Below are 144,179 nucleotides of genomic sequence, written 5' to 3' on the forward strand. Positions count from 1 at the left end.
TGTTGGAACCCCTGCAAAGAATTGCATATATGATTAGTGACTCTCGTATCTACACACTAGGTAGTGGTAAATATCACCACTAGACACATTTCAACTACTAGTGAATAAGATATACCTTTGTTGTTATGTTTGGCGAGATAACCTGGACATTGCGATTTGCAGTGCCCTAACTGCTTGCAGTGAAAACACTTGCCCTTAGGCTTTTTCACTCCTCTGCAGTCAGTACAATATCCAAGTTCCTTTTCCAATCATTAGGTCAAACCAGTTTGTTTTCTTTGAGAATAACATCCAAGGGATCGAAAACCATTTTAATCCTGAGAATCGCATATTATAACAAAATATGATGAGTAATAATAAACTTTTAATTCAATTAAAAGAATATGGTTCCCTTTACCGATATTTTCTTTTAAAGAATATGTCAGCAACCTAGCACATCGTAAGTAGTATACCTTGATGGGAGGTCGTCTACTATTCAACATTTGTGTAGAAAGGTGAGGACCTATTAATTTTACTATCTAGGCAAGTAACTATGCCAAGCAAAATGAAATTTCCGACTTAGCTTTGGCCCTATAAACAATAGCAGTGACTCAAATGGAGAAGATACTATTATTCATAACTAAGTGTATACCATCACATAATACTAGACCTATTGTCCCATAGTGAATCCCCAAATGGAGAGGTGACCCAATACTAACTATTACTAGAGTTTATACTTGGTGAGTTTGTAACTAATTACATCTGATAGGGAGGAAGATACTAATATCATCACATAAAATTAATTACTTCACCTATAAACTAGTGATGGAGACCATGGGACTTATATGTAATAAATTCCCTCACCCTCTAAGTTATTTAATTAATGAGGCATATAAAAACGTGTTTAATATTCAAATAAATTCAATATTCCAATATTGGTAACTAAACTACACGCAACAAATAAAATCCAAATTCCCTTAATATTTTTTATAAAAAAAAGTTGTATTATAACTTGGGAATTAATTTTATTCTCTAGTTGCACATGCATTAATGAACATTGAAATTTTAAATTTTACATGCTAATGACATATTGCAAGAACAACAAAGACGCCAAGCAAGCATATATAAACAAGAAATATGATATAATAAATATTCGTCAATTATGGTCAAGCAGCTTGTATCACAACACCGTGAATCCTTGTTTGCCATTACACGGTGCCGGGGTTCGGTGAGGCTCCGAGGGCAAGGCCCCCAGCGGGGTTTGACCTACCCGGTCAGGACGCAAGGGTCCAGGTTAATTTAAATTCAAATTCAATTTCAAAAACAAATTTAAATTCAAATTCAAATTCAAATTCAAAAAAGGAAATAAAAACCACACCATTGTTCTAGGGTTTTTCCTATTTTTCGCCACTGCTATGCACACACCGCAACTGTACCTCCTTCTTGGATGAAATTGCATCAGATTAAAAAATCCTATGCCTCCATAACCGAAGTTCACATGCTACGAATCTTGTTAATAAACAATCGCAATCACAAAACATATATTCATGTGATGAAGCGATATCAGATTACAAAATCGTATGCCTCCATAACTAGAGTTCACATGCTACGAATCTTGTAATAAACAATCACAAGACAAACATTCATGTGACCACAATTACCAGATAGAATGCTGCAAAACATATGTTAGTGCATACACACGTTCTACCCTAAGCATGCATTGATTCGATTTTTGAAGAACACGATATTATTATCCGCATACAGTATCAACCAAGGCTTTGATACCGATTGAAGGGACTTGCGGAATAGCCCTAATATCCGGTTGTAGCACATATGGATAACAAAAAATAAATAAATCAGATCATGCAGTCCTTAATTGCGTGATTAGGATCATACCTGCGAGATCTTTCCGGTTTGATTCCGAATCTGCAAGTACGAAAACGAGCTCTTGAAGATGACTAGGAATCTTCTACTGTATTCTTTGAACACGCCTTGCTCCTAAGAGAGTGGGCTTATAACCGGCTGCTAGGGTTTTCTTCTCTCACGAAAACATCTGCCTCTGTGAGATTTTTTTTCGCCTCCCCTAACTGCTGAATGGAGCGCGTGTACATAAGCTACAGTAGGGACCTCTTGGCAAATATGACTAGGGCTTCCCACATAATTAAGAATTCCTAATCCGACCTAAATTCATTCTTAATTATATTAATTAAAGTTCATAACACTAAAGAATTATAATTGCACCCCTTGTCATATTCAAAATTTAAATTTCGAGCTCCTATTATTAAATGCTTATTTATCTCCCCATGTAAAGATTATAGATACCCTTTTATTAAATTAAATTATTGACAATTTAATTAATTGACATATTAATTCCCTGAGACCTTCCACTTAACTTATTTGATGTGTCGGATTCAAAATCCACTTACAAGGTTTGACATAATAAAAACTTATAAGCTTCCTTGAGGGGGTATCATCAATCCTGATACCAGGATATGGATTCCATCAATAATTAATGTTCACCATACACATAATGTCATCACTCAACTCACTGAGTATTTTGACCCAGAAAGAATCTCACTCTTCAATGAATCAAAGTAATAAACACTATATGCACGTATCCAATAATCATATCATGATTAAGAAAATAATAATTCATAATAACCATGAGGTACTAATTGTTTTATAAAGTCAGTATAAAAATAATTACCCCAAGACGGTCATGTTCAATACACACAAAGTGTACAAGCACAAGGAGTTGGAACTGTACCATTTCCAATAATCAAGACAAACCTATTAAAACCTTGTGCTACAATCCTACCAATGGTGTGTCCAATTTCATTTAAGAGTATGAACAATAAACTTATATTCTATAAGAACTGATGATCTAATCTTCTTTGTATAAGTTGTACTTTACACACCATATCGCCTACTATATAGAATAAAAGACACACATACATAATCATAAAATAAATAATGTCAAGCAAACATTGCTCATAAAGATTCTCATTAAAATGAAATAATTGAAGTTATTAATAAATACTAAAACCAATTACATAAAGCATGTCTTTCAGTATAAATCCCTAACAGCTGGAGGTAAGGACGTAGGCTGCGGCCGAACCTTGTACAAACAACGGTGTTCAACTTCTTCTTCCCTACACTTTTATTTTTTGCAAGATATAACCTGCATGCTTGATGTTTATTTTCATAAGAGCTTGCTGAATATTATGTCTTACTGAATACTAAACTTTGTTGGATATTTGAGATTTTGTTTAAGAATTTGTTGAAAAGGAAAATAGTGCTGAAAGTTGTGAATTTGCTGAACATACTTTTTTGATCAAATATATATTAGATCATTTGATCAAGGAGCTAATTTGAAAACTTATAAAAGATTACAACTTTGATTTCATTAGCAGACTATCTAAGATGAATTAGTTATTAATTAATCTTCAAAGCAAAGCTTAAGTGCTGAAGTTAATCAAGAGTTTTTTAGAAATTGTTTTTGAAGGGAAATATTATCCTTGCTGAGAATCTAAACTTAATATTGATCATTTCATTGAGATATATGTTGAATCACTAAGTCCATTCTTCTTGATTATATTGTTGCAAATTTTTTTGATTCAAACTGAAAGTTATATTTTGAATAAGTGGTTAACTAAATGTGTTAATATTGTAAATTCAGATCTTGTATCGATCTTACATTCACATTTAATACTTTCCATTGATATAGTACAATAGTTTATAGAAATAGGATTTGTGTTGGAAAGGATTAAAGTAAATAATAAATTTTTCAAATAATTTTTTAAAGAACCCAATTCACCCCCTTTTGGGAATACATCCTAATTTCATCACAAGTTAGACAGGGTAATTTCATGAGGTTATCATAAAAGGTCTAGGAGTATCTCATGCAGCACAAGTTGGAGTTGTTTGTCATGTGTAATTGGTAACTGAGGTGGAGTACTAGACTAGGAGAGAGTTCTTCAGGTCAAATATTGTTTCTAAGTAAATTAGTGTTCAAGGAGTTTTGTGAGCAAGACATGGTGTATGTAGAGCTTGCAAAGGACTTCTTGGTGAAGTCAGTGAGTATGGCGCGTTTCTCGGATAGTCGATCACCAAAGGAATCACTAGATTGGAGAGTTGCAAGAGAGGCTTGGACTGGTTATACGGTAGACTTTAGAGGTCTAGCTATGCATGTTTCTAGTTAGGTCGGATCTAGGCTTGGCATTATGTTCGGACAGTGTGTTGACTTTGGGGCAATCCCAAGAGGGGGGGGGGTAAATTGGAGATTTAAAAAATTTCTCTCCTAGGTTCAACTAATCCAGCAATAGTATTACACAACCTATGGTCTTTCCAAAATAGAATCTATTCCCCAAGCAAGCTTGTATGCAAATATTTAAAGTAATTAAAACATTCATAGCAGTTCAAGTACATCATACATGTGTGAAATTGAAAGTGTGAAAATTAAACAAAGAGCCGACAAAAAATATATTATCGGGGTTTGGCCAATGCTGCCTATGTCCCTGCCTTGGCTCACATGCACAAGGATTTCACTACGGCTCACTTAACGGGTGGAGCGGCACCTAATACAGCCAGGTCAAATTAAAGCAATGCTGACCTCAACCTTTACAACCATCCTTCTGGACTAGATTAACGCCCCCTCAGGCCACATTTGGAATACAACCATCTCAAAATACAAAGTGTGTACAAAATGAATGCTTCTCCAACAAGCATATTTGTACTAGTATAATCAACACACTACAATATGATACGATATGATAATCTCAATGTAGTTTAAAAGTCTACTCTCAAAAATAATGCAAGTATAGCAGTGAGAGTGTGAGAGTGTATGTGTAGGGATCTTTGATTCAAAATAATAATATTAGTCACAATGCTCAATATCGAAGATCTGAAATACCCAAGCAAAAATCTCATAAATATTTTTCAAAGATAAGCTCACGAGATATTTAGAAAATTGGCTTGTCAAAAATATTTTCTTCACAATAAAGGACAAGCTCTTAAGTCTTGCAACAAGAATGCAAAGACTCAAAAGCTTATGAAAGTTTCCCCACGAAATAGATTTATGGATTAAATCACGAAGGAAAACTTTTGGGTTACTCTCAATAAAATCAAAAAATCAATCAACACAAATGAGAGTGTAAGCTTGAAATGGCAGTGTAGACTATCTCAAAATACTCTCACCAAAGTAGTTTTTGCAAAGGAATGAGAATGGGTGGAGTATGTAAGCTTGAATGTGAATAAGGGCTCAATAAATTTCAGAGGATATTTTGCTAATGATGTTTGCTAATCTGTTCTTAATCAAACCAAATGAGGGAGTATTTATAGACACTCTTAAAAATATGATCGTTTAGGACTCATATGGTATTTTTAGAAAAGTTCAAGTATGGTTAATTAAAAATAACCCCGGCTTTACGTCGGTAAAAATTGGCAACCCGAGAGTTTTTAGTTGACCATATTTTAAGTTCAGTCGACAAGAGCACTAAGTTTGATCGACCATAGCATTTTTGAACTTAGGTTTTGGCCAACCTTATTAAGGCGATTTTGAACTCTCCGAGGTTCGGTTGACCAGGGCATGTTCGGTTGACCAAATTACGAGGTTCGATCGACTAAGTCAAATTTAAACTAAGAGATTCAGTCGACTAGGGCATTGGGAATCACCCACGCATAACTTCGGTCAACCATATAGTTCAAGTTCAAAATTGGTTGGTCGACCGTACGAAGTCAAATTGTTGACTTCCGTACGGTTCAGTCGATCGAATCTTTTATACTGTATATGTTCGATCAACCGAGGCTTATGTTCTTCAGTCAACACTACTTCAATTGAGCAGTACATTATAACTAGGCTGGTTTGGTCAATCGAGGCCTTTTTAATGTTCATTTTAGCTTCTAATTTTGTATTAAAGGTCACCCCTGTTCACATGAGCATAACTTTTAAGTTTTGTGGCACTTTCCTAAGTGCTTGTGCAAGGACCTAAGGACTTTTTTAAGGTCTTTTTACTTAGTCCCAAAAATCTGGCGTCGATCGACATCCTAAAGGTCAATCTATGGTCTTGAACTTATCTGTCCTATCATGCATGCAATGCATTAATTATTACAAACCATAAGTAAAATTATAGACCCAAAATAAAATGAAATATAAATTACAACAATAAACACTTTGGGTCTTCATTTTCTTCAAGTCACCATATAGCTTTGCCAATTTTATCCTTCATAAAAACTCGGCAACCATTAAATACTCAAGTATTTTTCATAATCAAAATAGGATATGACACGTAAAGTCAACAATCTCCCCATTTTTGATGATGACAAATACCTTATACAAAAATGGGTATAGCCAAAAAAGGCTCCCACTGAAACTATGCATAAAGGAAATATAAAGTTCAAGCATTTTCCCAATTACCTAGTTTTGCCCTACTTCTCCCCCTTTTGGCAATAGCAAAAAGGGCCAAGACATTGAAACTAACAAGCAAGCAAAGGATAATAGTCATTTAGATGCAATATTTAGTTTGGGAAGATTTTTAGAAATTTCGGCAGCATGCCGTTTGAAAATGGAGCATTTCCTAAAAAAAATCTATATAGAAATGACCCGATTGAGTTCAAATTTTCAATTATCCACAACAATCAACTCAAACAATCCAATATGATCAAGATAATAAACATAAGTATAACTCTCAACATCCAAGAGATATAATAGTCATATAGCACAACACAAACGAACTCACAAAGTATAAAGCAAAGATAGATTTAATCTTTTTAGAGCCGTAGATTTTTAGAACAAGTAGCTCCCCCTTTCAATTTCAAAGCAAGCTTGGATGCAAAAAATTGCTTATACTAATTAAGGATGATAAGTGCAAAACAGTATAAGCAAACAGTCTTAAATTCTTAAATGCTTTTAATGGATACAAGATTAAGCCATTTTTATTCATCTAGCAACTTTATTCCTATAGAACTCATGTGCATAATAAAACCACAATGTAAGACATGCAAAGTTCATAAATCCCAAGAATAATCCATATCATCTCATATTTCAAACAAAACGAGATATGATGCTCATGGTTTTCACAAGAGCCTTAGGCCAAAAACAAAAGATGAACCGATGCACATGAATTCACAAGAATGTTACATAAAAGCACTTTTTCCTAATGATGGAGCTCTGCTCCCCTGTGTATCCTCAAGCATGCATGGATGCATTTCAATTCAGCATGCATTAGTCAATCAAGGCAATTTTCAAAGATTATGCAAAAATTATGCAGTAGGGTATCACAATAGAATGACACAACTTGAATGAGTGTGTGTGAGATGAAGTAGTTTCCCTATGCCATGCAATTTCCCTCAGTTCATGGATGATCATTTAATAATGTGATATTAAATTAACACAAGATGATACATCATTTTGGTCCTGAATGAACTTTAGAATTTTAAGCTAGAGACCAAAAGAGTTGATCCATCAACATGCAATTCATAAGACACTGCATCAGTCATGCAGTTGGCGTTCCATATAAGCATGCATATGAGTAGTTCAAATAACCAATAATAGAACAGATATACTATCCATTAGAATATGAAATCTTTTAACGCATTATGGACAATAGAAATTCAGTCATGTTCTTATGAAGGCATATAGATATATGAGATAAGATAATTAGAGCATTTTTAATATATATATAGATATATATATATTGACCTTACATGTCATATCTTGTTTTGATTATGACAAATACTTTAGAATTTAATGGTTGCAAAGTTTTTGTGCAGGATGAAATTGGAAAAAGCTATATGGTGACTTGAAGCAAATGAAGACCTAAAGTGTTTATTGTTGTAATTTATATTTCATTTTATTTTGGGTTTGTAATATTAATTATGGTCTGTAATAATTAATGCATTGCATGCATGATAAGACAGATAAGTTCAAGACCATAGATTGACCTTAGGAATGTCGACCAACTCCGAATTTTTGGGACTAAGTAAAAAGACCTTAGAAGAGTCCCTAGGTCCTTGCACAAGCACTAAGGAAAGTACCCATAACTTAAAAGTTATACCCATGTGAACAGGGGTGACCTCTAATACAAAATCAGGACCTAAAATGAACATTGAAAGGGCCTTGGTCAACAGAACCAGCCTAGTTATAATGTGCTGGTCGACTGAAGCATTGTTCACTGAGGAACTTAAGCCTTGGTCTACCGAACATCTACCGTATAAAAGATTCGGTCGACTGAATTGTACGGAAGTCAACAATTTGACTTCGCACGATTGACCGACCATTTTTGAACTTGAACTGTATGATTGACCGAACTGACACGAGTGTGATTCCTAACGTCATGTTCGATCGAATCTCTTAGTTCAAATTTGATCTAGTCGACCGAACCTCATAATTTGGTTAACCGAACATGCCCTGGTTGATCGAACCTCGGAAGATTCAAAACTGCCTTAATATGCTTGACCAAAACCTTAGTTCAAAAAAGCTATGGTTAACCGAACTTAGTGCTTTGATCAACCAAACTTAGTGCTCTGATCGACCGAACTTAAAATATGGTCGATCGAAAACTCTCAGGTTGCCAATTTTTACCGAGGTAAAATCAGATTTATTTTTAATTAACCATACTTAAACTTTTCTAAAAATACCCAATGAGTCTCGAACAATTTAATTTTTTGGAGTGTCTATAAATACACCCTCATTTGGGTTGATTAATAATGGATTAGCAAACATCATTAGCAAAATATCTTCTAAAATTTCTTGAGCCCTATTTTCACATTCAAGCTTACATACTCCGCCCATTCTCATTCCTTTGCAAAAACTACTTTGGTGAGAGTATTTTGAGATAATCTACACTGCCATTACAAGCTTGCACTCTCATTTGTGTTGATTTATTTTGTAATTTTATTGAGATTAAGCCAAAAGTTTCCCTCCATGATTTAATCCATAAATCTATTTCGTGGGGAAACTTTCATAAGCTTGTGAGTCTTTGCATTCTTGTTGCAAGACTTAAGAGCTTGTCCTTTGTTGTGAAGAAAATATTTTTGACAAGCTGATTTTCTAAATATCTCGTGAGCTTATCTTTGAAAAATATTTATGATATTTTTTCTTGGGTATTTTAGATCTTTGATATTGAGCATTGTGATTAATATTGTTATTTTGAATCAAAGATCCCTACACATACACTCTCACACTCTGACAACTATACTTACATTATTTTTTAGAGTAGATATTTAAACTACATTGAACTTATCATATCCTATCGTATTGTAGTGTTTTAATTATACTAGTACAAATTTGCTTGTTGGAGAAGCAATCATTTTGTACACACTTTGTATTTTGAATTGGTTGTATTCCAGGTGTGGCCTGAGGGGGCGTTAATCTAGCCTGAAAGGATTGGTTATAAAGGTTGAGGTCAACCTTGCTTTAATTTGACCTAGTTGTATTAGGTGCCGCTCCACCCCTTAAGTGTGTCATAGTGGAATCCTTGTGCTTGTGAGCCAAGACAGGGATGTATGTAGTATTCGCCGAACCTCGATAACATATTTTATGTCGGATCTCTGTTTAATTTTTGCACTTTCAATTCCACACATGTATATTGTACTTGAACTGCTATGAATGTTTTAATTGCTTTAAATATTTGCATACATACTTGCTTGGGGAATTGAGTCTATTTTAGAAAGATCATAAGTTATGTAATACTATTGCTGGATTAGTTGAACTTAGGGGTGAAATTTTTTAACTCTCCAATTCACCCCCCCCCCCCTTCTTGAGACTGTACCAAAGTCAGCATAGTGCATCTTTCTAGTATATAAGAAATATGGGTTTAAGTTGGGTGATTCAATGGCAAATAGGGGGGCGATTGGTGGAGACATGGCTTTAGGTATTAAAGCCATTGAACAACATACTTAGGTAGATGAAGAGAAATGGATGCCAAAAAGTTGCAAAGGTGGAGTAGAAGACTAAGGGCAGGAGTGCAGGGAGTTCTAACTTAGGAGATGTAACGACCCCGAAAATAATATACAAGTGTAAAAAAAAATTTAATTAAATTTAAAAATAAAAATAAATAAAAAATTATTATTTATTAATTAAATAATATAATATAATAATTATTAATATAATATAATATATATATATATATATATATATATATCATAAGACAGGATGAGGATTGAAATCAATCCTCACCTTCTCCTTCCTTCTCGAACCCCCCCTGCAATTTCTCTCTCTCTCTCTCCACCCTCTCTCTCTCTCAATTTTTCTTCCACTTCTCTGCGAAATTAAAGAACGGACATCATTTTTGGGTTCCAGTTCAGCTCTTCAAAGATTTGACTGGGAAAGTTTCATCTTCTGCACACTGTAGGCACCACTCCAGTGTTAGGGTAAGTGGACTATATTATGTTAGTTTTTATTTTAAAATTTAACCGATTAAATTTGAGTATATGAATATCATGTGATCAAGTCATATTTTATTTTATAATTTACTTGATTAAATTGAGTGTATGAATCTGGTGATATTTATTTTATTTAAATATATGCCTTAGCAAATTAAAATACGTAGATTTGATCTTGTCCATTTTTATTTAAATATATTGGAATTAAATTAAATTACAAGGATTTGATTAAATAGACTTTTGGGAATATATTGGAATTAAATTAAACTACATGGATTTGATCAAATCAAGTGTTTGGGAAGATATTGGAACTAAATTAAATAGGTGAAATTGATCACTCACATTTTTATTTAAATTTACTACGTATATATTTATAAAAATTTCTTAGGAAATTTATGAAATTATAATTATTATACAAATTGTGTTGCATGAGTTTTTTTTATTTTATCGTATAATTGAGCAAGTTGGGATTTTTGTGGTGTATGTTTAATATGCGATTTATTGCAAATATTGATTAGATTGGGAATAAGGATGATATTTTTTTACAGATTTAATATTAGGAATATTGATGAGATTATGATATTGTTTTAATTACATAAATTGCAATTATATGTTTTAAGAATCTTGATGGGCCGAATGTGATAAATGCTCTCAGTACTGTAGCTACAAAGGAATATTAGTGCAGCCACACTATTGTCGAACTGTTAGTGGTGGACAGTCTATTTGGCCTAAGTAGGGTTGTACCCACCTGTTTCTAGATCAAGATGTGGTAGGCAAATCGATCTTACAGACATAATATTTTAATTTAGCTTTGGTCGGCCAACCAAACTAAGTCCAGTCTTCAGACCGCACAACCCAGTCATGGGGGTTAAACATGACGTGCATAGGCCAAAAGAACTTCTTTTATATATTTGTGTATTTATGTGACTACAACCATTTAATGGGCCTAAATGTTGTTTTAGGAGAAAAGTACGAATTTTTATTTATAGATATGTGACCTAAAATTTATAAATGAAATTTCTATTATAGTTAAAACTATTATCAAATTATTTTTACACCAAAGCACATTTTAGCCACACACTAATAATAATCTAATCCTTACTTACTGAGAGGTGTCTCACCCCAATTTTTATCAAACATTTCAACTATCTTTAGGAGCATAGCCGAAATCAGAGTAGCATAGTGGAAGCGTGGGTGGAATTAGAAAGAGCAGTTTGGATTAAATATTAAATTTGTTGTTTTTGGTAATGAATTTAGAATTTCTAAGGATGTGTTTAAATTTGATGTTGGAGATGTTGTTATAATGAGGCTATTTAGTACTCTGGTTTAAATATATTTGAGCTCTTCCTCTGAAAAATTGTCTGCAAGTTTAGGTCATTATAGGAGACTTGTAGTATCACAAGATAAACTGGAGCAGAAAAGAGATTGCGATGCACATAGAGCCTTAGACTCGAGTTAGAAATGACGTTGGTCATAATGTAGGGAGTTTAAAATTGGGAGATCAGCAGGATCACAATGGGCTCAAAGGCACTATCAGCCCACTGCCTAGGTATGATCTGATGTCTTATGCAACCATTACTACTAAAGATGATCCTACTACCTTTCAAGAGGTAGTGCATGACCAGGAGAAGGGTATGTGGATAGGTGCCATGGTGGAGGAGATAGAGGTACTGTATAAGAATTAGACGTAGGGATTGGTGGTGCTCCCAAAGGGGGAGAGGGAGATAGGTTGTAAGTCAGCAAGTATTCTGTGGTTTTATGTGAGTGATATGCCAATTGCTGGCAAGGTTTCAATTGAGGTAAATTATTCGGGGACTTTGTTGAGAAAGGAAGTTGACATAAAGGTATTAAGTGCTACCAAGAGTGTTCTTAGGTTGGAGATTCACAAGGTTAAAGTTATAGGGAGATTAGGAATATTTTGGGATGACTTTGTTGTCATAGCTGCAGGGAGATTGGTGTTATCTTAGGGAGGTTGTGTTGACTCTATGAGTCCCCATTTTGATAATGAAAAATCACTTTGTATCTTACCTGTGCACTAAGAATTTGAACATGATTAACTCTTAGTACACATGGATGGTAAGGACACAATGGAAGCCATAAAGAACTCAAAGCTCTCATCACATGATGGCATTTGAAGAGCAAAATGAATGAAGACCAAATTTGTCAATTGTAATTGCATTAAATTTTGGGGTCTATAATAATTACATGGTCTATAATAATGCATTGCATGCATGATAGGATTTAATGCTCAAAGACCATAGACTGACCATAGGATCCAAACCCCTTCAAACTAAAATGCCACAACATATTCACACAGGTTTGAAAATGTTTAAGGACAAAACAGGGCAAAATCTTTAATTTTAAAGAGCCCCGGTCGACCGACCCATGTGTGTTCAAAATGCCTCAGCCGATCGGCTTTATTATTTGGCATTTCTTAAGGGCTATGACCGATAGACCAAAAATGAACATATCTTCCTTAGTCACCCGACCATTGCACACAATCCCTTTAGTGAACTCAATCGACTGGTCTTAACGACCTAAAGATACCCTGGTTGACCAAACCTACATAAGCTAGGATTTTTGCCACTGGCTTAGCCGATTAGCTCTATTCTCAACTAACCGAGCATTGAATAATTTTGAAAATTACTGAGAGGCCAGCCAATTGGCCTTGTGCTCAGTCAACCGACCCTCTCAGGTCTGCTTCAAATTTCAATGGGTCAGCCGACCGGCGATGCCGTGGGTCGACCGAACCTCTCGAGTTCCTGAATTTTTATTACGCTAATCCAGGTTATATTTTTTATTAAAAAATTTCTAAAATTACCTCCATGTCCTTAACAATAAAAATTCTTGGGAAGTTTATAAATAGCCCATTTGTAAGCATAATTAGCAACTTGATTAGCAAAAATTCTCTCTGAAATTTGTTTGTGCTTTTATTGCTTACATTTTTCATATTCAAACATATTATACTCTCTCTTTCACTCTTTCTTGCTAAAATCATTCTAAGAAAAGAGCATCATTTTCATACTCTTCATTTGCAAACTAATTGCAACTTGAAGAGTCTTTGATCATTGTGGGCTTATTCATATATCATTCTAAGCATATACTCTCACATATCCATTTGTTTCTGAAAATCATTCTTGAGAGTTTTCTTTGAAATTTTTCCCATATTATTTCTTATTGATAAATATTGTTGGGAAAATCTCCACTTAGCTTTTGAGTCTGTGTGCACTTTCATTGCAAGACTCAAAAGCTCAATCTGTGCTTATTGTTAAAAATCTTTTGAGAGCTATTATCCAACATCTCCTACACTTCATTTTAAAAATATCTTTGGAGATATTATTTTGAGCTTTAGATCTTTGAAGAGTTCTTAATATAAATTTGTTTTAAGTCAAAGATAATTATTTCTCTCATTTTTTTTTAAATATACCTTTGAGAGATATCTCACATAAATTCTACTGAGCATTAATCCTTATCATACTAGAAAGTATTGGTTGAATTGTTGTACATATCTGCTTATATAAAAAGCATCTATATTGTACACATTTGTTATTAACTATTGTATTCCAGGAGTGGCTTGAGGAGGGTATTTTCCACCCTGTGAAGGAGAGGTTGTATAGGTTGGGCTCAGCCCTTTGAATGTGAGCCGGGGTATTCCTCGCCTAGTAAGAAAAAGAGGTTGTAACCGATGTTGCTCCACCTGTAAGTGAGCATTAGTGGAATCCTCAGGCTGGTTAGCTAGAGACAGGGATGTAGTGTTGGCTTTTTGAGTCCAATCCTTGTTTTGATGCTGAAAAAGCACATGTTTTTAATGTGTGTACTTAGCATGTGAACATGCTTACAGTTCAACACACACATAAGGAGACCGAAAATGGAAGCCAGAAAGGACGTAAAGCTCACATCATCCTGGCATACTCCATGAAGATTTGAAGAGAAATAGAGGAAGAAGACATCTAATTTCATTTGTATTTGCATTTAGTGTTGACTCTATGAGTTCAATCCTATTTTGATAATGACAAATCACTTGGGATTTGACCAGTGCATTTGAATTTGTGAACATGATCATGATTTAGAAAGCGCGAACAATAAACTTGATATGGAAGCCACGAGGAACCTAAAGTACATATCACTTCACTTAATCCATGGAACTAGAGGAATAAAAGGATGAAGAAGCAAGCTTCAAGTTCAAGATCTTCAATGGGAATGGGTATTTTGAATTGAATGTATTTACATATGTCATGTGATATAATTCGAAGCTCAAACATTCCCTAGACTAACTTTAGGACTCATCTATTTCATGAAAGATACATTTACAATAGTTCTAGGTTGAATAAATTTTTAGAGGTAAAATTGTAGAGGCCTCATCGACGAACCCATGAAGGCCACTCGGAGATGAACAGCATTGTCTCATCGATGAAAAAATACCAAGAGCCCAAAAAGTTCATAAAGTGCTCTCATCGACAAACTCATGGCCTCGTCGAGGAACAAGTGTTGTACACTCATCGATGAAGGTCGCCGCGCAGAATGGTGTTCTCAAAGCAAATATGGATGAAAAAGCTTTATTTTTAAATAATCCAACGGCCAGGATTTAATCTAATAGTGAGAACACTATTTAAACATACCCTAAACCCTACAGACACAAGAATAAACACTTTTTAGAGACTAATCTTGTTATCTTGTGCTAAGTGTGCCTCCATTGCAAAGATTTTGCCAACACTCTACTGCATTCATATTCTTTGGGCAAATCATCTCAGCTTTTCAAAGGGATTTCATCTACACATCTTGCAAGCAATCCTTGGTGATTGAGGTTTGATAAATAAGTGATTTATTTTTGGATTCAATATATATATATCAAAGGTTTTTCATCTCTCAAACTCTTATATCTAATATTTTTATTGAGAAGAAAAATCCTTGTTTTAGTACTTGAAAAGTTTATTTGAGAAAGGCTTTTTCTAAAATTTGAATCTTTGTAGATATTCAAGTTTATATTTTACACAAATATTTCATCTTATGAAATTATTGCAAAAACTTATTATAAGCAAATCTTAAGGATTCTAAAATACATAGCCTTGAGAAATCTGGTTGAAAAATACTGACTTGTGTTCAGATCTTTAAAGATATTTTTTCATATATATATAAAGATCATATATTTGTTGATTCACAAATATCATTGAAAACATCTTACACACTCATTATCCTTCATGTTTTATCATATGATTATGTATTCACGGTTCGACCTGTGAATCGGGGTTGAGGAGGAAGCTATGCCTCTTGCAAGAAGTAGATTGTAAAGGAAGCTCCGTCCCAGTTAAAGGTGCAGATTTTTAGTGGAATGCTTGAGTGGGTTGCTCAGGGCAAGGACATAGGCTAGGGTAGGCCGAACCTCGTAAAAATCGAGTTTGCATCTTTCTTCCCTTAACTCATTTTAATATCTGCTTACATTGAAATTATCTGCTTATTGTGTATGCATTGAACATTTGGTACGTTTATGAGTAATTGGGTAAAATTGTATGCTTGATAAAGACACACATTAAATAGATTAATTGTGAAACATTGAGCTAGTTGTTAAGTAGCTTGCAAGTTTGTAATTGATTGTTTTCAAAATTAGAACTTGAAAGACTTAATTTTTTAAAATACCCAATTCACCCCCATCTTGGGATAATAACAGAATTCACATTTGGTATCAGAGCGGGTTTGCATAGACTTAACCATTATTTTTTTAAAAGAATACAATGACACACATCAGCGTAACCCCATTCGGTGAGGGACACTCGTCCACTAATTTTTTGCGATGTAAATTACACCTACTGGAAATGAAGGATGAGTATATTTATTTTAAATGTTGATTGGAAAGTGTGGAGAATAGTTTCTAAAGGAAAACATGTTCCTATGAAAGTAGTTGATAAAGTAAATGTACCTAAGACTGAAGAAGAGTATACTTATGATGATTGGAAATCTATTCAAATAAATATTAGTGCTATAAACCTCCTATACTGCGCACTAGACGTTAATAAGTTTAATAGGGTAATGGCCTATAAAACTGCTCAAGAGATATGGGAAAAATTAGAAGTAACATATGAAGGCACTAAGGAAGTAAAAGATAGTAGGATAGATATGCTTACTAGTGAATATGAGGCATTTAAAATGAATGTTGATGAGTCTATTCAATACATGTACACTAGATTCACACACATCACAAATTCATTAAATGCTCTTGGTACATCTTACCCTACTTATGAGTTGATCAGAAAAATCCTTAGGGGACTTCCACCAGTCTGGAAAGCTAAATCTACTACTATAGCCAAAGGAAGGAATCTAAAAGAGAAGTTAGTTGATGAACTGATTAGTTCACTCATCATGTATGAGCTAGCACTAAATGAGAGGAAAAATGAGTAGAATAAAGTGAAGAGAGTTACAGCTTATAAGGCATCATCTAGCAACTCTAGTGAAGGAAGTGACTCATAATCAAAAGATGGCATGACCTTGCTAACAAAGAAGTTCAGAAAGTTCCTGAAGAAGAATAAGAAGTGTAGACACCCCATTTTTACCCTGGCCCAATATATTTATTATTATTATTATTATTATTATTATTATTATTATTTTATTATTATTAGTAGTATTTTTATTATTTCATTTATCCATATTATTATTATTATTATTATTAATTAGTCTTATTATTATTATTATTTTCATTATTATTAATATTATTTTTAATTATTATTATTATTATTATTATCATTAGTACTTTTATATTTAGTAATAATATTATTACTATTATTATTATTATTATTTATTATTTATTTATTATTATTATTAGTATTTTTACCTTTATTATCATTATTATTATACTATTATTTATTTATCCTGTTATTATTATTATTATTATCATCATTTATTTTTGTTATTATTATTTTTAACATTTTTAGTATTTATTATTATTATTTTACTATCATTATTATTATTTTTATATTATTATTTATTTATTTATTTATTTATTTGTTATTACTATTATTATTATTTTGCTATCATTATTATTTTTTATACTATTATTATTTATTTATGTATTTTTGTTATTACTATTTTGCTATTATTATTATTTTGCTATACTTATTATTATTATTATTATTATTATTATTATTATTTCCTTATAACCATAATAGTAGTATATATTATTTCCAAAAAAAGAAAAATACCAAAAACTGAAAAAGGAATTTTTTTTTAGGGTTTGTTTTTCAAATTTTTTTTTTTTTATAAGAAGAGGGCACAGCTCACAGCGCTGCAGGAGGGGGGGAACCGAAAAGGAGAAAAAAAAACCTAACTTTCTAGCCCTCCGATCTACACTCCCCTCCACCCAATTCCAAGATCTCTCCAGCCATCACCGCCGCCTCCGCCACAGTCCCGACCACACAGCAGCAGTGACCACCAGCAACACCCGAGGCTTTCCTCTGCAACTCTGCCGCGACACTACCCCTCTGCATCATCACTGCGAGAACCTCCGGCCAACCACCTTTTTCGGACTCCTGTAACCACTCCGGCCAACCGCAGTCGAGAACCACCTGCACGACTCTGTTTCCTGTCACTCACCAGCAGACAACCACCATCGTCCGGCAACCGCCCGAAGATCCCGCTCCAGGTCCTCCCTGCTGCACCAACCAACACCGCTGGCCTCCCCTGCAAACACCGACGGCCACATCCATCCCCGACGAACCTGCAAGCACCCGAACACTTCCAGCACGAGCCGCCATCGTTGTTGCCACCACTGTCCACTCGCCGACGTTGTTCGCTGCCACGCACCAGCCATCTTCCAGCCCACCATCACCACAGCTGCTACCCAAACTCCACCTGAACATCACAGCAGAGCCGAGACCCTCTTCCTTGGGTCACAGCCCCGGCAAAGCTCTTAGCTGCTCCCCATCCGGCTCTTGCTCCCGGCGAGTCCCTCTGTAAGTACCCACTGCCAGCCCTAGTGTGCACACGCACACACACATGCACGTGTGATGTTTAGGTAATTTGTTTATATTTCTATTTATTTTTTCTCTTATCTTTATTTTTTACACATATTGTATTATTATTGTTTGGGGTTGCTTCTGTTTTGTTTTTATTAATATTGTTTGTATATTGTTTAGGGTGATTTAGTATTTTATTATGGTTATTTATTTGTTTGTATATTGGTTAGGGTGGTTTAAGGTCGTTAAATATTTTTATTCGTATGTTTATTTAAGATGCTTTAATATTGTTGTTATTCTTTCATTTTTTTTTATATATATTGTTTGTATATTAATTTAGGACAGTTAATTTTGTTGTATTTTTTTCTTTTTTCATTTTTTTTTGGGTTATTTCATTATTGTGGAATCTTATCTTCAAATACTTGTTTTATATGTATCTATGATTATATTTTCTTTGTGGCCGAGGTGCTAATTAATTTATTTCTTTTATGGTTGCAGGTCGACCTTTGTACATTAGTTGTGCACGTTAAATATTTTTATTGTATAATTATTGTTGTAGGTTTCATATTGTTTAATATTGTATGGTTTTTATCAATGTTAAATTTATATTCACATTTGCATTTTTGTGGTATTGTTTAAGTCATTATTTGCCTCTTATTGTTGGCATGTTATAACGATTTCATGTCTATATTTACGTGTATTATGTTTAGGGCATTGGGTTGGTTTACATGGTTGGGATTTAATTACTTCCATATGTATATCTTGTGAAATAATTTTTAGGAAATCCATGCTATCGTATATTGGTTTCTGTATAATGTATGTTAAGTTTTAGGGTTGCCATAACCTCATTTTTTTTTTTTTTATGTGTGTATAGTATATGATTTACGTGAGGGTCTAGTTATTTCCATATTGGTAGAGTTGTATTTATAGAATATTAGACAAGTGTATCATTATGATTATTACTTCTTATTATTACTATTATAGTGTGTGTTAGGTATTATATATCATTATTATTATCATGTGTTGAATTTTTATGGTACTATTATTATATTATTGATATGTTGATGAGTGTATTATTACTAGTATTATTTATTATTTATTACTATTACTATATTTATTACTATTATTATTATTATTATTATTATTATTATTATTATTATTATTATTATTGTGTTTATTGTTACTATTATTTTTATTATCATTGTATATAATCATTGGTGTTTTTAATATTATTTTTTTTGTATTCGTCATTATTATTATTATTATTATTATTATTATTATTATTATTATTATTATTATTATTATTATTATTATTTTATCATTATTATTTTTAGTATCTTATATTATTATTACTATTATTATTATTCTATTACTATTATTATTATTGTTATTATTTATTTTTGTTATTATTTTATTTATTTCTATTACCTTATTATTATTATTATTATTATTATTATTATTATTATTATTATTATTTCCTTATTACCATAATAGTAGTTATACTCATAATATTATTTCCAAAAGAAAAAATACCATAAAATAAATAAAAATAAAATCCCAAAAGGAAAGTTGTTTTAGGGTTTTGGAATTTTTTTTATATAATGGCAATAAGGGTTCACAAAAAGGGGGGAGGCAGCACACAGCCGGAGAAGCCAAAAAGAAAAAACAAAAAATCACGCCGCTGCTCTTTTCCTTCATCCTCACCATACCAGACTACCCTCTACAGCCATCCGAGGCCCGAGCAAATCTCTGCAACACTCCACGACCACATAGCAGGCTTCACAGCAGCTCCCTGCAATTCCCATCTCCGTTCATCTTCCCCATCCCAGCAAAACTCACCGTTCCAGACCCCCTTCACGCACACCAGCCACCTACATAGCAGCTCCACGGCCCCTTCACCTTCCATACTGCCACACAGTCACCATCATCGATCTCCATCTGCTCGTCGTCTCTCCCTCGGCCATGGCACCAGCATCCCTTGCTACACCGACCACCACCACAGCAACCAGCAATTCTGGCAGCAACCAGCAATTCCGGCAGCCATCTCCACCATCGGCAACACCCACTGCAACTCTCGGCCACCTCCAGGTCCTCCAGCAACTCGCCACCAGCCCGAGCACCCCTCTACAGCAGCCAGGAGCCACCACTGCTGCACAGCCCCGCCGGGTTCCCTCCAGTCCGTGCACCAGGAACCCCATCAACCTCTGCAACTCTCGGCCACCTCCGGCCACGCACAGCCTCTGCAAATCCCCCAGCAGTCCCCTCGGTGAGTGTATTTCATGCAGGCCACACACACACTCATGAATATATATATATATATATATATATATATATATATATATATATATATATATATATATGGATTCAATTTTGCAATTTATGACATAAAGTTTAAGTCTTTTAGTTTTTTTATTTTTATTTTTATTTTTATTTTTTTTACATGCTGTGTATACTTTTATTTATTTAAGTTTTCTTATTATGTGTTTATTTTGTTTTATTTGTTAAAACTATACTTCTTATTCTTCTTATGGCAGGATTTTTGTTCACATTTAAAATTTAATTATTTTTGTTTATGCATGGAAAATACTAATTAATCTTATTCTTCTTATTGCAGGATTTTTTTTGTTCATATTTAAATTTTAATTACTTTTGTTTATGCATGGAAAATGCTAATTGATTCTATTCTTTTTATTGCGGGGCTTTTCTTCTTTTTATGATGATAATATTTATATAGGTATATCTGACATCAATTTTTTTTTAGGATTTTCTTCCCTTGTGTAAGAATTTTTATTCAGGTTTTACATACACATATCTAATGTTATTATTTTGGTTGTTATTGGTAGTGTTTTAATATTTAAAATTTAGGTTTAAAGTTTCATTGTCTTTATTGTGTATATTACTTAATGTTATTGTCGTAGGTTTTGGATTATATAATTTAATTTTTTTATTTTTCATAGCTATTGTTGTATATTTGTTTAAAGTACTTGTATTATCATTGTTTTTTTTGTAATCATTGTAATATAGTTGTTTTTATTGTTACATATTATTTAGGGTGTCTGCTTTATTGTGTAGATATTATTTAGGTTTTCGGTGTATTTAGGATATTTATCATGTTTATTTTTCATACGATGTTTAGGGATTTTGTTTATTATTTAAGATTGTAGTATTTATGCACATCCAGGATTCTCGATTATTTACATTGTTCTCATAATACGACCATTTAGGGTTTTGGGTTATTGTGTTATTTTAGGGTTTTAGCTATTTCACGTTATTAGGGTTTTGAGTAGTGTTTTATTTAATTTACTTTATAATGTTATTGCGTATATATTTATGTTCATTATTGTTTATTTATTTATTTATTTCTTGTATACGATTGTGTTATTATTTTGTCGTGTTCATAATATTGTTGTGGAATTTTTAATGCTATAATATTTATTTGAATAAGTGATATTTATAGTTAACAACTTAGAATTTTAAGTAACATTATACATTTAATTTAGGTGACCGTGTTCAATTAGTAATATAGCATTTTAGGTAATATTATATATTATTATTATATTTTTAGTATATACAAGGTATTATTTATTATAGTAAGTTTAACATTTTAGTTAATAATGTATATTTGGTGTTTTGGTATCATGCTATTATGTTATATATTTAGTATATATAGTATTACGGTAATTTGTTATTTATTATAGTATCCTTAGTATATTAATATATATATATATATATATATAGTAACATGGTATCTAATTACTTATTTTGATATGCATGATATTTTAGTAATTGTGAGTTGCTTATTACTCTATTACCATATATTAAAAACCTCCCATGTTAGTATTTTCCTATAAAAATTTCATATATAATTTCAAAGTTTTGGGAGTGTATTTTCTTAATTATTATCCCTATGATTTAATTGCGGGGGGTATTAGCCTTTGGGCTTTACGTACCTTAAACTCTGAGGGAATATATATATATATATATATATATGTATATATTTATTTATTTATTTATTTTTTACATGTATTTATAAATTCATAAAAAGGAATAATTTAAAGAATTATTAGATTAACTTAGGGATAATTTCAAATTAATTAGGTACCGTTCGTACGAACGGGCGCGTAGGGGGTGCTCGTACTTTCCCCTCGCGTAACCGAACTCCCGGCCCCAACTTTGGTAATATAGACCGATTCTACCCCTAACGGGGTAGTAATCACGTGTTCTAACCACACTAAAAGGTTAGTGGCGACTCCGATATTCCATGTTTTTCCTTAAAAATAAAAATGATTTTAATTTCGCCGCCCGGGGTACACGCGCTCCCAGGGACGTCGCGACAAGAAGGTTAATAGAAAATTTCGGAACTCTAAATCAAAAATAGGAGAGTCTAGCAAGAGGAAATGGAAGAATGATTCGCCAACTTGCTACAATTGCAGAGAGGTCAAACACATAAAGCCTAAATGTCCTAAACTAATGAAAACCTTTAAGAAAAAGAAGAAGGCTGTAAAAGTCGGTTGGGACATGCACAACATAAACAGTTTAGACACTGAGTCCAGTGATGATCTGGTAGCCAATCTGTGTCTAATTGCATATGATGACCTTGAGGTACAGTCATCTTTCCCAGCATCTTCTTATTATTCCAGTGATTCTAAAAACGAAAATAGCATGCTTTCTTATAATGAATTGCAACAAGAATATTTGTACACTCTTAAAATTCTTGAGAAAAAAAACTAAGAAAATTTCTAATTTGAAATAAAAAGTAAAAGAACTCTCAAAACTTATTGAAAAACAGAATGAGTCCTATGCATCTGTGATAAAAGAAAAGGATTTAGAAATTGGGGAATTGGAAAGAAATTTGAAAGAATATTCTAAAATTATTCATAAATTCACAGAGGGATAGAGCAACTTTGAAAGACTTCTTAGGGCACAAAGAAATTCCCTAGATAAAGAAGGACTTGGTTTTAATGGAAATGAAAATTTGAAACAAAAACGGCTTTACATGGGCCATTTTCTAAGAGAATCAAAAGCTTATGCTCCATCAAAAGACTCTTATAAATATACAACATACTTTAAATGTAAAAGGATGGGTCATATAAAATTTGATTGTCCTTTTAAGAACAAAGATGTTAAAATGAAAAAAGGTATGGATAGTTAAAGGAGATTCAAGCACTAACCCCCATGGACCCAAGAAAAATTGGTTACCAAAAACAGTTACTTAAATGTCTATTGTAGGTATGCTTGAGATCATCCTCCTCAAAAGATAGATGGTATATGGACAATGGATGTTCATGTCATAGGATTGGGGATAAAGCTAAATCCGCATCCATCACACCAAAGGATGTTGGATTTGTTACTTTTGGGGACAATGCAAAAGGGAAGATAATAGGAGTAGGTAAAGTTGGTAACTATCCATCACTTATTATACATGATTGTTTACTTGTTGAGGGTTTAAAACATAACTTATTAAGTACAAGTCAACTGTGTGATAAAGGTTATAAAGTATCTTTTGAACATGACAAGTGCATTGTTGGGCATAAAATTGATAACAAAATTCTATTCACTGCTGAGCGTAATGGAAAGGTATATACCACTAGCTTTGATAACTTAACTTCTCAACGTGTGACATGTTTCTTTGCTATAAATGAAATTAGTTGGATTTGGCATAGGAGACTATGACACGCAAACGTGGACTTAATATCTAAACTAGTTAAGAGAGACTTAGTCAAGAGATTGCCTAAGACAAAATTCGTGAAAGACAAAATTTATGATGCATGTTAACTAGGAAAACAAGCAAGATCTAGTTTTAAGAAGAAGAAAGTAATCTCTACTACTAGGCCACTCCAAATGCTACACATAGATTTATTTGGTCCAAACCCAATTCAAAGCTTAGGAGGAAAATCATATGCATTTGTTATCGTTGATGATTATTCTATATTTACATGGGTACTATTTTTAGGTCACAAAGATGAAGTGTGTGATCAACTTATTAAACTGTGCAAGAAAATTCAAAATGAAAAGGGATATACTATCACTAAAATCCGAAGTGATAGGGGTATAGAATTTAAAAATCAATATATGGAAGAATACTGTGATTCATTAGGAATATCTCATAATTTTTTAACTCCTAGAACACCACAACATAATGGTGTAGTAGAAAGAAAAAATAGGTCTATACAAGAAATGGTCAGAACTATGCTTAATGAACATAAACTACCTAAGTACTTCTGGGTTGAGGCAGTAAATACTGCCTATTATGTTCTAAATAAAGTTCTGATTTGGCCGTCTTTAAATAAGACTCCTCATGAATTATGGAATGGTCATAGACCAAACATCTCATATTTCCATGTTTTTGGTTACAAATACTTTGTACTTAGAGACAATGAACATTTAGGAAAGTTTGATGTGAAATATGATGAAGGTATTTTTCTAGGATATGCCTTAGATAGTAAAGCCTACAGCGTATATGATAAACGAACATTAACTGTTGTAGAATCCATTTACGTAGTATTCGATAAGTCCAATCCATTTGCTCAAAAGAATGATGAGGATGAAATTGAGATTAATAAGGAATTTGAAAACTTATCTATTGAAGATAATTTAGAGAAGAGAAATGAAGTTAAGGAAACATCTTCTAAAGATAATCAAGTAGAAAAAGAGGTTAATGAAATACCTAAAGAATGGAAGTACATAAAGAATCATCATGTAGATCAAATTATAGAAGAGCCATCACATTGAGTAACTACACGATCCTCACTTAGAAATATGATTAGTCATTTTGCTTTCTTATCACAAGAAAAACCTAAGAATGTGAGTGAAGCAATTAAGGATGAATCATGAGTAATATCTATGTAAGAAGAATTAAACCACTTTGAGAGAAATAAAGTTTGGACATTAGTTCCTAGACTTGAGGATAAGACAGTTATTAGAACAAAATGGATATATAAGAACAAGAAAGATGAACATGGAACAGTTGTTAGAAATAAGGTAACACTAGTAGCTCAGGGATATAACCAAGAGGAAGGAATATACTTTGAGGAAACCTTCACACCTGTAGCTAGAATGGAAGCCATTTGAATGTTGTTAGCTTATGCTGCTTTTAAGAAGTTAAAACTATATCAAATGGATTAGAAAAGCACGTTTCTAAATGGCTACATAAGTGAAGAAGATTATGTAGAACAACCCCTAGGTTTTGAAAACCATAAGCATCCAAATCACGTTTATAGACTAACTAAAGCCTTGTGTAGTTTAAAGCAAGCTTCTAGAGCTTGGTATGAAAGGGTAAGTAGTTTTCTATTGGAAAATGGATTTACCATAGGAAAGATTGACACGACACTCTTCATAAAAGCTAAAGATGAAAATTTTCTCTTAGTGCAAATATACGTAAATGATATAATATTTGGAGCAACAAATGAAGAGTTGTGTAATGAGTTTGCAAAGTATATGCAAAATGAATTTGAGATGAGCATGATGGGAGAACTTAACTTCTTCCTAGGACTTTAGATCACACAAGTAAAACATGGAATTTTATAAATTAATCGAAGTATATTAGTGACTTGCTCAAAAGGTTTAATATGGAAGATGGTAAAATTCTAGGAACACCTATGAGCTCTTCTTTAAAATTAGACAAAGACGAACAAGGTATACCGGTAGATGTTAAGCTCTATCATGGGATGATTGGTAACTTACTATATTTGACTACTAGCAGGTCTGACATAATGTTTAGTGCATGTTTGTGCTCAAGATTTTAGGCTACACCTAAAGAGTCCCATTTATTAGCTGTAAAAAGAATACTTAGATACTTGATTGGAACCATTGAACTTGGATTATGGTATCCTAAGTATACCTCCTTTGAGATTATTGGCTATTCGGATGCTGATTTTGCGGGTAGTAAAGTGGATAGAAAAAGTACGAGCAGCACATGTCATTCCTTAGGACATTCTTTAGTATCTTGGTTTTCAAAGAAGCAAAATTCAGTTGCTCTTTCAACAATCGAGGCAAAATATATAGTGGCTGGAAGTTGTTGTACTCAAATGCTTTATATAAAATAACAATTTATGGATTTTGGATTACACTACAACACAATTCCTATAAACTGCGACAATACGAGTGCAATAAACATCTCAAAGAATCCTATATCCCATTCATGAACTAAACACATAGAAATTAGACATCATTTTCTTCGTGACCATGTGCAAAAAGGAAATGTGTCACTTGAGTTTGTATGCATAGACGAATAATAATGGGCAGGCATATTCATGAAATCACTTCCGAATGATAGGTTTATCCAAATTAGACATGAATTAGGATTGATGCATAGTCGAGAAGTTGCCTAGAGTTATATTAGACAACATAATTAAGGGGGACCAACTTAAATTAGAATTCACATTTCACATTTGGTATAAATTTTCACATTTGGCAAATCTTTTTAACATTTGGTGTTAAACTTAAAAGAATGGTTATTGCATGTTAAATTTTTATGGATACATCACATGTTGATTCTCACATAAAATTTTGGACTTTAATGGACTGATTTGCTTTTCCATGTATATGTAAATTGAAATATTGTGTAAGTTCACATTGAAATTTGTTTCAACAACACAGATATACCTTAGAAAGGGGGAGAAGTAAATTGAGTACAACAAGGAGATATATTCAGTAGTACAATTTTGAAACATAGAGGTTGAAATGTATTTTGATTGCAAAGATGGATATATTTATGTCAGAATATTTTTTTATACCTTTTTGTTGAAGTCAAAAGGGGGAGAAGTTAGTAAGCAATTTTTTTTTTCTCTTTATACTTTTTTTCTCTTTTGAAATAAAAGGGGGGGGGGGGAGAAATATATGGAGACGTTGTACTAGCAAAAATATTGCATATTCTACAATGTGTATGAACTTTGTTGTGTGTAAACTATATTGTTATATTGTTGAATTCTAAATTATGCATTATCTTAGGGGGAGCTTTGTTATGCGTAACTCAATTTTGCTTGTGTGTTTGTCATCATAAAAAAAGGGGAGATTGTTGACTCTCTGAGTCCAATCCTATTTCGATAATGACAAATCACTTGGTATTTGACCTGTGCAAATGAGTTTGTGAACGGGATCATGATTTAGAATGCATGAATGGTAAACTTGATATGGAAGCCACGAGGAACCTAAAGTGCATATCACTTTGCTCAATCCATGAAGCTATAGGAATAAAAGGTTGAAGAAGCAAGCTTCAAGTTCAAGATCTTCAATGGGAATGGGTGTAACGCCCCGACCTGGGTCTGCCAAGGAGCACTGCGTCTCTTCTCCTCCACCTGGACCAGACAACAGGGGGGCGGGCCTTATCGGACTAATGACTGGCCCCATAAACCAACACATGTTCTTTTCAGTGTGTTTTTTCCTCACTCACACACTTCTGGAGAAAACTTCCCAAGTGGCCACCCATCCCAAGATTGCTCCAAGTCAACCACACTTAACTATGAAGTTCTTATGAGAAAGCTCCCGAAAAGAAAGATGCACCTTGTTGATATGGGTAGTAACATCTAATCTTTTAAGTCTTCCATCCATGGGGTATCACAACGGGTATTGAAAGTTAAGGTGTAGTCCCAAGAGGGGGAGGGGTGAATTGGGTTATTAAAATTTTTCTTTTAATTCTTTTTACAAATTTACAATATTTTGTTAATTTAGTGAATAAGCAAGATTGATTTAACTTATAATACTTAGTTAGCTTATCCACAACTTTAAATATCAACACAACCCAATCACTCTCAACAGTATCACTTGAACAAATATTAAACCATTCAACCACAATATATTCAATCAAGATATGAGATGTAGCACATTTGCAATTTTTCAGCTTTAGCAAGAACTCAAGGTAGAGTTTGTTTGTAGCCCTGTGTATATGAATTTGATTCAAGCCTTGTATGAATGGATTTTTTTTTTCCTCAATAAAAACCACAAATCAAACTTCCAACAACTCAAACTTTAAACAATCTTTTATTTAGTTTGTCTTGGGTGTTAACCAATTAACATACTCCCTTTAAGGTTTTTACAATTTATATTGATCAACCAACGTACTTCCTTTCAATTTCCGCAATCCCAAAAACAAATTAAACCTTGGTTTATTTAATTTTTAATCCATATAGTATATATGATCAAGAATTAAAATCCAACCACGCAGTTAATATAAATAAGAAATTAAATGAAAGTAGGGAATAGAGTGAGATTGAGATTGTTTACGAGGTTCAACTTATACCTAGCCTATGTCCTCGCCTTTGGTCAATACCACCTAAGGTTTCTACTATACCACTCCTTTTCGGGTGGAGCAAACCATTACAATCCCTCCTTTAGGGTAGTGCCCCCTCTCCAAGCGATACCCCACACTCAGTCACTCCTTCAATAAGCTAAAGAAATGTCTCTCCAAGCGATACCCCATGCTCTGCACAACGATTCAAGAACCTGAACTGTCTACAAAATAAGAAACAAATATTGGTGTAAAAAGAAACGCCCCAAAGAGTAGAATAGTATACTTCAAACGAAATCACAATATGGAAAGATGACGCTCAAGAAGATATCACCAGGATTCTTTCTTAGTTGTAGAACTCAGTTAAGAACACAAGAACCGTGGCCTTCAAAACAGCAAAATCTTAGTGAAATTTAGAAATTGATTGCACAAGAGAGCTTTGAAAGAATTTGGAGATTTGAGAGAAAGTTTGATTGTTGTATTTTCTTGGTGTGTTTAATCCCTAGCCTTGAGGGTTATTTATAGATGAGAAATCAAGTCTATTTCGTGTTACCCAAGTGACATGGAGTGTTTCCCAAGTTTATAGAAATTTGGGGCACAAGAAACATAAGTTTTAATTTTAAAACATTTATAAATTATAGCCATTAATAGTGTTCAATAGACTAAAGTATTGGGTTCAGTCTTCTGGAGTTCTTTAAAATATTAAAAAACTAAGTAGAAGCAGGGTCAGTTGACTGGACTGACATGGTTCAGTCTACTAAAGTTCAGGTTTAGTCTACTGAGGATACATTGCCTTTTTTGAAATTCATCCAGAAATTCTTCAGTAGATTGAACTTAATCTTCAACCGTCTGAGGAAATTCTTCAGTCTTCTTAGATTAAACTTCAGTCGTCTGATAGCTTTGACCCCCTTTCAGTATTTTGTTCATAACGTTTTATATATAACACCAAATTAGACTTTATTGGTATCAACAGAAATCTAAGAGAAAATTCCACAACTTTCATGTTGAACCCTCTTTAAGATAAGAAGTGTTGGATAGATAAAAATGTATATCAATGCGGACATAGAAAAAATAACAGAATTTGGAAAATCCCGTTTTAATGCTTTTCATTCCAAAAATAATTTTAACCTTTTTTAAATAACTTTTGACCTTATAAAAATATTTTCCAAGTAGTTTAGAAGGTATCTAGGTCCAAGAAATTAACATAAAAGCTTCATGTATCCATATTGAAATTGTTTGAAGTACTTACATAAAGACTTCTTAAAACTTTGACATTTTAAGCACTTAAGTCTTCATGCTTGTCTTTCTTTGACTCCATCTTGTCTTCAAGTTTCAATATACTTTAAGCTTTTAGCAAGTTCTATTTAATATTCATGCTTTCATGATCTTAAAGCTTTATTAGATCATTTTTGAATCCATGCCTTAATTCTTTAAGCTTTATTTGATCATCTTTCTTTGGAGTATAAGTTTTGAATGATCCTTGTGAGCACTTGACCTTGTATTCACGTACTTGAGTTTGTTATCATCAAAACAATATTTTAAGCCTTGTAAGGCCAACATGTATTTAGAATTGAATGTATTTACATATGTCATATGAATAATTTGAAGCTCAAACATTCCCTAGATTGACCTTAGGACTCATGCATTTCATGAAATATACATTTACATTAGTTTTAGGTTGAATAAATTTTTAGAGGCAAAATTCTAGAGGCCTCATTGACGAACCCCATGGCCTCATCGACGAATGCATGAAGACCACTCGATGATGAACAGCGTTGTCTCATCGGCGAAAAAATACCGAGAGCCCAAAAAGTTTAGACAATGCTCTCGTTGACGAACTCATGGCCTTGTCGAAAAACAAGTATTGTACACTCATCAACGAATGTACGCATTCGTCGACGAAGGTTGCGATATGCAACAACGTTCTCAAAGCAAATATGGATGAAAACCTTTATTTTTAAATGATTTGAGGGCCAGGATTTAATATGATAGAGAGAACACTATTTAAACATACCGTAAACCCTAGAGACACAAGAATAAAAACTTTGGAGGGACTAATCTTGTTATCTTGTGCTAACTGTGCCTTCATTCCAAATATTTTGCCAACACTCTTCTGCATTCATATTCTTTGGGCAAATCATCTAAGCTTTTCAAAGGGATTTCATCTACACATCTTGCATGAAATCCTTGGTGATTGAGGTTTGATAAATAAGTGATTTATTTGTGGATTCAATATATATATCAAAGGTTTTTCATCTCTCAAATTCTTATATCTAAGATTTTATTGAGAAGAAAAATCCTTGTTTTAGTACTTGAATAGTTTATTTGAGAAAGGCTTTTGCTAAAGTTTGAATCTTTGCAGATATTCAAGTTTATATTTTACACAAAGATTTCATTTTATGATATTATTGCAAAAAATTTTGATAAGCAAATCCTAAGGATTCTAAAATACATAGCTTTGAGAAATCTGGTTGAAAAATACAGACTTGTGTTCAGATCTTTGAAGATATTTTGTCATATATATACAAAGATCATATATTTGTTGATACACAAATATCATTGAAAACATCTTACACACTCATTGAGTTTCATGTTTTATCATATGATTATGTACTAGGATTTATCTTGTACTCACTAGCTTGGTTAGAAGCATTTTGAGTTGTTGCAGAAATTGTATTCATTATTTTGTATTCACGGTTCGGGTTGTGAACTGGGGTTGAGAAGGAAGCTACGCCTCTTGTAAGCAGCAGATTATAAGGGAAGCTCCATCCTAGTTAAAAGAGCGGATTTTTAGTAGAATCTTTGAGTGAGTTGCTCAAGGCGAGGACGTAGGGTGGGGTAGGCTGAATCTCGTAAAAATTGAGTTTGCATCTCTTTTCCCTGAACTCTTTTTAATTTCTGCTTGCATTAAAATTATCTACTTATTGTGTATATATTGAACATTTGGTACATTTGTGAGTAATTGGGTAAAGTTGTATGCTTGATAAAAACACACATTAAATTGATTAATTGTGAAACATTGAGCTACTTGTTAAGTAGCTTGAAAGTTTGTAATTGATTGTTTTCAAAATTAGAACTTGAAAGACTTAATTTAAAAAAAAAAAAAAAACCCAATTCACCCTCGCTGTTAGGATAACACCGAAATTCACATTTACTTTTTATCTTTGGTTTGTAATAATGCATGCATCTGCATGATATGGATTGAATGCTCAGATGACCGTAGACTGACCTTAGGGCACCTACACTTCTTGCAAAACTTTTTAATATAGGTTTTCGGTCAAATTAGGGCTTACAAAGACTTTGGTCGACCTTCATTCGATCAATGTTGGGTTTTTTAGGCTTAATTAAAAGCCTCGGTCAACCGAACCATTTCCGTTCAAATCACCTTAGTCGACAAAATTGAGAAATTGACCAAAGTCAAAGCTTCGGTCGACTGACCCAATTTGAATGCTCCATCCACGGTCGACCGACCATATACCTTGACTTTTTCCACCTACGCCGGCCAACCAAACTATTAGTTCAAAATACTCTCGGTCGACCAAAACTATCCCTTCGACAAATCAACCTTAGGATCGGGCGACCAAACCTACAAAGGTTCGGGAATCATCTTGGCTTAGCTGACCGGTCACTTGCCACAATCAACCGAACCCTCAAATTTTTTCCAAATATGATGTGTCTATTCAGCCGACCTAGCCTAGCTCCGGTCGACTGAACCTCTTGGGTTCAACCGTTTTTACCATGGTAAATAGGCGGTAATATTTAATTAAACTTCATTAAACTTTTTCCAAAATTCCTTCTATGTCCCCAATGGTCATAATTTTTAGAAAAATTATAAATACCCCTTCATTTGCTATGATTAGAAACTTTGATTAACTCCAAATTCTCTCTAAACCCTTTGTTAATCAAAGTTCCCCCAAACCAATTTTTATTAATAAAAACATTTCTTTGGGGCAATTTTTTCAAACAAATCTCTATCAACTCTCTTTTGCTTGTTTATTTCAAAATCATTTTTGAAGAGAGAATTTTATTTTGGGCATTTTATTTGCATATACTCTCACTGGTTATTTATTTCCTGAAAATCATTTTTAAGAATATTGCTTAGTTTTCTCTCGATTATTTTCATGATAAATATTATTGGGGAGAAATTATCTATTGCACAAATATTTTTCTTGAGCTTAAACTCCAAAATCTCCAAATGTTTTTATCAGCCAAAATCTTTGATTGGGGATCATATATTTTATACACACATATATTTTATTTGAGCAAATATTATTTGATAAGCACCCTTACTTTACTAAGCATAACTCATATCATTAAAGAGAGTATTTTGAGCTTAAACATATACATCTTTGCTTGTATTTTTAGAAGCCTTTTATATGTACAAAAATAGTTTTTATTGTACTTGTTGGGTTCAGCCCGAAAATTGAACTGGGGAGTCTCATCCCCGTAAGTGAGACCGATTCGGTTCAGCCTGAAAATTGAACTGGGGAGTCTTCGTCCCGTAAAGGAGACAAGTTGGGCTCATCCTTGTAATTGATTTGGGATTTACCTCACCCTATAAGGATAGGTTCTAACAGCTTCTACACTGCTCATTTAAGTGAGCAGGGTTAGTGGAATCCTTGGGGGTATGGCCAAGGCAGGGACGTAGGTTAGTTTAGCCGAACATCGATAAAAAATATCATGTGTCACCCTCTTTTTATCAAATTTAAATTCATGCACTCTAATTTCAGCATCTGTATGAATATTTATTTAATGTCATAATTATTTGCATACACACATTTGATTTAAATAAGATATACTGCACACGTGTATGTTTGCTTTCATTGTTAAAATTATTTTACATACACACGTGTATATTAAATGGGATATGATATGTGATAAATCGGCGTAAATGTTTAAATTAGTCGAAATTTTTTAAAACCCAATTCATGCCCCCTCTTGGGATCACACCAATTCCAACACGTAGGCATAGTTGTCAAACCTAGATAACATATCGTGTGTCACTATTCTTTTATTTTATTTACATTCTTGTGGTTGCTTGCTTATTACTATTTGCTAGATTCATTGCACTGGTATTTGGAAACATATTTGTGATTTCTTGAGAAATGCTGGAACTTTTTTATCTGCCTAGCTTATCTGAACATCTTTATATCTGTTGAATTGGAATTGTTTAGAAAAGACCCTAGGTTGAGTTATACTGGTTATGGATAGAATTTGAATCGACTTGACCTAAAATCTTTAAATATCCAATTCACCCAATCCTCTTTTGGGATTACACCAATTACATCAACTGGTATCAGAGCCTCATTACATAAACTTAAACGTTTTCGTAAAAAGATCGCAATGGGTCATGTTGGTGTAACCCCATTTGTGGAGGGACACTCTTCAACATAACCCCCTATTTTTTGTGGTATTAATTACACCTACTGGAAACAAAGAATGCATATTTTTATTAATAATGTCGATTGGAGGGTATGGAGGGTTGTCTCCAAAGGAGATTATGCCCTTATGAAAATTGTAGAAAAAGAAAATGTACCTAAGACTGAAGATGAATATACATATGATGACATTAAAGCAACTCAAGTAAATGCTACTGCCATGAATCTTTTATACTATGCTCTTGATGTTAATGAATTTAATAGGGTCATAACATGCACCTTTGCTAAAGAAATACGAGATAAATTAGAAGTTGCATATTAGGGCACTAGAGATGTAAAGGATGGTAGAATTGACATGTTAACTAGTGAATATGAGGCATTTAGGATGAATTCTAGTGAATCCATACAAAGCATGTACACTCGATTCACACACATCACTAACTCATTACATGCAGTTGGCAAGACTTACCTACCTATGAAATGATTAGGAAAAAACTTAGGGGTCTTCCATCAATTTAGGAAGCTAAGGCTACTACCATAGTTGAAGGAATAAATTTGAAAGCTATGACATTGGATAAACTTATAGGGTCACTCATCACGTATGAAATGGCTATAAATGAGAGAATGAGTTAGCACAATAAAGAAACAAAAGTGACAGTTCTTAAAGCTTCTACCAGCTGCTCAAGTGAGGGCAGTTTTGAGGATCCATATGAGGACATGGAACAGTTGACCAAGAAGTTCAATAGATTCTTTAGAAAGAATGGGAGAACGTCTAGAAAATTATAGAACTCAAAATCTTAGAAGGGTAAGTTGAGCATGAAAAAGAAAAAATCATATCCTCTCATTTTCTATAATTGTAACAAATTTGAGCATATTAGACTCGAATGCCCACTACTAAAAAAGGATTCTAAAAAGAAGAAAAGGGCAATGAAAGCTGGTGCATCACGGGATAAACAATGTACCAGTGGCACAGAAACTAAATCTAGCAACACTGAGGTTGCAAACTTGTGTTTAATGGCGCACAGTGACCACGAGGTATCATCATCTTGCTTTTTATCATCTTATTATTCTAGTGATGATTCTAATGATGATAGCATGCCTACATATAAAGAATTGCAACTTGAGTATATTCGTGTTTGTAAATCGCTTGAAAAAATGACTAAGAAACATAATGATTTGAAAAATAAATGTAAAAATTGGTCAAAACTTTTTGAAATAGGAAAACATTCTCACTCTACTTTACTAAAGGAAAAAGATTTGAAAATTAGTTGTCTTGAAAGAAAATCAAAGGATTGCTCCAAAATCATTAATAAATTCACGGAGGGCCCAAATAATTTCAAAAAACTCCTTGGGGCCCAAAGAAACTCTTTTGACAAAGAAGGCCTTGGCTTTAATGGGATAGAAAATAGGAGGCAGAAAAATCTGTATATGGGATACTTTGTAAAAGAATCAAAGATATTTATCCCAAATAAAGACTCTTTTAAGCATGTCACTTGTTATAAATGTGAAAGGAAAGGCCATATAAAATTTGTGTGCCCATTTAAGAATAGGGATGTTAAAATTAAAATGGTCTGGAAAGTTAAAGAAAATTCAGGCACTAACCCTTATGGACCAAAGAAAATTTGGGATCGTCCTCTACCAAGGACAAGTGATACATGGATAGCAGTTGTTCATGATATATGACGGGTGATAAGGCCAAGTTTGCATCCATTACACCCAAAGACGGAGGATTCGTGACCTTTGGGGATAACGCAAAGGGAAAAATCATTAACGTAGGTAAGATAGGTAAGGAACCTTCCCTTGTGATAGATAATAAATAGCTTGTTGATGGTTTGAAAAACAATCTATTAAGCATAAGTCAATTATGTGAGAGGGAATATAGGGTATCATTTGAGCTAGATAGATGCATTGTTGAAAACTCATCTGAAAATAAAGTGCTCTTTATTGCTGAACGATTTGAAAATGTGCATACAACTAGTTTTGATAATTTAGCCTTTCAACATGTAAAATGTTTTTCTGCTATAAATGAGGCTAGTTGGCTTTGGCATAGGAGACAAGGGCATGCTAGCATGGATTTATTGTCAAAACTAGTAAAATATGAATTAGTCAAAGGTTTACCTAAGACACATTTTGTGAAAGATAAAATTTGTAATGCATGTCAAATGGGTAAGCAAACTAAATCTAGCTTTAAGAAAAAGAAAGTCATCTGCACTACTAGGCCATTTCAAATGCTGCATCTATATTTATTTGGTCCAAATCAAATTTAAAGTGTAGGAGGAAAATCATATACTTTTGCAATTGTTGATGACTATTTTAGATTCACATGGGTAATATTCCTACCGTATGAAGATGAAGCGTGTGAAAATCTTGCTAGATTGTGTAGAAAAATCCAAAATGATAAATGGTATAAAATCTCACATATAAGAAGTGATAGAGGAAGAGAATTTAGGAATAGAGATATGGAGGACTTTTGTGATCTTCATGGTATATCTCATAATTTCTCTACACCTAGGACACCACAACAGAACGGTGTAGTTGAGAGAAAGAATAGGTCTCTACAAGAAATGGGTAAAATAATGCTCAATGAACATAAATTACCTAAATACTTCTAGGCTGAAGCTGTTAGAATTGTATGCTATGTTATGAACAAAGTTTTAATTAGTCCCACTCTTAACAAAACCCCATACGAATTATGGAATGGCCATAGACCTAATATTTCTTACTTACATGTTTTTGGCTATAAATGTTTTGTTTAAAGGGATAATAAGAACCTAGGAAAATTTGATTCAAAATCTGATGAGGGTATATTTCTAAGTTGTGCATTAGATAGTAAAGCATAGAGGGTATATAATAAAAGAACATTGACTGTGATAGAGTCCATCCATGTAGTGTTTGATGAGTCCAATCCCTTCTCCAAGAATACTGATGTGGATGATTTTAAGATAAGAAAGGGATTAGAAAATCTATCCATTGAAAATAATGCCGAAAAGAGTCCAGAATACAAAGAAACATCTACTGAGGACAATCAGGTAGTAAGTGAGATTCATGAACTACCCAGGGAATGTAAATTTGTAAGGAATCACCCCATGGATCAAATCATAGGTGAACCCTCACGTGGAATAGCTACCTGTTCATCGTTTAGAAATTTGGTTAGCCACTTTGCATTCTTATCTCAAAAGGAACCTAAAAAAGTAAATGAAGCCATAGAGGATGAATTATGGGTATTTTCCATATAGGAATAGCTTAATAAATTTGAGAGGAACAAAGTCTAGACCTTGGTTCCTAGACTTGATGATCACACTGTTATTGGAACCAAATGTGTAACACCCTAAACCCTTAAACCCGAGTCTGACACATTATATCTAATAAAATCCTCATAATCCTTAAATTAATACATTCGCAGCGGAAAACATAAACATAATCTCCATATAACATAATACTGTAATACCATAATGTCATAATACTAGAGTTTACTATTTTCTATCTATAGATCCTTAAAATCCAACCATCACCTGCATTTCCATGATACATAATTCCCAAAACATTTCAGTATTTTCACAACCATTCTTTACTCAACATCCTTAAAACCATAAGGACATAAAACATAAAACATAAAACATATACATCCTCAAAATATTATTAACATATACCTTTTCTCTTTACAATTCTCAAAAAGCCTAAAAACCCTCGAGCTCTCTAAGCCCAACCTTGAGGATGTCCTAAAAAAGAAATAATCATATTTGGGTGAGACACATCTCAGTAAGGGAAGAAACATAAATATTAAAATAGCATGTGGCTAACATGAGGTATAAAGATATCATTTTAAATACATTTACAAATCATTATCATAACATTGAAATCATTTTCTAAATCTAAACAATCACATGTAAATATTTTACCCACGAGATTACCCAAGAATAGGGGTGATTACCTGCCCATACAAGTAGTACCCCTTTGCCCTGATACATAGGTAACCCTAAGGTCACAATTAAAGCATACTAGGGCACTCACCTTACTCAGTAAGCCCTCAAGTATTAGATTAATCTCGTACTCACGCAGTTCAACAATAATTTATTGGAAAAGCCCTAAGGATAGGGAAATTTACCCGCCCATACAAGTAGGTTCCCTCTCTCTTAGTACGTTATACAGCTACTGCCACATCTAAAGCTACTAGTGCACTCGCATTTCTCAGCTAGCCCTTTGGCGAAGAGTACGCCCCACCCAAAATCATAGCATATTCTACATACATAAATACTTTTCATATCATAATACATCATTCTTTTTGTCTTTATTTAATCATTCACATCCATTCATGTTCATAACTTAACATTGCATTGCATTTCATTTTAAGTGACTCTTTCCCATTTGTATCGTTCACGTTTCAAATTTCATTTCATTGCATTGTCATTCCATTGTCATTTCATTGCTTAACGTTTTCATTTCATTCCTTCATACTACAACTAGTCTTTCACTGTCATCAGCTAGCCCACATAGAAATGCGCTAGAATCTACTAACACAATTCCTTGTAGCTATCATCAATTAGTCTACAAAGAAATGTGCTAGAATCTGCTAGCACAACTTTTAGTTGTCTTACACTTACATAGTTTCATTAACATACACAAGCAGTATGGTTCATATCATATTTCATTTTTATGCATTACTTAACCTACATCTCATACATTTAAAATATATTTGCACAGAACTTACATTTACTCATGCCACACAATTTAACATTAAAAATTCATACATATTCTTTGTAAAATAAGCCAACCCACATTTAGTATTTAAATACTGAAAATATAATTTCCATTTCTTACATAATTTCCCAGAAAATACCTTTCAGTTTCATCAGTTCATTTTCACACACACACACACACACACACACACACACACACACACACATATATATATATATAGCTATATAAATGGTCCTAGGCTCAGAAAACATAATTTACATGGTTGGCATTTTAATAATCCACACCAAAACATATACATAAATATAAAATAATTTATTACCTTTAATTTCATAAAATTTGTTGTAATATATTATTTCCCCTTACCTGACTTTCGAGCTACACTGATAGGATCCCCGAACTGATACCCACAGCATTAACTTGGATCCTGAATCCAAAAATCCTATTTAATTAAATAAATTCCAATTAACTCAAATATTAAGAAAAACACCTATTTACTTCTTCCTAGGCTCCAAATAACATTATTCCTTAAGAAAATCCCAAAATAACTCACTTACCCTAATTTTGGGATGTTTTTTTTATCCCCTCAAACCAATGATCAGCTCCTACAGCCTTGTAGAGAACGATCCTATGAACCTCGTGGTGGTTTTGGTTTGTCAAACCAGATCAAATTTGGCCCAAAATCGAAGAGAGAAGGCAAGTAGAGCCATTTTTTAGAGAGAGGAGGCGAATTTTCCTGAGTTTTCTCACTAAAAATGAAGAAAACTATTTATAGGTAGGACTTCGTCGACTTCATCGACGAGGCACTGGAGAGACTTTGTCGACGAGAAGATACCTTCGTCAATGAAATTCAGAGTTCCAAAATATACTCTCTCAGGATTCCTTCGACAACAAAGAACTGATGTTTGTCAACGAGCTTTAGAAAGATCCTCATCGACGAGGACAAGACATTTGTCAAAGAGGCATGCTGTTCTTCTTCTAATTTCTTTCCTTTTTCCTTATTACCTATTAATCCATTTCATTTATTGTATTTCCTAATTATTTTAAATTCCAAGTCATTACAAAATGAGTTTGGAACAGTCATTAGAAACAGCCCAAGGGTTCCAAGAGGAAGGTATAGACTTTGAGGAAACATATACTCCTGTGGTTAGGATGCAAGCCATTCATATGTTATTAGCGTCTTCTTAAATGGTTACATCAATGGGGAGGTGTATGTGGAACAATCTTCAAATTAGATATTCGAAGATTTCCTAATATAAATTTGTTTTTAAGTCAAAGATCATTATCCCTCTCATTTTTCTTAAATATACCTTTGAGAGATATCTCACATAAACACTACAGAGCATTAATCCTTATCATACTAGAGTGCATTGGTTGAATTTTTGTACATATCTACTTGTATAAGAAGCATCTCTATTGTACACATTTGTTATTAACTATTGTATTCTAGGTATGGCTTGAGGAGGGTATTCTCGGCCCTATGAATGAGAGGTTGTATAGGTTGGGCATAGGCCATTGAAAGTGAGCTATGGTATTCCTCGCCCAGTGAGGAGAGGAGGTTGTAACTAGAGTCACTCCCCCCGTAAGTGAGCATTAGTTGAATCCTTGGCATAGTTAGCTAGAGGCGGGGACATAGGCACAGTTGTCAAACCTCGATAACATATCGTGTGTCACTGTTCCTTTATTTTCTTTACATTTTTGCAGTTGCTTGTTTATTGCTATCTGCTGGATTCATTGCACTAGTATTTAGATACATATTTGTGATTGCTTGAGATATACTAGAACTATTTTATCTGCCTAGCTTATCTAAACATCTCTGTATCTGTTGAATTGGAATTGTTTAGAAAATACCCTAGGTTGAGTTATATTGGTTGTGGATAGAATTTGAATAGGCTTGACCTAAAATTTTTAAATATCCAATTCACCCCCTTTTGGGATTACACCAATTACATCAAGTTGTATGGACAAAACTACATGGAGATTGTGGTTATCTCAAGGTGGTTTTGGGGATCAGGTGTTGGTGACCTTTAGCATGGTTGATGTTAAACCGGTCACTGGTACACCGTCGGTGAATCTAAGTAACAGTCTATGACTCAGTAATCAAGGACAAATGGTGATCTTTGGGTCCTGTCAAAGGGTTCCTACACTAGTTCAGTTTGGTACTCCGGTAGGAAATAGAGGGTTTCGTACGTTGTAAGGTTTGCAAATGAAGACTACACAGGGGGCTTGGAAGACAAGAGGCTCACAATGAGATGCATTGTGGGAAGGCCTAATTGTTGGAAGTCTAGGATACAGTCTTAGGTTGCGCTGGTTAAAACTAGATTGGAGTTATTGGCAGAAGCTAAGGTTGCAAAGGTATTGTGGTTCGAAGGATCGTTCAAGGAGCTGGGTGTTCAGCTAGGTGGAATTCCTATTACTACGATCAAGTTCAAGCATGACTTGGACTTGGTTTACATATTCATGTGTTAGAGGGGAGGTGGGTCCTAATCTAGAAGCTCGGGTGGAGGAACAGTTATGCTTTTAGATTTCCAAGGTGGTGAATATTCACCAAGGTGGAGATTATTGGGGATGTCGATCATATTCAGAGCAAATCACGTAAATTCAAATTGAAGGCTTGTAGATTAGGCTTATCTGGAGGATTTTCCTCCAGGAGATTGCTACAAATGTAGTTTAGTTATACTATAACTCTTTTGTATGCATTAGATTGTTATATAAACAATATTATGTAACCCTAGATGGGATTAAGCTTCAAGGAAGTTTCAAAGATTGTAGCTTTGACATTGATCATAGTGAAACTGAGGTTGTTGCTCCTGTGGACGTAGGCTATTACCAAACCGCATAAATCTTGTGCATTCTAGTTGTGTATTTTATTCTTCTTACCATTGTTTGATTGCTTATTGAGTATATTTCATCATCAAGTGATTGCAACAGTAGTTGTTGATTGATTCATGTGTGATTGTGTGCTTCCGTTGTTTGTGTTCCAATTGAACGAACATCAACATTGGTGGTTTTTGTCCTTCATCAATTTCCTTTGACACTTATAGCGTTACTCTATGGAGAATAGGAATTATCTAAGTAACTTCTACCCCATTCTTCAATAAGGAGGACAAAGCATATGGATCCAATATAATAATTATCGATTGAGGCTAGGATTGATGTCATGTCTAAATAAATTTCTCTTCTATCTTGTTGCATAACATTTGTTGTGTGTCAAGCTACGATATGCCCTTGATTTTGAAATGACCCAGGGATTTTGTTTCTAAGAAAGATACAATTTACTTTTTATTTAGCGCATATGTATTTTTCATCTATGTAAGTACAATTCAACATATTTTAACATGTGCATGCCTTCTTTTTATTCGTGTCATGCCTTTTTCTTTTACACCAATATGAGTACCTCTTTAGTATTTGTGGCATTTACATGTAGTAAAGCTAGTAAAAGTAGACTAAGGTTTGTAAGGTGATTAATCTGACTAGTATTGTTGATCTTGGTTATAGATTAGTACCAACCTAATCATATCTTTGGCAAATTAATACAATATCTTATAGTAGTTTCTCTCCTAACTAGGAAACAACAAAGACTGATGAACGGGGTAGGAATTGGACTTCCTTCCCTATGAAGAATTCTCTAATACCAGAGACTCACTTCACATATAAGATTTGGGCTAAAGATTATGCCATATTACAACCCTTTTTTCTTAGATTAAACTAAATTCGAGAGAATACTAGATTACCCCCACTAGATGTTTGTCTAGACTAAAGTTTCTCTTTTGATAAAGCATCATTTTGTACTTGGTGATAAAGGTAGCAATATGACTTCTCTACCCATAAAGAGTTCTCGAACTTGGAGAGAACTCTTTTATGGATATGGTCTAAGCCTGAGAATATGTCTTCTTGCAACCTTTTTTCCTTTGCTAAAAATGAATTCAAGAGAAGGTTAGATCTCCTTCACCTAGTTTGTTAATGTTAGTTTTCTTTATTTAAGACAAGTCTATTCTTTTTTTCTTTTTTCGGGAATCATAGGTTCAAGAACATGTCTTCTCTTGACCCTTTATCCCCATGGTATTATGGATCTTAGGGGTAAGGATAGGTACAACCACCCTCAACAAGGACTTTCTTTAATCTTATTTTAATATTGGAGATTCCAAAAACAAAAATCCCAAAACTTTTAGTAACTTTTAGCCATGATATAATATACACTATTACACATCATATTTCTAAGATTCTTAGAGTTTCAAGTTCTAGGAATAAGTATTCCTTGTATATCCTTAGTTGGTAGCTCTCCTACAATATTACTTAGTCAATTTGATATGGACCTTCCCAAATTAACACAAGTTCTCCCATATATTTGCCTTTCCTTGTCATCAAGTTTTTTATAGTACCTAATCCCTTGCTTTACACCTTAGAAATTTGCATTTTTTTTTTTTCATATCTTTTCATTTTTTGCTTGTATCAAAACAAACATAGCTCAACAACTTCCTTTTTTCCTTATAGGAAATCCAACTTGTTTGAGATACCCCCTTCATTATCCTTTAATGATGACAAGGTCATAACAATTGGAATGCTTATATCCATTGAAGCAACAACCTTTGGTTCCAAGCACCTTATTGAATCATGATTCCCTGATAGCCAGTCCATCGCATGGTTTTGTATGCACCACAAAATCCCTAGCAACTTGTCCACTCACTTGGTTAGAAGCTGATCATTTAATAATGCATCACTTTGAATGTTAGTCTACTGGTTACCCCATTTGTCCTATTCTTTACAAGTAACTAATTAGAGTGAAATAGAGTTGTATCTAAAGTTCCTTACACTAATTTTTGAATAGCTAGCTATTAGATTGTCATTATTATCCACAATTGTATATTGCACCCTATACCTTGTAGTGATCCATTCTTATAGCTTAATTTATCCTCCTTAGAATCCAATTTATTTATACTTACGGCCTTCAGGTTTTCCTTCATTGTAGCTACATTATATTGCTAAATTGGACTATAATTACCCTCAAATTTCACTAATCCAAGATTTTTAGGGGAATTTAATCTATAGATAGTTGATGTGATGGCTTCATCTTATTATATTTTGGCCAAATATCACATTATATGTAAAATCCCATTTGACAACAAGGAAAACCACCTTAATGGTTTTTTTTAAGGGATATTCTATGGACCACAACTTGTAAGATCATCATACTTTGGGACTGCTTCCCTCTGTAAATTTTAACATTGAACCACTACTTGACTTTAGCGAATGTTTATTTATGCTCATTTGATAAAGACATGATTATAGTTCACACTTATTAAGCTACCATATCTACTAGTATCCTCTTAACTGCATAGTGAACAAGAATTGTAGTGATCATATGGCATCATTATGAGGGTAGGACACCCCTTTTGTGTTGCTACATAGGAAACTTATCTATAGAACTTACAACTGAAAATGGTTTTCTGGTCCTTTTGAGTTGTGTTGGGAAATTTTTCAAGAATATTAAATTTTTTTTTTGGAGTATGACATTATGTCCCTAATAATTGATACAACTAATAATAATGTGGTGTGTGTGTGTGTGTGTGTGCGTGTGCACACTATAATATATGAAAATAGGTTACAACCAATAGCCAAAATCAAGAAACAAAATTTTTTAGTATATCATATTGACAAAAAAATGAAATAAAATTATTTGACTTCATTCTTGTTGGTTATTGAAGTATTTAATGGAAATTCTACTAGTTATATGAATATATATTGTTAAGAACTATGTGTACATATCAAATAAGTGAATTTTAATGATTTCCAAAACACCATAGAAGAAAAATAATCATTTTTATAATAATATTCATTGCATAAAATGTGTTTAGTACATAGATATATCTACATTTTATTAGATGTGCAATGCCTTTAACAAAGTTGGCAGTAAGTTTGTTACTGGATCCCACAGCTTGAACCCTTTCACACCTTTCTAATATCTCATAAAGATGCACCATGTAGACTTAACCTCAAGCTTAGATATCTCCTCATCGCGAATGTGTGCATAGGTCGGACACCCAAATACTCTAATTCTAGAGTAGTTTACCTTGTCACCTGTCTATACCTCCTCAGCAACTTTCCTATCATGTGATGCCCTTGGTGATATGTTTACCATGAAACATGCCACACTAACTGCCTTGGCTCAGAAATTCATGGCAAGCCCAGCATGCAACCTGAGGCATCGAGCCATTTTATCTAGGGTTTGGTTTATCCTCTCCAGCACACCATTTTTCTGCGGTGTCCGAAGTACGGTAAAATGCCTCCTTATGCCCTGTTGCTCGCAGAACTCTCTAAAACCCAAGTTTGTGTACTCAGTTCCATTGTTGGTCCTGAGGAACTTGATCTTTCTCCCAGTTTGGCTTTCCATCTCAACTTTTCACTGTTTAAACTTGGAAAACGTCTCTGACTTGTGACGCATGAAGTAAACCTAGACCTTTCCTAAGTAGTCATCGATAAAACTCATAGAATACATATGTACCCCTCGTGGTGCCACTGTCACTAGTCCCCAAATGTCTAAATGAATGTAGTCTAGTACTCCCTCCATTTTATGTGTGGCTGTCATAAACTGTGCCTGATTATGCTTCCCAAGCACACACTATTTGCAGAACTCCAACTTATATGATTTTACCTCCTTTAGAAGATATTTCTTGTGAAGTTCCTTCATCCCCCACTCACTCATATACCCTAGACGCATATGCCATAAAAAAGTACTGTCATACTCAGACTCTACGGCTGCAGCTCCACCTACAACCGTGGTACCCACTAGTGTGTATATATTACCTGACACTCACTTCCACTTCATCATGGTCAGAATTCCCTTGCTCACCTTCGTTACCCCACCTTCATACTTGTAACTGAACTCGTTATAATCCAAGGTGCCTAACGAAACTATATTCTTCCTTAACTCTAGTATATGCCTCACATCACACAACATCCTCACCACACCATCGTACATCCTGATTCTAATATTCCTCATCCCGATTAATTTACATGTAGCATCGTTCCCCATCATAACAGAACCAAAACACACTAATATGTACGTAATGAACCAATCCTTGTTAGGTGTCATATGATACGATCACGTTGAGTCCAAAATCTAAGAACCTGTGAACTCATTCAACCCTGATGAAACCAAGATCATATCACCATCATTGCTTTCGAGTCTCCTTTCTTCAATTACATTTGCCATTGTTTATGAACCTTATTTGCTTTCAAAAACTCCCTTCCTCCTTTCTAGACACTCAGATTTTAAGTGTGCTACTTTCCCACACTTAAAACACTGCATGTCCTTCTTTTTCCTGGACTTGGACCAAGCCCTATGGTTGCTTGATCCACCCCAAAAACCGCCCCTCCCATGATCCTTATTCAATTTCACCAGACCTTTAACATGTCAACCCTCATCGCTAACCTTCTTCCTTTGGTGGAACCCCAGCAACGCACTCGTGATGTCCTCAAACCCCATGGTTTCTTTCCCCCAAGTCAGCGTTGTAACTAGGTTTTTGTATGTAGGAGACATCAGTAGGTAATTTAGTAGCATTAATGTTGTTAGCTTTGGTGCAATCCCAATAGGGGGGTGAATTGGAGATTTAAAAAATTTCCTCCTAGTTTAAACTAATCTAGCAACAATATAACGCAACCTAGGAGCAATCCAAGTATATATGAAATTGTAGATACGATATTAAACAATCTTCAATACATGCACCACAATTTCAGTATTTCTCAACCAGATACAATGTAGTGTCAATCAGATATGCAGTATATTCAGCAGGGAAATTAACTCAAGTACAAAGCAGAATATAATGCAAGATGATTACGCGCTTAAATTGCGTAATTAGGTGGTTTAATTCATGCATTGGGGCTTATATTTTTAATTAAATACCTAATTACTCTAAATATTTTAACACGGTGTCATATTTATAATATTTTGGTTTTATTGAATAATTTATGAATTTTTGACATTTTTTATCGCAGGAAAATTATCGGGAGTGAAAACCATTACCAGTTCGTAATTTGAACATAATTTTCCCATCCAAACTTTAATCGAGATGATTCAAAATCCTAAAGAAAGACAAGAAGATTATTTACAACTTCCATGTTTTGAGCTTTGAGAGAAACGAGCTCTAAGATGGCCAAAATCACCCTCGTTCTTTAAGGATAAAACGAAGAGGAAAGAAGAAAGGGAAGCAAAAATAAGAAAAAAACAATAAATAAAAAAAATTGATGTAACCAGGCCATGCAGCCGGGTCTGGATGCTTCTTGGGTCTTTACTGGGCAGGGCGGTAGCCCCCCTTCCCCTTATAAATTCTTTGTTTTTTCCCCTTTCATCGTCACCCAGCTTCCCTATCCTTCCCTTCCTCTAACTCTCCCTTCTCACCTGACCCCCTCTCTTCTTCTAGCTTCTCTCCTTTTCCTTCCTTGACCTTTCTCCCTCTATCCCTCTATCTCTCGCCCTCTTTTCCGTCTTTTCTTTTTCTCTCTAGCTGCAACTTGAACCTACGACTCTCCTACTCCCTTCTTCCTGAGCTCTCCCTCTCCTTCCTTTCTCTTCTTTCCTCTCCTCTCTTATCTCCCACTCTCTGTTTCCCTTGTCTTCCTCCTCCCTGCTATAGATGGTCCTTCATCCCCGTGTTGCTGCTACCATAGCCGAGCTACCAGCTGCCGTCTTTACTAAAATTCCCAGTTGCTGCTGTTGCTTAAATGAACCTGAGCTCTTTTATTGTCATAGTTGTTGTCTCCTGCTCTGTTGTCCAGCTCTCTCTCTCTCACGCTCTTTATTGCTGTTGACCATGGTAGCTTCCATTGTGGAGGAAGACCCGAGAGCCACTACCCGCTACTGCTGGAGAAGGCACCTTGCTCCCCTGCCTCCCTGCTCCACAGCCAACTAGCAACACTTCTCTCTTCCTCTCTTTTTCTTTTTATTATTTCTTTTAAATAGCTTAGTTATTTGTTGAATATTGTTAATCATTAGAGTTAGCTTTAAAGTTTTTTTTTTTTTTTTTTGAAAATATGGGTTGGGTGTTATTATTAAAGTTTAGTATTTTCTTCCCCTCTTAATTAGTATTAATATTAGACTTAATCCTTGTTTAAGCTATTGTTTAATTGTTCAAAGTTCGATTCAATTTCTTGAAAAATAAAAATAAAAAAAAAAGGAAAAAAGAAAAAGAAAAAAAACATTGTCTTTAGAAAATTAAATTAGTTGTCTTCTTTAAAATTTAAATTTTGCTTGAGTTCAATTTAGTTTAGAATTTATTAAAGTCCAATTTTTTTTTTTACCATGTTTTGTTTACTGTTTTAAATTTATGTTCAAGTTCTTGATCACATTAAAATTAGTTTTCATTTACATTTGTGATTGGTTGAGTTTTTAGATTTGCATGTTTTAATTTACATAGGAAAATTAGCATCTTTAATTTTTTTTTACGAATTTCAATGCGTGTTTCAATTTTTCCCTAGTTAATTATAGGATTTTCATTTCTCGTTATTAAATTCAGTGTGTTGGGAATTAGGATTTAAATTGCATGTTCATTTAATTTCTCAAACACAATTTCAAATAATCCAAAAAACCAAAATCTGAACTAAGTTTAGTGCCTTTTTGTTTCTTATTTCCTGATTGGAATCACGTAAAATTTGAGATTAAACTGCATACTCTGAGAAGACGATCTGGCCTTTGGGCTCAATAGTACACGACAGAACTCCTATACTTGGGATAGCTTCTGAGCTGCTCATTTTTCGAGTGAGTCACAGGAAATGTAAAAGTGACACCAAATATGATATCAGGGTTCGTACAATCTTGCCAACGTCCTCATCTTGGCTCACCAGCACAAGGATTACACTATGAGCTCACTTAACGAGTGGAGCAGCACCTAATACAACCAAGTCAATTAGCACAGGGCTGACCTCAACCTTTACAAACAATCCTTTTAGGCTGGATTACCGCCTCCTTTGGCTACGCTTGGAATACAACAATATCTTAATACAAGATGCGTACAGATATAATGCTTCTTACACTAAGCAGATATGTACACTATGCTTAATCAATTAATACACTCACGTATGATTGTACATAATGCTCAGGTGAGATCCAATATGTAAACTCTCCAAAATGTGTGAGTGAATGTATATGTAAGATTTTCAACCTTTGATTCAAGCTATGATATTCAACAAACAATTAATCAAAGGAAGTTAAACACAATCCAAGTTTAATATCTCAAAGTTTTTGTAAATGAAAAGCACAATAGATATTTTGGATTGAAGCTTGCAAAAACAATATCAAGGATTATATGCAAGCTTTCAAGTCTTGCAATATGAGTGTCAAGACTAGCAAGCAAAAAACAAAATCTTCCCAATCAAATATTTATATATGAAATATAATGGGAAAGATTAAATAAGCAAGAACTCCCAAAAATAGATTTTCAAGTAGGTATGAATATGTGAGAGTTTCTGCCAAGGAAATGACTTGAAGTGATGCACAATAACTCAATCAAATCTCCCTACTCTTTGCAATTGATTTGCAAGTTAGGGGAACAATAAAAAAGAGCTCTCTTTGTTAAAAATTATTTTGCAAATAAGGTGTAAGAGAGTATGAACAATTTTTTTTCTTAAAAAATGGTGGAGTATGAGCAAATAGAAGTTTAAGGAATTGAGAGAATATTGTGCTAATTTATTTGCTAATCTATTGCTAATTGAGGCAAATGAGAAGGTATAAATAGTTTCTCCTCAAAAAGTAACCAATGGGACTCAATGGGGATTATTAAAATTGTTTTAAAACAATTTAAGAAAATCAACCCCGTTTATTAAAATTGTTTTAAAGCAATTTAAGAAAATCAACCCCGTTTAACTGTTCTTAACTCTAGTAAAAAAATAAGACAACTCAAGAGTTTCAAGTGCTCGATCCAAGGTTTGGGTGCCCGAACAGACATAGTGCAAAAAGGTATTTTTGAAGTTCGGGTGCTCGAATATGAGCTCAGTTTGCTGACCAAGGCAATTCCATAAAACACTGCGATTCGGGTGCTTGTCTAAAGTTCGGTATGTCGAACATGAACTTTCTATCACCCAAGGGTAAAATGAACATGGGAGTTCGGGCAGCCGAGTTGTTGAGAAAAGTCAGAATTGACGTTCGGTCGCCCGTGGACGCTATGTTCATTTTCCTTTGGGCGCTCGAAAGCAAATCAACTTTCTGTTCGGTTAATGGTTCAGTCGCCTGAGGTGTTTTGAACCCCAAGGGTTCAGTGGCCCAACCTCTCACAATTTTTGCCCTTTTAGTCCTATTTTAATTCATTTGTTTCCTTTGATAGTATATGTGATTTTAGAGACTAATTGAAGTGTAAGTGCATAAACCTAGGGTCTTTCTAAGGCCTTTGAGTTAGTCCCAAAAACCTGGCATCGCTCGACCTTCTATGGTCTTGAGCATTTAGTCTTATCATGCATGTGATGCAGTTTATTACATACCATATTATATTGTAGACTAATTAAAAATGAATGTAAATGCAGTAGAAAATAGGTCTTCATTCTTTCGATTCTTCAAACGCCATAAATGAAGCTTGAACTTCATTGTCCATATGACTTCCTTAAGTTCCTACCAACTGTGCGTGTTAAGGATAAACCTGTTCACGAAGCTCGGTGCACAGGTGAAAAACATTGGTTTTGTCATAATCAAAGCAGGATCAGACTCAAAGAGTCAACAAATGCTTTATCCTTTTCCTCAAACTTCACATCAACATGCTTCAAATCACTAATGGTCTAATTGAAAGTGTTGATATGTCGAGTCAGGTCCAAACCCTCCGCCATCTTAAGCCAATAAAACTTTTTATTAAGATACAACTTGTTAATAAGTGACTTGGACATGTATCGTTTTGACCTTATTGGTCACGCCCGGTTTCGATTATGACAAATACTTATTGTATCTAATGAGTGTTTGAGACTTTGTACAGGAACCTAAAATTGTCAAGATCAAGATGCACATAAAGCAAATGAAATTTGACGACTAATTCATGTTTATAATTGTAATGCATATTCAGTTATGTAATTGGTCTGTAATAGTAATTAGGATTTTACCAATAATAATCATCACACACGTCACATGCATGGTCTAATAGGTAAGCTCAGGCCAAAAATGAATCATAACTAAAAATGGGGCTAGAAAAGACCTAAGACACTCACCCTTGCACTCACATATGTTAAACAGATTAAATAGGGCGCTTGTGAATCAAAATAGGACCGAAATGCCCACTTTGTGCACTTTCGGTTGACCGGCCCATGCAGTTCATTCTGCCCCGTCGATAGAATCCGTTCTGGGTCAACAAATTGACCTCGTCCTAGTCGACCAAACTGTATAGTTCAATTGTCCCTCGGTCGACCAAACCTCTTAGGAGTCAAACATTTGACTACCTGTTTGACTAAGGTCAAATTGTATTCCAACTGTCTAGTCGACCGAGAGTCATCGGGAGAAATCCCAACATTCTGGTCAACCGAATCATCAAGTTCAAATCATCCTGGTCGACCGAACCTCGATAAAAGTAAAAAATCACCTCAGACATGTATGTTCAATCGACCGAGTCCCCAATTCAAAATATACCCGGTCGACTGACCCATATGAACTTTGGTCGACTGAAAGGTTTCTTGTCGACTGGGTCTCTTGGGTTGCTGTGAATTTTTACAGTGGTTAATATTTTTAAAATAGGGTTAAAATGGCTAATACATCATTAAACTTTTCTAATAATACCAACCTTGTCCCCAACGGTTAAAATTCTTGGGGTGTCTATAAATACCCCTTCATTTGGGAAAATTAGCAAGAAAATTAGTATACAATATCCAAAATTTTTCTCACAAGAAAAACTCTCACTACTATCTCTACTCTCTCTGAAAACACTCAAACTTACCTTCTTCAATCTTCTATATCATTTGTAAGTGCATTAAGTGTTGGTATTAAGAGGTTTGCTCTCTCATTGTTAAGTGTTTGAATTGATTTTTACGAGAGCATAACCTAAGTGTTCTTAGGAGGCTTTGCTTATAAGTCTATCCTAAGAAGACTTATGTTGAACTTCCGAGTGTTGCATTCTCATTGCAATAACTTGGGAAGTTAGTATTTGTTTTGGGTTGCAAAACGTTTTCAAAACCTAATCAAATATCTTGTGGGATTTACATTGATATACTTGTGAAAATATATTTGTGTTTGTGATATTGGTCTTTGTTGCAATATTTATTCAAATATATATCACTTTGTTAAATACAAAGATTACATATATCTTGCAAACCAAGCATATACACTATTCACGTGATTGATATGTTCTGCTCTTTGGAATATTTGAAACTTGAGTGATATCTTTGTTTGAGCACCTTGATTGAGAACATATTGAAATACAAATATTGATTGTTGACACTCTCACGCACTCATTACACAGATAGAAAATACATTTGAGAGTTGAAATACTTAACCACACTAAGCTTACGTATTAAATCATTTGTGGTGTATGTGATTGAACGCATTTGGGTACATATCTACTTTATGTGAAAGTACTTTTGTCTGTACCATTTGATTGTAAAATCTAAGTGTTTCCAGGCATGGCCTGAGGGGATGATAATCCAGTCCGGTAAGGATTGTTGTAGGTTGAGGTGAGCCCTGTGCTAATTGACCTAGTTTGTATAGGTGTCACTCCACTCATTTAAGTGAGCAAGTTATAGTGGTAATCCTTGTGCTTGTTAGCCAAGGTGGGGACGTAGGCAATTGGCCAAACCTCGATAACACTTATGTGTGTTGACTTTACTTTACTGCTTTCTGGTGCATGTGTGTTTGATTAACTTGGTTTATTTACTTTCTTGTATATATTTACATTCTTGCACTAGATTGACCCTAAGGTTGTGAATACACTGGTGTTAGGTGATTGACCTAGTGCTTAAATTTTAAAAATACCATTTCACCCCCCTCTTGGGATCAAGGTAAAGCTAACATACTAGTTTTCAAGCCCCAATCAAATCACAGTTGGTGATTCCTCATCCATGACGTTGTATATAACGTCATCAGTCAGACAATGCTGGATAGTGGACACCGCCTTTGCTTCAAGCTCCTTCCAACTTGCGTCATTCATGTCATCCAACTTATTTCCGTATAATGCCTTCACCATCCCTTCTTGCACTAGTGAGTCTTCCACCCTTTGGTGCCAAAGCCCAAAATTAACAGTTCCATCGAACTTGTTCACATCGAGCTTCACCGAAGAGACGCTAGCTATTGTTGAATCAATAGCTCTAATACCACTTGTTGTTCTTCATCACGAATACGCAGTAGAAACACACAATCACACATTAAAAAAATCAAAAAATACTAATGCAATCACTCGATGATGAAATATACTCAAGAAGCAAACACTCAGTAATGAGAAGAATGAAAACACAACCAAAAGACTTACGTGCTTCAACAATTGGCCTACGTCCATGGGAGTAGCAACTTTGTTTTCACTATGAACAATGTCAAAGCTTACAATAAGGTTACAAATCATTAATTATATTCGAACCCCAAACATAAAGGAACCTTAGATCTATCTAAATAATCCCTGTAGCAATCCTCGGAGGAAATCCTTCTGATTAGCCTAATCTACTGGCCCCCTATTTGAAAATACGTAACTTGCATTGACTGAAATTGTTGACGGTTTCGAGCAGAAAGAAACACCTCTACATTCTACCTGAAACTGTCGATGGTTAGAACCCAAAAGCCAACAATTATCCCCCTGCCTTCATACTCCTCTCATGCTCTCGCTCCTCGCTTCACATAGCTTTCCATTGGTGCGTGTGCTTCTGCTCAAAATATGAGCCACATCCCAAAAAATAAGAATTAAGTACATTCATTATAAGGGTTCCTTTTTCTCATAATAGACAAAATTACATAAGCAAAGCAACTAAGGAAATAATAAATGAAAATATTTCATTTTGCATGTCAAATAAAATCACACCATACACATACTTTCCTCTTTTCCTATTGAATCATGGGGTGGAAACCAAATCCCTAAGTCATTGAAGTCTTTCTTATGGGTCCTAAACTACAATACTGAGACAATTTCCTCATGATCAAATCAATTTTTGGGTACAAATCAAAATCCTTAAGTCATTGTAGTCAAGGCTAAGGGTCCCGAACTATAGTGCCTGAACCAAATTCATTATAGGACAAAGTAAAGTAATCAAATATCATACGAATTGAAACTCGATACTAATAGGATGCCTAAATCCTTAAACACACAAGACCCAAGTCGCTTTCTTTACTTTCATTAGAAATTTCATAGTGAAACACATGGAGAGGACATGACCATCAATCATAGAATTTCTAGCACCAATTGCAATCTATAACAATTTTACATGATTACTTTATTATATTGTTAAAAAACAATTTATCCATAGTGAACACCATTAATTAAGCCCCACAATAGGTGATGACAATATCAGTTATGCCATTGATTGTCAACTAATCATGGTCATATTAGATTACTTTCAAAGATCTAAACTTTAGTTTAAAACTATTTGATTTATAAATTTCTCATAATGGAATAATTGCATAGGTTTAATCTTCAAAATCCTCTAATATTGAGAGCACACAAATCATGCCAATTTTAGGCATATGAAATTTAATATAATTTTCAATGCAAATAGAAAGGTAACACAAACATGTGTATACATATAAACTTCAAATATGAATATATATATATATATATATATATATATATATATATTATATACATATTTGAAAAATTAATTCTATTTAGCCACCAAACTTTGTTAACACCCAAAGTACGCAAATTATATAATATATATATATATATATATATATAGAAGGAATTATAACCTTACACATAAATTTAAGCTCATAATTTAGAGCTCATAATTTAGAGAATGCCCTATAAAGATAATTCTCAAAGATTTAAAATTTAATACTGAAAAACAAAGTGGGTCTTAGAGCTCAAGAAGGGCCCCAAAAAAAGAACCCCCACTACTTATGCTTTGACCATTTTGTTATATCTGAATCAATTTCAACCCAAATTTTGTTATTTGGTCTATATAATTTGGACATTGCCATAAAATAATACAAGAATAAATAAAAGTGGATAATCAGAAAGTAATGAAGACAAGAAAAATAAAATAAATAAAGAAATAGTGAGACCAGATTTATGTGGTTCAGTTTATACCTACTCCACGGGCGGATGATATCAGTAATCCACTATGTTAAGAAAAATTACAACATGTATCGGGGTTTGTACAAATTTTCCACTATCTTACCTTATAAAATATCTCACTCTTTTCTCTTCTTTCTTTCTTTCTCAGTTTCTGCGTGTTTTTTTTCTGCACTCTGGTCTCTGCTTACTTTTGTTTATCTTGTGCATGCATTCTTCTCTACGTGAGAGGTGATTGTCAACCATGTGATTGACAACCACTATACTTTATTTTATAATACTCCCCCTTGGCTGTCAATCATACATTCACTCCTTCTGCTAAAATCTTTAAGATGTCTCATTCCGATAAGATGTAACCGTCTCTTGAATGTTGTAGTTGGCAAAGCGTTGGTGAATAAATCTGCTAGATTATCACTTGATCAGATCTATTGTACATCTATATCACCATTCTTCTAGAGTTCATGTGTATAGAAGAATTTGGGAGAGATATGCTTTGTTCTGTCACCCTTTATGTATCCTCCTCTCAATTAAGCTATACATGCGGCATTGTCTTCAAACAAAACTATTGGAAAATCCTTGATTGATTGAAGACCACAATTTTGTTGAATATGAGAAATCATTGATCCAAACCACACGCATTCTTGACTAGCTTCATGAATAGCTAGTATTTCAGAATGATTGGAGGATGTTGTTGTAATCGTATGCTTCACTGATTTCCAAGATATAGTAGTTTTTCCATAAAGAAATACATACCCAGTTTGAGATTTAGCATTGTGAGGATCAAATGGATATCCAGCATCTGCATATCCTACTAAGTGAGATTTGGAATTAAAGGAGTAAAATAGACCCAAATCAGATGTACCTCTCAAATAATGTAGAATTTATTTAATTTCATTCCAATGTCATCGAGTAGGAGTAGAGCTATATCTTGCTAGTAGATTCACAAAAAATGCAATGTCAGGTCTTGTACAATTTTCTAAATACATCAAATATGGTACTTCAGGACCAAGTAATTCCCCCCCCCCCCCTCATCACGAGGTCGAAATGGATGTTTCTTAACATCAAGTGATCACACCATCATTGGAGATCCCAGAGGATGAATTTTATCCATATAGAATTGCTTCAATACCTTTTTGGTATATTTAAATTAATGAACAAAAATTCTGCCATTTAATTTTCAATCTGTAGGCCTAGACAATATTTTGTCTTTCCTAAATCTTTCATCTCAAATTATACCATTAAATAATTAGCGGCTTTAGTGAGCTCTTTAGGAGTCACAACTAAATTCAAATCATCAATATAAACAACAATTATAGCAAATCAGGATTCTGATCTTTTTTATAAAAATGCAATGGAGAAATTGGATTGTTTATGAATCCTTGTTTCACTAGGTACTCACTTAATCGATTGTATCACATGCGCACAGATTGCTTTAATCCATATAAGGAAGATTGGAGTTTCACTGCATATAAATTACTAGGTTTTGCTTCAGGCAACTCAAATCCTTCAGGGATTTTCATATAAATTTCACTATCCAATGATCCATATAGGTATGCTATTACTACATCCATAAGACACATGCTTAGTCGTTCAGCGACTGCTAGCCCAATTAGGAATCCAAAAGTGATTCCATCCATTACAGGAAAATATGTCTCCTCATAATCAATTTTGGGTTTCTACAAGAAACCTTGTGCCATAAGCCTTGCTTTATATCAAGTAATTTCATTATTTTCATTTCGCTTGCGCACAAATACCCATTTGTATCCAACGGGTTGGACATGCTCTGGTGTCTGGACTACGGGTCCAAAAACTTCTCTTTTTAAAAGAGAGTTTATTTCTGATGTGATAGCCTCTTTCCATTTTTGCCAATCACTTCTATATCGACATTCATCCACAGATTTTGGTTTAGAATCCTCATTACTTACGGTAATGTCAATAGCTATTGCATATACAAATGTATTATTGACAAAAACTTTATTTCTATCCCACATGTCTCCTATGTAATGTATTGAGATCTCATTATTAGTTCTAGGTACCTATCCTTTTTCAAGAGATGTATCTTTAGGAGATTCCTCTTCAGGAGGTCCTAACTCACTCGAAAAATGAGCAGCTAGAGAGCTATTGCAAGTATAGGAGTTCTGTCGTATAATACTAAGCCCAAGGGCTAGATCGTCTCCTCAGGGAATGCGTTTTAATCTGAGATTTGATGTTCCTCCAATCAAAAATAAAAATGCACTGAACTCAGTTCAGATTCGGGTTTTCAAGATTGTGGAAACTTAAATGAAAACACAAATTAAAGTCCTAAAACTAGCACGCACGGAACTAAATAACAATAATAAAACCCTAATCTACTTAAGGAAACACTAGAGTATACTAACTAAAAATGGAAACCTTAAACATGGAATTAAAAATACGCAACCACAATCACAATTTAAACACGAAACAAACAAAACTCTAAACCTAGCATGCAATGAAATTGAGAGCAAAAACGGAAACTCTAATCTACTCAAGGAAACATTGGGACACGCGTTAATTAAAAATGGCAACCTAGAACATGGAATTAAAAACACACAATGGAAACTAAGTTAGACACACACTAAAAAAAAAAACCAAACCTACTAAAAATCGAACCTTTAGCACAATTAAGAGGTCAAATCAAGACTCACAATTTAAATGTAAACATGAACTCAACGAAAATTTAAAAGACATAAACAATAACGGAACACAATAAAAACACAACCTTTACTAATCATAGACCCTAACTAAATCGAATTTCGACAAAAAAATATCTGAATTTAATTAAGAATGCTAAATTAAAATAACTATCAATTAGATAAACAAAGAGATTAATTTAACAATAATGAAATACTCAACATTACTCAACTTAAACAAAAAGAAAGAAAACTCCAATAACATTAAAAAAAACTAAACTTTCTTCAATATTCCAAGATTCAAAGAAAAGTAAATAAAAGAAAGAAAGAAAGGAAAAGAGAGCGAGAGAAACAAATCCACGGAGCCGTGAAGTTGCTGCTGTGTTGGAGAAGTTGCTGCTGCGCTTTGGTGGTCCTGCTATGGAGTCAGCTAGTGTTCTACTGTGCTTGGGGACTGCTGGAGATGGTGGAGGAGGCTGGCCGTACTGCAAGAGGGCAGAGGATGGCAAGAAAAACAGAGGAAAGGGGGAGAGTGAGGGAGGAAAGACAAAGGGAAGGAAGAGAGACAAGGGGAGAGAAGTAGAATTGAAAAGAACAAAAAAAACAAACTAAAGAAGAAGAAGAAGAAAAAGAAGAGGACAATGGGGAGCCATGGGGGCTGCCTCCGTAGGAAGAGAAATAAAAGGGTTAAATAGGATAGGGGGGGAACGCCCTAGACCCGAACAAGAAACCCGAATTGCTATATTTTTTCATTTTTTTCATTCTCTGTTCATCGCAAATCTGACTCTTCTGGAGCCCATATCTCATAAAACTCAGAACACAAAAGTTGTAGATGATCCTTTCCTTTTTCTCCAAAAATTTGAATTGTCTCGATCAGAGCTCGGACAAAAAAGTTATGCATAAAATACGAACAGGTGTCGGTTTTGGTTCCTAGGAATTTTTCCTGCGACAAAAAATTACCAAAACTTCATAAATAGTGCAATAAAGTTCAAGAATGATGATTTTGGCACTTTATTAAAATAGTCAACAATTTTGGACATTTAATTAAAAATATAAACCATAAAGCTCGAGTTAAACATTCAATTACGCAGTTTCAGCGCGTAATCACACCCCCCAACTAACGTTTTGCTAGTCTCTAACAAATGACGTGAATGAATCTCAGGGTGGTGTCTACAACTACATACTCCGGTGATCATGAAATCAATGCACATGCGACATAATTATACCACTTCACATACAAGAACAAACTGAATTTCACACAAGCTCGTTCATATTCAATGCACATTCTCCAAAGCACGTCACTCATGCAAGTTTCATCGTTTATATGTCATTTAAGAGCAGTATACTCACATGAAGTTAATTAGTGGCACATTCAGGGTTAATGCAATCATATAAGTTCGAGTATAAATAAGCAAACTCTCGAAGTGTGTGTGATGTGTGTGACTCAATACACCTAGGACGCTAGTGGACACCTACAGAACGGTCGCTTTGACTCGGCCTAACTGGTATACCCTCAAGAACACTCAAAGAAAATGGGTTCACTCATCATATGTGAGGAGGAGTGTCGCAATCAAACATCCCACATATTAAAAGGAACAACGCTAAGTATATGGAGTGGACTAGTCTAGAAAGGATCTAGCCTATCTATGAGGTGTCGGGTCCTTCACCCTAGCATCTTCTCACCTACTTGCCATATCCAACTGAGACCACCCTAGATCAACTCATTCACAAACTTGTCGTGAATACATCTGAGGCATTAACTGGATGAAGAATCTTCATATGTGGAAAAACATGTGTCGTCCTTGACTTTTTGTGATATGTATTTGGGCCGGCATTGACTTTTCATTTCATGCGCATGTGTATTGCTTATTCTTTATTTTCTGTCTTTTCTTGATCAACTAGGACAATCATAACACTTCTTTTGTAATCTTCATACCATCGATGGGAATTGAGCTCGAATAGGAGTTCATGAATTAAGTCTATCTCTAGGGGTGGCTTAGCCTTCACATTTTGAGTAAGCTACAAGACCTAGGTTTCTATCTCCCCACTAGGTGTCACCTCTAGACTAGCAAATCAAAAACAAAGACTAGTGTACAAGAAATCATCCAAAAAAATAGAATTAAGTTCTGTGAACTCTGATTTGATATTAACGCTCAAAAGGACGATAAATAGCTCAAGGATATCTCACAAGGTGTCATAGTCGCCACGGATGTTCTCTCAATGCTCACAGGAAACCCTAAGTGCAATGAATCACATAAATGTGTTTATTTAGCCTCGTGAGATGCATGTAGATACAGGAAATTATATAACCAAATTAACACGAATGTACTACCAATCGATTCTTCATGGAGTCATAAGATCATATAAAGAGAAAACTACGCATGATTGACTTAAGTATGTCATTCTTAAGTTATACGCGAGTATGTGAAAGGTATACGCAATGTTAAGCATAGCACAGTGCAACGCAATGTTAAGCATAGCATAGTGCAATGTAATTCCTCGGTACTCCTCCTTTCTCTCTTTCTTTTTGGTTTTTTTTTTTTTTTTTTGTATTTTTGATTTTTTTTTTAAATATAAAACCCGGTACGTGTACGTGCACAGTTTCACATGCGAATGCTCATCCCCCCCCAACTAAAGTGGAACATTGTCCTCAATGTGAAAGCATAGGGGAAATAGAAAATACTGTGCACAGGAAAAGTAAGGCGTACCTGAGTGGCGAAATAATGGAAAACAAATATCGAACTACGAGAAAATAGACCTGAAAACAAACTAAAAATAAAATAAGATAAAATAAAAGGAAAATAATGGAAAGAAAAACATCACAATTGTCTTGGCGGAAGCTCTGGCGGAATTTCATCTGGTGGCCGCAGGTCTATAAATTGCATTGGCGGTTCTCCAAATTTGAGCTGCCATAATCGATCAGTTGTCATACATGCATGAAAATCAACCTCAAATGAATTAATGCGTGTCAAAACACCAAACAATTTGTGTGCAGGTCGACCCTCTTGTGTTGACAAGAAAGGGTCTTTATTCAACATCGTTTCCAGGAAATTTGCTTCTTTACGAACTAACGATTGAGAGAAAGTGATCGGAATAATTACCTGCATTTCTTCAGAAGCATTAACATTAAAGGTTTTACCTAGTTCTTTGAAAATTATATGCTCACCAGACTGTTCACCCTCTTTATCGGGTGTACATATCATCATACCACTGCAAGAGTCTGCCTCCACATTAGGCTCCTTAACATATGATTCAAGCAGGAGTGACGATTTCACGATTTCTGAGTTCGGAGTATTAGGTACCAGAGGTTGGTACTCCTTATAAGTATCAGTCTCCTCATCAACTAACTGCTCCGCTTCTAGCCCCGTTTTCTCTTATTTTTCTTTGACCTCTTCTGGTTCAGCCATGACTTCTAGTGCTGGGACAACTGGTTGTCCGACGATGAGCATCTCAGGTTGGGGAAATTCTTTCTCGCTTCTTAAAGTAGTGGTGGCCTCTACTATCTCAAGAGAAACATCATGTATTTGTTGGTGTGGCGGCTAGTACTCTTGAGGACTAGGCTGAGGTTCCATGGGCAATTCGTCATTTTCTAAGATGTCCAATTGCGTGCTTATCGCATTAATGGTGTCCCGCAATTCATTATTATGATCGACTTGAGTTTGCATGAACTGCTAGAGCATGTTCGCCATCTGAGTTATGCTATCTTCCAGAAATTCCAACGGCGTACCACTCTGAGGGATCTGTTGTGGCTGGTAATGAGGCGGAGGAATATCTGGGTATTTTGGTAGTTCATATGCATCACCACCACTAATTGTGCTGATAGGGTGTGCAGTTATGGGTGTCTGAGTGTATCGTGTATTGCACTGTGGGACATTGTTAGCTAAGTAATCAAAGAATGATAATACCTTATCTGGATCCTCGCTGACGGGCTCTCCATTAGATAGAGTCTAGAAAAAACACTTCTAATCAGGGATAAGAGCACTATAAAAATAATCAGTTAACCTCCATGAGTCGAACCCGTGATGTGGACAAGTGCGTAGTAGATCCTTGAATCGCTCCCAGCAAGCCCGAAATGTCTCGTCATCCTACTGCACAAAATTAAGAATTTGTTCCTACAGAAATTGAGTTTTCTGTGAGGGACAAAATGCATGCAGGAATTCATGCTCCATATCAACCCAATTAATGAAAGAGTGAGGTCTCAAGGAATGAAACCAGATTAATGCCCTATCCTGCAAAGTAGTAAGAAATAAATTCAGTCTAGTAGATTCGTCAGCTCTAGCATGAGAGAAAAACATGTTGCAGGTTAACTCAAACTCTGCTAAGTGCTGATAGGGGCACTCAGATTCCGACCCGTAGAACTCGGGTAGTAATGATGTCCTCTCGCGCTACATCATGAAATTAAGCTCGTCATAAGGCAAAACAGTGGAAGAGGATGCAGTGGCATATTCAAGCTGCAAAAAGTCCATTATCATGTGCGGTGTAGGTGCAGCCATTTTTCAAAACTCAAAAAAAAAATTTTATGTTTTTCTTTTCTATTTTTTTTTATTTTTCTTAAAACTAATAAAAATGACAGGAAAAACTCAAAATTGAGACTAAGAATGACATTCCCCGGGAACGGCGCCAAAAACTTGACTCACTCGAAAAATGAGCAGCTCGAGAGCTATCCCAAGTATAGGAGTTCTGTCGTGTAATACTAAGCCCAAGGGCTAGATCGTCTCCTCAGGGAATGCGTTTTAATCTCAAATTTGACGTTCCTCCAATCAAAAATAAAAATGCACTGAACTCAGTTCAGATTCGGGTTTTCAAGATTGTGGAAACATAAATGAAAACACAAATTAAAGTCCTAAAACTAGCACGCACAGAATTAAATAACAATAATAAAACCCTAATCTACTTAAGGAAACACTAGAGCATACTAACTAAAAATGGAAACCTTAAACATGGAATTAAAAATACGCAACCATAATCACAATTTAAACACGAAACAAACAAAACTCTAAACCTAACACGCAATGAAATTGAGAGCAAAAACGAAAACTCTAATCTACTCAAGGAAACATTGGGACACGCGTTAATTAAAAATGGCAACCTAGAACATGGAATTAAAAACACACAATGGAAACTAAATTAGACACACACTAAAAAAAAACCAAACCTACTAAAAATCGAACCTTTAGCACAATTAAGAGATCAAATCATGACTCACAATTTAAATGTAAACATGAACTCAATGGAAATTTAAAAGACATAAACAATAACGGAACACAATAAAAACACAACCTTTACTAATCATAGACCCTAACTAAATCGAATTTTGACAAAAAAATATCTGAATTTAATTAAGAATGCTAAATTAAAATAACTATCAATTAGATAAACAAAGAGATTAATTTAACAATAATGAAATACTCAACATTACTCAACTTAAACAAAAAGAAAGAAAACTCCAATAACATTAAAAAAAAACTAAACTTTCTTCAATATTCCAAGATTCAAAGAAAAGTAAATAAAAGAAAGAAAGAACGGAAAAGAGAGAGAGAGAGAAACAAATCCACGGAGCCGTGAAGTTGCTGTTGTGCTGGAGAAGTTGCTGCTGCGCTTTGGTGGTCCTGCTATGGAGTCGGCTAGTGTTCTGCTGTGCTTGGGGACTGCTGAAGATGGTGGAAGAGGCTGGCCGTACTACAAGAGGGCAGAGGATGCCAAGAAAAATAGAGGAAAGGGGGAGAGTGAGGGAGGAAAGACAAAGGGAAGGAAGAGAGACAAGGGGAGAGAAGTAGAATTGAAAAGAACAAAAAAAACAAACTAAAGAAGAAGAAGAAGAAGAAGAAGAAGAAGAAGAGGAGAATGGGGAGCCATGGGGGCTACCTCCGCAGGAAGAGAAAGAGAAGGGTTAAATAGGATAGGGGGGGAAAGCCCTAGACCCGAATAGGAAACCCCAATTGCTATATTTTTTCATTTTTTTCATTCTCTGTTCATTGCAAATCTGACTCTTCTGGAACCCATATCTCACAAAACTCAAAACACAAAAGTTGTAGATAATCCTTTCCTTTTTCTCCAAAAATTTGAATCGTATCAATCAGAGCTCGGACAAAAGAGTTATGTGTAAAATACGAACAGGTGTTGGTTTTGGTTCCCGGGAATTTTTCCTGCGACAAAAAATTACCAAAACTTCATAAATAGTGCAATAAAGTTCAAGAATGATGATTTTGGCACTTTATTAAAATAGTCAACAATTTTGGACATTTAATTAAAAATATAAACCATAAAGCTCGGGTTAAACGTTCAATTACGCAGTTTCAGCGCGTAATCAGGTCCCTTTTCAGGAGGAGATTTCTCTTCACGAGATTCTATAATAGGGATTTCATTTTCAGGAGAAATGGGTTTGTGAATGTTGATTGGATTACTTACCTCCACAACCTTTTCTTGAGCATTTACAGATTTCAATTTTCTCCTTCTAGGAGTCTTATCTTTTGCACCAACAGGCCTTCCATGCTTAACTTGCGGCTTAGATTTATTAGTCGGTTGTTGTCCTTCAAGGACATCAATACGTGCTGGAGTCTTTACAACAGGTATATGAGATTTTAGTATTGCCTTGGTATCTGCAAAAGAATCAGGCAACTGATTTACAATCCCCTGCAAATGTATAATCTTTTGAACTTCAAGTTCATATTGATTTGTACGAGAATCTAAATGAGATAAACTTATGACATTCCATGTGATTTCATGTTGTGCTTCAGGCACTAATTTTGCTCCCCCTAATGTAGGGAATATTATTTCATCAAAATGACAATCTTGAAACCGTGCTTTAAACAAATCACCCTTTAAAGGTTCAAGATATCTAATGATATAAGGAGAATCAAAACCAACATAGATACCAAGTTTTCGTTGAGGATCCATTTTAGTTCTTTGAGGAGGGGCAATAGGAACATATACTGTACAACCAAAAGTTCTTAAATAAGAAATATTATGTTGTTGCCCAGAGACTAATTGTATGGGTGAAAGATTATTGTAAGAAGTTGGGCTTATACAAACTAAACATGCAACATGAAGAATGGCATGTCCCCAAACAGATATGGGCAATTTGGTTCTCATAACCATAGGTCTAGCAATAAGTTGGAGTCTCTTAATAAAAGATTCGGCCAAACCATTTTGTGTATGGGTATGAGCAACAGGATGTTCAACATCTATTCCAAATGACATGCAATAGTTATCAAAATTTTGGGATGTAAACTCACCAGTATTATCCATACGAATCTATTTAATTGGATAATATGGAAAATGAGCTCGTAATCTAATCATTTGAGAAAGGAGTCTATCAAAAGCAACATTTCAAGTTGAAAGCGGAGAAACATGTGACCATCTAGTAGATGCATCAATTAAAACCATAAAGTATCTAAATCGTCCAGACGGTGGATGTATTTGACTGCATATATCACCATGAATTCTTTATAAGAAACTAGGTGACTCAAAATTTACTTTTGAAACAAATGGTTTGACAATTAATTTCCTTTTAGAGCAGGCAGTATACATGAAATTTCCAAACAAAAGAATCCTTTTGTTCTTTAGTGGATGACCATATGAATTCTCAATGATTCTTCACATCATTAAATCTCCAAGATGTCCAAGACGATCATGCCAAAGTGTAAATAACTTTAGGTCATTGCACTTCTTGTGAAGGACATTATATGATTCAACTGCTTTAATCTTTGTATAATATAGTCCAAAAGATAAGGTTGGCAGCTTTTCTAAAATTCATTTCTTCCCAAAAATAATGGAAGTAATGTAAAGAAATTATTTACTGCCTTCATTTGTGGTTTCAATATGATACCCATTGAGTCTTAAATCTTTAAAGCTTAACAGATTTCTTCTGGATCTGCTAGAATACAAAGCTTCATCGATTTGTAATAAAGTACCATTAGGTAACTTTATAGTAGCTCTTCTGAAGCCTTTAATCAAATTTGTAGACCCAGATATTGTATTAAAATTTTCTAATGATATTTTGAAATAATGGAAATATTTTCTATCTCGTAGAATTGTGTGTGTTGTAGTACTGTCAGCTAAACAAACTTCTTCCATAGACATTTTAGGTTTGTTCAAAGCTTTAAGACAATTTTCACTACAGAAAATATTTTAAAAACTCATTACTATAATAATAGCAACAATTTATCAAAATATAGTATTACTTACTATGTCCTAAAATATTACATTTTTATTTTCATCTGGATTTATAGGGAAATTAGCAACATCAAGATACATAGAGTTGGACTATTCAGTATCAAGGTCCATTGGAACAATATTATCAGCAAAATTTGTTTCAATTTCTTTAATCTTTTCCTTTTCTTTTATGGGTGCTTGGTATAAATCTACCAAGTTTCTGGGCATACGACAGTTTATGACCTTTTCCTCCATATCTGTAAGATTTAGTTTCATAGTGTCTGGGTCACTGATTCTAATCATTTACTCTCTTTTGGGGGTCATCCCTCTTCTGGGGGCTTGTTACCTCATGTCGACGCTGGTAATTATTTTGACCATGGCCGCGACCATACCCATGACCATTCTTGCGGCCTCACCCTCGACCATGATATGTGTTTACATTCACTTCAGGGAATGGAGTCAAACCAGTTGGACGGATTTGGTGATTTCTCATCAAAAGCTCGTTGTTTTGTTCAATGACAAGAAGACATGATATAAGTTCATAAAATTTAGTAAATTTCCTTTTCCTATATTGTTGCTGCAGGAGCACATTAGTGGGATGGAAAGTACTAAAATTTTTTTTTAATATGTCTTCATCATTAATATTTTCTCCACATGACTTTAGCGTTAAGCTAATTTTTTTGTAGAGATGAGTTATATTCGCTAATAGTTTTAAAATCTTGCAACCTTAGGTGCAACCATTTATATCAAGCTTTTGGTAAAATCATTGTTTTTTTATGGTCAAACCTATCCTTTAAATTTCTCCATAGGACGAGTGGGTCTTTAACAGTGAGGTATTCCATTTTTAATTCTTCTTCTAAATGATGTCGGATAAAGAGCATGGCTTTAGCACAATCTTGCAGAGATGTGGTACTCCCATCTAATATTGTATTTCCTAAGTTCATTGCATTCATTTGGATTTCTACATCAAGAATCCATGAGAGATAGTTGTTGCCTTTGATGTTAAGGGGAACAAACTCAACTTTGCTTAGGCTCAACATCTGAATAAATTAACAATAATAAAGTGATTTAGAAAAGTGAAACATACTAACTGAAATAATACAGAAATAGTAATATAATATTTTTTTTCAGAAGATTAAAAATATACCCCCTTTAAGAGGTAAACAATTACTATCTCTTCTGGAGATTAAATATACTGTCTCTTCAAAAGACTTATCTCTTCGGGAAATTAAATATATAGCCTCTTCAAGAGGACTATTTTACCATCTCTTCTAGAGATTGGTAATATATATAGGCAGTATAGAAATAAAACCATCCATTAAGGCGGTATTAATAAAAATAAATAAAAATGTCCATTAAGGCGGTATATATATAAATATATCAGTTTGGTAAAGCATCATGCTAATAACGTGTTATAAAATAATACAGGAATAAATAAACGTGGATAATCAGAAAGTAATGAACACAAGAAAAATAAAATAAATAAATAAATAAATAAATAGTGAGACCGGATTTACGTGGTTTGGTTTATACGTACTCCACGGGCGAATGATATCAGTAATCCACTACGTTAAAGGGAATTACAACACGTATCTGGGTTTGTACAAATTTACCACTATCTTATCTTATAAAATATCTCACTTTTTTCTCTTCTTTCTTTCTTTTCTCAGTTTCTATGTGTTTTTTCTTTATGTACTCTACTCTATGCTCACTTCTATATATCTTGAGCATGCATTCTTCTCTATTCTTCTCTACATCTGCACTATCTCCTTTCTTCTTCGTAGCTCATCTTTATATAGCCAAGGAGCAGTCAGTGATGGTTTGGATTTATTATCATAATGGAGGTAGGTGTATGATAATTGATGAGAGAGAAGAGGAATGAGGGAGACAGGATAAGAGGGATGATGGAGATAGCTGGGGAACTGATAAGAGGGAGCAGGAGAGAGGTGATTATTAACCATGTGATTGACAGCCACCATACTTTATTTTGTAACAGACATCCTATTTTTATAATTTATTTATTATTTATTTTTATATTTTTTTCTCCAAATCCAAATGTCTTCCTACCCCCTTTGAACATTTACAAATATTTAGCAAAAAATGAATTTTGATTAAGAAAAGCAATTAAGAGAAAGAAAAAAACTGCAAATGTGTTAAATTTGCAAATAAAGTATGCAGAGTTATTAGCCACCCACAGTATTATAGGATAGAGGCAAAGGGCTTGATAGCATGATAACATAAAACTATCCTTTAGGAGACTCTATTTGTGTATATGAAGATGAGTGAGAACAACAATACAATATGCATTCTCATAGGAATATATGCTAGCCAAATTAAAGTTATGCAGGTGGTGATCTCATGCAAAAAAAGATCATTGGCATTATATTTCCAATACTAGTATGAAGCTCACACATTACATATAGAATCACATCTTGTGTTGGCCTTACAAGGCTTAACATCCTGCTTTGATGCTAACAAACAAGTGGAACTTAACATATTTGGTTAAGTAATGTCATTTTAGGACTCAACTATGAGAACACAAGGTCAAGTGCTCACAAAGCTTGTATTCCAAAGAAAGAAAATCAAATGAAGCTTAGCGCATGGATTACTTAAAGCATAAATTCAAAGATAAAGCTTGAAGATCATGAGAGTATTGATATTAAAGAGAAAACTTTAAGAGAAATCAAAGAAATGAAGAGAGTCAAAAGGAGATGTAGTTTAAGTACTTCGAGTATTTTCAAATTATGAAATTTCATTTTGAAGCTCATTAGGAATGAAAAGACCTAGAGACTCAAATTTTTAAAATCTTAGAACATATTTTTCAAAGAAAACAAATTAACATTACAAGAATAGATAAGAAAAGAAGGAGAAAATAACAATATTTTAAAAGCTGGAATTTTTACTTGACAAGCACCTAATTTGTTAGAATTGGTGTATTCCCAAGAGGGGGGGTGAATTGGAAATTTAAAATTTATCACCTAGGTTGAACCGGATAAACAGCAGTATATACACAACCTAGGGTCTGCCTATTCAATTTCCAAACGCGTAGATAAGTATAATGTGAAATTTAAGTCATACGCATCATTCACCCATAACATACATGTGCGGTAAATATAAAGTGCGGAAATATAAATGAACACACGATATGTTATCGGGGTTCGGCCAACCGTGCCTACGTCCCCGCCTCAAGCTCGCAAGCTAGAGGATTCCACTAATAGCTCACTTAAGGGTGGAGCGGCACCGTTTACAACTAGGTCAAATTAACACAGGGTTGACCTCAACCTTAACCAGGTCAAATTAACACAGGGCTGACCTCAACCTTAACCAGGTCAAATTAACACAGGGCTGACCTCAACCTTAACTAGGTCAAATTAACACAGGGCTGACCTCAACCTTAACCAGGTCAATTAGCGGGGCTGACCTCAACCTACACACCTTAACAGGACGACGCACCTAGCTTTCCTAACTGGGTCTAAGCCAATCCGGGACTATTCCAGGGCTAGTCTCCCTCTTCAGGCCCGTGCCTAGAAATATAACAGTATTTGAAATACAATCAAATGGTACAATGAATAGGCTTTCAAGTAAAGCGGATGTGTACCCAAATACGCGCAATTACAAACACCACAGTATGATTCAATATGTAAGCTCAATGTGGTCTAAGATGTCAACTCTCAAATAGATTTACTATCGTTGTAATGAGTACGTGAGAGTGCAAACCTAAATGATCTTTGTATCACAGGCTATTCAATCTAAGTGTTCAAACAAAGATATTATCCAAACTTCATATATTTCAATCAACAAGTTTTCTCAATATATATATGTATATAAAGCTCTAGCAATGTATAAGTTTGGTTTGCAAAAGGAGTTTAATCTTTGTATTCAATTATGGATATAAATCAATGAATATTGCAACAAAGATTTTTCTCACACAAACAAATATCTCTTTAAAGCTTTATCAAGACAAAGCACGCTAGATATTTGAATGTATTTTGAAAATGTTTTGCAACCAAAAACAAATACAATCTTCTTAAGATGTTGCAATGAAGGTGCAAATCTTAGAAGATCTATCAAAGTCTTCTTAGGATAGACTTATTAACAAAGTCTCCTAAGAATACTTAGGTTTAGCTCTCAATGAAAATAAATCAATCAAATATGAATGGGAGAGCAAACCTATTAAATATAAACACTCAATCGACTTACAGAGGATTTAAGAGATCGAAGAAGGTAAGCATGAGTGAATGGGGATTGGATATGAATATTATAGGATTTGGGATTTTCAGAGAATTTCTCTTAATCAATATTTTTAATCCCATGCTAATTATCCCATATGAGGGGGTATTTATATACAACCCTTGAAATATAACCGTTGGGGACCTATTGGGAATAATTAGGAAAGTTTAATGACCTTTCAAATATTTTAACCCTGCTTAAACCATTTAATCGCGGTAAAAAAATCAAGGCAACCCGAGAGGTCCGGTCGACCAAAAGTATCTCGGTCGACCGGCACTCAAGTAGCTCGGTCGACCGAGGGCATTTTGAACTAAGGGGTCGGTCGACCTGGTAAAGGCGATTTTTGAAATCTCCGAGTTTCGGTCGACCGAGGCCTTTTTGAACTGCACGGCTCGGTCGACCGAGTTGTTGGGAATTCTCCCGAGGCGCTTCGGTCGACCGAGTTGTTGGAGTACAAAAGTGGTCGGTCGACCGGGGGGTCAAATAGTTGACTCCAGGTGGTTCGGTCGACCGAGGTCAAATGACCTGTAAGTGGTCGGTCGACCGGGACCGGGTCAAATAGTTGACCCGGACCGGTTTCGGTCGACCGGGCCAATTTGAACTGTTTGGCTCGGTCGACCGAAAGTGCACCAAGTGTGCATTTCGGTCCCAAATTGACCCAACTCAATCAATTTCAAGTGCCTAATAAACATATGTGCATATGTGTGTGTCCTAAGGCCACTTGGGGTCCAATTTTGAAGACACCGAAAAAGTCCGGTGTCGGTCGACCTTCGGTCGCCCGAAGGTACACTCTAAGGTCTTTCTATGGTTCGGTTTGAGCTTACAAAGTAAATCATTCATGTGATGTGTGTGAGCTTATCACAAACCAAAGACCTATTTACTATTACAGACCTTTCCTACTTAACTATTACAGACCTGAATATAAATTACAACAACTCAATTATATCAAGGGTCTTCAGAGTCTTCGTTTTCCTCCGGGTCTCCGAGTGCCATCATAGGATACTGCCAAGATAAACCTGCACATCAACTTGGCAATCATTAAATACCTGAGTATTTGTCATAATCAAAATAGGGTATGACCCATAGGGTCAACATAATTGAACATGGTCAATAGGATGCACTTTAAAAGCTTTTAAAATATACAAACAGAAGGTCTTCAGGCTATTGTCTGGGTCTTAACAGATGCCTGACGGTGCAAAATGAGAAGCCTGACAAGGTTTTATTAGGTTACTGTCACCCTTCTGCCTCTTTTCTAAAAACTGGGTTATTCAGTGACAGGCGTCTAACCCCAAGGTGATAGGTGACTGCCACCCTACTACCTATGTATTTTAGCTATGTACTTCATTGACAGGTGACTGATGAGAACCCCTCAAGCTACTGCCATGCTGCAGACTTTAAATTTTATAACGGACATATTTTTGAAAAATAAATTACTTAGGGCTCAAACCTGTTCAAAACTTAGACGTTACTCCAAGTGAACTTGGGGATCAAGTTAGACACTTTTCTAAATCTATAAATTTCCCCAATACCAATTAATTCAATTACCAAGAATCAAATTCAGCATTCAAACTCTCTCAGTTGTTCTCAAACTCTCAAAGGCTTTCTCACTCTCATCTTGCACGAAAATTACTGAGGTTATGCTGACTCTCAATCTCTAATCTTGTGCTACAATTCTATCTCTTTCATCCATTGAAAGAACTATTTAGTGATACAATCTTTGAGCTTTAATCTGAATTTCATATTTTGAATTTCTTTGAAGTACATAATTCTGAATTTGTCCTAATCTGCTCTTTAAGAGAGTGTTCTTATACGCATCTGTCATTTTGTATTCTTGTAGTGTTTTTGATGATTCCAGGATTGTTGGATCATTGGCTAAGCATGGGGGATCACTTAGAGAGGTTCTACTCTAGCCTAATTGAAGGAGTGACTAAGTGAGGGGATATCACTTTGAGGGGCGGGCTCTAACGTACTGAAGGAGTGTGTAACGGTGTTATTCCTCTAAAAAAGGCACTGATATAGTGGAATCCTTTGGTGGTTTGCCAAAGGTGAGGACGTAGGCTGGGGATAAGCCAAACCTCATAAAAATCCCAGTGTCACTCTCTTTTCCTTACTCTCTTTACTTTCAGCATACATATAAATTGTGTGGATGTTTTAAATTTCTAATCATAAATACTACTGAATTTGGAAATTAAATAAATTGAAGCTTAAATTGCTTTTGGGATTGCAGAAGCCGAAAGGGAGTGTATTGGTTTATCCATGCTTTGTGAAAATCGTAAGGAAGTACGTTGATTGGTTAAACACCCAAAGACTCTTTAACTAAAAGTTTATTTAAAGTCTAAAGCTTTTGGAAAGAGTATTGGATTTTATATTGCACTTCATTTTGAGAAAGCAAAATCATATATACAGGGTTGCAAATAAAAAAAAGTTGAATCTCATATTATGGCTGATTGATTTGGTTGATTGGTTGTTTACTTGATTAATTAAATAATTGTGTTACTGTGAATTGTATCAAGGCTTAAGTTTTTGTTGTGTATTGAGTAAATTAACAAGAAGTCAAGAATTCATTAAAATAAGTAAAAAAGGTTAAGGAATATTAAAAAGGAATTAAAACAAAATTTTTAAATCCATTTCACCCTTCTCTTAAAACTACACCTTAGTTTTTAATTGGTATCAAAGCAAGTTATAACAGATCCTAACAAGTAGTTATATAAAGATCTTAATGGCTCACATAGGTGTAGCTCCGTTTGGAGAGGGCTGGTCCTCAACTTGGCCACCCATCTTTTGTGGTTTAAATTATATATTTTGGAAACAAAGGATGAGAATTTATCTTCAAACTATGGATTGGAAAGCTTGGGAGGTTGTCATGGATGGTGACCTAATTCCCCCCAAACTAGCGGATGGAAAACAAGTCCCTAAGGAGAAAAAGGACATAACTGACTTAGATTACAAAATGCTGCAAGTTAATTCAAGTGCTATCAATGCTTTGTATTGTGCTCTAGATATTAATGAACTCAATAGATTTGTGGCCTGCAAAATAGTCAAAGAAATATGGGAGAAATTAGAAGTTACCTATAAAGGTACTATTGATGTAAAGGACAATTGAATCGATATGCTTACTAGCGAGTATGAAGCTTTTAAAATGAAAACGGATGAATCAATCACTAGTATGTACACTAGGTTCACCCATATTATAAACTCCCTCAATGCACTAGGAAAGACAAACACCACCTATGAGATGATTCGAAAAATTCTTAGAGGGTTGCCACCAATATGGGAACCAAAAGCCACAGCAATAACTGAAGGAAGAAATCTTAAAAACACTTCCCTAGATGAACTTATAGGCTCTCTCCTCACATACAAAATGGCCATGAATGAAAGAAGTGGAAAAACTAAAGCTCAAGAATCCATAGCTTTTAAAATAACAAATAAAAGCTTTAGTGATGATGAAGAAGAGATGAATGACTATGAATTAGCCTACATATCCAAGGAACTTGCTAAAATCCTTAGAAGGAATAATAAATTTACAAGAAAATCGAAATCTGAATCAGATGAAGAAAAAGAAGAAATCAAGAAATAAAATTCCTACATGTAATAATTGCAACAAAGCTGGACATATAAAATCAGAATGTCCACTACTTAAGAAAAATTCTAAAAAGAAGAAGAAAAGGGTCATGAAGGCCACTATTTAAGATAATTAGAGTACAAGTAGTTCGGAATGTGAATTAAGTGACCAAGAAGTTACTTATACTTGTTATATGGCATGGGATGATGATGAAAAACAAAGTTCCTCATCCAAATCAGTTAATGGTTATAGTAGTGATTCATCTAATGAATTCAATTATGAGAGCATGACATCATATGAAGAAATTCAAAATGATTTATTCAAGGTGCATAAGATGTTAGTTAATGTGACTAAACGATACACATCATTGAAAAACAAGAATGAAGGAGTTATGAAAGAGATAGAATCTCTTAAACTTGCTGCAAATGAAAAAATTCAAAAATAAATAAAATTGAAAATAAGAATGAAGCAGTGATAAAAGAGTTAGAATCTATAAATCTTGTTGAAAAAGAAAAAGACTTGAAAATCAAGAAATTAGAGAACAAGAATGAAAAGTTGATGAAGGAAGTAGAAGACTTGAGATCCCTATCCTCTATGAAAAATGAGAAAGACACATATATTTCTAAACTAGAGAATAAAATTAGCAAGATGTCTTAAGACCAAATAAAAATACAAGAAAGGATAAAAATATACAAAATTCAGAAATCAATGTTCTTAAGAAAGAAATTGAGGATCAAGTCAAAATCATTTACCATTTCACAAAAGGAAAAGAAATTTTTGAGAAAATAATTGGATCACAAAGAATGACCTTAAACAAAAAAGACATAGGATTTAATGGAGTTGAAAATTCAAGGAAGAAGAACCTCTATATGAGGTACTTTACAAAAGCCTCCAAGTACTATGCAAGCACTTCTTCAAATGCTTACACTCTCACCATATGCTACCTATCTAAGAAGAAGAGAATATAAAGTTTGAATGTCCATTTAAGAGAAAGTGCGTGAAAACTAAACAAGTATGGAAAGTAAAGGAAACATCCCTTGTTAAACCAACCAGACCCAAGAAAGTATGGGTACCAAGATGAAATACTATGACAAAATCCTTAAATTTCAATTGATATCAAATCTCTGGAAAATTATACAAGGATATTGAACAAAATTGAAATAGAGAATAAGGATAAAAATTTTCAAGCTTATTAATGTTTATCTTATTAAAAAAAATAAAAACAAAAATGAAAATTGTTGGCCTCAATTAATGAATAATTCATACAAGCCTTAAATTAGAAAATATTAAGATATATGAAGCTTGGAAACTCATATGAAATCAAAAAAAAAAATCTGAACTTATTGCTTTTTTTAAAGAAAAGATATTTGAGAATAAAAGCAAATTGAGCAATGTTGTAGTACAATGCAAATGATAATGATATGCTCCCAGCTTACATGATATGCTGATATACTTCAATCATAAAATGCTAAAAATACCAAAGATATGTGTATGATCATGACTTGACTTATATTGATGATATGTGGCTCACTATATATATTGAAAACTTAAGCATGAAATTATTGAGTTTGATTTCGAAGCATTAAATTTTGATATGATATTCATGAGCTATACATGATATAATATTAGCTTTGGTATCTATAAAGTATATTGGTATCCATGAATACTTTAATTAGTATCACAATTTAAAAGCTCAATTAATTTCACAATTTAAAAAGTTCAATTGGAATTTGAGCATGACTAGCATAATTTTCAAATTTCAAATGGTATTGTTCTTTAATGTCTTACTTGGTATCACAATTCAAAAGTTCAATTGGTATCATGAAATCAAAAATTGGTATCTTGAATAATGTCAAAGGGAAAAATGTTGTTAGTTAAGATGTTACAACACATATGCATGACAATTAAAACACACTATATATGCTATATTGAAAAATAATAAATTGAGTGTGTACATATGTTTGATATGCGTGTTTTATGATATGCTCAAAATGTGATTTTATTTTAACTTAATCATTTTTTTTACTCTTTTTGATTGATGTCAAAAGGAGGAGAAGTTTTGAGAAAAAATTGAGCATGAACATAAAAGGGGAGAAGTATTTGATAATGATTGATAAACTTGATGTTGAATAATGTGAAGAGTGATGTTGAATAATGTAACCTTGTACTTGAATAAAGTGATGAGTATGATTGTAAAAGAGTTTTTGAAATAGATATTGATATTACAAATATTGTTAAGATGATGCTTATTGTAATGGGGAGTTTTTTAAAGCTCACTCCAATTTTTGCTCATTGTTTGTCATCATCAAAAAGGTAGAGATGGTTGGCCTTACAAGCCTTAACATCTTATTTTGATGCTAACAAAAAAGTGGAACATAACATATTTGGTTAAGTAATGTCATTTTAGGACTCAACTATGAGAACGCAAGGTCAAATGCTTACAAAGCTTGTATTCCAAAGAAAGAAAATCAAATGAAGCTTAGCGCATGGATTACTTAAAGCATGAATTCAAAGATAAAGCTTGAAGATCATGAGAGCATTGATATTAAAGAAAAAACTTCAAGAATGAAAGCTCAAAGGATCATTGAAGCTAAGCAACAAAGAGAAATCAAAGAAATGAAGAGAGTCAATAGTAGATGTATTGTAAGTACTTCGAGTATTTTCAAATTATGAAATTTCATTTTGAAGCTCACTAGGAATGACGAGACCTAGAGACTCTAATTTTTAAAATCTTCGAAAATATTTTTCAAAGAAAACAAATTAACATTGCAAGCATTGATAAGAAAAGAGAGAGAAAATAACAATATTTTAAAAGCCGAAATTTTTACTTGACAAGCACCCAACTGAACATGGTCAGTAGGCTACCACTTAAAAACTTTTAAAATATACAGCCAGAAGGTCGTCAGGCTACTGTCTGGGTCTTGACAGACACCTGACGGTGCAAAATGAGAAGCCTGACAAGGTTTCATCAGGCTATTGTCACCCTTCTGCCTCTTTTTTAAAACCTGGGTTTTTCAGTGACAGGGGCTTGACCCCAAGGTGACAGGCGACTGCCACCCTACTGCTTGTGTATTTTAGCTATGTAATTCATTGACAGACGACTGACGAGAACTCCTCAGGCTACTGCCACGCGACATATTTTAAATTTTATAATGGATATATTTTTGAAAAATAAATTACTTGGGACTCAAACCTGTTCAAAACTAGGACATTGCTCCAAGTAAACTTGGGGATCAAGTTAGACACTTTTCTAAATCTATAAATGACCCTAATACCAATTAATTCAATTACCAAGAATCAAATTCAGCATTTAAACTCTCTCAATTGTTCTGAAACTCTCAAAGGCTTTCTAACCCTTATCTTGCACAAAAATTACTGAGGCTTTGCTGACTCTCAATCTCTAATCTTGTGCTACAATTCTAATTCTTTCATCCATTGAAAGAACAATTTGGTGATATACTCTTTGAGTTTTAATCTGACTTTCATATTTTGAATTACTTTGAAATATATAGTTATGAATTTGTAATAATCTACTCTTTAAGAGAGTGTTCTTGTACGCAGCTATCATTTTGTATTCTTGTGGTGTTTTTGACAATTCCAAGATTGTTGGATCATTGGCTAAGTGTGGGAGATCGCTTAGAGAGGTGTTGTTCTAGCCTAATTGAAGGAGTGACTGAGTGAGGGTAGATCACTTGGCGAGGCGGGCACTAGCCTACGGAAAGAGTGTGTAACGGTGTTGTTATGCCCGGAAAGAAACTGATATAGTGGAATCCTTTTGTGGTTTGTCAAAGGCGAGGACGTAGGTTGGGGATAAGCCGAACCTTGTAAAAATCCTGGTGTCACTCTATTTTCCTTACTTTCTTTATTTTCAACATACATATAAACTGCATGGATGTTTTAAATTCCTAATCATAAATACTATGGAGTTTAGAAATTAAATAAATTAAAGTTTAAATTATTTTTGGAATTTCGGAAACCAAAAGGGAGTACGTTGGTTTATCCATACTTTGCGAAAACCATAAGGAAGTACATTGATTTGTTAAACATCCAAAGACTCTTTGCTTGAAAGTTTATTTAAAGTCTAAAGCTTTTGGAAAGAGTATTAGATTTTATATTGCCTTCATTTTGAGAAAGCAAAATCATATATACAGGGCTGCAAACAAAAAAAAGCTAAATCTCATATTATGGTTGACTGGTTTGGTTGATTGGTTGTTTACTTAATTGATTAAATAATTGTGTGGCTATGAATTGTATCAAGGCTTAAGTTTTTGTTGTGTATTGAATAAATTAACAAGAAGTCAAAAATTCATCAAAAGAAGTAAAAGAGGTTAAGGAATTTTAGAAAGGAATTAAAAGAAAATTTTCAAATCCAATTCACCTCCCTCTTGGGACTACACCTTAGTTTTCATCTTGCTAAAAATAATATTAGTATATATAATCCAAATTTAATAAATTTATTTTTTCTATTTATTGTAACAAAAATATATTTATTTGCAATTATGTTTTACCTTAATTCTCATGGATGGTAGGGCAGAAAGAAGTTGAAGAACTTCACATATAAGGATTGTAGACACCCAATCTTGTTTGGGGCCAAAGGCAGCTAGCATGGAGTCAAATTTGCCTCGTATTCAGCTGAAAACTGACTTAGAAGGAGCCAAAAAGGCTCGAATTGAGCCGAGAACGACTCAGATCAAGCCAAAGGTGGCTCAGATGGAGTCAAAATTAGCTCGAGTTCAGCCAAAAAATGGCTCAAAGTTAGCCAAAACGACTTAGATTGTGCCGAGAGCAACCCAAATTCAACCAAAAAGAATGGCTCGAAGGGAGCCAAAACAACTTGTATTGAACTGAGAGTGGCTCGAATCAAAGCAAAGGGGGCTCGGATGGAGCCAAATTCAGCTTAGATTCAAAAAAAAAAAAAAAAAAGGCTTAGAGGGAGCCAAAAGTGGCTTATCAAGTCGAAGGCTACTTGAATGAAGCCAAAAAATGGCTTGGATTCAAATGAAAAATTGCTCGAATGGAGTCGTAAACTTACCAAACAAAAAAAAAAAAAGCACTCTGCATTTTTTAAAGCATTCGAAATTTGGAAACTCATTTCAAAGTTTTGAAACTAGAGGGGGGGCAACGAATATACCCAAAATATCCTCACTTATAGGAAAGAATGGTTACAAAACCACCATTAACACCTCTGCGTAACCAACAAGTAAAATTCAATACGCTTATTCATGAGAGGAAACAGTTAGAAAACCGCACTTAAAACCTCCATATAAATACCCGTAAAAATTTTATAACCCCCCACAAGCACAATAATGTGCCCATCAATGTCGAATTGATGGAGGGTCAACCTCAATCACTATAAAAAGGGAATCTAAAAGGAAGTAGGCATCTCACTCAAATCTACTTCTTTCTACTGTTGCAATTCAGAGCCTCCTATTACTCTTTTACTTAGGTATCAGAGTGATCCCTCGGAGTACACCCCAGATCCTCCAAGCTATTTGTCAAATAAAGATCATGGCTTTAGCGGGATCCTGCAGAGATGCGGTACTTCCATCTAATAATGTATTTCCTAAGTTCATTGCATTCATTTGGATTTCTACATCAAGAATCCATGAGAGATAGTTGTTGCCTTTGATGTTAAGGGGAACAAACTCAACTTTGCTTAAGCTCGACATCTGAATAAATTAACAATAATAAAGTGATTTAGAAAAGTGAAACATACTAACTGAAATAATACAGAAATAGTAATATAATATTCCTTTTCAAAAGATTAAAATTAAACCCTCTTTAAGAGGTAAACAATTACTATCTCTTCTGAAGATTAAATATATTGTCTCTTCAGGAGACTTATCTCTTCGGGAGATTAAATATATCCTTTTCAGGAGGACTAGTTTACTATCTCTTCTAGAAATTGGTAATATATATATATATAGGCAGTATAGAAATAAAACTAGCCATTGAGGCGGTATTAATAAATGAAAATATAACCGTCCATTAAGGCGGTATATATATATAAATATATCAGTTTGGTAGAGCATCATGCTGATAACGTGTTATAAAATAATACAGGAATAAATAAACGTGGATAATTAGAAAGTAATGAAGACAAGAAAAATAAAATAAATAAATAGTGAGACTATATTTACGTGGTTCCATTTATACCTACTCCACGAGCGGATGATATCAAAAATCCACTATGTTAAGAGGAATTACAACATGTATTTGGGTTTGTACAAATTTCCCACTATCTTACCTTATAAAATATCTCACTCTTTTCTCTTCTTTCTTTATTTTCTCAATTTCTGCGTATTTTTCTTCTTGTACTCTACTCTCTACTCACTTATGTTTATCTTGAGCATGCATTCTTCTCTGCGTCTGCACTATCTCCTTTCTTCTTCATAGCTCATCTTTATATAGCCGAGGAGCAGTCAATGATGGTTTGGATTTATTATCATAATGGAGGTAAGTGTATGATAATGGATGAGAGAGAAGAGGAATGGGGGAGACAGGATAAGAGAAATGAGGGAGATAGCTGGGGAACTGATAAGAGGGAGCAAGTCAGAGGTGATTATCAACTATGTGATTAACAGCCACCATACTTTATTTTATAATAGGCATCCTAATTTTGCAATTTATTTATTACTTACTTTTATATTTTTTCTACAAATCAAAATGTCTTAAAGCATGAATTCAAAGATAAAGCTTGAAGATCATGAAAGCATTGATATTAAAGAAAAAGCTTTAAGAGAAATCAAAGAAATGAAAAGAGTCAATAGGAGATGTATTGTAAGTACTTCGAGTATTTTCAATTTATGAAATTTCATTTTGAAGTTCATTAGGAATGAAAAGACCTAGAGACTCTAATTTTTAAAATTTTGGAACATATTTTTCAAAGAAAACAAATTAACATTCCAAGAATTAAGAAAAGAGGAAGAAAAAAAATAATATTTTAAGTGCCGAAATTTTTACTTGACAGGCGCCTAACATGGTCAGTAGGCTGCCACTTTAAAAACTTTTAAAATATACAGACAGAAGGTCGTCAGGTTATTGTCTGGGTCTTAAAAAATGCCTAACTGTGCAAAATGAGAAGCCTAACGAGATTTCATCATTCTACTGTCACCCTTCTGCCTCTTTTTTAAAAACTGGGTTTTTCAGTGACAGGCGCTTGACCCCAAGGTGACAAGCGACTGCCACCCTACTGCCTATGTATTTTAGCTATGTAATTCATTGATAGACGATTGACGCAAACCCCTCAGGCTACTGCCACATGGTAGATTTTAAATTTTATAACAGACATATTTTTGAAAAATAAATTACTTGGGGCTCAAACCTGTTCAAAACTTAGATACTACTCCAAGTAAACTTGAGGATCAAGTTAGACACTTTTCTAAATCTATAAATAACCCCAATACCAATTAATTCAATTACTAAGAATCAAATTCAGCATTCAAACTCTCTCAATTGTTCTCAAACTCTCAAAGGCTTTCTCACTCTCACCTTGCACGAATATTACTAAAGCTTTGCTGAATCTCAATCTCTAATCTTGTGCTACAATTCTAATTCTTTAATCCATTGAAAGAACTATTTGGTGATACACTCTTTAAGCTTTGATCTGAATTTCATATTTTGAATTACTTTGAAGTATATAATGTAACAACCTGACTTTTAAATGTCATATTTATTTATTTCCTCTTAAAATAAATACTGTGAAATTTCACAGCTCTGATACTTTTTAATATAAGTCAAATTCTCATCACGGTCCAAATAGGACCCATTGAATCTGAGATACAACAACAACCTAAGTAGCGAGAAGCTGAATTCATAAAACCATAACCATGTATATATATATATACACAATACTAGAGTGTCGGAATATTTCCCAAAATATATATACACAACTATTTTCAAAAATACCCTCAACTCAAAACTAGGGCTATAAGAAAATAACCTACCAAAATACTCACCCTACAGATAGGGCAGTACTGTAGCCCCCTCTATCTGTGAGCCTGATCTGCTCGCCTAACTGGATCACCTTAAAATTGTTAAATCAGTGGGATGAGACAATGTTCAGTAAGACCAAATATGCTATTGCTAGTATGTAGCAAATGAGTTACATATGGTGTAATCTGATTTAAAAAAAATATCATAGATAACTGAATCTGAGAAAGCATGTATAAATGTCGTATAGTATATCTTATACCTATGTTACTTAACATAACTATCTTATGCATTTTCTATCCATAATACTTCTAATATTCATAAATATGTCTATTGATACTAGAAATCTGATTATATATATAATAACTAAAAAAATCTCCCTGGATGGATGATTGTATGTCATGATTTAACCCCTAATAGTTGGGTTGTGCGGCCCGTAGGTGGGACCTATCATTGGTTGGCCGACCAGGATAAGTCACCATGCTCCGAAAGTCCGATCGACCTCCTCAACCCTAACTAACGGGGAGCCAATTCACTACATAGGCACGATAGACTATTGTAAATCCACATACTATCTGAGTTATGTGGTTGCACTTTGAACTGTAAATAGCTACAGTACCGTGCTCTATAAACTGAACTATAATGGTCCATCAGGGTCTGATACTATATAATACATTTTTATATAGAATCTATGTATTTTACCATGATTCAGTATCAACTGTATTAACCATGACGCTGTATTAAACTGTATTTCTATATCAATTGTATTTCTATATGTAATAGTTCTGTAAAACTGTATAATCATGGTACTATAAAAACAGTAAAAACATATTCCTATCTGTATATATTGTAAATCATGATCTTAAAAATACTGTATAAATATCTTTCTGTATATATTCATGGTTCTATAAATACTATATAGCCATAGCTTTGTAATAAACTGTATAATCTGCATATCATGATTCTGTAGAAACTATATAACCGTTGTTCATTAAAAAACTGTATAGAATTCTGTACTATATCAATATTCTCATGCCACACATTAATTAAAACTCATTAAATATAATTTACAAAACTATACAATTTCCTGTTCTAAAAACCCATTAACATATACTATATTTTACTGGTAAAAATCTTTATTTACTGGCATAGTATATTTCCCTTACCTGATTTCTGTATAACCCCTGCAATGTCTAGTCTTTCACCCGCAGGGTTCCTTGATCCACACCCTGAAAACAACATCTCCCAGAACAAAACTTTAGTATTTCTTTAACCACTACACTTTCTATAACTGTAAGCAAGCCATATTCTGAATAAAAAGTTTTACCCTAAATTTGTAATGAAATTTAATATAGCCCCACCAACGATCCACTCTAATAGACTTGAAGAGAACTTCCCCATGAGTGTTGTAGCGGCTTCGGATAGTCGATTCGGCTAAGAATTGGCCCAGAATCTTAAAAAGAAGAAGTGAAAACCGAAGATGAGAGAGAAAGTGTGATTTTTCTGAATAATCTGAGCTAAAATATGAATTTAGGGCTATTTATACATTGGCCTTTGTTGACGAGGCACATCACCTTGTCGACGAGGTCACGAAAGAAGTTCGTTAACGAATTCTTATTCCTCGTTGACGAAATTCAGGGCTAAGAAATAGCCTCTTTGTATTTTCTCATCGATGAAACACGCCCCTATGGACGAGCCCAATAAGCCACTTCGTCGACGAGGCACCTGTTGAATTTCACTGACAATTTCTTTTCTCTCCTCCCTCTATTATTTAAATACCATAATTCTTTGAGTCATTACATATAGTTATGAATTTGTATTGATCTGCTCTTTAAGAGAGTGTTATTGTACGCAACTATCATTTTGTATTCTTGTAGTTTTTATGATGATTCCAGGATTGTTGGATCGTTGGCTAAACGTGGGGGATCGCTTAAAGAGGTGCTGCTCTAACCTAATTGAAGGAGTGACCAAGTGAGGGGATATCACTTTGAGAGGCAAACTCTAATATACTAAAGGAGTGTGTAACGATGTTGTTCCACCCAAAAAAAAAACTGATATAGTGGAATCCTTTGGTGGTTTGCCAAAGGCGAGGACGTAGGTTGGGGATAAGCCGAACCTCGTAAAAATCCCGATGTCACTCTCTTTTCCTTACTCTCTTTACTTTCAGCATACATATAAACTGCGGGGATGTTTTAAATTCCTAATCATAAATACTACAAAATTTGAAAATTAAATAAATTAAAGTTTAAATTGCTTTTGGGATTGCGAAAATCGAAAGGGAGTACGTTGGTTTATCCATACTTTACGAAAACCATAAGGAAGTATGTTTATTGGTTAAACACCTAAAGACTCTTTAACTGAAAGTTTATTTAAAATCTAAAACTTTTGGAAAAAGTATTGGATTTTATATTGCACTTCATTTAGAGAAAGCAAAATCATATATACAGGGCTGCAAACAAACAAAAGCTGAATCTCATATTATGGTTGATTGGTTTGGTTGATTGGTTGCTTACTTGATTGATTAAATAATTGTGTGGTTGTGAATTGTGTCAAGGCTTAAGGTTTTATTGTGTATTGAACAAATTAACAAGAAGTCAAGAATTCATTAAAAAAAAAGTAGAAGAGGTCAAGGAATATTAAAAAGGAATTAAAAGAAAAATTTTAAATCCAATTCACCCCTTCCCCCCTCTTGGGACTACACCTTAATTTTCATCTTATTACAAATAATATTAGTATATATAATCCAAATTTAATAAATTTATTTTGTCTATTTATTGTAACAAAAATCAAATTATTTGCAAAAGATATATATATCCCTTAGCATGAATACTTAAAAATAAAGGGCAATTTACTATGAACCTATGAGTTAATCATTAAGAAATGAAAAAAAAAAAAAAAAGTATTTGAAAATTGCAGGTAAAAAAAATCAAATTTTGTCATTGCTCCAAATTTTTGCTAACTTCCAATGATTAAAAATGATTAAAAGATCAAATTGCTATATGATCATAAAAGTAGTAGATAGTAGCGTAAGGGCATACTTCTAATGCATTTTATGCCGTGAAAAAAAATTCCAAAACTGCTAGAAATCACCTTAGAAACAAGCTGCCTAAATCAGTGAATAACAATGACCATAATTCCATTTAATTCATATAATATCAAGCATCAATTTGTTAAACTGCATTAATAAACCAAAATCTATCTTAAATTGCCATAAAATCAGACCAACATAAATCAATGAATAACAACAATCATAACTCCACTATTCATATAATAGCAAACCTCTATTTTACATATAATTATTATTAGCATTCATGTATTCTGCAATATGAAGTACAAGTGACGTGGCTCTTAAGGAAACCTCAATTCTCTAATTTCCTTTTTGATTTGGGTTTCCTAATTCTACATTATTACCTTGACTCCAATGGTCCACGTGTCTTGAAGCTACCTTCTTGCACTTGTTGGACCAACTGATAACCTATGGAGCAAAGGCACAATACAAAAATAATAGTTTATTGAATATCCGCAATCTACAAGTGCCCCCAAAACTACCATATGGACAAATTTGTGTGACATTGCTTTTAGGGAAAGTCTAACATTGCATAGCTACAAAAATAATAACGTGAAAACGTTCCACAACTTAGGAAGAGCTTGCAAGAAACGATTCCTTTGTATAGGATTTGCAATAGGTGGCCTTTTGCACAAGCTATTTTCATTTTTGTTGACAAAACAATTATTTTGTCTTTGTTTTACCTTAATTCTCATGGATGGTGGGGCAGAAAGAAGTTGAAGAACTTCACATATAGGGATTGTAAACACCCCATCTTGTTTGGGGCCGAAGGCAGCTAGCATGGAGTCAAATTCGCCTCGTATTCAGCTGAAAAATGACTTAGAAAGAGCCAAAAAGGCTCGAATTGAGCCGAGAACAGCTCAGATCAAACCGAAGGTGGCTTAGATGGAGTCAAAATTAACTTGAATTCAGCCAAAAAATGGCTCAACGTTAGCCAAAACGGCTCAAATTGTGCCGAGAGCAGCCCATATTCACCCAAAAAGAATTGCTCAGAGGGAGCCAAAACAACTTGTATTGAACTGAGAGCAGCTTGAATCAAATTGAAGGCGGCTCGGATGGAGCCAAATTTAGCTCGAATTTAACAAAAACAAAATGGCTTAGAGGGAGCCAAAAGTGGCTTAGATCAAGTCGAAGGCTACTCGAATGGAGCCAAAAAATTGGCTCGAATTCAAATGAAAAACTGCTCGAATGGAGGCGTAAACTTCCTAGACAAAAAAAAAAAAAGGGCTCGGAGATTTTTAAAGCATTCGAAATTTGGAAACTCATTTCAAAGTTTTGAAACTAGAGGGGGGGCAACTAATATATCCAAAATATCCTCACTCATACAAAAGAATGGTTACAAAACCACCATTAACACCTTTGCATAACCAACACGTAAAATTCAATACGCCTATTCATGAGAGGAAACAGTTAGAAAACCGCACTTAAAACCACCATATAAATACTTGTAAAAATTTTATAACCCCCCACAAGTATAATAATGTGTCCATCAATGTCGAATTGATGGAGGGTCAACCTCAAACACTATAAAAGGGACTCTAAAAGGAAGTAGGCATCTCACCCATATCTACTTCTTTCTATTGTTGCAATATAGAACCTCCTATTACTCTCTTACTTAAGTATCAGAGTGATCCCTCAGAGTACGCCACAAATCCTCCAAACTATTTTGTGATTGTCTCTTTTCAGGTGGTTGTGATGAAAGGATAATTCAAGAAATTTGTTAGGAAAAACACACACGACCATATTAGTCCCCATAGAGATAGAGAGAGAGAGAGAGAGAGAGAGAGAGAGAGAGAGAGAGAGAGAGAGAGAGAGAGAGGGAAATCACAGGTGCCTTAAGTGTTTCGTGGTTTGTAGAGTTTAGAGAGAGGGAGATGTAGCCTAACAAGGCTTTCACCTCTTGTTTTGATGATAACAAATGAAGAAAATGTTAATGACATTATGTGTTCAAGTAATGATGTTTTTAGGAATCTGAAAAAGCCAAACTCAACAAAGCTTCGGAAGATCACCAACAAGCTTAAAGGTGTATGTTGTATGATGAAGTGATCAAACCAGGAAGCACAAAGACATCTGAAGATGAAATGAACCTAAAGCTTCAAGATGATCATGAAGTTTCAAAGAACAAGAAATGTTTATATTAGTAGGAATCTTCATGTAAGTACTTCAAAGTTAAAAATGTCATTGTGAATGAAATGAAGCTCATTAGGGGATAAATATGGACTTAGAGACTTTATTTTAATACCCCAGAAAATGTTTTTCAAAAGTAAGAAAGCAAAGAAACCAAATATTATTGAAAAAGAAAGAAGAAAAGTGATTTTGTACTGTTCAGGCAACTGAGGTTAAATCCTCAGGCAACCAAATATTTTTGCTGAAGAAAATCAAACAGGCAATGTATCTTTAGGCACTTGACCTTGTGTCTTCAAGCTTCGGAACTCACTTCAGGCCATTGAGGTTGCACCTCAGGCAACTGAAGTGCAGCAACGGGCAGATTTGTCAAACTTCTCTTTTTCAAATTTAATTGACTTGCGCCCTAATATTTTTGGAAACTTTGGAGACACTCCAAGTAAACTTGAGGAGCACGAACGAAAGTGTTTTTGAAGCCCATATATACATGGTTTATGAGAAACAAATACACCAAGCATTGAAAATTCTTTCAAGATCTTTTTCACTCAAAGCTTCTTGCTATTTGTTTTAAAGCTCTAAATTGCTGCGAAATTTCTAAGAAATCTCTGAGCTTTTACAACTTTTCTAAAATATCTTATTTAAGTTCTTGATCCTCATCAAAGAGAAGTAAACCGGTGATATTTATATCGAGCACTTCATTCTTTTGATATTTTAAATTTGAAGTATATTAGTTCTAAATTGCTGTACTAATCAGCTCTTTGTGTGAGCAAGTTCTTGTACACAAGTATTTGATTTGTATCTTGTAGATTGACAATTCCAAGGGTTGTTTGAATCGTTGGCTAAGTAAGGGGATATTGCTTAGAGAAACGGGCTCTAGCCTAGTTAAGAAGTGACGACGAGGGGATATCATTTGGAGAAGGCAGACTCTAGCCTTACTCAAGAAGTGTTGTAAAGGTATTGTTTCGCCCATTAAAGGAACAAGTTTAGTGAATCCTTTTGTGATTTGTCAAAGGCAAGGACGTAGGCTGGGTATAAGTTGAACCTCGTAAAAATCTTCGTCTCACTCTCTCTTTCCCTATTCTTTATATTCAGTACATATTTAAATTGCGTGGATGGTTTAAATTTAAAATCTTATAAACTACGTATATTTGGAAATCAAGTAAACCTTAAAGTTTGATTTTGATTTGGGTTGCAGAAACTGAAAGGGAGTACGTTGGTTGAACCATTCTTTGCGAAAACCATACGGGAGTACGTTACTTGGCTAAACATCCCAAAGATAAATTAACTTAAGAGTTTATTTGAATTCTGAAGTTTGGAAAGAGTAATTGGATTTTATATTGAACATTATATTGAAGAAGAAATTTCATATATACAGGGCTTTGTTCAAAACTCACATTCACCACAGGGCTGAAAACATCAAAAGGTGAAAGTTACATATATTATATTCACTATAATTGGAAGGCATAAAGATTTGTTTTATATTCCAAGAGTCTTAAATCTTGAATGATTTCATCAATCTAATAGTCCTACAGTGAACTTATATTAGGTAAATAAATTGTGGTTGTGTTGGTTTGGAAATTGTGATTAATTGTTTGACTATTTTTACTTTCAAAGTGTGGTTGAAAATTGAATGTTTAATTGTGTTTAATTGTGTTGTTGATTAATTGTTCAAAAGAAATCAAGTTCTTGTTTGATTGACAAAATAAATAAACAAGTCAAAGAATTAGTTAAATATTAAAAGAAGTTAAGGACTTTAAAAGAATTAAAGAGAAAGTTTTAAAAAGTCAATTCACCCCCCTTCTTGAGAAGTTATTCCTAATTTCAGGAGAGATCATAGGTACCTCAAGTGTTTTGAGGTTTGCAGAGTTTTGATTTTCTTTATTGGTATTAATATTAAGATGTTTCAAATTAAAAATATGTACTTAATAAATTTTATATCACAGTCATTGCTGTTATTGATTTTATTTAAAATTTGACACATGTTTTATTTAATATTTTAGTTTTGAAGGTTTTATTATTTAGAATAAGATGAAATATAATTTAAATTTTAAGAATCAAGGAAATAATTATTCCTTATGTATTCTTAATCATTTCATTGAACATGTAATAAGAAAGGAATATACATCCTCATAATAAAATTTGAGAATGGTTATTCATTATCTATTTCTTGTTATGGAATCAAAAAATATTTTAGATTGTTATTTTTCCTTATAGTAATAACATAATTTGTTGAATAACTAATTGTAACTAGCCTACTAGAACTAACCTATTCACTGCAAAAAAAACTGGTTTTTAATAACGAAACTATTAATGGCGGATTCAATTTTTTCACTAAAAGTGGGTATTAGTAACGGTTTTAGCAATTGTCACTAATACGACACTATTAGCGATGGATTTTAAACCGTCACTAATAGTTTCGTTCCTAAAAAACTAAAAAATATCGCGAAAAAACATTTTTCGTGTAGAAATTATTCCGGAAAAATATTAGCAACGATTTCTACGATATTAGTGACGAATTAAATCCGTCACTTAAAGAAACTTATTAGTGACAATTAATAACCGTTACTACTATTATTTATAAAAAAAATTATTTCACAATATTAATGATGAATGTGAAGATTCGTCACTATTAGCCCATTATTAATAATGGATTTGTGAATCGTCACTAACACTTCTTTTATTTAAAAAAAATTTATTTCGCAATATTAATGACGAATCTTCACATTCGTCACTATTAGCCAATTGTTAGTGACGGATTTGTGAACCGTCACTAATACTTCTTTTATTTTAAAAAAATTTTAAAAAATTTATTTCATAGTATTAGTAACGAATTAGTAGATTTGTCACTATTAGCCTCTTATTAGTGATAAATTTGGGAACCATCACTAATACTTCTTTTATTTTAAAAAAAAAAATTATTTCATAATATTAGTGACGAATCTTCACATTCGTCACTATTAGTCAATTATTAGTGACTTATTTGGAAATCATTACTAATACTTCTTTTATTTTTAAAAAAAATTAAAATATTTTATTTCATAGTATTAATGATGGATTTGATGATTCGTAACTATTATCCCCTTATTAGTGATGAATTTGGGAACCGTCACTAATACTTCTTTTATTTTAAAAAAAATGAAAAAAAATTTATTTTGCAATATTAGTGACAAATCTTCACATTCATCACTATTAGCCAATTATTAGTGATAGATTTGCAAACTGTCACTAATACTTCTTTTATTTAAAAAATTTTTAAAAAAATTATTTCATAGTATTAGTGATGGATTTGATGATTCATCACTATTATTCCCTTATTAATGACGGATTTGGGAACTGTCACTAATACTTCTTTTGTTTACAAAAAAAATTATTTCATAGTATTAGTGACGAATTTAGAGATTTGAACTTATTAGCCCATTATTAGTGACGAATTTACAAACCGTTACTAATACTTCTTTTATTTAAAAAAATAAAAAAAAATTATTTTATAGGATTAGCGATGAATTTGGATATTCGTCACTATTAGCCCTTTATTAGTGATGGTTCCTAAATCCATCACTAATACTTTTTTTATTTTAAAGAATAAAAAAATTTATTAAACACTATTGGTGAAGAATTTGAAGATTTGTCACTAATAGTCTGACACTGAAAAGTCACACACGGATTCCCCAATCTCATTCCTTTCCCTCCATCTCTCAATCTCTCCATCTCTCAATCTCTCTCTCTCTCTCTCTCTCTCTCTCTCTCTCTCTCTCTCTCTCTCTCTCTCTCTTCGTTGCCACTGTCGCTGACGCTCCAATCCATCCCTGTCACCGACGCTCCAATCCATCCCTGTCGCCTACGCTAAGGAGATCAACCGCTGGAGGCCTTCAAGGTATTCTCAATCTCTCCGATCTCTATCTCTCTTAGTCTCTCTATATCTCTCAATCTCTTCGGTCTCTCTCTCTCATTCTCTCCATCTCTCTTCGTCGTTGCCACTGACGCTCTGGATCCGTCCCCGTCACTTTCGCCAAGGAGATCAACCGTTGAAAGCCTTCCAGCCTTTAAGGTATGTTTCTTTGAACTAGGATTTGAAGAATTTTTTTTTTGTATTTTTTTTTTCAATTTTTTAAGTTTATTATGTGTTTGTGTTTGTTTCTCTATTTGTGTTTGGATTAACTGGGAAATCACATGCAAATTGGGACCCTTCCCTATAGCAGAGAACCTTGCATGATCTCTTATCCATCCATCAAAGACAAATCAAACCATCAAAAAAAGATCAATGTATATATATATAATGGTTCTAGTAGGCTATCTATATATATATATATATATATATATTTATATGATGATATAACCAACACATCGATGCCTTAGATTTCAATTAATATTAGGCAGTGGCACTGTGTGCTTTTGAATATATGTCATAAATCTTATTAAATATTGATATAAAATTAAAATTACAATTGGGAAGTCCAAAATCCCTTCGCCACTCTCCTTTAAAACACGTGAGGGTCATATCTTTTGTGTGTTCTGTAGTAAGTGGTGGTAAGAAAGACATACTATGCACCCGATGCTATCTTAATTTAAGGGTTTCAAAAAGATATATTGATCTTTTGTTTGGAGAGATTATAAATTTAAATTTGTATAAATTTAAATAAAATATAATCTAAAATTATATTAAATTTTGTTCAAATCTATCCAAATCCTTAAATTATGCATATTTAATCAACAAATAATTTTATATACATTTAATCAACTATTTCTCAAGTCTAATGCTGTTTTTATTTTCTAAAAGTCAGCATATTGTACACTTAAAAAAAAAAAAAAGGTAAGTCTATTTCTAACTCATTCTATTCATTGAATCTTAGCATTTTACATTCCCTTTGCTAAATTTAGCATCTTGCAAAGTTTGAATTATTTAGGATGCCATCATACATTAATCGTATACTATTTATAAATTTATAATAGTTGTATTTATTATTAATTTTCAAAATACATATTTTTCCCTCAAGTAGTTGCCTATTATAAGAAATTGAAAAAAGAGTTCAAAAAGATAAGATAAAAAAGACTCGGTCGAAAAGTCGACATTTAAGTTTCTTCTCATAAATACACGCAAAGGATAAAAGAGATATTTCACTTCAAACCAAGTTTCCTATTGCCAAACCAATTTATATTGTACTAATCAATTTTTAGGATTTATTTTATGAATATTTAGATCTAAGTTTTAAACAATGTGAATAATTAATCTCTCATTGAGCTGAGAAGTTTTAAACAAGTTTTGAATGCTTTTAGTCAAATTGGACTATTTCTTAATGATATCTCTGTCCTACTGCATTCATATTTCTAATATTATACTTGGAATTTTATTATACATTTTAATGAATTATTTGGAATAAAGACATGCATCTAGAGGGTCATCATCATCTTAAGGCATAAAACTAAGGGGGGAAAAATTTGAAAGCATCTCATGATTTTTTTCAAAAAAAAAAAAACATAAATATGACAGTACATCTCTTGAATTTCTTGCAATGACCAAAAAAAAAATCCTCTTGCATTATAATTTAGTGAAAAAAATAATCTTTCATTAGCTGACAGTCAATCGTACAAGTTCTTATAAAAAAAATATATTATTATTGCTCATGATTTTATATTTTACAATGTTCAAATTTCATTATCAACATTTTAAGATCTAGTCCTGTTGGCAGACAAAAGTAAAAAAAAAAAAAAAAGTTAAGCTCTAATTTTTTTTAAAAAAAATATTAAGATAAAATGTGCAAATTCTACTATGATATTAAATTATAACTTAAGTGAAATGATAAATACTTGCAAAAATTTTATTAAAAAATATTACTGATCACTATCTAGTATGTTCTTACGATTTTAAAATAAAATCTTACCAAACAAGTTGCTAGTAATTAAAAATGGAATACTAGTTATAAATAAAAGAATAATAAAGTCAAATTAACCAACAATGACTTGTTTTGCAGTTTCATATTTAAAAAATCTTAAGGACGTCTATGGATTTCACCATAAAAACGAATGTCCAAAATTTTGATATTCATAAATCATTGTTGGTTTTGATAGGCACCCAAGACAGAGGGTAAACTGGGTGTTTTTATGAATAATAAATTTGCTTCTTCTATTGATGTACATAATGAAAATTTAAACATAAATTCTTAACAAATAACTTTTAAATTGACCTTTTTAAAAAGAGATGATAAGAATGAGTTTATTGAAGTCGTTTTAAAAATATTTGGTCTTCTTGTGAAAATAGAGCTGCTAGAAAGAAAAACCTAGATTTGAGTATTTGATGAAAAAAGTTGTAAGGTGTTTAAAAGTATATAATAACTAAAATGAATATGTTCTTTTTAGGAAATATAATTAATACATTGACCGTTTTATAGTGTTAGAAAAAATTAAGGACAGCAATAGAAAAAATAATTTATTGGTGAAAAAAATTAGCTTTTTAGCTTTTCAAGTTTTAATTTTGTAACTTATAAAAAACTAAAAGTTGATTTTTAGAAACTAAAAAAACTATATCAAAAGTTAGACCTGCCTTTATCTTTTAAAAAGGACAAGACAAAAGAGGGAGATCAAACTCACCCTAAACAACTTAAATGTTTACCTTTTTATTTATGAATTAATATATTATAATCACATATATATTAAAATGTAGCGCTCACCCGAGCCATCCCTAATGATTTTCTTTGGTTTAGTAAATGAGTTTTAAAATAAATTTATGCTGAACTTTTTTAATAAGTAGGTGTGAATATTTTCTCGTAATGTTATTGTTAAGTATGCCCCTCTGAAAAAAAAAAATTTTTATTTTCAACATAAATCAAAGGGTTTTGTCTTTCCTAGCCAATGCCTCCGCGAACGAAACCTTGGGTTGCCTCAAAGCACAACCACTCGCACGAAAGGATTTCGTATGAGACAAGAGCACGAAAGGTGACTCTTGAGGATGTGTAGTTGGCCCCGACACGTTCTGCAGCGCCACCCATTAGAGAGTAGTACATGAATGTTACCCCAGAGCTTATAGAGGAGATGCCCACTCATCCGGTGCTATTCCATATGATTAGGCCGATCATGCCATATGATTTTGAGGCTCCGCTTCTGGTGAACATTCCTGATGAGTTGGTGCCGCACTGTATCCTCAGGCCACGCAAACCACCACCCTCCCCTCTTACCCCTGAATTTTGTCATCTTCTGGAGGAACTGGCATGGGGCCAAGATGCCACTAGAGCAGTAGCCACCTCGCCATGCTCAGCCAGTTTCAATTCTAATTTTGACTTTGATTAGGATAGACTAGATGTTTGGGTTCTTTTATGTGTTTTCTCTTTTGCTTATGTACTATGCTTATGCACCCTTTGCTTTTATTTTGTTTTATTTTCTTTTATTTGTTTTTTATTGTATTTTGTTTTTCCATGATTTTGAGAGGTTGTACGCATGCTTCAATGTTTCTATCTACATTGTATTGCCTTTGAAATTAATGAAAATACATGGTGCTTTTGGTTTCCACCTGTATTTTGTGCTTTACTATATCATTACGTTTTTTTTTTGCTATTTCTGGAATTTATGTGGATGCTACTTACATAGATAAGGTAGGCAAATAAGTGTTCACTTCTTTTATCCTTCTCGTGCATTCATTTGAGATTGTACACAGTTAGAAAATCTTTAGAACAACAATGTATAAAATACAGTGAAAGGCCAAGAACTAAATGTCATATGAAGTAAACTGCCAAATTAATTACTGTCATTTCTTGTGTTCATTAAAGCATAGACTCATTCAAGAATGGTTACTATACATGCATGCCTTATCGTACATGTGAGACAAAACAATTATTGAAATTCAATAAATTATTAGTCATACTATGTTGACTAATAATCAATTGAACGTGTTAATTATTTGTTTCGCTTACAATTACTAATGTTTATATTTCAACCATTCTTGGATTGTCCAATATGGACAATTTAGGAAGTTGTATTTACATTGTTGTCATGTTCACACTTTGTTAATTGTCATTATATATTTTGAGCATGTCTCTACTTGTGTTATTTGGGTGCATAGTGGGGTGTCATGACAATTTGTTAGTGATGGAAAACTAGCAACATGTTCACTTCCCCCATCTCGTGTGCTTGGAGAGCCATGGAGAGATGCTGCCGAAATTTATAATGACTACAATAAAAGAATTTGAGCAATTGATCATAATGTAAATGCAACATTCCTGAATGGTGGTTAAAGATTATAGGATTCACAATGCATGCTTCATAAACATTATGAGAATGTAATCAACACCATTTACTTGAACATGTTATAGGGTAATTAATAAACATGGATAAGAGTTGGATGAATGCTCAGGGTAGGTTTTTTCCAGAGTACGTGAAAAGGGTGCATGATTTCAGAGAGTTCACGCATCCTCGTGCAGACAAAGCCAATAGAATAAGATGTCCTTGCATAAAATTCCAAAACATAACATTCAAATATATTGATTTGGTTCATACACATTTATTAGACTTTGGAATGGATAAAAGGTACATAACATAGGTGTTCCACTGTGAAGATTACGCAGTTCAGAGCGATAATGATGACGATGAAGATGAGGGGGCAAATATAGTAGGTGGTGATACACGTTCGGAAGGGTTAATCGAAATGTTAGGTGACTTGCAAAGGGGAATTGTAGTGGAGCTGGACGATGTCAATGTGTCGCGTACTGGTGATGAATCTACTTCAACAGGTACCATACCTTGCGATCCTAGTACATTGAATTGACTTAGTAAAGCATTTGCTAATCTCGTGAGGGATGCACGGGTGCCCCTATACCCAAATTGTAAAAAGTTCTCAAAATTAGAGTTTCTGATAAAGTTGCTTCATGCAAAAACAATGCATGGGTTATCTTAGAGCACATTTAACATGCATTTAAGCTTCATTAAGGTGACACTACCTTATGGTGAAATACTTCTGAAGTTCTTTTATGAGGCGAAGACATACATGCATGAATTGCGTCTCGATTACATTCCAATACATGCGTGTAGGTATGATTGTGCACTCTTTTATGGTGAACATGAAAATGCGAACGAGAGCACAGAACGTGGTGAACCGAGGTCTACAACTAATCAGAAGAAGGGTAAAAAGATCCCCCAAAAAGTTTTACGAAATTGTCCATTAATCCCACGACTGCAACAATTATACATGTGCAGAAAGACTACTGCCGATATGAGATGGCATCAAGATAAATGTCTTCAAGATAGAAACACCTTTAGCCATCCAATGAACTCCGAAGCTTGGGCTAATTTTGATAAAATGCATCAGTGGTTTTCTAGTGATCCTCGCAATATCAAACTTGGCCTTGCTTCAATTGGTTTCAATCCTTTTAGTAACATAAACAACCCGTATAACATATGGCAAGTTATGATGATGTCATACAATATGCCGTCATGGCAATGTATGAAATAACCCTTCATTTATATGTCTCTGCTTATTTTCAGACCGAGGGCACCTGATAATGATATTGATGTGTACCCACGTCCGTTAATTGACGAGTTGAAAGAACTATGGGAAAAAAGAGTGGAGACATTCGATGTGAAAACCAGGACAATATTTCGGATGCATGCTGCAGTGTTGTGGACAATTAATGATTTTCCCGCTTACAGCAACCTATCAGTTTGGAGCACAAAAGGTTACTTAGCATGCCCAGTCTATAAAAAGGATGTTGGGTCCTTATCCTTGAAACATGGATGCAAGTTATGCTTTATGTGTCATTGTCATTTTCTATGACCTAGACATCCTTGGAGGACTCGTGGCATCAAAAGCTTTAATGGAAAACCTGAACGAAGGTTGTAGCCAAACCCACTAAGTGGGGAAGAGATATTAAACTAGCTCAGGTTGATCAAAGATGTGAAATTTGGGAAACCACCGACTAGTAGAAAAAGAAAACGTGCTGAGTGGGAGTTGAATTGGACAAAGAGAAGCATCTTCTTCGAGTTGCAATACTGGAAAGATCTTCCACTGCGCCACAACTTGGATGTCATTCACATTGAAAAGAACATTTGTGAGAATGTCATTTGCACATTGCTAGGTATAAATGGGAAGACAAAGGACATCGCAACTGCTCGTTGGGATATGGAAGATATAGGAATATAGCCTAAGTTGCATTTGATTCGTGATGGGTACAAACTTCTCATGCCATCAGTCTGTTACAAATTTTTGAAGGATAAGAAGAATAATTTCTTCGAATGGTTGAAATCAATGAAGTTTTCTAATGGATATGCATCAAACATAGCTCGATGCATGAGCACGAAGGAAGGGAAGATTGTAAGAATGAAAAGTCATTACTATCACGTCCTTCTGCAATGAGTTCTACCCATTTTCCTTCATGGACACTTGACTGATGATGTTCGCTCAGTACTAATTGAGCTGGGAATCTTCTTCCGATAGTTGTGCTCCGAGAAATTGAGTGTGAACATACATGAATAGTTAGAGGAGGACATTGTGATCATGCTATGCAAGCTATAAAAAATATTTTTGTTGGCATTCTTCGATGTGATGGTCTACCCAGCCATCCATTTACTAAGGGACGCCATAATTGGAGGACCAATCCAATATCATTGGATGTATCTTAATAAAAGGTAAATTATAAAGTCCTTATATAATGGTAACGTGATTTCCTTTTCTTTTCTTTTCTTTTTTTTTTCTTTTTTGTGTCTACAAGTCAATAATGTTATGTAAAATGCACAGGTTCTTGCCCACTTTGAAGGGGTATGTGGGCAATAAGGCATGGCCGGAAGGTTCAATCATTAAGCCATACATTGACAGTGAATGTCTTGCATTTTGCTCAATATAGCTACATGATATTGACACAAGGTTCACTCATGAAGAGTGAAATGTAGACATTCATGCTATTAATGTCGAAGATGAAGAACCGAGGAGCTCTATATTGAGAAAATTTTTGGTCGTTCGGTGCACAGGTTTACGATTTCATTGATATGGACAATCTACAAAATGCCCATTTTTATGTCCTCAATAATTGTGATGAAAATGTTCCATATATCGAGTAAGTGTTTCGAAACTCCTTACTTTGCATTGTATTTACATATGCATATTTATATACTTACTTAACATTAACATGTATTATTGTTGCATATAGCGAACATAAAGCTGAACTTCTGACCCAAAATGAAAAGAATGTTGACGAAAGACATAAGAAGGATTTTGTCAATTGGTTTAGGAGCCGTGTAAGTAACAAATACTGCGTAAGTATGAAGCAATGTACATTTTCAATATTGAAGATTTACTCATCTAAACTCATGTTTATTTAATAGATGAAAGTCATGTACTACAATAAAGAACCAATGGCAAGTAAAGATTTGTACGTGTTGACATGTGGCCCCAATCAACGAGTTAATCGCTACCATGATTGCATTGTCAACAGGTTATGATTTCATACAAAGTCCCTCGAACTGAGTAGAAAAACCCAAAATTGTGGGGTTGTGGTGCTAGGCACAGAAGGAGATGAAGAAATTGACTACTTTGGTGTCTTCAAATGATATTTTAGAGCTTAACTATGGAGCCAACAGACTCATCTACCTGTTCAATTGTACCTGGTGGGACATTGGTGACAAAAAGACTGGGATAAACACGGATGCCTACTTTACTAGTGTCAATTTTAGCAAGACATGGTATCAAAATGACCCTTTTGTGCTAACGACACAAACAGAACAAGTGTTTTACCTTAAAGACACCAAATTAAAGGGTTAATGGCATGTAGCCCAAAAATTCTTCCCCAAAGTTTGTATGCTATGATAGAAGTTGTAAATGGGGAGAAGAGTGGCAGTGAGGCTACATTCCAAGAAAATAAGCTATCTGTCAATGCAGTAGTTCAAGTAGAACACGTAGGGACTGCTGACATTACAATTGAACATTCTGTAGATGTTCAATTCGTCAATGATGAGGAAACTGATGGGGAAGATGAAATAGGGGTCGAGTACTATAGTGAAGAGGAAGACACTTTAGAAAGTGAGGATGATACCGATATTGAGGATGTATAGGGGGGTAAGCATGTAATGCCCTGAACTAGCCAAGTGCGGCCTAGAGGTCACTTGTTACATTCACCTATTACTGATACCATACTCCACAATTATGTAGCAGAATTAAAACATACAACCTCACATTTAAATACTAGAGTCTAGCTATATACATATGTGTATCTCATAAAAAACTGCCAATACTTATTTATTACATACCAGTACTTAAAAGCATAAACTATACATAAAATGTTTATACAAAATTTCCAAAATTACTCAAAATGCTACCCTGCTAGAGCTCTAGGTTTGATCTCCCAATGGACCTGAAAACATGATTATCCACTCGGATGAGACACATCTCAGTAAGGAAGAACAAATCATAGTAATATGTGGCAGAGTGTTTAAATATTACAAAATATATATTTTTTCTTTTGCCATTCACCATCAACCGCAGCTAAGAAACACATCATTAATATTAACATTGATCTCTAAAGACTAGCTTATGATTTCATACTCACATTCATAATTATTTTTAATAATAATACCCGAGAATAGGGAAGATTACCCATCCATACAAGTAGCTTCCCCCTACTCTAATACCAGTATCAGGGCACTCACCTTACTTAGTAAGCCCTCAGGCAATGTATATAGATAAAGTCTCCAAGAATAGGGAAGTTTACCTACCCATACAAGTACCTTCCCTCTGCTCTGACATCAAATTGAAAATAGCAGGGCACTCGCCTTTCTCAGCAAGCTCTTGGCAAAAAGTTTTACCTTGCCATATATATACATATAATTAAATTATTATATCATTCCTCTTATCCGATCACATTTCATATAAACATACTATCCACATAGGACTCTCATTCATACAAAACACACAATCCATATAAGATTGGTCCACATAAGACTATCATCAACACATGGTCCATATAGGACAAACATCAACGCATGGTCCATATAGGACAAATATCAATACATGGTCCACACAGGACAAATATCAATGCATGGTCCACACAAGACTAACTTCACACAGAAACATATCATGGCCCACACAGGCACCACTAACTACCAGTACCAATCACCATAACCTACCCATAGTATATCAGTAGAACAACTTCTTCAGGCCTACCAATGCTTTACCCTAATATGTAATGATAATATACGAACTCCTCAGACCTGCCAACGTATATCATGATTACATTTAGGCAATATAATGAACTCTTCAGGCTTGCCAACGTTATATTGTGATACACATGAATAACCACATAAAATGACTCATATACACACATCACAATATTTGTCACACAACAATCTCAACAACTGTATTTATAGCCAATCATAATTTATCACCCATCAGTATTCACAACATGCGAATATCCCTAACCAACCAGTGATCACAATCCAACAGTATATTTCATCATTCTGTACTTACAACAACCAATTAAAATTATGAAAGTTGTATTCCTGACACACAATTTCTTTTCCATATATATATATATATATATTATACCAAAGGTCAATATTTTCCCAAATGATCAACTATTCAAATACATCATACCTAAATATATATTATATTCCCAAATTAGCCGATTTAAACTTTAATAAAAATCCTACTATAATTAATTCCCCTTACCTGGTTTTCCTAGATTACATATGTGGAAACCCCAATATGTCGTTTGCGGCACTCACCCGAACCCTATTTCAAAAACCCAAGTTTATCAACACAAACTTCAACAAAATGCTATTTTATCATTCCATGTACCCTTAATAGTCCATATTATTAATGGAACTTAAAAATACCCTACTTACCCTGGTTTTGGAGTGGTTCCCAAGTACTCCAAACCGAAAATCTACTCTGCCTATGTTGTAGAGAAGCTTTCTAGGAGTCTCTTGGTAGCTTCCGATCGTTGAATCAAACTAAATTCAGGTCGGATTCGAAGAAAATAGGTAGAGGAACCGAAACCCAGAGAGAGAAAATAAGAGAGGAGAGAGAATTTCACAGAAAGAAGTGCCAAGGCCTATTTATAACTAGGCCCTCGTCGATGAGACACATGGACTCATCGACAAGGCCAAGAAGAACATTCATCGCCGAGGTCAAATATGTTCGTCGACAAGGCGTTTAGAAAGCTAAATTTTCCCTACTCTCGGTAATTCCTCGTCGATGAGACACATATACTCGTCAATGAAACCCATAAAATTGCTCGTCTACGAGAAGATCAATGTCGTCAATGAGTCCCTGATTAATTCTTTTGAAATTTCTTTTCCCCTTTCTTTTATTTATCCCTATTCCATTTATTATCTTCCTTATTATTTTAGTAGTTACAATTTTTTGGGTCGTTACAAAGCATGTTATGTTATCACTATGTATCTGGCATGTGTAAATAACTTAAAATATATTTATTATGCATCCATCTAATATTCATACTTCTTATATTTGCTTGTCTAATATTTTGCAGACATGGCACTAGGAGGTCGACATGGCCGACTTCCTTCCAGACTCTCGACTACATCATTGCATGAGGATGATCCAACGTCCTCGAGACCGACAGAGCACGTCGGTCCTGATGCGACACCATCATTGTCTAAGCCATTGGGACCTTGGCCAGACATGGATACCACAGTTCGGGATGACACGCAGGGTGAGTTGCCCACCATGATGAGCAGTGTTGGAAAGGTTACGATTAATTTATTTAGATGTAAACTATTGATGGTTATTCACGTGCATGATTAAAATATTGTTCTTAATTTAACTCTTCTTTCAACATCGACATCCAAGATGAGGTTAGACTATGGTGTAGTGAAGAACACGAAGCTTAAGAAGCACCTGGAGAGGATGGGGCAGCGGATTTGGATTGACATTCCTCTAGGCTTCACAGCCCCGCATGATGATTGGTGCCCAGCGTGGACATGGGAGCTTGGCATTATATACCGACAATATGCTCTAGTCACCACCTTCAGCTTGCTGTAGGTGACTACAGCGCATCTCATGGTTCTTTACATACGCATCTTGGTAAGTAATCCCAAACCTTTTTTTTTTTTTTTACTTTTAATATACTAGCCAAACAACTGTCTAACATTCTAACTATATTACCTATATAGGAGGAGTTTGATATGGACATTCTCCATGCAGACCATGTGAAGAGGGTGGTGGGCGTGCAATTGTGCAATAAATTTAAGACCTATCGTGCCAAAATGTGTGAACATTTTCGTGCGATGGGAGATCAAGCAGAAACCCACCCATACGATAAGATTTCCCAAGAGGATTGGGAGGTGGTGTGTCGCCATTTCCACGACCCACACTATTAGGTGATGTGTTTGTATTATAATAACTACTTTAAGCTTTGTTGTGGCTAATAAGAAGTCATTACATCTTTTTTGTAGGCTATATGTGAAAAAATGTTGTGAACCGCAACAAACTCCCTATGATGCATGAATTAATATCATTACCTGAATTAATATTAATGATGTTTTATACGATAATGTAGTGTGATCCCAAGACTGGCGCAGAAGAGCCCCTTTTAGGTCTTTATCAGAGAACACACCAAGGCGATCAGGAGAGTGGTACGATGGTGCGTAGGGCAAACATGTAAGTCAAAGAAAATATTTAGTTTATAATTTAATTCAAAACATCGAAGTCGTATTCTTATTTCTTCCTTTTTATCATTTTCATAACTAAAAATAGGCGAGGATGGTCGAGCTGAAGGATGCACTTGTTTCAGAGGGGAGTCAGCAAATGATAGATTACCAGATAACCACTCAAGTGCTTAGGGAAGGAGCGGGGGGTTGGGTGATAGGTCTTGGATGTGGATACATCGCCCCAAAATACATCATCTTCTATGGGTGCGGCATCTTGTGCTGAGATGGAACGAGCGCGTCGAGACACCGAGTCTTGGGCGGACAAGATGGTTCAGCATATGCATACGATGGAAATAGAGAACCAATAATTGAAAAACAAGGTTTCTAACGTCACAGTGGAGAACCAGAGTTTGAAAGACATGGTGTCTAACGTCTCAATGGAGAACCAGAGTTTGAAAGACAAGGTGTCCAACGTTGAAGCCACACTCACAACAATTCTAAATAGGCAAGCGCAGTTCAAAGAAATGATGCACCAATCTCGAGAAAATGATGCAGGTGGCTCCTTTTATTAGAAGGTATGTAAAACGTAGTTTGAACTGCATGCTGGTAGTTCTGTTACTTGTTTAATTCTATTCATATGTTAAATTGTGAATTGTTAGGAGATATTGGAACTGTATTGCTTGTGTTGTTGGGACTTGATTTATCTTTTCTACAATTTCATATATGTGTAAACAGACCCTACGTTGTGTACTAATGCTGCTGGCTTTGCTAAACCTAGGAAGAACTTTTGTGACTTTCAAGTTTGGGAAATTTTCTATTTACAAATAGCATGCTGACGAAATTTGTTAAATTCCAACGCTTTTTTAACCTCCTCCCAAATAAATCTTTCAAATACTATCGCCTCAACATTTGATGCCAAAAGAGAGGCATAGAAACCACCTTCCCAAAGCAAACACCCTTGATATGTTTTACCCTGAATTACTCTTGAATTCCTTGTTTACTAAATGCACCAAACCATGGCGATTAGTGCACAACACTATACAATTCTAGCATCATTCCTTCTACCAAAACCTCAAAACCTAATAAGAAACAACTCTTCCATGGTTCTGATTCTGCTGAACTGTGCATATCATCAATAATGATATGTTTTTTTTTCTACTTATGCCATTTAGTTCTTAGAGCCTCTTATATTTAGTAGTGCGGGTTAAGGTTACATCAAATAGGATAAGAATATTTATTCCTATGGGGGGCAAAAAGACACTAGAAAATGGAGAAAATAGATTTATATGCCTCAACACTCAGCCAATGTCTGTTAATGAAAGAATCAAATTCTTCAGCTTTCACATATTTTACATATAACTTTTCATTTCATTCCCTTCTTAACAAGCTAATTAACCTTCTTAATCTTGAGCTCATTTTAAACACATTCTTTCAAGTTACAACAAACTAAGTTTTGTGTCCTGCAAGATACAGGTGAAAGCATTACAATCCATTTGTTCAACACAACTTAAGGTTACATCAAATAGGAAAAGCATATTTATTCCCAAGGTGTGGAGAAGTAAGACACTAGAAAAAGGGAATAAAAAAAAGGACTAGAAATAAGACACTATACGAGATTTTGTATCATTTCATCATACTTTAAATAGGACAAGAATATACATTGTCACAGTAAAATTTGAGAATAGCAATCCCTTTCTACTTCATGTTATCAATTCATAAAAAATTTTATAGTCATTTACATCATGATAATGGTTTTTTTGTTTAGGTAAGCTATCAAATCCTAGTGTATAATTGTTCTATTTTTGTGCATAGAAAATTTAGCATCTATACCTCATACTTTTAAGTCTAATATACGTGAGCTTGAAAAAGAGATTCATGAAGGGGTATACTTGGGAAAATTGATCATGTAAGAAATATGCTTAAATATTGTTAGCTGGTAAAGTTTATACATGATAAACTTATAATTATGCCCACTCACGTAGGTGTGGAGAAGTCAGACACCTACATTTTTTAAATAAGCAAATTGCCCCACAATTCAAATTTGGTCATTTTAAACAGATCTACCTGCAGATATATACATGCACTAAAACATGTACTCATGCATTGATGCAGCACATAAACACACTCAGAGTGAGCAACCCTTATTCGAAAATAATAAACTTAAATTCTTTTTAAAACTAAAAGCAAATAAATTAAAATCAATATCTTTTAATGAAGCATCTCTCTTTCCTACCATCAGGTAATATACATTCTAAAAATGTGCACATGTGTGCTTGTTTAATTCTATTCATATGTTGAATTGTACATTATTGGGAGATACTGGAACTATATTACTTGTGTTGTTGGGACTTGATTTATATTTTCTGCAATTTCATATTTCATATATGCATAGACAGACCCTAAGTTGTGTACTACTGCTGCTGGCTTAGCTAAACCTAGAAAGAACTTTTGTGACTTGCAAGTTTGGGAAATGTTCTATTTACAGACAACATGCTGTCGAAAATTTGTTAAATTTCAATGCTTTCTTAACCTCCTCCCAAATAAATCTTCTAAACACTATGACCTACAAGTAATACAGGAGCCTCCCAGCCAACTCCTTAACTAAAGATCTAACAACATTAAACTCCTAACTTAAGACACAATTAGGGAAACGAAGATCAAAAGCATGCATAAAATCTAGTCAAAATAAAGATCTTTATGTATGTATGTATGTATGTATGTATGTATGTATGTATGTATGTATGTATGCATGTATGTGTGTGTATATAAATTTAAATAGATCATAGTGTTTCAAAACTTACTTTTTTTTTGGTACGACTTCTAAGATGCAATCATTACTGGTTGGATTATTCTGAACTGTTTAGTGTAAACAACCAAGTTTGAAACATAACTTTATGAAAAATGTCCTATTTATAGGGGAAATGCTGCCAAAATTTTTTAAAACTTCTATAATTTTGGAAAACATAATCCTATGGACTTTCATGCATATCATTGTCTTTATTTTTGAGTCATAAGGTTGTCTTGAGCACATTGAGCATCTGTATATGATGTAAAAATCTTCTGAATTGCATGCTTTTGTGATTTTCAGGTTTGGGAAATGTTCTATTTACAGATAACATGCTACCGAAAATTTGTTAAATTTCTCCAAAAATAATCAAAGACATATACCATATTTGTGAGAATGATTATAGTGTGTTGAATGTTAAAACATTTTTGAAAGGATGAGTGAAGTTCAAATGAATTATGAATTTCATCTCTAAATTTACTTTTACATATGTTAAGTGAAAATTCTATCAATAATGGGCCCATTAGCATTATTTAGTTATTATAGTTGTTTTTGAGTCTTAAAGAAGTCATGTAAACCTCAACATCATATTTTATTTTTTCATAGAACTATAGTCTAATATAGATTGTTTGTGGAATGCATAAACACATTATATTATTTAATGTTGATTATATGAAAATCTTGTGCACTCATAAAATTCATTAATTATTGGTTGGATTATTGTGAATTGTTCGTGTAAACACCTAGGTTTCAAACATATTTATATGGAAAAAGTCCTATTTACAGGGAAAATTTTGCCAAAATTTCTCAAAACTAATAAAACTTAACAATTTAAAGTAGTAACATTTTTTTTTAACTTTATTCGAATGTCCAATTATTTTTCTATCAAATCATTGATACTTATAGTACATATATGTTCAAAAAATTGTATATTGATTTTTTTTTATAATTCTTAATTTGTAGGGTTTGTGGCTGTCACACCGTCAACATCATCCCATGCACTATGGAAGGATGCATCTTTTGATTTTTTTTGTATTTTTTTTTTTTTTTTTGGTTAACTGAAGATATGGGATTCATGTATAAAACATTTGAAATTTGTATAATGTATTTGTATTTGATTTTGAATTAGAATTCTTAATAATTTATGAATCTTTTTAATAATTATGGTTTAATGTTATCTATGCTAAAATGTAATTACATATTTTCACAAGAATTAAATGGTTTCTATAGATATTAGTGAAGGATCAAAACTATCACTAATACTATACTATTAATGACGAATATTGATCCTTCAGTAAAGGCCAAGTATTAGTGACGGTTTTGATCATTTACTAAAGCCCCAACTATTAGTGACGAATTATAATCCTTGACTAAAGGCAATTAAGTATTAGTCACGGTTTTAATCCTTCACTAATACTCCACTATTAGTGACGAATTATGATCTTTCATTAAAGGCTAAAAAGTATTAGTGATGGTTTTGATCTTTCACTAATACTACACTATTAGTGACGGTTTCAGGATTCGTCACTAATAGAGGAGTATTTGTGATGGTTTTGATCCTTCACTAATACTACACTATTAGTGACGATTTTTAAATTCGTCACTAATACCCTATTATTAGTGACGAATTTGTGTCGAGCCAGTATTAGGGTTTTAGTGACGGTTATAATCCATCACTAACACGACATTATTAGTGACGGTTTCAAAATTCGTGACTAATAATTAGTAGTAATGGTAAATATAGCAACTAATTTAGAACCGTCACTAATACTTATAAATTCGTCACTAATAGTATTTGTAAGAACCCGACTCATGAAATATGGAATAAATAAATAAGAAAAGGGTAAAATAGTAAATTGAGTAGGCTTCTTCGACGAAGCTAGAGTTTCATCGATGAAGGGTTTCATCGATGAAGGCCCTTCTATTGTTCGGCGATGAAATTTAGAGGTTCATCGACAAAGAGAAGCCGAGAGGTTCTTGGGAATCCAAAAATCTCAAGCTCGTTGATGAGACCACCACTACGTCGATGAACCTCCTTCGCTGGCTCGTCGATGAAGACGCCGCCTCATTGACGAAGTTGGCCGAGTCAAAGGTACTATAAATATCCATTGTTTTGCTTAAAAGCTAAGATATCAAATTTTTCTCTCCCTCTCTCTCTCGAACTCGAAGCCACACACTCTCTCTCTCTAGATTTCTTCTTTGTTGGTTGTTAGAATCAACAAACCAACGTTACTGCAAGGATCAGGGAAGAAATCTCTACGTGTTTTGTGAAACGGATCTTCGTTTTGAGGTCTTCGGGTTTGACCCAAAAATCGAGGTAGGGTCGGTTTTCATTTCTGCTTCAATAGAACTGTAGGGAGTAAGATTGTAAGTAATTATTGTATTGTGGTTTATAGGTTTTGGGAACTCAGTTCATTGTTTAGGAGCCATAGAGTTCAGGTTGGATTTTTGGGGATATGAAAGGGGATTCTATTTATATTAGTTATTTTTGAAATCAGATTTGGTAGAACTATGGTTCACAATCCTATGTCTTTTGGCTACTTATTTGGAGAAATCTAAAGCGTAAAATTATGGAGTTTTCATATTGCAGTTTTGGGGAAAAGGGGGGCACCAAATTGTATCTCTGGTTTCATTGGAAAACTATAGATATATTGTGTTATAGAGATAGTCATGCCTTGACTTGTTTTAAACTATATTTTGAAAATCATAATTTTGAGATTACAAAATGAGTGTGGAATGATCTGTTATATGAACATGCATTGAGTTGTGATTTTCTGAAATGAGATATAGGAACGTGAGTTCCAAATTGTTTCAGGTGGTGAAAGAGTGTTCGGCTCTATATCCGAAGGTGTGAAATACCACCTACTAGAGGCAAGAGTGTCCGGTTCTATATCCGAGGGCATGAAATATCGCATCTTACCGACTGATCACCGAAGGGTGTGGATCCACCAGTTGTACCGGTACGATGCCATGGAAGCCTGGGGCTACGCCATGTGCCGGGGATGCCATGTAATGTGGACCAGCTTCATGCTAAAAGGTGTGATGACACCGGGTTGCTTGATCATATGTGTGTGTGTTGAGAACTATACTGGAACTATTTTGTGAAAATACTGGAACTGTATTGAACTGTGATATATTTTATATCATGATAACACTCATATGCCACACACTGATATAACTAGATTCTTCCTTACTCAGAGGTGTCTCACTCCTATCATACGTACATATTTCCAGGTCCTTCGAGTAACCGGAACTAGCGTCCTTGTGTTGGGAGCATAGTGGTCGGTATACTGTGTGAAGTACTTGTGTAAGTACTAGCACTGTAATAGGGTTGTCGTTTTGGGTATTTGCTGGCACCCTGGGTTATGTTTTGTATTATAAAGCTTAGACTCTATTTGTATAGACTCTGGTATGGTACAATGTATGTATGGAATGAACTTTTTCGCTAAGTATATGTCGTGTATGTGAATGTGTATAGGGTGTACGGGAACCCCACCGGGATAGACCCTCATTCATTAGAGTATTATTTATGTTTTGTATGATACAGGGACATGTTAGGTTACTACATCACACCTTAGGTCCCAATGCCGAGTTTGGGGCGTGACAGCTTAGTATCAGAGCTAACCAAGTTTCTAGGTCTTGTAGACTTGGTTAGGCGTAGCTATATGTACATACTAGAGTATAGGATGTAGGAAATGTGTAGAATAGGTCGAGGGTTGTTTTGTTGCTAGACAAGGACTCGTTGGTAGTGTTTTGTGTTTTTCCTGGAATGATGATTTCAGTAAAATCACAACAAACCATTGATGATTTTCGTGTCGATGTGATAGGACAAACCTAGACCCGTTAGATTGGTAGTTAACATGGTTAGATTTCAATGATTACATAAATTGTATATGACATAAGGATTATAACCTATTCCTATTCTATTTTCAGAATGGAGACCAAGGATAACAATTTGGATAGTAACTCCAAGGAGACTACGAGCAATGAGTCTCCTTCTGTGCCTTGAGGATTAACAAGGCAAGTTATGCGTGAGATCGGATGGAGTCTTAGGAGACGTGAACATTCTTCTACTGCTGCGGGGTATACCATCGAGAGGTTCACACGTATGCACACTCCGACGTTCTTAGGAGCACCTGATCCAATGATAGCAGAGGACTGGGTTGAGAAGATTGAAAGGATTATGGAGGTCTCACAGTGCACAGAAGTAAAAAGTCCTTTACGCTACCTTCCAGCTGTCTGGGGAGGTTGGGCAATGGTGGACTACGGTGAGTCTACTAGAGAAGCAAAGAGTCGGTCCTATAAAGATGACATGGAGCCGTTTCAAGGAAGTATTCTTTGAGAGATACTTCCCGGCCTCCACATGCGATGCTAAGGTGGATGAGTTCTCTATTCTGACACAGGTAGATATGATGGTGCAGGGGTATGCTGCTTGGTACATAGAGCTATCTCATTTTGCACCGTGCTTGATCTCGAATAAGTACGAGAAGACTCGAAGGTTAGAGAAGGGCCTGAGAAAAGACATTCATAGATTAGTGGGTATGTTGTAGATCTGTGAGTTTTCAGTTTTGATGAATAAGGCCACTATGATCGAGACCGGCATTTAGGAGGATAAGGTGGATCAGGAATCAAAGAAGAGGTTAGTGCCATCACGTTCTACTCATGGATCATGGAAGAAGAAGAACAAGGGCTCAAGGTTACCACCAGAATACCGAGCATTAAGGTTCTCAGGTGGATCAGTCGCGTGATTGTTGTATCAAATGCCATAAATGGCATGAGGGTGAGTGCCAGTCATTTGGGGGTAACTATTACAGTTGTGGCAAACTAGGCCACATGGCTCGTAACTACCATGCACCGAAGAGAGTCACATCTGCATCCAGTGTGAACCGGGGTAGCGATTAGATACCTCGGGGAACCATCCAGGCGAACACAGCTCCAGCGAGGGTGTATTCTCTTACTCCAGCGGATGCTGACCGTGCGGGGAATGTAGTGATAGGTACCATATTATTTCTTTCAAATAGAGTTGTTGTTTTATTTGATTTAGAGGCAATCCTATTGACTCTACGAGTCTAATCCGGTTTTGATAATGACAAATCACTTGGTATTTGATCTGTGCATTGATTTTGTGAACATGAACTATATTAAGCATGCATGGAAGGATAACGAGTCATAAAAGCCTTAAAGTAAAGCATATATATCTTGGCAAGATCCATGAAACTCAAAGAGTACGAGAATCAAGATGCAAGCGGCAAAGTTCAAGAACATCTTGGGAATGGGTACTTAGAACTTATGTATTTACATTTTCATATGATTTAATTTGAGGCTCAACATATACCTTAGAATGTCTTTAGGACTCATGCATTTCATAAACATATTTAGGGGACATTCATGGACTTAGAAATATTGTTAAATCCTTGAAAAATGTTTTTATAAAAGAGCTAAGAAAGAAAGCAAAGCAGATTTTCAAGTTAGAAAGGAAAAATTGAGAAAAGGGGCACTTCGATAGCTTGAACTCAACTTCGGTAGTCTGAATAATTTCTTCGGTAGCCTGAAGAATTAATGGGAAACACAGAACCTAGCCGAGGGACTTCGGTTGCCTGAACTTGGAACTTCGGTTGCCTGAAGTTGCCACTTTAGGAGCTTGAACTTCACTTCGGTTGCCTGAACTTGCGGGAAAACTTAAAAGTCATATTTTTATTAAAAGGACTCTCTAGCTATCTCTTTGATCCAATGGTTGAGATCAATTCTAAGGGTAAACCACCTATATATACATCATCTAAACCCTAGTGTGAGCCAAGACCAAAGATAAGATCAACGTAAAGAGAAGAATACATATTATTGAAAGAACATTGAAAAACTTGCCCTTATTGCTATACGATTGCCTACACTTCAACTTCTACTCATTGAGCTTGGGCAAATCAACTCAAAATCTCAAAGGGAACTCATTTACTCATCTAGTTTTTCATTCTAGTATTAAGGTTTGATCATTCAAGTTAATATTTACAATAGCTTCTCATCTCATCACTTGTTATTGAATATCATTAGAAAAATTGATCTTAAGTGTGCCTATACATATAAAGATTGTTTTTGACAAGATCATTACTTGAGAAAGGTTTTAGCTATTGGTTGAATAGTTTGATTCAAGAGTATATTTATTTTTTATAGAGCTTATCATTGAAAATCTACTTTTGAATATTAGTTAAGAAGTTGATCTTGAGTGTGCATATAGTAAATTTTTTTTTTTATAAGATTACCACTTGAAAAGAGTTTTAGCTATTGATTAAATATTTTTGGTTCAAGTGAGTTTTTTTCCATTCAAAGAGTTGATATTTTTGACATAACAATCTACTTATTTGAATATCCATAGTGTTTATAACGATTTATTATGGAGGGATATTTTACTAAAAGATTCAACATTGGGTTTTTGATCTTTGGAATACATATCGTATATATATTTGCATTTTACATAGATCATGGCGTGATTGGATATTTGAAAGAAAGTTTTTGATTTGATTGATACAATATTCAAGGCAAAGTTTCTTTTGAGTAAGTTCACATTAGATATATTTGTGCATCTTTACAAAGTGAACTAGAACCCGAATATACTCCAAAGCATTTCAAATATTTCTTTACTTAGGAGTTTTTTGCTAAAAAGGGATTTGTGTGTTGAAGCATATCATACATAAACGATTACATCGTTTCATACATTCTGAGCTTCAAGTTTAATCATATGTTAATGTATTAGGAATTTGAATTGTACTCACTAGCTTTTGTTGGAAGCAATTTTGAGTGTTTTTACAAATTCATTGTATTCACGATTCGATTTGTGAACCAGTTGTGAGGAGGAAGTTGTACCTCTTGTAAGCAGTGGATTAGGAGGCAGTTGTATCTCTTGTAAGTAGCGAAGTAGGAGGGAGTTGTACCTCTTGTAAGCAGCAAATTGTAAGGGAAGTTTTGTCCCAATTTAAGGAGTAGGGATTTTAGTGAAATTCTTGAGTGGGTTGCTCAAGGTGAGGACTTAGGCCGAGTTGGTTGAACCTCATAAAAAGTGTGTTTGTCTTCTTTCTTCCCTTAACTCTTTATTTTCCGCATTTCACTTTATTATTCATATTGCATATGTATGTTGAATAGCTCTACACACATTTAATTGGGTAAAAAGAACTCATTGATGAAATCAATTTAAGTTAGTCATAAATCCCAGCAATTGATTTGGTAAATATACAAATAGGGATTGAGTGGTAAATAGGTTCAAAGAATTTTAAAATACCCAATTCACCCCCCCTCCCTTTTGGGATTACACCTTAATCAACAAACCCATTCTTTTGTATCTGTGAACTTCGTAAAGTTGTGTGGGATTGAGACCCAAGTTATGAATAAGAGGCTATCTGTAGCTACACCGTCAGGGAGTGTAATGTACTGTGGGAGGATATTAGGAGGCTGTCCAGTGAAAATTCAAGGAAGACTACTTACGGCGAATCTTGTGGTAAACGATATGTCTGGTTTTGAAATCATACTAGAGATGGATTGGTTATCCTCTAGTTATATTGTGATCAATTGTCAGGGAAAGGTAGTAGTGTTCAGACCTCCTAAGGAGACGGAGTACGAGTTTGTAGGATCATGTGTGCGTTTCTATCAGCATTACAGGCGAGGAGGCTACTCTTGGACGAATGTCAGGGGTACATAATGTTGATTTAGGTGTAATTCCAAGAGGGGGGGTGAATTGGGTATTTTAAAAATTCTTTGAAACTTATTCACCACTTAGTCCCTATGTCTAAATTTAACCAATTACTTATCAATTTCGTGTGAGATTATTCAACAAACATACATGCAATGTAAGTAATGAAGTGCATTGTGGAAATTAAAAAATAAGGGAAGAGAGAATGCAAGCACAGTTTTTACGAGTTTCAACCAACCCAGCCTACGTCCTCACCTTAAGCAACCTACTCAAGGATTCCACTATAATCCCTGCTCCTGAAATTGGGATGGAGCTTCCCTTACAATCCGTTGCTTACAAGAGGTACAGCTTCCTCCTAATCCACTGCTTACAAGAGATATAGCTCTCTCCTCAAACCCAGTTCATAACCCGAACCTTAATTACAATATAATCTAAAAAACACTCAATGTTGCTTCTAACAAAGTTAGTGAGTACAATTGAAATTCCTAATACATAATCATATGATGAAACTTGAAGCTCAGAATGAATGTAACGATATAATTGTTATATGAATGAATATGTTTCACTAACTTCCCCTTTTATCAAATCTCCTAAAAATATTTATATAAATCAATGTTGTGGAGAACTTAGGTTAAATCTTTGAATACAAAAACAACTTTGAAGATTGCAATGATTTGAAACACACTTTATCACAATAATACTTCTCTCAAGTTTTCAACCACAATATGATCTTTGTAATATGCTACTTAGTATATATATATATATATGATGTGATTACCAAAGATCAAAACCTAATATAAAATTTTTCATAAAATATCCCTAAAAAATGTATATATATATGAACTTCCAAGGATATTCAATCAGATGGTTTTTAAGTATTCAAAATATTATGTCTTTAACTAAGTACCCTCTTGAATAAAAAAAAAAACTATTCAACGAATGGCAAACACCTTACTCAAGTAATAATCTTGTTAAAAACAATCTATGTATGTATATGAACACTCAAGATCAGTCTCTCTAATGATATTCATTAACAAGTGATGAGAAAAGAAACTCTTGAAAATAATAAATCGATTTACCAAATCTCAATACAAAGTTGAAATCAAAATGTGTAAAAAAATTCCCTTTGATTTTCTGAGTTGATTTGCCCAAGCTTGATGAGTATGAGCTAGATTGCAGGCAATCATATAGCTATATGCTCAAGTTTCTCAACTCTCTTTCAAAAGCAATTCTCTCTTCTCTTCTCTTTGATCTTAGCTTAACGTACTAGGGTTTAGATGTTCAATATATAGGTGTCTTACCCTTAGAATCAATCTTGACCATTGGATCAAAAAATATCTCGCGAGTTCTCTTATTAAAAATTAAAATTTTAAGTTTTTCCACAAGTTCAGACGACTAAGGTCAAAGGCCCAGACAATTGAAGTTCCTTAAAGCTTCAAAATAATAACCTGGACACAAGGTCAGACGGCTGAGGTTAAAGGCCCAGACGACTAAAGTGTCGGGTTCAAACGACTGAAGTTTTAGTTCAGTCTCTGAGATGCTTCTGCCAGGTTCTGTGTTTCACCATTAATTCTTCAGGAGACTGAACTTAATCTTCGGTCTTATGAAGAAATTCTTCAGACGACTAAGGTTAACTTCGGTCTTCTGAAGTGGCAACTTCAAGCGACTGACCGCTGAGTTCGATCATCTGAAGTTCCTAAATCCTAGATTTTTTCTTTTCAGTTCAAAAATCTGTTTGCCTTTCTTTCTTGGTTCTTTTATAAAAATATTTTCTAGGGTTTTAAAAATCTTTCTAAGTCCATAAATGTCCCCTAATGATGTTCATGAAATGCATGAGTCCTAAGGTCATTTTAGATTATGATTTGAGCCACAAATTAAATCATATGAAAATGTAAATACATTGGTTCTAAGTACCCATTCCCATGACGCTCTTGAACTTGTTGCTTGCATCTTCATTCTTGTGCTATTTAAGTTTTAAGGATCTTGCCAAGCTATGTATGCTTTATTCTTTATGGCTTCCATGACTTGTTATCCTTCCGTGCATGCTTCATATAGTTCCTGTTCACAATTTCAATGCACAGATCAAATACCAAGTGATTTGTCATTATCAAAATAGGATTGGACTCATAGACTCAACACCTAGCTTGCGTGAAGGAACCACCACGGGATGAGTTGAAGCTCGAGGATATTAGAGTGGTTAGCAAGTTCCCGGATGTGTTTCTAGAAGACTTACTCGGTTTACCTCTGGATCGTAAGGTGGAGTTTGCGATAGAGTTGCTTCCTAGCAAGGCATCGATCTCTAAAGCTTCGTACGAGATAGCTCCAACGGAACTTCAGGAGTTGAAGGAGCAGTTGTAGGAATTAATGGACAAGGGCTTTATTCAACCTAGTGTTTTTCCTTGGGAGCTTCAATTTTGTTTATAAAGAAAAAGGATGGGTTGATGAGCATGTGCACTAATTACTGTGAGATCAACAAGGTGACTATGAAGAACCGTTACCCGTTATCTCGTATTAATGATCTCTTTGACCAGTTACAGGGGACACATGTCTTTTCGAAGATCGACCTATGGTCAGGATATCATTAAGCGAGGGTTAGATCTGAGGATGTTGCGAAGATTACTTTTTGAACCAGATACGACCACTACGAGTTTTTAGTCATGCCTTTTGGGTTGACGAATGCTTCGCAGTGTTCATAGATATGATGAACAGGGTTTTCCATGAGTACCTAGACCAGTTTGTAGTGGTATTTATTAATGACATTCTAGTATACTCGAGGAGTCCGGAAGAGCATGAAAACCATTTGAGGTTGGTGTTACGGATTCTGTAGGAAAGGAAGTTGTATGCCAAGTTGAAGAAGTGTGGTTTTTGGTTGAACCAGGTCGCATTTTTAGGCCATGTGGTGTCTAAGGGCGGTATCTCAGTTGATCCTAGTAAGATTGAAGTTGTGGTAGACTGGGTGAGACCGAAGAGTGTGCAGGAGGTTCAAAGTTTCCTAGGACTAGCCGGTTATTATCGCCGGTTCATAGAGGGATTCTCCAAGTTGTCTGGGTCTCTGACACAATTGACCAAGAAGGGGGTGAAGTTTAATTGGACCAAGGATTGCAAGTGGGGTTTCCAAGAGATGAAACAACGATTGGTTACTGCTCTGATGTTGACCATTCCTTTTGGAGATGGTGATTTTGTGATTTATAGTGACGCATCTCTGAAGGGTTTGGGATGTGTGCTTATGCAACAGGGTAAGATAAATAACTTATGCTTCTTGGCAACTCAATAAATACGAGAAGAATTACCCTACGCATAATCTGGAATTGGATGCTGTAGTTTATGCATTGAATATTTGGTGACACTACCTGTATGGTGTCTCGTGTGAGGTTTTCACTGACCACAAAGCCTCAAGTAATTTTTCACGCAAAAGGAGTTGAACATGAGGCAACGGAGGTGGCTTGAGCTGATCAAGGACTACGATTGCACCATTATTTATCACCCGGGGAAAGCTAACATGGTAACTGATGCATTGAGTCGGAAGTCGGAGCATGCAGTAGTATCTGCAGTTAAAGCTCAACATCATATCATACAGGATCTGGAAAGCTGTGGTATAAAGTTGGTGACCGGTGATCATCAAGCTTTCATTGCTAGCTTGGTGATCTAGCCGACTTTGTTTGAGCGTATTAAAGTCGTGCAAGCTAGTGATGCGGAGTTAGTGGAGAAAGTGCAGCAGGGGTTGGCTGCAGATTTTAACATCTCAAAGGGAGGGTGTTGAGGTTTGGAATTAGGCTATGTGTTCCAAACGACGACGAGATTAAAAGGACAATTCTAGAGGAAGTGCATCGTTCTTTGTATATGGTACATCTTAGTAACACGAAGATGTATCGGGATTTGCGCGAGACCTTCTGGTGAAGTGGTATGAAAAGGGAGATTGCTCAGTTCGTGCAGTTGTGTTTGACGTGTTAGCAGGTGAAAGTTGAACATCAGAGGCTGGCAGGGCTGTTACAGCCCTTAGCTATTCCAGAGTGGAAATGGGAGCATATTTCCATGGAGTTCATTACCGGATTGCCTCCAGCGCTTCATGGGCAGAATGCCATTTGGGTAATCGTGGATAGATTGATGAAATCTGCTCACTTTTTACTAATAAAGGTTAGCTATCCTTTGAGTAGGCTAGCAGACCTGTATGTGCACGATAGAGTCATAATGCATGGGGTATCAGTGTCCATTGTGTCAGATCGAGACCCGGGGTTTACCTCTCGATTCTGAAAGAGCTTGCAGGAAGCACTGGGGATGAAGCTTACTTTTAGTACAATGTTATACCCCCAGACTGATGGATAGTTAGAGAGAATAATACAGATCTTGGAGGATATGTTACAGGTTTTTGTGTTAGACTTCGGTGGTGGCTGCATGCATTTTATGCCACTAGTAGAATTCGCCTATAACAATAGCTTCCAGGCTAGTATCGGGATGACATCATTTGAGACTTTATATGGTTAGAGGTGTCGGTCTCCTCTGTATTGGGATGAGGTTGGTGAACGTCAGGTTTTAAAACCTGAACTCATGTAGCAGGCATCTGAGAAGGTGGGTTTGATTCAGGATAGGATTAGATAGGCTCAAAGTTGGTAGAAGAGTTACGCGGATGTTTACCTCCGTGAGTTGGAATTTGAGGTGGGGGTAAGATATTCCTGAGAATCGCTCCGATGAAAGGGGTGATAAGATTCGGAAAGAAGGGCAAGTTAAGCCTGAGGTATATCGGGTCATTCAAGGTTCTTGAGTGAGTGGGTCCGGTAGCCTACAAGATTGCACTACCCTCAGTGCTCTTGAGGATCCACGATGTGTTCCACATATCCATGTTGAGGAGGTATGTGTCAAATTCGTCGCATGTTATTAGTTACAAGAACTTGGAAGTTAGGGATACTTTAGCGTATGAGGAGGTACCCGTTCAGATTCTGGACCATAAAGTTCAGAAGCTATGAACCAAGGATATACCGTTAGTGAAAGTATTGTGGTGGAATCACAAGGTTGAGGAAGTTTCTTGGGAATTGGAAGCGGAGATACACCGAAAGTATCCACAATTGTTCTGAGAGGTAGGTTGGATAATAGAGTTAGAAGGGGTACATGTAAGTAATGCTACTATTGTATTGTGATAGGTGGTTAGTCTTTGGGAGTGTGTATTATTGTGAACTCTTGAGACGGAGTATATATGTAACCATGGTATTCCTCCTCTATAAGTGAGGGTATGCATGTATTGTGACGGGGTTGCATTGTAATAGTTGTTGGCTCTTCCTGGAGTCGAGTATGTGTATATGGTTGTGTGGATGACTTCGTAAAGGAGAGATTACAAATTTTAAGGACGAAATTTTTGTATGGAGGAGAGGTTGTAAGAACCCGACTCGTGAAATATGGAATAAATAAATAAGAAAAGGGTAAAACAGTAAATTGAGCAAGCTTCATCGACGAAGCAAGAGTTTCATCGACGAAGCCAGAGTTTCGTCGACGAGGAGAAGCCGAGAGGTTTTGGGGAATCCAAAAATCTCAGGCTCGTCAACAAGACCACCACTACGTCAACGAACCTCCTTCCCTGGCTCGTCGATGAAGACGCTGCCTCGTCGACAAAGTTAGCCGAGTCGAAGGTGCTATAAATATCCATTTCTTTGCTTAGAAGCTAAGATGTCAAGGTTTTCTCTCTCTTTCTCTCTTTAGAACTCAAAGCTACACACTCTCTCTCCCTATATATTTCTTTGTTAGAATCGACAAACTAACGTTACTGTAAGGATCAGGGAAGAAATCTCTACATGTTTTGTGGAACGGATCTTTGTTTTGAGGTATTCGGGTTTGACCCAAAAATCGAGGTAGGGTCGGTTTTCATTTCCATTTCAATAGAACTATAGGGAGTAAGATTGTAAGTAATTATTGTACTGTGGTTTATAGGTTTGGGGAACTCGATTCGTTGTTTAGGAGTCGTAGAGTTCAGGTTGGATTTTCAGGGAAAGGTAAGGGGATTCTGTTTATATCAATTATTTTCGAAATTGGGTTCGGTAGAATTGTGGTTCACAATCCTATGTGTGTCTTGGCTACTTATTTAGGGGAATCTAACGAGTAAAATTATAAGGTTTTCATATTGCAGTTTTGGGGGAAAGGAGGGCATCGAGTTGTATTTCGAGTTTCGTTGGAAAACTGTAGATATATTGTGTTATACATATGGTCGTTCCTTGACTTATTTTAAACTGTATTTTGAAAATCATAATTTTGAGATTACCAAATGAGTACGGAATGATCTATTATATGAACATGCATTGAGTTGTGATTTGCTGAAATGAGATACAGGAACATGAGTTCCGAATTATTTCAGGTGGTGTAAGAGTGTCCAGCTTTATATCCGAGGGTCTGAAATACCACCTGCCAATGGCAGAGTGTCCGGTTCTATATCCGAGGGCGTGAAAGATCGCCTCTTACTGGCTGATCACTAAAGGGTGTGGATCCACCAATTGTACCAATACAATGCCATAGGAGCTTGGGGCTACACCATGTATCGGGGACGCCGTGTAATGCAGGACGACTTCGTGCTGAAGGGTGTGACGACACCAGGTTGCTTGATCATATGTGTGTGTGTTGAGAACTATACTGGAACTATTTTGTGAAAATACTAGAACTGTATTAAACTGTGATATGTTTTATGTCATGATAACACTTATATGCCGCACACCGATATAACATGATTCTTCCTTACTGAGAGATGTCTCACCCCTATCGTATATACATGTTTCCAAGTCCTTCGAGTAATCAGAACTAGCGTCCTTGTGTTGGGAGCATAGTGGTCGGTATACTGCGTGAAATGCTTGTGTAAATACTAGGACTGTAACAGGATTGTCGTTTTGGGTATTTGCTAGCACCTTGGGTTATGTTCTGTATTATGGAGCTTAGACTCTATCTGTATAAACTTTGGTATGGTACAATGTATGTATGGCATGAACTTTTCCACTTAGTATATGTCTTGTATGTGAATGTGTATAGGGTATACGGGAACCCCACAACGTCGGACCATCATTCATTATAGTATCATTTGTGTTTTGTATGATATAGGGACAGATTAGGTTATCACACCCTGGGTCTCAATGCTGGGTTCGGGGCATGACAGTATTAGTGATGAATTTATAAGTATTAGTGACGGTTTTGATCCTTCACTAAAAATCTTATTTTTTATATTGATTCTTGAGAATATGCATTCTACAAATCAAACGTAACCTTAGAATATGAATATTATTTTCTCCATTTTGTGTTTATTACATTAAAAGTTTTTTTTAATTTAGCATATAAAATGTATGATCCAATTTCAAAACAAACAACATTTCTTCTTCCAACATCACTTTCGTCTACTTTTTCTTATGATTTATATTTTATTAACTAAGCAACACCATATCTCCTATAATTTTAGTGTTCATGAGTACATACAAAACTAATTCAGCTAAGCAATCTTAGAGGTCGTGCAGATAGAGAGACTATCTATATGCACTAAGAAATGTTCTCCATTGGCACAAAACTGATTTTAATGACAATGGTCCCTTCCAAACCTCAGCTTCTAATAAGTATTTTTATTTTATTTATTATTAATTTTATTAATATTTATTTTTCCTTCCATTATTTTTCCAACAAGCTTAAAGTCAAGTTATATTTTTTTATTTTCAAAGGAAAAATTATAAATAGCATCTATTGAAAATTTCAATACTTTTGACTCCATTAAGTTTGTGTCCAATTTTTTATTATGAAAAGGAACATTTCGTATTGGTATATGAAACGAAAGTGTCATGACAAAAAGAAACACTAATGAGCCAGAGAATTGACATAACTTTTGTCATAGCCCTTTCGTTGGGAAGCAATTTTGTTTACCCATTAGAAAAGATGATACTACTTGTTAATTTCAATAATCAGAGCTGTCACCATTTTATTTATTCAATAAGGTTTAAAGATTTGAGTTTTAAACATTTAAATTTGAGATTACTCTATTATGTGATTTGAAGATCATGATACATGTTTTTTTAGAATGTAATTTTCACATTAGACTATTTGTTTTCAAGAAATCAAATTCAATGGCATCATTTTCTGTATACATGGCAGTATTGGAGAGTATTTAAGGTCAAGATGGTCTAGATTCTACAATCGTTGTTCGAAGACAAAAATGTAAGTAATGGATTTTTTTTTTAATTCTTTTGATAGGAGTCAGTCCAGCTCTAATGCCACTAATGAAGTCACAAGAGTGCATAAACAACAGTGTGAACATCATGCCAAGGAGCTATTTAGTCCCTTCCGTTGCTTTTGTGCTCGTAGAGATGTGGGTTATGCTGATTTGTACTTTATATACATAATTTTTAGAGAATATTTACATTTCTTGTAATATCCTCATGTGCATGCGCGCGCATGCACATACATTGAGGGATGTGAGAAAATTTTGAATGCATAACTTCTAAACTCAACTATTTAACCATTCCATTTACCCCTGAGAGAGTAGGAGTTTCCTTCTCAAACTAATCTTTCAATTCTTCATTCTTCGGTCAATCTTTACAACATGTGAAGTGTCTCGAGGTCATACTTGAAAATTCAGATTTTCCAAAAGCATTGGTTGATTATGTGACAGACCATTCAATTGAAATTTTGGTAATGGGTGCACCACTAAGGTAATTAACCATACTCATCTTGTTTTCTTCATTATTAAACACCTGAAAATTTTCTTAAACAAAATAATCTACTTAAATACCCTCATTCTTTAAAATGTTAGAGAAGGAACTAATTCAAATGTCCTAAATCACATATCACTGTGCATGCATTCTTTAATCCTAGAACAGGCAGAAAATGTGAGCATGCAATGCATCATTTCAACAAACAAGAAAAATAAAAATTCTAAATCTTTTACCCCACACATTGCACTTAAATAAAGTCAAACAACTCACTAATTAAAATAAAATCATTTATTCAAGTAAAGCAAATCATTTCACTTTTAGGTGTCTGAAGCAAATATGAAAGTTTGCATTCTCATATATGCTCAAATCCAAGCTTCAAATTGGCAATATATATATCCATATAATGCATATGTGCCTATAAGAAGTGACTCAAACCTAAAATTTCGGCAACAAGATAGTGTTGCACGCAGTGATAGGAGGTTTGGCAACGAGCTGGTGTGGCGTGTAGTGGCAGGAGGTCCAGTAACGAGCTACTGTGGCATGTGGGCAAGAGTTTTGGTAATGAGCTAGTGTGGCGCACGGTGGCAAGAGTTCCGAAAATGAGTTGTTGTGGTGCGCAGTGGGAGGAGGTCGCGAATGTGACTGTCGTAGGTAGCAAATGGCTAGCTGGCTAATGGTGGCACTACAACAGAGGGGATGCGGCAGCGACGGTGGCGGATCTCAGACAAATCACATGACAAGAGGGAATGCGAGAGGGAAAGAGTAAGGATTGGGATATGCATGGGATCTTGCGTGAGGGGAGGCCAAATGGACATATTTGGGAAAAAATGTTGGACTATTAGTGATGGCCGACAAGTGAGAAAACCTATTTTTAGTGACGAAAGTTTTATTGACGAAGAGAAATCACTAATGCCTTAACTATTAGTAACGAATTTGTTTTTCGCTACTAATAGCGCATTATTAATTAGTGATGTTTTTTGCTTTATCACTAATACTTTCATCACTAAAATGACCATGTTTTGTAATGATTGATCTCCCCTTAAACTGCCTAGGATTTTTAGGAAACTGTAGCTATTGTTGCTTTATAGCACAGCCACCTATAGTCACAACAACTATTGTTGTTGGACGTCACCACCATCGTCAGCATCAATTGTTGTTGCCAATGTCTGTTGGCTCGTTGGTGCCGCTGGATCTCACCGCCATTAATGTCGGCGTGAATTGTTGTCACCAATGTTTGCGGCTCAATGGTGATTTGAAGCTACGTAAACAAGGAACTCTACTATAGGATGAACCCCTCACTCTCACTCTCTGTCTCACTCCCACACACACACTAACACACATACCTCTTCGCCCAACCCCCCACCCCTTAAGCCTAACCATTGCTGACGAAGTAGTCCCAGCCTTCACCCTTCACATTCCCCTTCATTCCTAGTTTCCCACGTCCCACATAAGCTTGCCATTAATTTTGGAGGAACCTTCTCCACCTATAAAGTCAGACCTCCTCTCCTCCTCATCTGCATTCTACTTGGGCTGCATGAGAGCCGATTTTTATGCTTGGCTCATTCAAATTAAAACTCATTTAATAATTTTAAATGGGCATAAAGTCATAATATTTTGAGGAGGTCCAATTCGGTTACTAACCAAAAATAAGACTGAAGAATTGCTATTTACTTAAATCGAACCATCAGTTTACGGTTTGATAACAGTTCTCAAATATGATATGTGTTGGTTCAGTACTTGGTTTTAGGTAAAGTCGAACCGAAAACGAAAACCAAGTATTAAGAAATATTTTCCTTAAATACGAAATCAATTTTAAAGGTAATGATTCCTTCCATGTCTCAGCTTCTAATAAATATTTAGATTTTATTTATTATTTATTTTATCAATATTTATTTTTTCTCCTATTATTTTTTCAACACTTTCCACACACAACACAATCACGCCCAACTAGGATTTGTAGAGAACACTAAAAAACTCAGCAAAGGGAGGTAGGTGGGGATAGAGGGATTTGAAATACATGAATTTGGATGAATGAAATTGGTCATGAATTTTACTCAAATATAACTACATTCCCTCAAATATTATTCCATTTAATTAATTATTTTATGAGGACAACACCTAATTTTACAATGAAATATTTATCTCTAGCGCTTAAAAAGGGAGATTTTCTAAATTTGATCTGTTTTTTAAATTATTCAAAACAACCCTCTGTTTATTTGTAACTACTCTAATAATCAAATTAAAATGCCTTTCAATTCTTATTTATTTCCCTATAGTATTTCGTTAAATTAAAAATAAAATTTTAGGGACACCATGACCAATGTTTTAAGAATAAACATGTGCAAATAATATATATAACCTTAAGGCGTAGTGTTAGTTTCCTAAAACCTTCGGAATCCGTTCGAAACTTGAAAAATATTGAGAAAAGAAAACAAAAATAGAAAGAATTCCATCTTTTCATGTTTGGTTATAAAGGAAATATAATGAAAAAAAATAAATTTGTTTCTTATTTTCATTTATTTTCCTCTCTCAAAATAAAATCTTTGATCGAAAAAAATAATTCGAGCAAATCAACTCTTTTATGTTTAGTTATAAAAAAAAAAAAAAAGAGAGAAGGAAAATAAAAATGTAACAAATCAATGACTAAAAAAATGAAATTTACATATTAAATTAATATTTAATTCTTTAATTCTTAATTTATGAAATAAAATTTCCATTTTCAATAGTATTTAATATAAATAAAAATATGATAGAACTGTATTTTTTTTACATTTATTTATCGCATTTTATCTAAATACAACCTTCAATATATACATATAATAGAACTGCAATGTGATGGAAGGAACGATTATCCGCTTCAACCTCTTATCCTTTCCTCCTCCAAATTCACTGCTTTTTTTTTTTCTTTCTATTTTTCTCAAAGTTAACTAATAATAGAATTCACTAATAATAAGACTAAAATTTGAGATGATAATTAAAATTTTGATTAACTAACAAACGGAGGTTGGAAGAGTAATAACTTTCACGTGTCTTCGCCCCATTTTTAACCCTTCCTCCGAGGCTTAAGGACAATGGTCCAAGGACCGGCGCGTGACAATGTACGGAACGCCGACGCGCCACCACCATTTATTATATTAGTAAAAGTTCAAATTAATGCTTAGCATTTTTATTTTTTTTTTTAAGTTCGAATCAATAAAATAATTAATAAAAAATGACCCCTCTGCCTTTCTCTCTGCCAATCTGGCCGTATTTCAACGCGTTCACGCGTATAGTTGTCGCGTCATGTGGGAGACCACTTATATATATACCTCCATTCCCTTCTCTCAAACAGCAGGTGCAGAAAAATCACCCAAAATTCTCTGCATCTGTTCATCTCTTCGACATCAATCCAAACCCAGATTCTCAATTTCTCTGTTTGCCCTTTAATCCATTCTCTTTTCTTCGAAAAAGACGTAAGGAAATTTTGAAAAAGGGTTCGGACAAAATGCCTGTGTTGGAGGATGAGTTGTTCCCGTCGACGCCGGGTAAGTTCAAGATCGAGAGAACCCACACCATAAACCGCCAATTCCACAGATGTTTCTCCTCCACGAGCACCATGTTTTTATGGGCTCTGTTCTTGATCGCCCTGACGGCGTCGTATTTGAGTTTTCAGAGCTTCGTCGACTCTGGCAGCAGGTTCTTCTCGGCCTCGTGGGGCGGAATCCAATGGGAGAAGACGGTCCTAAACTCCGCCCAGATCCATCGCTCCGGCGGCATGTCCGTTCTCGTCACCGGCGCCGCCGGCTTCGTCGGCACCCACGTGTCCCTCGCCCTCAAGAAGCGCGGCGACGGGGTCGTCGGCCTCGACAACTTCAACACCTACTACGATCCCTCCCTTAAGAAAGCCCGCAAGGCTTTGCTCAACGACCGCGGCGTCTTCATCGTGGAGGGCGACGTGAACGACGCTCGCCTTCTGGCGAAGCTTTTCGAAATCGTTTCGTTCACGCACGTGATGCACCTGGCCGCGCAGGCAGGGGTAAGATACGCCATGGAGAACCCGCATTCGTACGTGCACAGCAACATCGCAGGCCTCGTGAACCTCCTCGAGATCTGTAAATCCGCTAATCCTCAGCCGTCGATCGTGTGGGCCTCCTCCAGCTCCGTGTACGGCCTCAACGACAAGGTCCCGTTCTCCGAGTCCGATCGGACGGACCAGCCGGCGAGTCTGTACGCAGCGACGAAAAAGGCGGGCGAAGAAATAACCCACGCCTACAATCACATTTACGGTCTATCAATCACCGGGCTCAGATTTTTTACCGTGTACGGCCCCTGGGGAAGGCCCGACATGGCCTACTTCTCGTTCACCCGGAACATTCTACAGGGGAAGGCGATCACCGTTTACCGCGGTAAAAACCGGGTGGATCTGGCGAGGGACTTCACCTACATTGACGATATCGTGAAGGGGTGTCTCGGATCGCTGGATAGCGCAGGGAAGAGCACGGGAAGCGGAGGAAAGAAACGGGGGCCGGCACCGTACAGAATATTCAATTTGGGAAACACGTCGCCGGTGACGGTGCCGACGCTGGTGAGCATTCTGGAGCGGCATCTGAAGGTGAAGGCGAAGAAGAACATTGTGGTTATGCCTGGAAACGGCGACGTTCCGTTCACCCATGCGAATATAAGTTCGGCCCGAAGAGCGTTCGGGTACAAACCCACAACCGATTTGCAAACCGGGTTGAAGAAGTTCGTTAGATGGTATCTATCGTATTATGGTTATAATCGCGGCAAGCCTGTAAATTGATTTGCTTTCCTTTTATTTTATTTTCCTTTTTAACTTTTATTTTTTGATTTTCTGGGATTTTCTTGTTCCCTGGGAAGAGACAAGGAATGGAAGAAAATTCAAAAAGAAAAAAAAAAAGAGACATTCTTTTCTTGGGGTAGCGGTTGAACGCGTATCCTCAGTAGTTTTGTTGTTTCTCTTTGTTGGTGTAAATGAAAAAGAATTTGGGGTTTGTCTCCGTAATTTATTCATGCAAAGACTCTCGTGATCTTCTGCTCTGATCTGCGCTCTATATTTTTTATTATTATTATTATTATTATTATTATTTGAAACCTTTGGTGAGGGTAATATTGGATTTTGACAAATCATAATTAAAATATTTTTTAGTATCATAAATTAAATAATAATTACACTAATTATTGTGTATTATTATTATTATTATTATTATGTCTAAATAATGATAAATGGATTTAAAAATTTTATATTTTGATAAATTTATGACTATTCATAAATATGAACGCGGGTAGTACAGGGTGGGAGCGTATATTTGGAATGGACAGCTGGAAAATCCGCGAAAGGCGGGATAGACGGTGTCCGCTTTTGTCAAATTGAAGTTGTACGGATACTCTTTTGTTTTGGCACGTCACTGTTGCACGAGATTGCAAGCTTGCTCCCGCACAGAACAAATCACAATGCGGTGTAAAGGCAAGGTTACTGGTAAGCGGTAGGTGAGCTTTCCTTCTCTTTTTTTTTTTTTTTTTTTTTTTTTGGATATCTCTGTATATGAGCTGGTCGGAACTAAAGGTTGGTAAAGAATCTGATGCTGGTACGTTGAGTATATAATACGGGGGATGATGATTATTATTACATGACAATGTGCTTCTTGTCTTACCAGTGATTATAGGATACATTAATGAGGCTTTTATCACTACCGTATCTATGAGAGGATGGTTTGTTATTTAATCACATCTAATCTAATGAGAGAAAGACCAAAACTAAAAAGCACCAGTTCTTTATTTATTTTTTTATTTATTTATTTTAATTCATTAAGATAATGATTCTGTCCTTGTACCTTTTTCTACTTAAATATTAAGATATTATTTCAAATGAAAATTTATATCCCCTGAAATTCAACCCTAGTTATAAAAAATATTTATTTTTTATAATTTTTATTTTTAATTTCAAGATATTTTTATTTATTTATTTTAAATTCTTTTTATGTTTTTCTGCTAACATAAACATAAAAAAAAAAAAATCTAAGCTTATAACTAATTACAATAATAACTTATTAAAAAAAAAAAACGTGTTGTCATAAAGGAAAATAATAGTACAATATTTTCATAATATGGAATAGGAGAGGAATGAATATACCTAAATTTTATTATGAGATATCTATCGTATCCAGTGTTTTCCTAAAATGTTTCACTAACTTAATTTTTATAATAACAAATTTAGAAGCATAATTACTTTGATTTGAAGTTGTATTTCAAAAGAATTCTGTGTTATTGGCGTTGGAAGATTAAAAGAACTTCAAAACCTTCTATTATAAGTGTACGTTTGGATCACCCAATATTCATTCGTAACAATCAATCAATTAAATTATTAGAATTTGATAAATTATTAAAAACAAAATGTGCTGATAAAGCAAGATGACAGTGCGACATTTTTTATATTATTGAATAGATGTAGAATGAATACGCCTAAATTTAATCACAACGTATCCTATCTTGCGCTATATCTATATATAAAATGCATGAAGAGTAGGGTCTTAAAAGTATAATTGACTGTGTAGACCGTTTTGCCCCTTAAATTTTTTTATAGACCACTGTACCCTATGTCAATTTTGCTTTTGACAACATCTTAGGACATGATAAAAATACCCATTTTCCCTCAACAATTTAGAACATGAAGGAACACTCTAATTAATTTTGAATTTTATATTTTAAATATAAAAAATTAACTCAAAACAATCCAACATTTACAATTGTGATATGCCCCAAATCAATAGGCACATTCCTAAAGGGCTACGGTTATAAAACCAACATTAAGACCTTTGCATAAATACCCTTCAATTATTCATAACCTCCCATTAACATAATAATACATCCATAAATATGAAATTAAAGGAGGGCATGCATCTACCACTATAAAAGGGTACTTCGAGAGGAGGTAAGCATCTTATTCTCACCCATTCTCTTTACTATTACAATCTAAACCTCCCACAAACCCTAACTTAGTTATCTAAGTAATCCCTAGAAGTACACCCCGAGTCTTCCAAGTCATTCTTGTTTGAATTCTTATAGGTGATCGTGGTCGAAGATCAATTTATGTACGCCATTCAATTTTTAGCAGCAATAGTTGGTGTCGTTTGTAAGAACCTATGAGGTTTTTCATCTTCAACCGATATACCCAATCCATTAGCAATATTAGGGAAAAGAGTTAGAAACAGATTCTAGGCCCGCTTTCTGCTGATCCCGTGCTTTGGGGATAAACATAGGGAGTTGGTTACAACATAAGAATCTACATGTTTCAACCAGTCATTTGAAAGAGCAAGGTGATACAAATTTGACTCTAATATAAGCAACATATGTTTTATTGATGTCATATCAAGTGACTGGTAGACTCGCCAAGACTTAGGTCTTTAACTACGAAAAATAATATTTATAACCTAACTAAGTTCAAGTTCAGTAGAACAAGAAGTGAGTTGTGTAACTACTTGCCTATTTTACCATAATTTTTTTTTTTTTTTCACAAAAGCAAAACATAATAAACCTGATAAAAAAAATATCAACCTAGACCCATGGGTACCAGGGATAAACCTGAAATACAACTCTGATACCTAAGCAGCAGGAAATGTAAAATCATATACATATCAAATTGTCCATCCAACACAATACTAGAGTTTTACTGCAACTTTCATATGCATACACACATCCCAAAATATCCAAAAAGTGTCTTAGGGTCGCCACCCAAAAATTCGTCTAACCCTAACAAAATGAGTTACCCTTCAGATAGGATAGAACAGTCGAACTCTAACGCTGCAGAGCTCTATCCGCTCTTCTATCTAGGACTCCTGAAATGTTTATATAGTTGGGGTGAGACACCTCTCAGTAAGGGAAATAAACTAATATCAGTGTGTGGCAACATGAGTATTTTCGTGTTACACATATAACAGTACATAAATCATAGTTGATAAAACTGTCTGTATCATATCTGGGAAAACATAATTTATCATAACATGATATAATATACTGAGTTACCATACATGAAATCATCATATATATATATATATATATATATATATATATATATATATATATATATATCTTTACATGAAATAACACCCTGGATGGATAGCTAACTGGTGTCATGTCTTACCCCCACATGACTGGGTTGTGCGGCCCGAATGTGGGACCTAGCAATGGCTGGCCGACAATGCTAGATCAACATAAGTCTGTAAGTAGGATGGGTCTGCCCCTCCTGGTCCAGACACCAGAGGGACATTTGCACTATCATAAAACCACATCGACTGCTGATCTCTCACTGCCCCTTACGGTAAGCAGTAGTACTAACATATACATGATCGTGATCATATAGTTACAGTACCGTGCTTTGTGAAAGCCTAAATCAAGCCAACCAAGTTCTAATAACATATAATTCTCAAATAATGATACATAGTTGTTTCACAATAGTATCATGCAAGACAATATTTCTTGAATTTTGCATATCATAACATAAAAATCACGGCCCTTACGCCGCCATAGTAAAACATAAATTCCACGGCCCTTACGCCGGTATAGCACCTTATTTAAATATTTTCAAAAATGACAAACAAGTCCCAAATGGTAAAAAATTCAAGGGTGTCTATATATACCCCTTCATTTGCAAAAATTAGTGTGAGATTAGCAATTATAATTAACAAATATCCTCTTATTTTCAAAAAACCAAAATCTCATATTCAAGCCATATACTACTCCTCTTATTTATATTGAAAATACTTCTTTGTAAGTGTGCTCTTGTGTTCATCTCACCAAGCTTAAACTCTCACTTGTGTGGTTATAAAGACACACTTCTTTAGGTTTGCATACAATGTATGTTCTCTTAGGACCTCTAAGACGCTCCTCAAGTGGAGAAGGTGATCCTCCCTAGTCTGACTATAGATCAAGATATCATCAGAGTAGACTACTAGGAAGTGCCCAATGAAAGGTCTTAAAAGTTGGGTCATAACTCTCATGAAAGTGCTTGGTGCGTTAGTTAAGCCGAAGGGCATCACTAACCACTCATATAACCCATCCTTTGTCTTGAAAGCAGTTTTCCACTCATCCCCTAGTCGGATTCTAATCTGATGGTATCCACTTTTAAGATCTATCTTGGAAAATATTTTGGATCCCACCATCTGATCAAGCATGTCGTCAAGTCTAGGTATGGGAAATCGATACTTGACAGTGATCTTGTTGATAGCTCTACTATCAATGCACATCCTCCAGGTGCCATCCTTTTTGGGAGTGAGAAGGGCAGGACATGCACATGGACTCATGCTCTCCTGAATAAAACCCTTTTCCCTTAGTTCATCTACTTGCCTCTTTAGCTCATCATGTTCCTTTGGGTTCATTCTATAATGTGGCAAATTAGGTAGAGATGAACCAAGAACAAGATCAATAGCATGTTGAATATCTCTCATCGGAGGCAACTCACTCAGTGGCTCAGAAATGACATCTTCAAACTCATAAAGTATAGGGAATACTTCTGGAGGTGTCTCCTGCTCAAGACTCTTCTGCTCAGCTTCCTTGGCAACAACCACATAAATGACCTGAGTTTCTTGAATCTCAAACTTAAAGTCCTTCTTGTTTAGAATATGTAAGGATCGACCAACTTGTTTCCTTTCTTCTCCTCTTTCTTCTTGCTTTTCTCACTCTTGGGCTCAAGTGGACTGAGAATGATTCTTTTGCCATTACACTTAAAAGAGTAGGTGTTGGCACGCCCATTATGTGAGACATCCATGTCAAATAGCCAAGGTCTCCCAAATAGAATATGAGCAACGTTCATGGGGAGCTCGTCACACCAAATTTGGTCCTCATACTCTCCAATTTTAATAGGTACTAAACACCTATGGCTTACTGGCATGGTGGTTGCATTGAGCCATGCAACATTATATGGGTTGGGATGAGGCTCTGTTTTTAATCTCAACTTTTCAGCTGCTGACTTTGAAATCACATTCATGTAGCTCCCACCATCTATGATCATCTTGCAGCTTTTACTCCTACACTTGATATAAGTGTAGAAAATGGAAGTACGACGCCAATCTTCCTCTCCCCTAGGCATTACCATAAGACGTCTCATCACACTTAGCTGCGCATTCTCATCATCCTCACTACTTAGCACATCTTCACCCGCTTCATTTGCAGCATCATATGGTGCATCATCTTCTTCCCCTTCCTCTTCCTCTTCCTCTTCCTCTTCTCTCTTAATTACTAAATTCCTATTAGGGCATTGCCTAGCAAAGTGTCCCTTTTTGTGGCACTTGAAACATACTTCTGTGCCAGAATTTTGGCGAGAGGATCCCGTTATTGGGGCTTTCCCTTTGTCCACTGGTTGTTGGACTGTGGGGTTGCTCCCACGAGAAGTGACTTGCCCTGCAGATGCTTGTTTAGATTTGTCAATGCCCTGGATTTTCCTAGGATAGGTTTCATTTGAGGGGTTTCCATACCACCTTCCCATTTGCCCCTTGTTCATCTGCTCAAAGTCATGAGCTAGATTAAATGCTTGTTCAAGAGATGTTATATGATGGGGAAACATCTCTCTCCTTAGTTCAGGCCTTAACCCAGTGCGGAACCTAGCAATTTGTTGGCTCTCTATCTCATCAACTCCACACCTAATAGACAACTCATCGAATTGAGTCATATACTCAGAAACAGTCATATTACCCTAACGCAAGTTGTAGAGTTGATCCATAAGGCGCCATTAGTAGCTAATAGACACATACTTTTCAGCAAGCTTGTCTTTCATCAAATCCCAATGCTCAATGGGCCTATGACATAGGCGAGCCTCTTGCCTCTCCACATTCATCCAATGGAGTTTCGGTTGTCCAATTAATCTCACCTTAGCGAATCTGACCCGATGAGGGTCAATCATCCTATACCACTCAAAGTAGGCATCCATCTCAGCTAACCAATCTTGAAAAATTTTGGGATTCATTTGACCATCAAATGTAGGGGCTTCTATCTTCACCTTCCTAGTCATGTCCTCGTAAGGATCATGTCGATCCCTATGGTGTGGTCTCCGACCTTGAAATTCATCCAAGTCATATTCCTCATCATCCCAGTATGGGTCATAAGGATCACGATGTTGGAGTCTTCCATAATTAGCTCAGGGAGGAGGTCATCTTGGTGGAGGAGGAGGTCGTCCTCTTGGAGAGTGAGGTCGAATCCTCGGGGACAGAGGTCGTTCCCTAGATGGAGGCCTCTCTTGGCCTTCATTTTCTTGTTCTAAGGGTTGCTGTATGCTTCCTTGAGGTGGGTCTTGTGGGTTTTGAGTTTCCAACCTCTCAATTCTAGTTAAGGCCTCTTCTAGGTCCCTATTCAATCTAAGGACTTGTTCTTGGAGGTCATCAAGGATGTTATCCCGTTCATAATCAGATCTACAACCTCGGTATGCATTTCCAGACCTAGTTGCCATCTAATGGGTATTAGGCCAACACAAGGAACACCCAATGGGGCATTCAGCCAAAATGAAAAGGAGGGTCAATCCACTAGTCGAGCTATGTAAACTAGCCAACCTAGCCAAACCTAGGCTCTGATACCAATATGATGTAAGACAATTCTAGAAACCCTAGTCCTACCAAAGACCCTCTCACAAATGTGCACACACCAGATACACTTTAAGATGAGAATTTAATTAACCATAATGAACAATATAAATTATATGCGAAAACTACAGATTGTGGAAAATTCAAAAAGTTATAAGATTCATGTAGACTTGTCCTTAAGGACCTAATCAAGTTGGATAAGATAATTACTTGAAAGATGGTAGATTCAAGCCTTAGAATTAAGCCTAAACATGCAAATTATATATCCTTAGAATAAGACACAATCAAGCATTCAAGTGTGAGAATCTTTTGGACTTTGAAGAGTTTGTCTGCAGAGATTATTCAAAGACATGCAATGGATATTTTGAAAAGGCTAATGGAAGATAAATATCATATTGGCTATCTAGGGTTTATTTTGGAAGTTATTGAAATGAGCTTACTGAAATTATTCGGAATGATGAACACAACACACTCGAACCTTACTCGATATCCCGAATGGTGATTCTCGGCGCTTCTTGGGATTTTGATTGATCTGCTTGATTGTTGAAGTAATAATCTCACACAATAGCTACTAGAATGGTAAGATGGAAAATGGAGAATGATAATCTTGTAGCCTCTCACCACTCAATCTCCAAAGGAGAGGGGATGTGGTCTCTCAGCACTCACTCACAAAGAGGGGACGAGCTTAAAGCTTAAGCACAAGGTAATAAATCTTGATTCAATTCAAAATACTTGATGTCCCTAATAACTTACGTTCCCAGATATATATAGATATGTTGTAACAACCCTCCAACCATAAGTAAATAAAATATAACAAGCTTTGAATGGAAAATGATAAAGTGAAACCAAAAAGTCAAAAATGTAGAATTTTCAAAATAAATAGTCTCATTCTTCGGCCTTCTATACGTTCCATACTTTGAATTAGCTCACCTACCATATACCAAATTAAATATATGGAAGTCTTCTTTGCAACACACTTTGAACTACTCCATTTGGACTTTTCTTGAGAAAGTTATGGCATATTTGGTGAAGGTGTGCAGCTATCCATGTGATGCAGAATTTATAGACGAATGCCTACTGTTATTGGGCTGCCAAGCCGTGCACAATTTGAACTTCATGGTTTTCCCTATACCTAAAGAAAGGCATGGGAGTCTTCTTTCCAGTCCAATTGGAATCTGGTTATTTGGGCCTCTGTAGATGAAGTTATGCATTTTCTTGTACAGGTGCGCAGTTGCCTTCATTCCAGCGAATGCATCCACGTGACACCATCTCAGCGAATGTTATGTTTGGGGAATGTTGATCCCCATCACATGGTGGTAATTATAACAGGTGTGCGAGGTATCAAAGCATATGGCACAAACCTCTACACGCCAGTAGTTGAGGTTGTTGTCCTAGGAACAAGTGATGAGTCCCTAAAATGCACTAGTTTAGGCCCTCATTCACCTTTGTTTTGTCTTTTTTTATCTTGTAAATACCCTTTTTTATCATAGTTCAGAGTTATGCAATTGTTTATGTTTCAGGAAAAACATGTTAAAATCGATGAGTTAAGTAATACGAGAAGCCAAGGGAGTAATTGGAGTGCACAAAGCTCAAATCAGATGCTCTACCAAACCCCTAAAGCCTTAATGTATTAAAAGGAAAAAATACACTAATCAACCATGTGGTGCGACCAGCTAACACTGGGGCGACTAGGCCACAAGCTGCAGACTTTAAGGTTTAGACTGAAAGAAGAATGTTACAAGGATCGACCAAATGACCCTCTAGGGCAACCAGGTCGAGATCCTGACCTTTCCTGAAGAATGAGATCCTGCAAGTCTTGACCAGCAACTCGACCAGAAAGACTCATTGGCATGACTAGGTCGAAGATGCTGAAGTTTGAATTTTTGATTTCCCACGAGCCTCGACTAGGGCATGACCAGGAGAAAGTATGGGTGCGACTAGGTCGACAGCGATGATCTTTTACGCGAGATTTCCTGCAAACTTTCCTATTTTGAATTTCAAATTTGTAAACCCTTTTGGGTATAAATAATAGCTTCGAATATGTGTTTAGGGTCCCTATTTGTCCTCTTTTGGGTTAGTGACAGACCTAGAAAGCCATTGAGAGCCAAGTAGAGTAGATTTACTACTTTTGATTTAAATTCTTGTTCTAGTTCATGCTTGGATTCGTGAAGGCCTGTGACAACCTTTTCATTCCTTGTATTTCCGAGTAGATTAGGGTTTTCAGTTGTATGAGTGATTGTTAGTGACAGACTATTGAGTTTGAAATTGAAGCCATTTTTACTATTTTCATTTACATGCTTTCCTTTATTGCTTTTTTTTTTTTTAATATGCTATCTTTTCAATACCATACAAGTTTACATCTTTAAAAGTGATGATACCCTAGGGGATAGGATAGCCTAGTTAGGGATTCAGTCATCTATTCAAATTAGGCTACGATTCATATATGGGGTGAATTTTTTATCGTTGAGATAGAGTATACCCTGGTTCCCAAACGTGTTCCGGACGATTGGTGCACCTTCGCTACTCTAGGCCCTCTAATGGTTCACTTTGCTGTTAGCCTAAGATGAATAGTTGATCGGACATAACTTGCACCAAACGACGGTCTAGGTTTGATTCATGATCTTAGATTTGCTTTGTAGGAGTAGTGATAATAGAGAATTTACATGCTTTCAGTAGATTGTTAGAAAACCCCATCAAAATCTCATCTTTTTCCTTTTACACAAAGTGATAGAAAACTAGTTTGGAAGTGGTCAATAACTGCATTTGAGTCCCCTAGGATCGACACCTTAGTTACTTATTGTTCTATTGAACTTGGCAGCAGTTAGGTTTATAAATTTTATTTTTGGTAGTTAAGGACCCAAACCTTGGTAAGTCAAACCCTATCAACAAGAACTGATCTAATTTCTTCGTAATAATGTGCAGTGTGGGCGCAAGGTCATAGTCCGTGGTTAATTCATAGACTCCCTTAGGATAGGAATAGGTAGGTTGGGATGGTCTACAAGCAGTAACAGAATGCTACTGAGAATTCTTGATGAGGGTCTCAAAGAGAGTCCAAGTCTTATTCTCGTGTTTTGTGAGTACCTCCACAAGATGCATCAACCATGTACCTTTCTTGCTCAGCTAACCTTTCATTAAAGGTTTGGACAAACTACCACCTAAGGACTTGATGGTGAGGGCATTTACGCAAAAGGTCCCTAAAGTGTTCCCAAGTCTCTAAAAATTGTTCCCCATCTATTTGTGAGAAATTGGTGATTGCTTTTCTCAGTTGATTAGTCTTCCCAATAGGAAAGTACTTTGTCAGGAACTCATGTTGTATGGTGGCCCAGTTGGTCACCGAGTTCGGCTATAAGAAATTTAGCCAATATTTGGCTTTGTCCTTTAGAAAGAACGGAAATAGCCTTAAACAAAGGGCATAATCACCAAAGTGAGGTATATGGATGGTGGAACAATTTCAAGAAACTCATCTAGATGCTTGTATGGATTTTCAGTTGAATTCCCAAAAAATATGGGAAGCATCAAGATGGTAGAGGTTTTGATTTCAAACTGCACTACCTTGACATTAAGGGAACCAGATACAAGATGACGACATGTATGTATTGGGTGTGAAATAGTCCTTCAAAGGCCAAAGGGGTTGCTCCTCCACCGCAAGTTGACGAGGAGCAAAAGGTTCCGAATTTTGGTAAGCAGGAACCAGTCGAGGTTCAACCATGAATTTAGGTTCAGAGGACTTGACTAACTTAGGACTAGAGGTAGATTTCCTAATTGATGTATAGGATCTCTCAATATTAGGGTTTATAGGCACTAACTTGGGATCCAAAGAGTGCAAACCCAGTATATATAAGTTCAGCACACAATCAAGACTTCAAATATCCAACAAAAGTTAAAAAAGAAAAGAAAATAAAGAAAAGCAAAACACGTAGTGTTGGCTTAACAAGGCTTAATCTCATTTTGATGATAGCAAATCAAGGTTGCTTAATATGTCTATGCAAGTTTGAGTTTTAGGATTTAAGTGATCTTATGGTTTAAAGTGGATATGCTTGAAGAGTTTGAATGTAAAATCACACTTAAGGCTATGAGACATGATAAACTTGAAGGTTCAAGTAATGTAAGACATGAAGCTCATTGAAGCAGTGCTTAAAGCTCAGAAGACATAGTGGAAGCTTCACAAAATGAAGACTTAGACTCTAAGATAGGAAAATCATATGAAAGTCTAATGTAAGTTCTTCAAAACTCAATATTGATTTATTGAAGCTCCTAGGATATGTCATTAGACTTAGATACCTGAATTCATTCATGGAAAATATCTTCTCAATGTCCAAATTAAGTTTTCAAATATATGAATTAAGTTCAAAACCAAAAATATTGAAAAACAAGTTTTGCTAAAAGGCAGGCAACTGATGTTAAGTCATCAAGCGACTGTGGTGCTTCTTTGTTTGAAAATATTCAAATAGAATATGTTGGAATTGGTGTATTCCCAAGAGGGGGGTGAATTGGTTATTTAAAATTTTCTTCCTAGGTCAATTCAAACTTCAGCAACAGTATTACACAAGTCGGGGGTCTTTCTATACAATCATAAACTTAATCAAGAATTAAACGCAAACATTCAAGTGCTAAAATTTAAATTGTAGAAATTAAAAGCAAACACAAGAAATATTATCGAGGTTCATCCAATACTACCTAAATCCCCGTCTCAAGCTCACAAAGAAGAGGATTCCACTGAGGCTTGCTTAACAGGTGGAGCGACACCTAATACAACACCTTAACATGATGGTGCACCTACCTTTCCTAACCAAGTCAAAGCCAATCTGGGACTTTTTACAAGGCAAGTCTCCCTCTTCCAACCACATGTTAGGAACACAACAAATAATCAAATTTATGTACAAACATATATGCTTCTTACACTAAGAAGATATATATCACTATGCTCAATCAATTAATGCACTCACATATGATAGGATATTAAGCTCAAGTGAGATTTTGTTAACCAACGTTTTAACTCTCAACAATATGTATGTCAATGTGTATACGTGAGAGTGAGACTTTTGATATCAAGCTAATATGCTTGTAATGTGAATAGTCAAACAGTCTCTACAATCCTAAACAAATATCAATTTAATATTCCTCAAATGTAAAAAACAATAGATATTAGGGTTTAAGCTTGCTAAAAATATTTTTGTCAAAGCATAAAGCAAGCTTATGAACCTTGCAATGAGGATGCAAGATCTTAAGCCAAGTAAGAGTTTTTCCCAATCAAATATTTATGAATGAAATATTATGGGAAAAACCTTAAGCTACTCTCCAAAAATCAATACACAATCAAATACAGATGAGGGAGAGTTTGAGCTTGTAGGATGAATACGAAAAACTAATCTCACTCAAAATAAATGGCTAGATGAGTATAAAAGGTAGATTTGGGCAATATATATGAAAAGATATAGGAGTATGAATGATTTTGGTTAATAAAATTTTCAGAGAAATTTGGTTAATCTAAAACCCTAATCGTGTATTAATTATGACAAATAATGAGGTATTTATAGAGTTGGGAAAAATTATAGCCATTGGGGACACGTTAGGTATTTTTCAAAAAGATTAATTAAGTTTAATTAAAAAATAACCCAATTTAACCTCGGTAAAAATTATGCAACCCGAGAGATTCAGTTGACCATTTTTAAGGTTCGGTCGACCAGATTGCTCAATTTAATTAACCAGGGTATTTTTGAACTGAGGTGTTGGTCGACCAAACTTGAGGCGATTTTTGAACCTCCAAGGTTCAATCAACCAAGTCAAGTTCGGTTGACCAGATTTATACGTTTGATCGACCAGGTCCTTTTATAACTAGGAGTTCGGTCGACCAATGCGTTGGGAAATCCCCATGTGCCAGTCTGGTCGACCAGGGCGTTGAAGTTCATTTCAAGATTGGTCAACCAAATGGTCAATCTGTTGATCCTGGGGAGGTTCGGTCGACCGAACACACTAAACTTGTGCATTCAAGTCCAAATTTCTATTTAAAGTCATCCCTTCTCACATAATTCTTATTTCTAAGTTATAGGGGACTTTTCATGTGATAATTTGGGAACTAAAGTCAGTCTATGGTCTTTGAGCTTTTTAATTAGTCCAAAAAATCCAGCGTCAGTCAACTGATCCCTAAGGCCTTGTGGTTCCCTATGGTCAATCTACAATCATCACTGAGCTTTTATCTATATCATGCATGCAATGTATTATTACAAACCAAATTTAAAACATAAATGCATTTACAATAAAAATCTTCTTCTTCTCTTCATATTCTCAAGGAATATGCCAGGAGTATGTGCTTGTTTAAGGTCTTTTTGGCTTCCACTTCACTTCATGCGTGTGATCTGAATGATTAACCTGTTCAAGTACTTAGGCACACACATTAGTAACATGCAGTTTGTCATTATCAAAACCAGGGATCGGACTCAAAAAGTCAATAGAATAGGCAAAGATGATTGACCTATTGGGCACAGTCAACTGACCCCATTCTGACTTTTAGAATAATTTGATTTTAAAAGAGCACAGCCACTGACCCTTCGAGGACAAGCGACTAATGCATGTTTTTAAATGTTTAACAGCGCTGATCTTGTTTCCAAATCTTATGTGAATGGTTTCCAAATTGAGAGAAAATTCAAAGGAAAGTTTTTAAATCCCTAGTGCACTATTTAAACGTATTATTCTCGCACATTAGGGCAAGAACACCGATTGAAATAGCAAATGGCACGCACATACTTTTGTATACTCTTGTCTAATAGGCGACTGATGTGTTTTTGGTTGTTTTACTTCAAGAAACTAATTTGATCTTTGAAAACTCACATTTTAATCAGTTCTAGTGATATACTTCGAGCTTCAACTTTCATATTGTTATTTTGAAGGATTATTTTTTAATCTAACATGTACTAATATGCTCGTTTGAGGAGCTTTTCATTGTACAAGCAAGTTTTTTTTGTTTGTTGTATTTTTTACGGTTAGGGATTGAATTGTTGCCTAGCGAGAGGGGATTCTTGTTAAAGAGATGAACTCCACCTTTGAGGGAGAGAGGTTGTAACTTCACCTAGTAACGAAGTTGGTAAAGGAAATCCTCATAGCCGGTTGTTTGGGGGCAAGGACATAGGCTGCAGCTGAACCTTGTAAAAACAACAGTGTTCAGCTTCTTCTTCCCTACTCTTTTTATTTTCTGCAAGATTTAACCTACGTGCTTGACTAAATTTTTATTATCATCTTGCTAAGTATTGAACCTTGTTGAACATATAATTTTTTTAATTATCATATTGTGAAGAAAATCTAAATCTATTGAATATTGTGTTATGCTGAAAGTCTAAACTTGTTAAATATTGTATCTTGCTAAATATTGGCTGGTTGTGAATAAATTTGTATTAGCTATATGGTTGAGTTGTTGGATTAAAATTTCAAATAAACATATAACTCTAAATCTACAAGTAATTTATCCGAGGAGAAAGAAGCTGTGAATTTTTTTTTTTCATATTAGAGTATAAGAGCTGAAGTTAAGCAAGTGATTTGCAAATTTGTTTTGAAAGAAAAGTTATTGCTGAAATTCAGATCTTAATCTCTACTATATAATTGAGGCATAAAACAAATCACAAAATTTATTTTAGAATATATTGTTGTAAACCATATTCATTCCAACTGAAAAGCATATTCTAGATAAGGGATTAATTGAATGTATTGACTTTTCACTCCATAGTATAAATTCAGATTGTGTATTGAGTTCTTACATTTATATCTTGGACTCCTTATTTATATAAGCTTAATAACTAAATAGAAATAAACTTTGTGATATTATTATAAATTAACGTTATCAAGGGTTGAAGCAGATAAATTCCGCAAATAATTTTAAATAACCCAATTCACCCCCCTCTTGGGATTACATCCAAATTTCAATTGGTATCAGAGCGTAAGTTGTAGTATATCCTAACAAGTAGCTACATAAAGATCCCTATGGCAAAGTTAGGAGTATCCCTTTTTTATGAAGGCCAATCTTCATCTAGACCTCGCATCTTCTGCTATAAAAACTACACCTTCTGAAAGCAACGAATGAGAATATATTTACTAACCATGGATTATAAGGTATGGAAAGTAGTCACACATAGTGACTTAATTCCCACTAAAACCGTAGACAACAAAGAAGTCCCTAAAGAAGAAAAAAAATTGGCTAAGATAGATATGAAACTATTCAAATTAACTCTAGTGCAATGAATGTGCTATATTGCGCCTTGGATGCAAATGAATTCAATGGAGTTATGAGTTGCAAATCAGCTAAGGAAATTTGGGACAAGTTAGAGGTTACCTATGAGGTAACCATATATGTTAGGGACAGTAGGATTGACATGCTCACTAGTGAGTATAAAACCTTTAGGATGAACCCAGAAGAATCCATAACTAGTATGTACACGAGGTTCAACCATATAATCAACTCTCTTAATGCACTAGGTAAAAGCTATTCTGCCTATGAGATGGTTAGGAAAGTTTTGAGAGGACTTCCTCCTATCTGGGAACCTAAGGCTACTGCCATAACTAAAGGTAGAAATCTGAAAACTACTTCCTTAGATGATAAATTAGGTTCGCTTCTCATGTATGAGATGGCGATGAATGGAAGAGCTGCTGAGAGTAATAAACAAAAGAAAACAATAGCCCTAAAAGCTTCAAAGGATAGTTCCAAGGTTCAAAAACAGATAAGGGTGAGACTAATAAGAGAGAAACAAAGAGTGAACCCCCGACCTATCATAATTGTAAATAAGTAGGACATATTAAACCTAATCGTCCATAGCTCCAGAAAGATGCAAAGAAGAAGAAGAAAAGGAGAGCAATGAAAACAACTTGGGATGACTCAAGTTCAAGTGACTCAAAAAGTGAATCAAGCAATCATGAAATGGCTAACTTGTGTTTCACAGCAAGAGACAATGAGGTATGCTTTAGGTCCACACCAACAAAAGATAAATGGTACTTGGATAGTGGGTGCTCGAGGCATATGACCGAAGATAAGTCCAAATTCACATCATTAACATTAAAGAATAGTGGTGGATATGTCACCTTTGGATAAAATGCTAAAGGAAAAATTATCAGCTTTGGTAAATTCGGTAAGAAACCCTCTTTGGAGATTAATGATGTGCTATTAGTTGAAAGGTTAAAACATAATGTTGACTTTTTGGTCAAATCCCTATTTTGATTATGACAAATCACAGTATCTCATCTGTGTGCTTTGAGTATTTGAGTAGGTTTATGTTTAAGTTAGCACAGTTGATGATGCAATTCAGAAGTCATAAAGAGCACCAAAGCGAACATACCCCAACGTATTCCATGGAACTTCAAAGGAGCAGCACATGAAAAATGATTTTTGTTTTAAGTTGTATTTTTATATTTATCTTTTGGGTTTGTAATAATAATGCAAGGTCTGTAATAATTAATTCATCTGCATGCATGGTAGGACTGTAAGCTCAGTAAAGTCGTAGACAAACCGTAGGATAACCAAAAGACCCTAGATAAGACTTCGGTCGACCTTCAGTCAACCGACGCCAAGTTTTTAGGCATACTTGAAAAGCCTAGACCATTAACTGACCCTAGGTCCTTGCACTTGCACTTAGGAAAGTCCCCATTATCATAAATGCTATCAAGGGAAATCAAATTTCAAAAATAGGACTTAGGTGTTAAAATATTAAGGATTCGGGCGACCGAACCTTGACATTGAGAATGCCTCGGTCGAATGAACATAGGAAAGTCAAAGTGTTGACTTGACTTCGAGCGACCAAACTAAAAAGAACGTAATGTTCTTGGTCCATCGAATATTTAAACCTGACTTTTCCAATAAGCCGAGCACCCGAACTTCACTTTCAAAATACCCTCGGGCGACTGAACATACAGGTTTGGCAAACTGAAATTGAGTTCAAGCGACTGAACCTTAGACATTTTGGAAAATCGCCTTAGCCAGCAGACCGAACTTATTTTCAGGCACCCGAACGTAGAAAAAAAATCACTTTTTATCATGTGTCTATTCGAGCGACCAAACCAATGGCTCAGTCGACCGAAACTCTCGGGTTGGCCAAATTTTACCACGGGTAATTAAGGGTAAATCAGGATTATTTTTGTTAAATATGTTTTAAACAATTTTAAATATTACCCTTGTACCCCAATGGTCAAAATTTTATGAGTGGCTATATATATGGGTTCATTTGCAAAGATTAAGCCAAGATTAGGGAGTTTGATTAAGAAAATTTTCTCTAAATTTTTTTGGAGCCCTTTCTTCATACACAACACACATACTCATCCTTTGATCATTCTTTTGAAAAATCTATTTGAGTGAGAGTATTTTAAATCATCCTACATTGCTTGCTAAAGCTATAACTCTCATTGCTTTGATTGTTTGATTGATTTTTGATTGAGAGTTTAGCCAAAAGTTTTCCCCCCGATTTAATTAATTAATCCATTGTGCGGGGAAACTTTTTAGCTAGTGAGTCTTTGCATTATTATTGCAAGACTCATTAAGCCCGTCTTGTGATTTGTGAAGCAAAAATCTTTTTTGACAAGCTAGTATTACTAATATCTCTTGTGCTTAAATTTTGAGAAAATCATTTTGAGATATTTGATTACATTCTTAGGAAATCTTTGAAACCCTACTTGTGATTGATATATAGTTATATATGTTTCAAAGATAGATTGATAATACACTCGCATACTTGATTGCTTATTGACTTTACCTTGAGTGTTATTACTCATATCTTCACTGAACTTATAGATCTATCACATGGAAGTGCATTAGTTATTTCTTGTGCGTATTGGTACATAATCTGTTTGTATTAGAAGCAACTTTATTTGTACACAAAAATTGAGCCGATTGATTGTATTCTAGGCATGGGCCTAAAGAGGGTATACTCTGCTCTGTTAAGGAGTGAATTGTAAAGGTTGGGGTCAGCCTTGTGAATTTGACCTAGGGTCTTCTCCGCCCTGTAAGGAGAACTTGTAAAAGTTTAGGTTAGCCCTAGTGTAATTGACCTAGTTGTAAACAGTGCCCTCCACCCGTTAAGTGAGCAAAAGTGATCATCCTTGGGCTTGTGAGCTGAGGCGGGGACGTAGGCAGCATTGGTCGAACTCCGATAACATATCGTGTGTCTACTTTACATTACCACAATTTATTTACTGCACGTGTAAGTTATATTGTGAATGTTGCGCATGATTTATTTTCTACATATTATTTTCATCAGCGCAACTGGTATATTCTAGAAAGACCCAAGGTTGTGATATACTGTTGTTGGATTAGTTAAACCTAGGAGTTAAATTTTTAAATACCCAATTCACCCCCCTCTTGGGAATACACCATTTCTAACACATAATCTGTTTAACATTAGTCAACAAAGTGATAAAGGCTTTCAAGTAACCTTCAAACAAGAAAAATGC

At 34.9% G+C, this 144,179-nt stretch overlaps 2 protein-coding genes and 1 non-coding gene across 3 annotated transcripts; all 3 read left to right on the forward strand.

The window, feature by feature from the left end:
* Positions 1–20,264: 20,264 nt before the first annotated feature.
* Positions 20,265–108,868, forward strand: LOC131158631 (uncharacterized). The gene is made up of 4 exons (XM_058113496.1): positions 20,265–20,568; positions 100,955–101,137; positions 101,285–101,462; positions 108,793–108,868. Exons 1-4 carry the CDS (start codon positions 20,265–20,267, stop codon positions 108,866–108,868), a joined length of 741 nt encoding a protein of 246 aa, XP_057969479.1.
* Positions 108,869–124,477: 15,609 nt separating this feature from the next.
* Positions 124,478–126,204, forward strand: LOC131157035 (UDP-glucuronate 4-epimerase 1). Its single transcript, XM_058110878.1, has one exon. The coding sequence runs from the start codon at positions 124,679–124,681 to the stop codon at positions 125,972–125,974; it is 1,296 nt and encodes a 431-aa protein (XP_057966861.1). The 5' UTR covers positions 124,478–124,678; the 3' UTR covers positions 125,975–126,204.
* Positions 126,205–135,919: 9,715 nt separating this feature from the next.
* LOC131158987 (small nucleolar RNA R71) lies at positions 135,920–136,025 on the forward strand. Its single transcript, XR_009137602.1, has one exon. It is a non-coding gene; the product is annotated as a small nucleolar RNA R71 (small nucleolar RNA).
* Positions 136,026–144,179: the final 8,154 nt, after the last annotated feature.

Source organism: Malania oleifera, chromosome 6 (assembly GCF_029873635.1).
Source record: "Malania oleifera isolate guangnan ecotype guangnan chromosome 6, ASM2987363v1, whole genome shotgun sequence".
In the NCBI taxonomy this organism is placed as follows: Eukaryota; Viridiplantae; Streptophyta; class Magnoliopsida; order Santalales; family Ximeniaceae; genus Malania; species Malania oleifera.

Coding starts and splice junctions, on each gene's coding strand:
- LOC131158631 (XM_058113496.1), top strand. CDS start 20,265: ATGGCACCAGCATCCCTTGCTACACCGACCACCACCACAGCAACCAGC. Junction 20,569..100,954: donor ATCCCCCAGCAGTCCCCTCG/GTGAGTGTATTT, acceptor AATATTTTGCAG/ACATGGCACTAGGAGGTCGA. Junction 101,463..108,792: donor GTCACCACCTTCAGCTTGCT/GTAGGTGACTAC, acceptor TTCTATTTTCAG/AATGGAGACCAAGGATAACA.
- LOC131157035 (XM_058110878.1), top strand. CDS start 124,679: ATGCCTGTGTTGGAGGATGAGTTGTTCCCGTCGACGCCGGGTAAGTTC.